The following is a 144,179-nucleotide window of genomic DNA, read 5'->3' as shown; positions in this document are numbered from 1 at the left end:
ATGATATTTGGACATGATATAGTTTCTTCTAAAACTTATGCTATTTTATGAACTATATTGTGTAAAACCATTTTTAGGACATCCGGTTTCAAGTTCCATGATACTTCAATCATGGGGGCGAGTAGCTTGCTAAGCGCCGACTGAGGCTTCGGTTTTCAGTTACCCTCAACCGGACTTTGAGGTTAAAACCGGAAAACTTGATTAGTGTAAAAACTAACATGAATAATTTTCAAAACATAAAAGGTTTTTAGCAAAGGTCCTAATTTCCCTAAGGATCCAAATTTTCAAGAAATGTGGACTTTAAAACCCACCTTTCGACTTTGGCGTGATTTCATTTCGCGTGTGTACTCCAAAGGTGTGTGTATATTCAAAACGCGTGAGTTTGATTCGTGTGTGAAATAAAAGTGTGAGTGTGTATATATTGTGACCCGAGTGTGATTTCCATATAGCGTGAGTTATTGTGTTACTAAATAACTTGTGTGTCTTGTGTATTATATCGAGTGAGTGTGAGTCCCATTTTTTGTGTTCTCACTTAAATAAGTGTGTTTACTGTAGTAAATTTTGATTTCTTGTAAGTCTTGCTTGAGGACAAGCAAGGTTTAAGTGTGGGGATTTTGATAACGCCAATATTATACATGTTTATTGTCGTTATTTCGATCCAATGTTGTTCCATTTGTATGTAATTGTTATACGTATGTATTGTAATTCATGTACATTTGTAAAAAGTCCATTGTGAATGAATAAATGAAGACCAACAGCGAAAACAGAGTTAAAACGAAGATCGAATGCGTAAAACAGCCCGAAACCACTGAAACAGGTCCAAATGCGGCGCATCTCTCTTAGATGCGGCGCATCTTTACACCAAATAACTCCCGACAGTTTCAGATGCGGATCATGAAGACTTCTGGGCCAAAATAGCAACAGATGCGGCGCATCTGAGATGGATGCGGCGCATCCAAGCCAGATGCGGCGCATCTGTCCCAGATGCGGTGCATCTGACCCCCTGCTGACAGTCCTGAGTGCAGAATCGAGCTGGAATCTACTAAACGTAAAGAGATGCGGCGCATCCCAAAGAGATGCGGCGCATCTGGTCACTTTCTGGCCAAAATACCTAACTTTTGAGGCTATTTAATGAAGCAAATGGTTACTTACTTGAGAGACCTTCACTACTACGTTCTCCCCCAGTTTTAAGACAATTTTCAAGGTCCAAGGAAGGCTGCAAGTTAATCTCCACTCTTTCAACATCAATATTAAGCTAGGATCGTTTATCGCAATTGGTACTATTGTTCTATATCTTTTTAACATGAATTCAACTTGTATTTACTGTTTCATTAGTTCTACTATGATTATGTTAGGCTAAAAGCCTTGTGTGTTTGCTTCAATGTAAGATTTATGGCTTGGGATTGTTCTATACTTTGATGTTATGCTAGTTATACATATGTTTGATTGATTTAATTATCTAGTTCAACCGTAAGAACCATTGTTATGCATGTTTAGATCATTACTTCAATTATATAGATTGCAACCTATTAATGTGAGTTAACTAGGAAAACAATCTATACTTCAATACATCTAGTAATCTAGACGATTAGATACATACACTTAAGTGATTTTGTTATGTGTTTAATTCGGTAATTGAATAAGTTCCAAAGCAACATAGTTATGAAATTACCTCAAGTGATTGTTGTAATTAAGGTTTCACGTGAGTTTAACCGGGTTGAATCTAGTGAGTTAATCAATCTAAATCACCATGTTCTTTTAAGAAATCCATTGTTGTAACTATCTTTATATTCTAGTTCAATTATACGAGTTATGACTTGATTTATGTGAATTTATCAAAGGCTATAATTTGTACTTCAACACCTAGTGATCTACACACCTATATGTGAATATAGGATGGTAATTGGATGATATTTAGGTTTTACAATCATGTAGTTTACTTAGAGTGATCTTAGTAAACTAGGTTTTATGTGAATTTAACCAAGAAAGAATCTTGTTGATTAAACATAGTTCTTAAGTTTATAGATATTGTGAAATTGATATAAACTACTCTATTGTAACTATCGCATAACGGTTTTAATTATAAAAGAACAATCCCTGTCATTTATCAAGCAAAGAAGTAAACACCGCATTCTCATTCTTGTTAATTATTATTTTTATTTACTGTTTCGTTAAACAAAAATACAACTTCAAATACAAACCCCCTTTTTAGAATAATTAATCGTAGTAAAATCATTTAAACAAACTTCTCCCTGTGGATCGAACTGGTCAATTTACTTGCTAGTTACTACATGATCGGGTTTTAGTTGCCTGTATTATGTGTTAATTATTAAGCATATTGTCTACATTTTAAAGGTTACGTCTTGACACATCAATTGTCAACGGATGTAGTATTGTAAATTATTATATACGGTAATTGTCTATACGTAGAAATCATCAGACGTCGAAAACCTTGGATTTATATATTCATTTATGGTGTGCCTTTTTAAAAGAATGCAATGTTTACAAAACGTATCATATAGAGGTCAAAACCTCACTATGAAATCAATGAATGATGTATTCGTACAAAGTGGATTTGGAGCGATCGTTACAGTAAGTATTTTGAACTTTTCTTCTTCTTCTCATTCTCATCACCACGAAATCATCATCATCATTTAAAGGTCTTGCTTTTTAGCTTTGATCTTGATTACATCTTGTAGATTCAAACTTGGATTTGAATCCTTCAAGAACATGGAAGATTCAAGCTTTCTAGCTTTGAATCTTCACCTACTTTGTAGATCTAAATCTTTTTACTTTAATCTTGTTATTTTGTTATAAAGATTCAAACTTGTGTTTGTAATCTTCATGTAACTTAAAGATCCAAGCTTTATGCTTCAGGATCTTCAAGAACAACCAAGATGCAAGCTTTCTAGCTTGGATCTTCATATCTTTTGTTGGATCTAAGTTTTCTAACTTATTATCTCATTATTTTGTTATAAAGATCAAAACTTGTATTTATGGTCTTCATATAACTTAAAGATATAAGCTTTATGCTTCAAGTTCTTCAAGAACACTAAAGGTTCAAGCTTTCTAGCTTTGTGACCTTATAACTTGTGTGAAAGGGATCCAAGCTCTCTAGCTTAGGGTTCCATAACTTCATTTGACTTAGATTATGTTCATACTTGCTTGATTGAGGTAAAGTTTATAGCTTTAGTTGTAAATGTAACTTGTAATTGTGTTAAGACTAAGGATATGATGTAACTTTGGTTCATCATCCATCTAAGACTCTTAAATGAGTTGTGTTCTTACTTGGTCTTAACTTATTGTGTGTTAATGGTGGAATCTTGGTCAAGATGATGCTAACCCATCAACGAGTTGTACACTTGAAGCTACAAGCATCAAGGATGAGAACCGTGATGAGCATCAAGCACCAAGAACCCCACCGGAGCACTTGTTTACTGTTTTTAGGATCTGATCAGTAACCTGGGCTGCTGTAAAGTTAATTTTCAGTTAGATCGGTTCGATTAGATGATTTTCCGTTTAGGCCTCGTCTTAATCCGAGCTAAGTTTTAGGATTTACGGCCCTCCGAAAGTCACTACGCCGTTGTAGCGTTGTGCTGAAATTTCTGACCTACTCGCACTTAAACCATCGCCACGGTCAAACGAAGATGAGTTAGGTTCTGAAAATTGGTCAGAGGTTAGGGGACTCATATACGGAGCCATATCCACTGACTACGCATCTTTTTGATTTACGTAGAGGTCGTAACAGCTGATCCAAGTCAGCCTATTGTTTTGACCTCTATACTTGATTAACTTACTTAGCTTTTATGATGATGAATGATGATGATGATGACACTTAAACTTATTTTATGCACTAATAGAACTTATAAAGACAACCTACTGACCTAGTAACCTTTGATTTAGGTTGACGACCTTTCGGACCGACTTACTACTTGCACACTTTCGTATCGACTTGTATTGCTTATTCACTGTGAGTTATAGCTTCCCTTTTTTTTTTTTTACTTATACTATTTTTGGGACTGAGAATACATGCGCTTTTTATGTTTTACTTACTTGACACGAGTACTTAAACTTTACATATGTGTGGGTTATATAACGGCATAAAGATTCCCCTTAGCACGGTAACGTTTAATCATTGGTTTTTGAACCGGTGAACGCAAATATTAGATATGGATCCATAGGGTTTGACATCCACACTCGGGCTAGTCGCACTAGCATTTAACGGATGTTTAATACTTCGAGGACATACGCACTCGCCAGGTGTACTTTTAGGGGGTGATATTTATATTTACGTTAAGTCTAGTTACCATGTGCCCACGGTTATACATATACTTTTCATATTGTTTTGAAACATTGAAATCCCGTGGCCTACATTACATTACTGTTACAGACAAACTATAGCTCACCAACATTCGTGTTGACTTTTTAAGCATGTATTTCTCAGGTGCTTAGACGTTGTTACTTCCACTGTTAGACTTGCTGTCTTGGTGTTAAACTTGCTGTTAAGGACCTGCTGTGCTAGAATTCTGCTGCATTACTTAGAGATGTCTCAATCATGGAACTTTTCTTTTGCATTCGTAGTTTATGTTATTTTCAAATAATGACTTTGTACCGACCTTTGTGTCACGTTATCTTTTGTAAACACTATCATCTATGAATGCAAAACTGGTTTTCAAACAACATATAGTATTTGACCGTGTAAAGATCCTGTTGTTGACGAATCGTACACGATGGTTTTGTACGGGGCGTCACACTTGCAACGTGTCTTTCTATCGTTCTTTCCATCTATTTAATTAATTTTCTCAAATAAAGAAAGTATTCATATTTTAAATAAAATACAATTACTTTAATTATCAAAGTAAATAAATAAAATTATATAAATATGAAAATGGAAGTAACAGGAGCAATAGAACTTCACATTTGACGTTAACAAAAATATAAAATTAAATAATAATCTAAATTAAATGGTAAATAATATAATATAAATATAGAAGTTAATATTGTTTAATCATCATATTCTTAATACAATACAATTACTTAAATATTAAATCACTATTATCATGTACACACATAAAAGTAGTAAACAAAATGTGCACCTAATATATAAGATTATATTTGAGCATAAATTATAATTCACAACACAAATGTGTGTGTGAAATGTAAGAAATAAATGAATAAACTTTAAATATATTAGGTATATAATTTAATTTAAATAAAAAATCAAATATCTATACTAAATTAAAAATATGATATTTAAATAAATTTAAAGTATATCAACTTTTTGACATTTGCGATACGTATTTTAACATACGGGCTCAATAACGTATCACTCTATGTTCAAGAAACTTTGCGACATTGAATGAGAACAACTGATTGTTGTATTGTAATTGTCTTCAATACTAACATTTACGACACTAATGTTTTTAATACCTCATACTCATGTTATCATACATTATATAAAGTGTGTGTCATACTAACGGTATCGTATACAATGCGTTTGATACTAATACTTCAGATACAAATGTTATCGGTGATAAATGTTTTTATTTATTATATTGTATTATGCATTTAGTGAGTATCAATACTAACGTAATCATATACTAATTTATACAAGTGACGTGCAATGCACGAGCTCATAAAACTTGTATATAATATTTAGTATTTTATGGTGGACAAAACTGTTGACGAATATGCCTAGAATATTTCAATATTAATATTTATAGAATTGGTCCATATATATATATATATATATATATATATATATATATATATATATATATATATATATAACGATTTAATTGGTTCACAAATATTACATTTACCTAGTCAATCTATAGCAAGGTATTTGCATCATATACATATCATCCACAAAAAGTGTCAAGTGCCCCAATACTCAAATCTCAAACCATAAAAGAAAATAATAACAATAATAAAATAAATAAATACTCCGTAAATAAAATATATTCAATAGAAAAAAAAATACTATAAACAAACGTGTGGTTGTAAGCATTTAATTTATAATATTTCACAAGTATCTTGCATTATTACCCCGTAATCCGAATAATCCGAAAACCCGATCCGAAAATACCCGAAAATTCGGATATCCGGATTTTCGAATATCCGAAAATCGGATATCCGGATTTTCGGATATCCGAAAATCGGATATCCGGATTTTCGAATTCGGATATCGGATCGATTTTTCAAAATTTTCGGATAATCGGATAATCCGATATCCGAAATTTAATGGACTGATAATTAATTTTTTAGTGGCCCATTGGGTTTCTATTAGTGGCCCATCAAAATATCCATCACTAGTTCACTACATCATCAGGTCATAACTCATCGGTCAGTAATATATCACGACTTAAAAACTCAAATAACCCTAGATCTAAAATTGCAACACCGTTTCACTCTCTCACGACTCAAATATCACGAACCCTAGATCTAATCTTCATTGTCTTTCATCTCATCTTCAATCTTCCTCCCTGCGTGAGTACGTGACTGCATCTATCCTCACTATTCAAGATTTCAAGGTAAGTTTCATCTCAGCAATTAGGGCTTTTAATAATCTGTAAATTCGTATTAATAGTTTCAGCAGTCGTCACTCATCCCTGCTGATCTAGGTCGATTAGGGCTTATAATTAATTATAAATTTGTTGATTGTTTAATAATTATACTTGTAATGAATTGTGTGTTTTTACTAGAAATCATTTATGCATAGTGTATTAATGTGTGTGTTTTTACTGTCGATTTAGGCTGCAACTTTTCATATTAGAAAGCATTTATGCATAATTTGTGTTTTTACTCTTTACCGTTTCTGATGAGTGATAACTGATGAAGCAAGAAGCTTACTTTGATATTGAATGAATGAATGATAGTGAATGTCAATATGTCATTGAAAGCTAAATATGCTGTTTTTTTGTGATGATTTATTAAGAAATTCTATATGCATTTTACTTTGACTTTGATATTGAATGATTAATTTTGTAACTCTCTCATATAGTCTGATATATGTTTCGGATGCAGATGGATAAAGCAGAGAACTATTTTGAGGAATATAATGGCGAAATTGATGTAGAATTCGTATCTGAAAATGTGGTGGCTGCTGCTAGTGAAGTTGTAAGTAAATCGAAAAAGACCAGAACTCGAAAACCACCGTGTGCACCTAAACAATCCAATGTAAGTGAAGTTATAATGTTTGGAAACAAGAAAAAGAGATCAAAAATGTGGATACATTTCGAAGAAAGCGATAAAATAGATTTTGCTAATTGTCGTTATTGTCAAAAAAGTATTGGTTGTGGAAGTGATAATGGGACTACTCCTTTAAGAAATCACATCAATAGTTGCAAAGAATATCCAGCTAACATTGATAAAAAGCAAAAAAAATTTGATTTAGAGTCTAAAACACGTGTTAGTGATGACGGTTCTCTTGAAACAATAACAGTCCCTGGGTTGTGGGAGTTCAATATTGATGCTATTAGGGAGGCCCTTGTTAGAATGTTACTGATTGATGAACTACCTTTTTCTTTTGTTGAGCGTGAAGGTTTTAGAGCATTTATCAAAGTGATTAATCCCCATTTTCCTGTTATTTCTCGTTCTACTATAACAAGAGATTGTTATGCTCTTTTTATTGCTCAACAGAAAAAGTTTCTTGATGTTTTTCAGAACCTGACTTCTAGAGTATGCCTCACAACGGATACATGGACATCACTTCAAAACATCAATTATATGTGCTTGACGGCTCACTTTATTGATGATAATTGGTGTATACACAAGAGAATCGTAAATTTTTGTCCAATAGTGGGTCATTCAGGGGTGCTGATTGGAAGAGCTGTTGAGAAATGTATGGTTGAATGGGGTTTGAAAAATATCTTGACTATTACGATTGATAATGCGAGTTCTAATGATGTAGCAATTCAGCACTTAAAGAAGATACTTAACCATTGGGATTGTGGTGTGTTGAACGGAGATTTTTTGCATATGAGATGTGCAGCACATGTTTTAACTTACTGTTGTGAATGTTAATGTTTTAACTTACAGAGATTTTTTGCATATGAGATGTGCATCACATGTTTTAACTTACTGTTGTGAATGTTAATGTGCAGCACATGCGGATAATGTGGTGAATGTTAATGACTAACCAGGTAATTATAACTTACTGTTGTGAATGATGTTGTTGCTACATTACAACTTACTGTGTTTTAAATATGAGTATTATGCAATTATCTTACTGCTGTGACTGTTTTAATGATAAAGTGCTGACTGTTTTAAATATAAGTTTTATTGTGGACTGTTTTAGATATAGTGACTGTTTTAGGTAATTATAACTTACAGTTGTGACTATTTTAATTTGTGCTATCTTACTGCTGATATGTTAATGATAAAGTGCTGACTGTTTAAATATGAGTTTTATTGTGGACTGTTTTTGATATGAGTATAAATATATAAAAGAGATAAAGTTGAAATTTTAACCAACTCAACTCTTATGCAATTATCTACTGACCAATTAGTTAGTCATAGCCAAAGCTCAACCTTTTGAGTAGTATATTAATATGTAGTGTGAATGGAAAAACTATTAAACTAATATGTAAAGTCAATATTATTCAAACTTTTATGCAATTACCTACTGACTAATTGAGTCACTTTTATTTCTATGTACAGGTAGTCGATTTGTTCGTTTGATGATTGGAAATTTGAAGAATTGAAGATCTATATTACCACTTTGTATTTTGTAATTTGGATGTTGAACTTTAGTAGTAGTAATTTGGATAATCTCTTTGTTATGTTTATGTAATGGGACTTATGTATTTTGTAATGGCACTTATGTATTATGTAATCCAGGTATGGGACTTATGTATTAGGTATGGGACTTATGTATTATGTAATCCAGCCATCCATGTGTTGTGTTTGTGTTGGGATAATTCATGCAATTTGTATTTTATCCAACTTTCAAACTTAATTTCGGATATTCGGATAATCCGATATCCGAATCCGAAATTTCGGATATCCGAAAATCGGATATCCGAAATTTCGGATTCGGATATCGGATGACCAAATCCACTATCAGAAATTTCGGATATCCGGTTTTGAACAGCCCTAAATATGAATGGAAGAAATTGTAGTTTCAATTTTATCCGAATGTCGTTTTGAGTTTGCGTTCACACTACACCCGGCCCCTCAAATTCGGGTTCATATACACAACAACCCCCAAACTTTCTACTTTTTCAGGGGTAAAAAATGTAAATATATAGTTTTAAAAAAAACAAAAGAAAATGATTCTACCCGTATTTTTAACGGGCCCTATCTTCTCGCTCGGTCTGAGTTAAATTTTTCCGAGACCACCGTTCAACTCGAAAAAATCAGACGAACACAACGGGACTAACTATGCGCGAAACGGACATCGTTAAAAAAACACTAAATAACAGGCCCTATATTCTCGCTCGGTGCGAGCTAAATTTTTCCGAGACCACCGTTCAACTCGATATTATTTTACGAACATCGTCAAAAAAACTCTAAATATTTCGAGCTATATTTCATACATATACGTACATGTCAACAAACAACCCAACCTACTAGATATATTAGGTACCAAACAACGTATATACAAATATGACCGCGCGTTGAATACAACCGCAGCAACGCGCGGTCGAATTTTTTCTAGTTAATTTTAATTTTAGTTATATATTAAGATTAAAAATTAAAATTTTCAAGATTTGTAAGGAAAAATTATGCAGAAGGTTTCTATGATATAGCATGTGTGTCACTAAACTTCTTTCTAACAAAATACTAATAGTCACCGTTGTTTTTAATAGTTATATGGTTGATCCCTTTCTCTAACGACCATTAAAAAGCTTTTGACACGTATGTGACATCTGAGAGCAAAATTTTATAATACACATTCCTTTTTAATCTCCCTAATTCACCCTTTTAAATTTACCTTCATAAAATGTAAATGAAAAAAGGTATATTTACTAATAATTTGTTTTTTGTTATAAAAGTAATAATTGGATGATAATTTTATTATTATTATAGAATTATAGATATTGCATAGTATATTTTTTTGAGTATAAATAGGTGTGTTGAGTTAGAGTTTATTGTATGTATTTTTTGGTTAACAAAAACACTCTCTCTCTCTAGATTCCAAATGCCACCAAACTCTCATTGTACATTTTTCTATAAATAAAAAACCAATTACTCATACCTTTTGTTCAACATTTGTTTTCTCCGTTTTACAGTATCTCTATCTCTATATACCTTCTACAGTCAAGAACCACTAAAGGTAGTTATAAGCCTACTGAATTATAACACGTTATCAGCACGATTATCTCAACATTTATACTAAATATGGTTGGCTCTGCCACCTAACTAATATATGGTCGGTTATACCACCTAAATGATATATGGTCGACACTGTCGCCTAATTTACATTTATGTTATCTAACATTTATTTATGTATACTAACATTTACATTTATGTTATCTAACATTTATTTATGTATACTAACATTTACAGTTATGTTCACTAACATTTATATTTATGTTATTTAAGTTATATATGGTCGGTTATACCACCTGAATTATATTTTCTGTAATCTAACCCTTATTAACTTCACTAACATTTATATTTATGTTATTTAAGTTATATATGGTCGGTTATACCACCTGAATTATATTTTCTGTAATCTAACTCTTATTAACTTCACTAACATTTATATTTATGTTAATAAGACCTCATGATTGTACGCAACACGTCATTTGACAACACGGTACTTTATGTACGCAACACGTCATTTGACAACACGGTACCATGGGTCGAGATTAATTCCGATCAATACGAATACGATGGGGTCTTTATATGTTATCTAACATTTATGATTACTTATGCAATTAATCATTATTTATTTCATGCATACTAATGTTTATTCTTAAATTTATAATTTTAAAAGTTAAAATAAAAAAAAGGTAGTTTGTATTTTTATTAAAAGTAAATCTTAAAAGTTAAAATAAGAAAAAGTAGTTTGTACTTTTATTAAAAGTAAATCTTAAAAGTTAAAATACAAAAAATAGTTTGTATTTTTATTAAAAGTAAATCTTAAAAGTTAAAATAAGAAAAAATAGTTTGTACTTTTATTAAAAGTAAATCTTAAAGGTTAAAATACAAAAAAATAGTTTGTATTTTTATTAAAAGTAAATCTTAAAAGTTAAAATAAAAAAGTAGTTTGCATTTTTATTAAAAGTAAATCTTAAAAGTTAAAAAAAAATACAAAACACACATACACAAAATGCTATTTTTCTTTCTCATTTTCAAGTAACCAAAATACTTGAAATCTATAATTGGGTTCGGTTTTGGTGGAAATAAGGAAGAAGAAAAGATCCGTTAAGTAGAAGGTATATAGATCGAAGCAAGGTTGGAACTTTGGGTGTCTACCGTTTAGAGGAACTCTTCTTTGAGTTTTCAAATTCGATTTTCAAAAGGCTACAAAGGTTGTATTCTAATCTTCTCTCGTTCGATTTCGTTAATTTGTTTTGTTTACTAAAGTTTTGTACAATGATCCGTGGAAGAGTATGATTTTATAAAGTTTTAAAAAAATGCTTCCGCTCGCTTTGAATTAGTATCATACTCCAATAGGTATTTGGTTCAATATCTAAACAAATTTGATTTACATAATCCATTTTCTTAAAAGAATTCACACTATTTATTTTATGATGAGAGATTATATGTGTTAATTAAGATGAAAGAGAAGTATAAAGAAAAGAAACACTGCATATATACTTATAAACAAACCAAATAAAAATGGTACACAAACAAAGCATAGTAATGTAAAACTATTTTCTAATGCCTAATTGTCTAATAATAAAAGGGACACTAACTTGTCTAATAAAAGGGACTCTGATTTGGCGGTACAGAGCCAAACCTTCTAACCTTGAAGATAATGTTCAAATCTTAGAAATGAGGCGAAGATTGTTTCAAAGAATGAGACAAAGATTGCTCGGTGTAATTGTCTTTCAAAAATAGAAAAAATAAGTAAGGAAATGAAAATGGACATAAATTATTTATGTGTATACAAAGAGCCATAAGCATTATATTAGACTGTTTCTAACCGTGACGATGACATCAAAGGCAAGTGATGTACTTTTTGGTGATGTGGCAAGGTCAAGAGACGAAGTTAAATAAATGGGGAGTTAAAAAAAATAGTCAAATTGTTTCAACGAACAAGGGTTCAATTGGATGTCTCTTAAAAAAAAATTCCAAATTTCCAGTTATTTGATTTAAAAAAAAAATCCACGGATACGGGTGATGGATCCAATGGATCCACATCCACGACCCGCGGGTGATATCCCTAATTGTGACAAGTACGAATCAACTAAAAGTCTAAAAGATAAATGCTCTTATAGGGACCAAATGTTCACAATAATTGCCTAAGCTAGATATGAAACAAATAGTTCATCAAGAAAAAAAAAATATGCATCTAAAGCTTCTACTGAAAATTAATGTGCAAGGTACAACATATAACTATATGGTCAAATTCATTTGAGCCTTCGGAGTCACAAGTATATGATGTATATATATTACTCAATTAACAAAATAGTAAATCGAAATTAATTCATATGAATAGTAAAACGAAATTAATTAATTTACTATTCACATAAAAAGCGCATATTATAAAAGCGCATATGATGAAAAGCGCATATGATTAAAAGCGCATATGGTGAAAAACACAGCGCATATGATTAAAAGCGCATATGGTGAAAAACACAGCGCATATGATTAAAAGCGTATATGGTGAAAAGGATATATGATGAAAAAACACATATGGTGATTTATAAAATAAAAAAAAAAACACATATGGTGATTAATGGAAAACACATATGGTGATTAATGAAAAGTATATTGTGAAAAAGAATCACAAATATTTCTTAAAAGAATTCAAGGTAAGATATATGAACCAATTCATCCATCATGTGAACCATTTTGATATTTCATGGTTCTAATAGACGCATCTAGCGGATGGTCTCATATTTGTATGTTATCAAGCCGTAATATGGCATTTGCAAAGTTTCTTGCACAAATTATTAAATTGAGAACACATTATTCTGATTACACCATTAAAAGGATGAGACTTGATAATGCTGGTGAGTTAACATCTCAAGCATTTAATGATCATTATATATCTACAGGGATTGTTGTTGAACATCCAGTTGCTCATGTGCATACACAAAATTGGTTTAGCTAAATCAATAGAAAAACGCTTGCAGCTAATAACTAGACAATTGATAATGAGTACAAAACTATCAATATTTATATGTGGACATGTAAATTTACATGCTGCGACATTAATTCGCATTATACCATGTGGAAGTCATAAATATTTTCACTTACTACTTGATTTTGGCCAAGAGCCAAATATTTTCCACCGTAGAACATTGGTTGTGCAGTGTATGTTCCAATTGTATCACCACAACACAATAAAATGTTTTTTCAAAGAAAGATGGTAATATATTTTGGATATAAAACATCTTCAATCATAAGATATACTGAACCTATGATGGGTGATGTTTTTACAGCACGTTTTGCTGATTGTCATTTTAATAAAATATTGTTCCCTAGATTAGGGGGGTGAAGTAAAAAAAATAAAAAATAAAATGATGCTTCATGATGTGAACATCAATTAAGGTATATTGAACTCGCACAAAAGAATGTGAAACGAAAGTTCAAAAAATAATGCATATGCAAGAACTTGCAAATTAATTACTTTATGCATTTACAGATATAAAAAAAAGGTGACTAAATCATATATACCAGCGATAAATGCTTCAGCTCGAACTGAAATTCCAAAAGCTGGCAATAATGTCACTGTTGAGTCTTTGCCACGCATCAAACGTGGAAGATCAATTGGTTCCGAAGATAAAAATCCTCGAAAAAGAAAATCAGCTGATAATGAGGTAAAAGAAAGTGTTCAAGAAGAACCACAAATCAATATTCCTTCTGCAGAGGATATTGATAAATGTAAATACTAAAATTGCGATAAATTATGCAATATTATGGAACCGAAATGAAATTAAAATCTCTATGAGATATTTTCATATAATGTTGCATATGACATCATGAATGATGATGATGATCCAGAACCAAAATCCGTCATGGAATGTCAAAATAGACATGATTGGGATCATTGGAAAGGAGCAATACGAGCTGAATTTGAATCACTCAATAAAAGAAAAGTTTTCGGATCTATCATTCTCACACCTAAAGATGTGAAACCTGTGGGATATAGATGGGTTTTTGTGCGAAAAAGAAATGAGAAAAATGAAGTTACAAGGTATAAAGCTAGACTTGTAGCTCAAGGTTTTTCTCAAAGACCGGGAATTGATTATGAGGAAACTTATTCTCCTGTTATGGATGCAATTACTTTTAGATACTTAATCAGCCTGGCAGTTTCTGAAAATTTAGAAATGCATCTCATGGATGTTGTGACTGCTTATCTTTATGGATCACTTGATAGTGATATATATATGAAGATACCTGAAGGATTTAAGGTATCAGAAGCAACCAATGCAAAACCCAAAGAAATGTACTCAATCAAGTTACAAAGGTCTTTATATGGGTTGAAACAATCGGGTCGCATGTGGTATAAACGATTAAGTGATTACTTGATAAGCAAAGGGTATACCAATAATCTTATTTGCCCATGTGTTTTCATTAAGAAAACAACATCCGGATATGTGATCATAGCTGTTTATGTTGATGATCTTAATATCATAGGTACAAATAAAGAGATCCATGAAGCCATTCAACTTCTAAAGAAAGAATTTGAAATGAAAGATTTCGGAAAAACCAAGTATTGCCTTGGTTTACAAATTGAACATATGCCTAATGGTTTACTTGTACATCAAACAACATATACTGAAAAGATTTTAAAACGTTTTAATATGGACAAGGCAAAACCATTAAGTACTCCTATGATTGTTAGATCACTTAATGTTGACACTGATCCATTTCGTCCCTGTGAAGATCATGAAGATATCCTGGGACCAGAAGTACCATATCTTAGTGCAATTGGAGCTCTTATGTATCTTACAAATTGTACAAGACCTGACATTTCTTTTGCAGTTAATTTGTTGGCAAGGTTCAGCTCAGCTCCTACCAAAAGACACTGGAATGGGATCAAACACATATTTCGATACCTTCGAGGAACTACTGATTTAGGATTATTTTATTCTAACGAATCAAAACAAGATTTGGTTGGTTATGCAGATGCAGGTTATTTATCTGATCCACATAAAGCTAAATCTCAAAATGGATATGTATTCCTAAATGGAGGTACCGCAATATCATGGCGTTCTCAAAAACAAACACTTGTTGCAACATCATCAAATCATGCCGAAGTAATTGCATTACATGAAGCCAGTCGGGAATGTTTTTGGTTGAGATCAATGACACAACTCATTACTGATTCTTGTGGACTAGAACGCAATAAAAGTTCAACAACTATCTATGAAGATAATGTAGCTTGCATAACACAGATGAAAGAAGGGTATATCAAAAGTGACCGAACAAAACACATACCCCCTAGATTCTTCTCATACACTCAAAATCTCATTAAGGACAACCAGATTGAAATGAGATATGTTCAGTCCAGCAAAAACTCTGCTGACCTTTTCACCAAAGCACTTCCAACTGCTATTTTCAAAACACACGTTCATAATATTGGCATGAGGCATGTTCAGAAGATGTAACAACTCAGGCGTTGCCTACTTGAGGGGGAGTCAACTCTATGCTGCACTCTTTTTTCCTTAGCTAAAGTTTTATCCCAAAGGGTTTTCTTTAGCAAGGTTTTTAACGAGGCAGTACTAGTTATTCACTAATAAAATTATCATCCAAGGGGGAGTGTTATAAAAGTAATAATTGGATGATAATTTTATTATTATTATAGATATTGCATAGTATATTTTTTTGAGTATAAATAGGTGTGTTGAGTTAGAGTTTATTGTATGTATTTTTTGGTTAACAAAAACACTCTCTCTCTCTAGATTCCAAATGCCACCAAACTCTCATTGTACATTTTTCTATAAATAAAAAACCAATTACTCATACCTTTTGTTAAACCTTTGTTTTCTCCGTTTTACAGTATCTCTATCTCTATATACCTTCTACAGTCAAGAACCACTAAAGGTAGTTATAAGCCTACTGAATTATAACATTTTTCTCTTTATTCTAAAAATATTTTACTTATTTTCAATTTTTAGGGTTTCACAAAGTAAAATTAAATGACATGATCTATTGATCTACAAATAATGTTTCTAATGTGTAAATCACCTTTTTTTTTTCAATTAACCACCACTCCACGAAAGAACAAAAATTATACTCTGTATTAAATTTAACAAATTTTTTTCAAACAATGTCAGTGAAAAAAGACCAACTATGCAGTTAGTGAAAACTAGTTGTGGAGCCCTCGCTTCGCGCCGGGGGTTCCGTTTTGAATGCGAGTTAAAAAAAGTCTTTCTTTTGTGGATTTATTTTGTAAAAAAGAATTTTTTTCGACATCTAACATTGAAGGGTTGTTCCTTTTGTGAAAGTTGTTTCTTTTAGCGTTAAAGTTAGTTGATCTATTTTGTAAAAAAAAATATTTTTCAACATCTTTTGGTAGCATTGAAGGGTTGTTCCTTTTAAGAAAGTTGCTTCTTCTATCGTTGGAGAAAAAAAATGTAGCACAGTAGTGGCCTATGTGGGTCCTACTGTTTGAGCGCAGTGTAGAAGCCGGTAAAGCGAGGTGGGTGTTTTTGGTGTTAGTGATGGGATAAATAATAACTTATAATATAAGTATAAAGTAGGGGGTTCGATTTGTATTTTAATGAAAGTTAAGGGGTTAGTTTGTAAAAAATAAAAAATTGAATAGAAATATTCCTAACAAATAAGACAAATTTTGTCTATTAGTTATATTGTTAATTACATCTACAATCATAGTAACGCCATACAATATAATGCATACAAGAGGGACGATTTGAGAATCTTTCAGTTAGCAACGCGTATCAATAAATCGACTCAAACTAAATTCAAAAAAAAAAAAAAAAAAAATGAAAATGCATTTTTTACTCAATTTTTTCTTCTTCTAATTCTCATCAAATACACACAAATAAATATACAAAAAGACAACGCTGAAAAAGAAGAATTTTAAAACCCAAAATAGAACACTTACCGATAAAAGTAGATCAACTTATTCACTTGTGATGAAATAGATGAATGATGAAATAGATGAAGTATATTAAATTATTGAATTTGATGTACAATGTTACTTTTTTGTATATAAAAAAGGACATTGCTAAACGTACACCTAATAGCTACATTTAAGCTTATCAAATTTAGGTTTAAAAACTAAAATTCTTTTTTTAACATCAACTTTCCTTATACTATTACTCTCTCTGTCTCATTCCAATAGTCCACTTTCGTTTTTCAAAGTCTTTTGTATTAAATTTTGACTCAAAATATTTTTGTTTGTGTTATATATTATTCATGAAATTTATATGAATGAATTAATGTTCAAATGTGTTTTTCATTTGTATAACTTTCATCAAATAATATATAAAATAGATAAAGTTATTTTAGGTCAAAGTTGAGCAAAAAAAACCTTAAAAGTCAAAATTGGACTATTGGAATGAGATGGGGGAGTATTTTTTTTTTTTTTTTTTTTTTTTTTTGAAAAGCCAGACGGGGGAGTATAATTTAGGGATTAATGTTATTCATGGTAGAATTGTGTTATATAAATGGAATAAAGTTAAATTTGGTTGGCTTAAACGTTTAGCATTTTCCTATAAAAAATTAACATGAAATACTCCGTATATATACTCGAGCATTTTGTATGAAATCCGGAAACGTTATTCGTTTCAAGTAGTACAAGTTCATTCTAACGGACAATGGGGGGTTATGCTCTGTATTTGGAGGGATGACTTTTTTATCCTTCTCAAAGTTTGGAATAACTAGCATTGGATATCTACTGCTAATCTGCTATGAGGAGGCATGTGCTTAGCATTTTCATTATCCTTGTTCATCCGATGAGCCTCAACTTGGAAGCTGGAATTGGATATCTAATGTTGCACTGAGTTCTAACAGTTGTAGGATTGTTATTGGATGGGATAGTAGTATTTTGAATGTGATGGCTATTCAAGTGGATAGACAGGTTATTCTTTGTCTTATAGAGACTACTGATAAAAGCATTAAATTCTATTGTAGTTTCATCTATGCTTGTAATAGTGGAAGAGAAAGACAAGTGTTGTGGAATGAGCTTCATATTCAGGCTAATATCACCAAACATTATCCTTGGATTTTAATGGGAGATTTTAATGTTACTAGAAAATCTAATGAACATAGTATAGGATGCTCTCATGCTAGTGAGGATATGCAAGCCTTCAATAAATGCATTGAGGAGATTGAGGTTGATGATATGGGATGTACAGGGTTTCATTTTACCTGGACAAAGTCTTTAAGAAATCCTTTATGCAGTGTATTGAGAAAATTGGATAGGATCATGTGTAATGAGATATTTTCATCTAATTTCTCTCATGCTTATGGTGTTTTCCTTCCATATGGTGTGTCTGACCATAGTCCTGCTGTATTGGGTATTCCAAATGGGGTCAAGAAGAAGAAGAGGGCATTTAGGTTCATGAATCATGTTGCTTACAAAGATGGTTTTTTGAATATTGTTGCTCAAAGGTGGGGTGAAGATGTTAGTGGGCATAAAATGTATCAAGTGGTGTCTAAATTGAAGCTGCTAAAGAAAGATCTTAAGAGGTTAAACTGGGAAAATGGTAATATTTTTACTAAAGTAAAAGATCTAAAGGCTAAGTTGAAAATGATTCAAGCTGATATTGATAAGATGCCCCATGATAATGATCTTAGAAACTTAGCCACTAAGACACTCATTGAATATGAAGAGGCAAAGAGAGATGAAATAATCCTGTTAAAACAAAAAGCCAAAATAAAATGGCTTGAAGAGGGGGATAGAAACACTAAGTTTTTTCATAGTGTTTTAAAAAGCAGGAAGCAAAAGTGCAGGGTTGATAATGTTTGTGATGAAAATGGTGTGAGTTATAGTGATGATCATGTGGGTGAGCAATTTGTTAAGCATTTTGAAAGGTTTTTGGGTACTAGTGTTAACTGTAACTCTTTTGCTGAGATGGGTGATATTTTCAAAATTAAACTTTCTATACATGAGGCCCAGAATATGGTTAGACCTATTAGTGATGATGAGATAAAGGCTGCAATGTTTGATATTGATGATGATAAGGCCCCTGGCCCTGATGGTTATTCTGCTCTTTTCTTTAAGAAGGCATGGAACATTGTAGGGCAGGATGTGTGTACTGCAGTTAAAGAGTTTTTTTCTAGTGGAAAATTATTGAAGGAACTGAATGCTACCCTCATTGCATTGATTCCTAAAATAGATACTCCACAAAAGGTCTCTGATTTCAGACCAATTGCATGCTGTAATGTACTTTACAAGTGCATTAGTAAAGTAATTACTAATAGGTTGAAAGAAGGGCTGGATACAATTGTAAGTTGCAACCAAAGTGCATTCATTCCTGGGAGGTCAATTCATGATAACATTTTGGTTGCCCAGGAGATATTAAAAGGGTACAACAGAAGTAGTGGTCCTAAGAGATGTGCAATGAAGATAGACATACAAAAGGCTTATGATACAGTCAATTGGTTGTTCCTTGAAAAAGTTTTGATTCACTTTGGGTTTCACCAACAAATGGTGAGATGGATCATGGCTTGTGTTACTAGTACTTCTTTCTCAATATGTATTAATGGTGGTATTGAAGGTTTTTTCAAAGGTGGGAGGGGGTTAAGGCAGGGTGATCCTATGTCACCATACCTTTTTACACTTGTCATGGAGGTGTTGTCACTTATGCTTACAGAGGGCACTAAAAAGGGGAGTGGGTTCAAATTTCACTATAAATGTAAGGCTATGAGGTTGACTCACATCTGTTTTGCAGATGATCTTTTAGTTTTTTGTCATGGTGATATGAGATCAGTACAGATTGTCAAAAAGGTTCTTAATAGTTTTGGTGAAGTTTCAGGCCTGATCCCTAATTTAAGTAAGAGCACAATATTTTTTGGCAGTGTTTCAAGGATTGTGCAAAACAGGATTGTTCAAATATTACCATTTGAAGTTGGTAAATTCTCTATGAAGTACTTGGGAGTTCCCCTCCTTGCAAAAAGATTAGGGTTAAAAGAGTGCAAAAGTTTAGTGGATATGGTACAAAACAAAGTTAATAATTGGAAAATGAAGAAGCTTTCTTATGCTGGCAGATTACAGATGGTAGCTTCAGTCCTTACTGCTATGCAAACATACTGGGCATCTGTGTACATATTACCAGATGGTATTGTAAAGGATATTGATAAATTGCTTAAAGGATTTTTGTGGGCCCAGGCTGAGTCATCAAAGGGGAAAGCTAAAGTAGCTTGGAAGGATGTTTGTGTGCCAAAGGATCAAGGGGGTCTTGGATTGAGGCCTCTGAAACCTTGGAATGAGGCTTTAATTGTGAAGCAGATATGGAGAATAATTAATAAAGAAGAATCTTTATGGAGCAAATGGGTGAATTTGATAAAATTAAAAGGTTTGAGTTTCTGGGATGTGTCAGCTGCAAGTAATGATAGTTGGGGGTGGAAGTATCTCTTAAATTTAAGAGATAAGGTGAAACATCACTTTGGTAGTACTTTGGTGAATGGCAGAGTTGTAAATGTGTGGATTTCTAATGAAGGAAAGTGTCTCTTTTTCTACTCAGCAGGTTTGGAGAGATCTTAGAGAGAATAGGGGATGGTTTCATGGTATAATGTGGTTTGGTTTAAAGGTTTTGAATCCAAACATGCTTTTATTGTATGGCTTGCAGTGCTTGACAGACTTAATACTCAAGATAGAATGGCTAAATGGAACCCTAATAATAGTTTCAGCTGTGCATTATGTGGGAAAGTTAAGGATTCTATTAGTCATTTATTCTTTAAGTGTGAATATAGTGTAAAAGTCTGGGGAGAATTGAGGAAGAAACTGATATTCAGAGGTCTTCCAGATGACTTTCATGGCATTTTATTGGGTTTGGAAAAATATCCGGGTTCAAAGAACATCTGGAATGTGGCAAATCGTGTGGTTTTTGCTGCTTGTGTATATGGTATATGGCAGGAGAGGAATAAAAGAATATTCAAGCTGGATAAGAGGAGTGTTGATGCTATTTGCAAAGATATTCAGGATTTTGTTAAATGTAAATGTTTGACCTTTAAAGTCAAGCATAGTAGAGCTGTATTTCGGTTTGCAGATATGTGGGGGTTATCTGTATCGGGTAATAAATTGTGTATGTAGGTTGGTTGGTTTGGGCTGTTTTTGTGATTGTTTTTGTATATTGGAATTTGTATTTGTTTGTTTTGCTGGGCCTGGGCAAATCCAGTCCAGGGGTGTGTATTTTTGAAATAATATATTTTATCTTTTGTCGGAAAAAAAAAAAAACAATAATGAGGAAAACAAATTCATTTGGTCTGTATTAGGTGATGGGTTGTTTATGTTGCAGAAGCAATTCGGATCATTAATCATTCATTAAAGTTTTCCTTTTGGCAACTTCATGTATGGGGGAGTATATCACAATTTTGTTATGTCATTCGGCTTAGTTAGTTTTTGTTGGTAGTGTATGTTGCCGATTGACTATGCTATTGTAAGATGTTTCTTTGTTTTTCACTCATTGTTTTGATGAAGACTTTCTAATAATATATTTAATTTTCTGCAAAAAAAAAAAAAAAAAAAAAAAAAAAAATATATATATATATATATATATATATATATATATATATATATATATATATATATATATATATATATATATATATATATATACACTCAAGCATTTAATTTAATTATTAATTAATTAGATTAATATAAATATAATTAAATACTACGGAATTTCATTTAGCGGAAGCGACGAAAAAGGTGTTGGTGTGTTCTTTTTCCCACCTTTGAATTTACGCGAGCAACAAGACTACATCAAATTCATTCAGCGCCACTCACACCCTTCAGCTTCGTCATCACCAAATCTCAGCCATAAATCAATACCATTCAAATCTGTATATATACACTCATTCATATCCTCAGTTCCTTCACAACCAACCCATTCAATTTTCATCAAATTCAGGCCAATTGTTTTGTTGTTGTTTATCGTGTGTAATTTGGGGTAAAACCCGGGATCATAAAGTTGTAGACATCACGGCTATTTACGGTTCACCGCGGTCACTTTTACATGCCCGATCGTACGGTCGATCTATTTCATCTGTAACTAGTATTGAAAGCAATCCTTCTACTCACGGTGGTCGTGGGGCTTTGCCTTCTGAAGGCGGTAGTCCTTCCGACCTTCTTTTCCTCGCCGGCGGTGGTTGTGGGCTCCAATTTCTTACCTTTATTATAGCCTAGTTGTTCTTAATTTAGGGTTTTACAGTTTTACGTACCATTTGTATTGAATTTGATTGATTGAGAAGATGTTGAGTGTTGGTGATTTTAGTGTTATCAACAATCATTTTAGTTAATTGAGATTTACTAGAAAGCAAAGGCTTATCGAATTAAGCTCAATGACGAGTTTGGAGAGTGCGGAGTGCACGCTCGTTCGAGTTAATTCAATAAGGTCTTGGAAATTACATCTTTTGATGAAAGGTAACCATGAATGGTTACATCATTTCATGAAGAGGGATGTTATTCTCTAAAAGGTTTAAACGAAAAGTTGCATCTTTTCGTTGAAAGGTTGCATATTTACATTGAAAGGTTACATCCTTTTGTCGCACCTTTTCACCTCTTATATATAGAGGACTTTGCTTTCATTCTAACTAACAGAAAACACACACATATTCTCTAACAATTTGATCAGTGATTTCATTGCCAAAAACACTGATTGCGTTCTTGTCTTATCCCTGTAAAGATTTCGTGCAACCGAGGCAATCGTAGGGTCGAAATACTTTATAGAGAAAGTGAACACACGATTCAAGAACGAATCCGGCAGTCAATTCATACCCTGATTTCTAACAAATCTATAAAGTATTTTCGTGATCATCATGGATGACGAATCTAAGAACGTGATATAACAACATTAAAGTATTTTGTTGTTGATGAACCTTTGATCGGTACAATGATAGAATTAATGATATCATTGTTAAAGTTAATTGTGGATGTCAGTGGTGATATGTTTTGTACATGGCTTTATGGAATTCATTTAATTGTTCCGTCGGTGGCCTCATGGCACAAACATCATATGGAATTCATAATATGGGATTATAATATGAATTAATGATATTATTTAATTATCAAATACCACAACGAAGTGGTTGAATAATAGAAGCCAGAAGGTTATATGCCATGAATACATGTTATTGGCTTCTTGATGATGTCATAATTAATTTTGAATGGAGAAAACAGTCTCCTGCATGGTTATATTACAATTTAACCGTGTTAATTGGCCTACCAAAATAGGATTGAGAGGGTCATTGGCCTATATGATTTTTCTCAGATATCAATGAGATTAACTTTGTGGAACTCCTATATTTCTCTGACGGATGAAGATCCAAATTGTGAGACAACTAACGCTGATTTGTATGAAGGAGATTTAGAACGATTAAGAGGAGTGGTCACATCCGATAAGGCGTTAACACTCAAATAATGGAAGTAAATACGGTACGCGTTTTCTGGTTTAACTTTAAACAATTATTTCAAGATGTTAGATCAACGCAAGGGATGAATTTATGTTCATAATTGCGTACATGGATTATGATCATAATATATAATATATGGTTTTGTTGAATCCCAATATTAATTTAATGGGATTTATGCCATGGGAATGTTATTAATTAGATCATGGACTATACATATCAGTCTGCATCCATATAGCGAATTGTATCATGGCAGTTGCGTAATATGTTCAGTTTCAAGTTTGATGATTTCATTACTCAACGTTATATGTTTTGGAATATAGATTGTTTCAGTACAATCTTAAACGTGAACCATTTCTACCTTTTGGAAAGAAATGAGACGATTTGGCACCTTTTTATCTTAACAAATATTGTATGGTCATATCATACTTTTGACAAAAAGGGTAAAAATTTGTTTTTTGTCGGTTACTCTGGTATTGATCTAAGCATGGGAGTGATATTGTATATACAAACGGGTATGGTTTGTGTTCGTTAACATGAGGTGCCTGGAGCCAGACAAATTATTTGAATATTTGATATATATTTCTCACAATTGTAATATGGAATTAGTTCCCATGTTGCTTGATAGTTGAACAAGTATAGTATTGATTTTAAAATTATGCTATCATGGAATATGGTATAAGATATGATACCTAATGACTAACATAACCACATAAGTTTTTATTCATTGGTTTTATGTGAGTTATGTACACAAACCGTTATATCAAGATGGTATAATTTAATGAAACAAATATGCTTTGATATTGAATGAGGATTGGATGTTGCTTAATTGTCTTCAAATTCTGGGGTAATTAATGCTTTGAAAATTGGTGGTATGATGTATGTGATTACATCAAGTGACCAATATAGCACGGTGTTCGAAAGATCAAGCAAGGTCTAGAATAATACATAGTGATGCGGCTTAAGTATTTTAATACTTGTAGAAGCCAACCATGGATTATGGTTTAATTCACAATGTGAATCCTTAAAGTTTATTAAAATGTATTCAGTTTACTATTGATCAAGGAATTATACATCTACAAGTTGTTGGATTTTACACTTGGTATAGATGATGTATCTTGGATCAAAGAATTGATGTTGTGATTATTGACATTATAAACATTTGTTGTCATGTCTGCTTGGTCTTAGAAGTGGATTGACTAAGGTATGTTTATAATAATAATCTCACTATATAATGTAATAAGAATAATTGTGTACATGATGATAATGGGGATACATTATCAAGGGTGTACAATTATAGGTTTACATTGGTGACTTGTGAAAAATGTACATGTAAATGACTGATCAATCAATTAACTTTGAGTACACGCGTGTTTCTTATGGTAAGTAAGAATTTGATAAATCCTTGGATAAAAGGATTGTAAAGGAAAATTGATTGAAGTCATAATGAATGAGATTAAAGTTCATGGTGATCCCTAGTGATGGGATGTCTTGTGACTAAGGCATGTATTTGAACGAGTGAAAGTCTAGACACTTATGCCTTAGACAAATTGTGTTTCGTGAGGTGATCACGAATGGAGTGATATATGTGGATTTTGTTGGGTCACAACAAACTTTGGCAAATCACTAGATAAAAACATTTGCCGGAAGCGCGCAATTTGGCTAATGTTATGGGATTGAAGTCCAACCAGATCTTCCAAAGTGAGACGCCCAATTCCCTTCTAGTACAACGCTAGGAGCTGAATTCAATGAGGTAAGCTTACTTTCTGAAGATTGAAACACATAAACATTCTGATCCCAAAGTATGTGTTTAGACCCGTAAGTGGAGTTAGGTTGAAGTTTAACTTCTTAATAGTTCTTTTGAAAAATTGCAAATGCGGGTGCAAGATGTAAAAGAACTACCTATGTGAACATGAAGTTTTGCCGCTTCAATGGAGCTTTGGACTTAGCTGCCAATATGTTCACTGAAGGATTGGGACACATGGCTTATAATAGTGTCAAGATTGTCTTAGGGATATGTAAGAAACTGATGTGTATAGTATTTTATAGTTTTCATATGAATTGAAGGGTTCAATTCTTCGTGAACACCCTGATTTTCGAATTCTCGTAAATATTATACTAAGTGGAAATTCAATTCTTCATGAACATTTCCATTTATGCATTAGTTTGTTCTGTTTGTTTAATTATTTAGTAAATCAAGGATTACACTAAAATGGGGGGGATTTGTTGGTGATTTTAGTGTTATCAACAATCATTTTAGTTAATTGAGATTTACTAGAAAGCAAAGGCTTATCGAATTAAGCTCAATGACGAGTTTGGAGAGTGCGGAGTGCACGCTCGTTCGAGTTAATTCAATAAGGTCTTGGAAATTACATCTTTTGATGAAAGGTAACCATGAATGGTTACATCATTTCATGAAGAGGGATGTTATTCTCTAAAAGGTTTAAACGAAAAGTTGCATCTTTTCGTTGAAAGGTTGCATATTTACATTGAAAGGTTACATCCTTTTGTCGCACCTTTTCACCTCTTATATATAGAGGACTTTGCTTTCATTCTAACTAACAGAAAACACACACATATTCTCTAACAATTTGATCAGTGATTTCATTGCCAAAAACACTGATTGCGTTCTTGTCTTATCCCTGTAAAGATTTCGTGCAACCGAGGCAATCGTAGGGTCGAAATACTTTATAGAGAAAGTGAACACACGATTCAAGAACGAATCCGGCAGTCAATTCATACCCTGATTTCTAACATTGAGGATTAAGAGGGTTCCTACTGTTGTTTCCAATTATCAAAAGGAAGATGTGGAAGAAGGTGGTGTGAATGGTGGTGGGTGTGGTCGTAATTGCATGAGAGATTGTTGCCTACCAGGTGTTTGTTATAATGCCTTCACCTTTTTTCTTTATTATATTCATGTTTTCTCTTAGTAGGGTGTATGGGTAAGCTTTTTATAATGAAATTCGAAAACTTTATAAACTTTTGGATGATTTAAATTTCATTAAGCTTTTAAGATACCTTTATATTGATGTGGGGTTTGATTTAATGTAGGTGCAAAGCTACCTTTGTATGCTTTTGGAAAATCAGATAAGGTTGAATCTAGTGATAAAAAGGAACCTCCTTTTGCTTTCTTGGATTCTCTACTCCTTGGAGAGGTAATATATTTGAATCTGAAAAGCTAATGCATTTAATCTTTAGGGTTTTTGATTATATTTTTAAGCTAATATGGTTTGTTTCTACAGTGGGAGGATCGTGTGGAGAGGGGGCTGTTTCGATATGATGTTACTGCCTGCGAAATGAAGGTAGAACCGTTGAGCGTAACTTCTTAGTGTTTTATGAATGGTTAGTGTGAGGAATGAACGATATATATATGTGATTTTACAGGTGATTCCGGGAGATTATGGGTTTGTTGCTCAGTTAAACGAGGGTCGTCACTTAAAGAAGCGTCCAACTGAGTTTCGAGTGGATAAAGTTCTTCAGCCTTTTGATGGGAGCAAGTTCAACTTCACTAAAGTTGGGCAGGAAGAAGTCCTCTTTCAGTTTGAATCAAGTGAAGATGGTGAAGTCAAGTTTTATCCAAATGCTCCAATTGATATTGAAAAGTCGCCTAGTGTTGTTGCCATTAATGTAAGCTACTTTGATTTCTATCTAGGCTATGAAATCCCACTGAATGATATCATATTATCATCTCTATTTCACTATGAGCCAACTGTATAATGTATTTAATATGCTGTTTTAAATCAATAGGTGAGCCCAATTGAATATGGACATGTGCTTTTGATACCTCGAATTTTGGAGTGTTTGCCCCAAATGATTGACCACAAAAGCTTGTTGCTTGCACTTTACATGGCATCCGAAGCTAAAAATCCTTACTTTCGTCTGGGTTACAATAGTCTTGGTGCATTTGCTACTATTAATCACCTACACTTTCAGGTTCATAATCTACCTTGATCTTTTTTTTTTGTATGCGTATTTCCAAACTAATAATTGCTACAGTGCTACTTCACAAATTATATGTTCAGTTGGTTAAACTTAGATACATATTATTGACCTGAAACACTGTAAACAATGCATGATAATCACTTTAAATACAAATAATCAGTTGTTTATATTATATACATTTCAGGCTTACTATTTGGCTGTACCGTTTCCAATTGAAAAAGCTCCAACTAGTAAGATTACCGACTTTAAAGGCGGAGTAATTATTTCCAAGATCCTTAAATACCCAGTTAGAGGTCTTGTCTTCGAGGGTGGATACTCACTCGAAGACTTGTCAAATGCCGTCTCCGACTCATGCATATGCCTTCAAGACAACAATATACCTTACAACGTCCTTATCTCGGATTCGGGTCGACGCATTTTCCTCCTACCTCAGGTACACAATAACTTACAATACACCTTACATACAATGTCCCTTACAATACCTTACCAAGGTTGCAAAATCGCTACTCGGATACTCGGTCGGTACTTTTTAGGGAGTACTCGGCAACTCGGGGAGTACTCGGATGTTGACTAAGTTTGACTTTGACCGATTTTGACCAATTTAGGGAGTACTCAACAACTCGGTGAGTACTCAGATGTTGACCAAGTTTGACTTTGACCGGTTTTTCGAGTAATCCCGAGTTTGACCAAGTTTGACCGACTTCTCGCCGTTTACTCTCCGAGTTGCAAAAACCAAGTACCGTATACCCGGCAAACGGGTCAGGTTGGGTCGGTTTGGCTAACAGGTCAAAACAGTTTTGGGTTGAAATGGGTCATGGGTCAAACAGGTCAGATTTTTGAATGGGTTCAAATGGGTCAGGTTGGTTTTTATTATTATGTAATCTAGTGTTTGACCAAGTTTGACCGATTAATGTTTTGGCTAATATATTTAATGGAAACACAGTGTTATGCTGAGAAACAAGCGTTAGGTGAAGTGAGTTGCGAGCTTTTAGACACACAAGTGAACCCAGCCGTATGGGAGATTAGCGGACACATGGTGTTGAAACGAAAAGAAGACTACTATGGTGCAACCGAGGATAACGCATGGAGGCTTCTTGCAGAGGTTTCGTTATCTGAGGAAAGGTTTCAAGAAGTGATAGCCACCATCTTTGAAGCTATTTCGTGTGCGGTTACTGAGAGTATGAGCTTGCCTGATGAGGAGGATGAGCAAGATCTTGAAGACGTTGATGGCCTTAGCAATGGGGCTCACCAGGCAGCTATTGTGGCTGGGAAGCATGAATGTCTGGTTCAGCACTAGGAGTAGTTTTGGCAAATCAGACTAGTACCTTGTTGAAAAGTTTATGTTTTTACTTAAATAACCCAATGAGGCTTGCTTTGCTGTTGTATATACAAGATTTGTATTTGGAGCCTGTTTTACTTTGTAATGCATGTTTATGTGTACATTGAATATTGGACATATGTGTTGGAAATTTTGGATAAAACAAATGGTTTTTACCAAACTTTGAACACATCACTATCACTATTCACTATATATACATTAAAAGAGAGTCTCGATTAGTTAATAATTGTTTTCAAAACCTCCTTAATCACCGTTAGATTAGAAAATTACAGCATAATATCTCTTAATCTAACGGTCCCTAATCATTCATTTAAATATTAGCTAATAAATCATTATTGATCAAAATTATACCCTTAAAAAAAAAAAAAAAAAAAAAACACGCGGAATTTAAGGACATCTATTCGGATTTCGGATCCTTACCCATCAAATTTTATAGACTAAATCCCTAAATCAATTCATCTTCTTCATCTCTTCCAGACCTATCTTCTTCATCTATCATTCTTCTTCCAGACCTTTGTGGTTTATCTAGCAGTTGTGGTAATTAGGGTTTGGTGTTTTGACTTTATATGATGTTTTGCTTGTTCAAAACTTGCTAGGGTTGCACGGTTTCAGAATTAGGATACTTATGGATAACGGGATTGGTAAGGGTGAGATTATGATGCAGTCAGTAATAGATATAGTCCATCTAACTTTAAGTTTGTGGTTTAAGTTGCTGCTTTCCTATTTTGTTGTATCGAATTTACCAGGTGGAAACCAAGCTAAAGATTAAGCCATCAAGATTTAGCTACTTATCTGTTAGTATTAAATAAATTTGATATTTGTAGGAAATTTGTTATGCATAACAGGACTGTTAAAAACATTGTTGCTTTTGATGTTGATTACATGGATTCACAGTTGTGTGCACTCAGGTGCATTTTCATCCTTTGGTTTTTAATTTGTTTTGTTATATAAAATTTAGATTTGTCTATAAAGCAATTGCTGGTCACGTATTCTAGGTTGAATTTTATGTTCTTGCAGCGTGGGTCAATGCATCTATTTCCTTGAATCTTATGTAACCTGACCTTTTTATTGATCGAGTTCACGAGTATCAGAAAGGAAGGGACGTAAGTGAACAGGTCATGACCTCTTATCTGACCATGACCTCTTATCTGACCAGGTATCTATCTATCTGGCATTTCTATTGCTCAATACCTGTTTTGGTGCAAGTTCGAAATACAAATGGGATAATGGGGTTGGTTAGAACTTGCGAATTGTACGAAAGGTCATGGTGTTTGGTCCAGTCATCTTTCTCGAGTATTTTTCACTACACATGTTATAAGTGCAAGTTACAGTTTTGTTTTCATCAACATTGTGGATCATGCTGAGCCTCTGTGGGTGTGCTTTTGGCAGATCGACTTTAATGGACTACTGAGTTATTATTGTAATCATCCTACTGCAGGTATTCACAAAGGTTATGTATAAAAATTTTAAAATTTGCTGGTCTAAATTTATTCTTGTATCTTTTTATACTACTTCTTAGGGCTGGTGTGCTTGCGATGAAGGCATGAAGCCCATAAGCACTTGATAGAGGTGGAAAAATGGGCGGGTTGGATAATGGGTTAAAACAAGGATAAATTAATGAAGATGAATAAGGATCAAGCAGTTCATCTACTTCTTATAACACCAAGTCTTCTCAGGCTTACAATGTTGCCATTACACTTGCCTCTTAAGAGGACCTAACTCCGAATTTATAACTTACCACCACCTCAACAATTTACTTGCGGTAAGTTACGTTTTTACTACTATAACTTACCACTACTGCTCAATTTATAACTTACCACTACTATTCAATTTATAACTTACCACTACTATTGGATTTAAATTGTGTGTGTATCATGGGTTGATAGTATGGGCCTTAACTTGATGCAATGGTGGTAGGGTAACAAAGTGAGAGTGGGTCCTTCAGCTGGGTTAACGGGTCAAAACAAGTATGACGACAACTTCAAAATTATTACATTAATATTTTGGTGTGTTTATGGATCAAGTGTTTTCTCGATTATGGTAGGTGCGTTATTAGGGACATACGAAGATAATCAGCGAGAAGGTAAAAATTATGTAGGCTATCAATTGTGAAGTTGTAATGGACTTATGGTTGAACTTGCAATCTGCGAGAAGATAAAAATTATTACTTTTTTGGTTACTATATGTGACTTATCTTTTATAAGTAATTGATTTTTTGTTATTGTTTATGAAAAATAATAAAAACATACAAATAAGATTTTTTGTTATTGTGCATGATCGACGGTCAGGTACTTTCACTCACTTGGGTTCTTGATGGTAATTGGTGGGTGACAATCCAACTCATGTAAAATATTAATGCTCCGTGTTTACATAGTGTCTAATGTACCCATTTGGCTTATATGCTCTTAATTAATATAGTCAAATATGTATTTTAGAGCAAAAATAGAATGGGTCAGATGAGGTGAAGGTGCAAATGATCTATAACTATTGATACATTCCTCTCATTCATGAATGTATCGATAGTAACGCCTCTTCTATGTTATCTTGCAGGTTATCCTATCTTCAATTGACTCTGGCAGATACATATAGTGCACTATTACATGAGGGAACACTCCCGGAGTTCCAGTGATTCCTCATGTTCAATGTTGAAGTTATATTAATCTATTGTGACTGCTATTGTTAAGTTTAAAGGTCGCAAACTTGGTGGGGCCGTAAATAATTAAATGAGCCATTTTTGATATGGCTGATCCGCACAACTCATAAGTATTATTGTGTCAAATAAGATATATTTGTGTATGCCTTTCTACCATCACAAAATCGAAAATCAAATCGAAAATCTGGGCTACGGTATGTTTAATCGCATTGTACAACTGTTTTTTAGTGTATTTTTGGTATTTTTAATTTAATGAAAGTTTGTTTATGGTTGTTTGTCTAATTCAAACCATAAATCTACGTATATGTATTTTTAAATTCATTCTCAAATATCAATTTCAATGGCGGTGATAATGTAGACAAATATAAACAATATAATAAAATTTGTTCATAAACATAAGAGTGAAAGGGAATAAATAAGTTATTCTTTCATTTAATAGCATCCATCGAGTAGCAACGCAACACCAGAGTAAATAAATGAAATAAGGTTGGAGCATCGAGGGGTTCGATATTTATAGAACATAAGGTATTAATTTGGTTTCAGAGATTTTACATGCATTCAAGGATTACATTAAAATTCTCATTATAGGTGTCAATATGTGCGGCTTTTATAATTAATCAAGTAATTTATTACAATATGTAGGGTTTTGAGTTTAGGTTTAGGGTTTAGGTTTAGGATTTAGGGTTTATATTTTAGGGCTTAGGGTTTAGGGTTAGGGTTTAGAGTTTTTAGGGTTTAGGTTAGGGTTCAGGGTTTAGGTTAAGGTTCAGGGTTTAGGCTTTAGAGTTTAGGTTTAGAGTTTAGATTTAGCGTTTAGATTAGAGTTTAGGTTTAAGGTTTAGGTTAGGGTTTAGGGTTTGGTTTAGATTTAGGGTTTAGGGTTTCGATTTTAGGTTTAGAGTTTAAGTTTAGGGGTTTGGGTTTATATTTAGGGTTTGAGGTTTAGGGTTTAGATTCTAGGGTTTTGGGTATAGATTTAGGGTTCAGGGTTTAGGTTTAGGGTTTAGAGTTTAAAGTTTAGGTTTATGATTTAGATTTAGGGTTTAGGTTAGAGTTTAGGTTTAGGGTTTATATTTAGCGTTTAGGGTTTATGGTTTAGATTTTAGGGTTTAGAGTTTATGGTTTTGGGTTTAGATTTAGGGTTTAGGGTTTAGGTTAGGGTTTAGATTTTAGGGTATATGGTTTTGGGTTTAGGTTTAGGGTTTATATTTTAGTGTTTAGGGTTAGGGTTAGGGTTTAGAGTATATAGGGATTAGGTTAGGGTTTTGGGTTTAGCGTTTAAATTTAAGGTGTAGGGTTTAAAGTTTAGGTTTAGGGTTTTGGGTTTAGATTTAGGGTTTAGGGTCTAAATCTTGGGTTTAGATTGTAATGCATATATTTACCATCCACAAGCAATTTTATAAAAGTATTGGCTGTGTTTACCCTTACTACAACTTTAATATCAAGTAATTTGTGTTGTTAACCTATTAGCAATTGTTAACAAAATACCGGTGCAATGCACGACCCATTAATATTATTGTGTAGATTTCGTAGTAGTACAATATGTTGATAAAAGTATTTGTGGTTTGTAAAAGTATTTGTTGCCACTTACTGTATGAAAGTACCTGGTAAAAGTATCTATTACATATCATATACTCCGAAATCAAAGAAAAGATACGAGTACATGAAACCTTATGCTTTACTTTATGACAACAATTTTTTTAACCAATCCCGCGAATTCGCGGGTCTTTTCTTGACGAAATGGATGTTAGCCTTTTTATAGTGTTGCACTTTCAATCTTATTTTATATGTATTGTTTTTAGGTTTAAAAAACCTACATTGATTATAAGGCAGGTAACACTATTATTGCAATTGAATCAATTTATTATAAACCTAACAAATACTATACAAGATATAGTGATTCATACAAGTCAATGGTGATTCATCCCTAAAAAAATCTCCGGCGAATTCGTGGGCCCATATAATGGGTCAATTCTTGTGACGCTCATGCTAATGAAATAGTTATATATGTATCTATTTAGTATTTCCAGCCATGATAAAAAAAATGGCTAAATTTCAGCTTCGTATGTACTTTTACTCATAAGCATTTCTTATTACAACCCTTTGATAGTTATATATGTGCAACATATTATGAGGTTTATTTATCATATTGAATATATCACAACTCTTTGTGGTTTATCTAATATTGTTTGCTTTCTAATCAACCTAACAAATACTTTATCAAATTCTGACATTTCATAAAACCCGCGAAATCGCGGGTCTTTAACTAGTTAATATATGATAACGTAATACATATTAGTAGCTATTTAGTGGATTTTGTAGTCCTTGATGAGGACTTTAAAACGAGCTAAAGTGTGTCCAAAAAGGATATAATGTGAATGAGATATCGAGTCTCAATGTTGTGTGTTTGATGCAAGAATATGAAAATCTAGTGGAATGCATCTTGTCCCACATAGGAGTGGAGATAGACTTATGAGAGGTATAAAAGTTCTCCAAACCTATGTCAAGACCTTATGCCATATTTTACTCTAGCACCTACTATCGCGCGGGGGGGTGCAAAAACTTGGGATTTCCTGTGATCCAATGGGCGTGCCCGCACGACCTGCGGACACGAATGCAGCTCCGAAAATTCCGGCCCGTGCGAGGCCTGTTTTTGCAATACGATTTATCCAACTTGGTGATGAGCTGTTAGAGCCAACAAGTGATTGATTAAGCTGCAACTTTTCTGTAAATAAATTGTAGTGACCCGAACTTTTCCATGTTTATATATATTAAATGAATTTGATATTTATATGATTAAGTGTTTCCAACATGTTAAGCAATTAAACTTGTTAAGACTTGATTAATTGAAATAGGTTTTATATAGACAATTGACCACCCAAGTTGACCGGTGATTCACGAACGTTAAAACTTGTAAAAACTATATGATGTCATATATATGGATATATATATATATATATATATATATATATATATATATATATATATATATATATATATATATATATATATAGTTAACATGGTATTATGATAAGTAAAGATATCATTAAGTATATTAACAATGAACTACATATGTAAAAACAAGACTACTAACTTAATGATTTCGAAACGAGACATATATGTAACGATTATCGTTGTAACGACATTTAATTGTATATATATCATATTAAGATATATTAGTATATCATAATATTATGATAATGTAATAATTTAACATCTCATTTGATATAATAAACAATGGGTTAACAACACTTAACAGGATCGTTAACCTAAAGGCTTCAAAACAACATTTACATGTAACGACAAACGATGACTTAACGACTCAGTTAAAATGTATATACATGTAGTGTTTTAATATGTATTTATACACTTTTGAAAGACTTCAAGACACTTATCAAAATACTTCTACTTAACAAAAATTCTTACAATTACATCCTCGTTCAGTTTCATCAACAATTCTACTCGTATGCACCCGTATTCGTACTCGTACAATACACAGCTTTTAGATGTATGTACTATTGATATATACACTCCAATGATCAGCTCTTAGCAGCACATGTGAGTCACCTAACACATGTGGGAACCATCATTTGACAACTAGCATGAAATATCTCATAAAATTACAAAAATATTAGTAATCATTCATGACTTATTTACAAGTAAACAAAATTACACATCCTTTATATCTAATCCATATATCAACGACCAAAAACACCTACAAACACTTTCATTCATCAATTTTCTTCATCAAATTGATCTCTCTCAAGTTCTATCTTCAAGTTCTAAGTGTTCTTCATAAATTCTATAAGTTCTAGTTTCATAAAATCAAGAATACTTCCAAGTTTGCTAGCTTACTTGCAATCTTGTAAAGTGATCATCCAACCTCAAGAAATCTTTCTTATTTACAGTAAGATATCTTTCTAATACAAGGTAATACTCATATTCAAACTTTGATTCAATTTTTATAACTCTAACAATCTTATTTCGAGTGAAAATCTTACTTGAACTTGTTTTCGTGTCATGATTCTGCTTCAAGAACTTTCAAGCCATCCAAGGATCCTTTGAAGCTAGATATATTTTTCTCATTTTCAGTGGGTTTATCCACAAAACCTGAGGTAGTAATGATGTTCATAACATCATTCGATTCATATATATAAAACTACCTTATTCGAAGGTTTAAACTTGTAATCACTAGAACATAGTTTAGTTAATTCTAAACTTGTTCGCAAACAAAAGTTAATCCTTCTAACTTGACTTTTAAAATCAACTAAACACATGTTCTATATCTATATGATATGCTAACTTAATGATTTAAAACCTAAAAACACGAAAAACACCGTAAAACTGGATATACGCCGTCGTAGTAACATCGCGGGCTGTTTTGGGTTAGTTAATTAAAAACTATGATAAACTTTGATTTAAAAGTTGTTCTTCTGGGAAAATGATTTTTCTTATGAACATGAAACTATATCCAAAAATCATGATTAAACTCAAAATGGAAGTATGTTTTTCCAAAATGGTCATCTAGACGTCGTTCTTTCGACTGAAATGACTACCTTTAAAAAAAAGACTTGTAACCTGTATTTCCGACTATAAACTTATACTTTTTCTGTATAGATTCATAAACTTAAGTTCAATATTAAATCATAGCAACTGGATTCACTCAAAACAGATTTAAAACGAAGAAGTTATGGGTAAAACAAGATTGAATATTTTTACTTGTTGTAGCTACATGAAAATTGGTAACAAATCTATACAAATCATATCCTCGCTAACTTATATTGTATTATACATGTATTCTAATATATTATGTAATCTTGGGATACCATAGACACGTATGAAAATATTTTGACATATCATATCGACCCATCTATATATATTATTTGGAACAACCATAGACACTCTATATGCAGTAATGTTGGAGTTAGCTATACAGGATTGAGGTTGATTCCAACAATATATATACTTTGAGTTGTGATCTAGCCTGAGACGTGTATACACTGGTTCGTGGATTGGGTCAAGATAATATATATCAATTTATTTCTGTACATCTAACTATGGACAACTAGTTGTAGGTTACTAACGAGGACAGCTGACTGAAAATATTTAAAACATTAAAACGTATTAAAAAATGTTGTAAATATATTTTGAACATACTTTGATATATATGTACATATTTGTTATAGGTTCGTGAATCGACCAGTGGCCAAGTCTTACTTCCCGACGAAGTAAAAATCTTTGAAAGTGAGTTATAGTCCCACTTTTAAAATCTAATATTTTGGGATGAGAATACATGCAGCTTTATAAATGTTTTACAAAATAGACACAAGTACGCAAAACTACATTCTATGGTTGGATTATTAAACCGAATATCGCCCTTCAAGTCTGGTAGCCTAAGAATTAGGGAAATGGTCCCTAATTGACGCGAATCCTAAAGATAGATCTATTGGGCTTAACAACCCCCATTCAGGTTATGGATGGTTTAGTACTTCGAGATTATTATACAGACGAGAGGTTCTGTTTTGGGGATATTCTATGCATTAAGTTAACGTCGGTTACCAGGTGTTCAACATGTGAATGATTTTTATCTCTATGCAGTTTGCGAAATGCCTGATAAGAGATGTGTTATAAAAATGAAATCTTGTGGTCTATTATTATGATTTAATTATATGTAGGTTAAACCTATAACTCACCAACAATTTTGTTGACGTTTTAAGCATGTTTATTCTCAGGTGATTATTAAGAGTTTCCGCTGTTGCATACTAAATTAAGGACAAGATTTGGAGTCCATGCTTGTATAATATTGTTTAAAAACTGCATTCGAAGACTTATGTTGATGTGTAATATTATTGTAAACCATTATGTAATGGTCGTGTGAAAAACGCTATATTTTAGATTATCATTATTTGATAATCGTCGTAATATTTTAAAGGTTATGGTTTGTTTTAAAATCGAATGCAGTCTTTGAAAAACGTCTCATATAGAGGTCAAAACCCCGCGACGAAATCAATTAATATGGAACGTTTATAATCAATATGAACGGGACATTTCATAAATAGTGCCTCAATCTGCAGAAACTAAACACACAACAAAAACATGCAGCTACACAGTACACGAATCTGTTTCACGCATCCGACTTTTTTTCCAGGTAAGTGTTATAAGTCCGACAGTACGTTGCTTCGAACCGGTGTACCCTGGGAACAGACAACGAATCTGTTTAAGGGAATTGTGTGAAACATAAGCCCGGTTCATCCCTTCAATTCGGTTTGATCGTTTTTACGTTTCAGCTTATTGTTATGTTTACAATTATATTGCAATGCTCAGTTTCGTATATACCTACTTTATAACAATCTTAAACAGATTCGGTTCATGAAAACTATTTAGTCCGTACGAAACTGAACCTGATTCGTGTATGTATATAAGTTTAATTCGATTAACATCTGGTCGTACTACTGTTTGATACAGCTAAAAACAGGTTCTGAATAAATTAGATTTCTTCATGCGGATCTAGATCACTTTATAATCTATATTTTGCCACATCGTATAATCTGTTGCTGCCAACTGTTGGGTTTTATATGCTGTTATCGTAAACTAGAATTATAAACTTGCAAATTATATATGCACATATTTTCTACTGTTTTCTAACCTTCATAAATTCGGTATGCAAAACACGTTTATAATCGGGTCATATGAAAGCGACAACATGATCTTTATTAAAGTATTGTTGTATGTTGTGACATGTATTGCATATGGCTCTAATTCCTAATGGTTAAGATTTTTTTTTTATGTTGAGGTTAAATGCACATAAACTTGTTCGTATATATGGTATATAGTGCTCTTGAATATATTAATATTTGCATGTGTAATGGCCTAAAATGTTGGAGTACTTTGTCAATATGAATGCAATTTTATATTTATATTAATTGTTGTTTTGTATCTTGGTTCATTTGCTTTTTAATTATTATTTAATTAACATGATGTTGCTATTTCTCATCATTTATGAGAGTTAAGTTTACGAACATAAAACACTATGATTTTCTAGTATATAATCTTTGTCTGTACAAAAGATTACTTACGAATTCAAATCACACTCATTTGTAACTTCGGCCTTGTTACTAATGTTTCTCCGACTCTTTTTCAGAATGAATACTCAGTTGAACCCGAATTCCATTACCGTTGCTGTTACAAATACTGGTGCGACAGTATCGATCCCGAGCTCCTCCACTGTTAACGCTACTGTTGCGACAGTTGCACCACTACCGAATGCGGTAGTTTCTCATGCTGAGAACCCTGAAAAGTTCACTAGTGTGGACTTTAAACGTTGGCAGCAAAAGATGCTCTTTTATCTGACAACGTTGAACCTTGCGAGGGTCTTAACTGAAACCGCTCCCCAACTTGTTGATGGGGATGTTCAAACTGTGAGCGCGGTTGAGGCATGGAAACATTTGGATTACCTGTGCCGGAACTGTAACACCCCGTCAAATCCCTTTAACGGAATGTTAACTCTGGGCCCAGTGCTTGGCTTGACTTCTACGTAACAGCAATATTCTACAGCGGAAGCAATTAATACATGAGAATAAAACACGCAAAACGGGTCAACAATAATGTTGAGTGAATCTACATGTTTAAGGTAAACAATACAGTATGTTTAAGAAATAACATTTCGAAAATGTTTACTAGTGAAAGACCACCAAAGTTTAATGTTAAAGTTTTTAGACAACACCGTTTCTCGTTTCAAAAGTTTGTTGACACTACCATGTCAAATTTCAATCATTTGTAGACAACACCCTGTCAAGTTTTATCTCATTTGCTCATAAACTATAGTTTAAATATCGTTGTATAGTATCTGAAAAACAGTTATCAGAAAAATAGTTAAATTTTCCTGCCCACGAGATTTTATCGCTGCATACACCGAGCACCTGAATACTAGCATTAACCCGAGTATAGATGGCACTATACCCGCCTTTACCTCCTAAAATGTCATACACCTGTACAAGTGTATCTAATGTTCAAAATAAATGCACCACTGCTTTTATAGTGGGTGAGGTTGTGAACCTAACGGATCCGTCCATCTAAATTGTGCTTACACCGATGGTATTAAAAGTATTCAAGTTAGAGGCTTTGTGTACAAACTCAGTATGCATATGTGTAGTACTCATGTCAATATAAAAGTAATTGAAAATGTAAATGTAACAGCGTGTATTCTCATCCCTGAAAACATGTAAAAAGCGGGACTGTAGACCCTTTGAATACGCTCGGAATGAAAAGTGAACAAATAACTTGCATGGTTTATAGCCGAGTAATGCAACCTAAGTATACGTATATAGGTTGGTCAATATATGTATCTTAAATAAGTGTGGTTTCATAGTGTACGTTATCTTATTGCTCGACTCGACGCGTTTCAAAGTAAAAGTCAACTATATCATGCAAGTCAAACAAAGTCAACCGAAGTCAAACCGAATGTCAAACTTGGTCAATGTGGTCAAATAAAGTCAACATTAGTAGGTTCATGTCAAATATTGGTCAACATGTCAAACCTAAGTCATACAATACATTTTAGGTCATGAATAATCATTTTCACAATTTCAGTTTATCGTTGTGCACCAAATCCATGAACACGTAGCATACCTAGCATATTATCTCATAGTACAAAATTCACATAAACATGGAAAACTCCAGATCATAAATAGACTTAAAATTGATTCCAAAAAGTCTGTCCAGGGTCTCATATGATAATTAAAAGTCAGGAATCAGAAAGGATCAAATTCAGGTTCGTTACAGAAATTTCTGCTCGCGCGTCAGTTTTTAAACATTTTTCATAAAATACAGAAAATAGATTTTGATGAACGGCCAATTGATGTCATCTCGAAACATCTGAATATTTTAGTGATAAAATAATAAGAAGCATTGCTTTAGCCAATTCGTACAGTTTTGCAAAACATTACAGACTCTCCAGTTTTTGAACATCAATCGAACACATCACAAAGATAAGCATATAACTCATGGCAAATCACGTTCTCGCAAGTTTTCATATAAATGAAACATGTCAAGGAACACTTAGAATAACATATTACAGAAGTTCAAAGTCTAAATCAATTCCTAATTCATTCTAGCAATTTTTATGTAAACTTAAAAACAGATTCAGCATACTTTACAAATCAAAACTCCGTTTTATCATATCGGGAGCATTGCATAACCTTTCGATGCAAATCTTTAGTCTAAATTGCATAACTTTTCACAAGGAATACAGTAGTATACTTTATATAAACTAAAACACAAAGCATGCAACTCCTAAAATTCGGATTACATGTGAAACCCTAACGAAACTTCGATTAATCATAACTTAAGCATCCGGTAACGAAATCATGCAAATCCAAAGTCGAAATTTATTAATTTTTTGAGATCTATCCATCTAAATACATTATATGATCAGTACATAAACTCATATAATCAGATTCATAACAATCAAATTCGGTTTTCATAACAAAGACAACAATCGAGCAAACTAAACAACTAACAACAACTTTAATCGCAATCAATTGAGCACTAGACTCTTGTACACTATGTAATTGATTAAAATCAGATCTAATAAGATTAGGGTTAGTGGTTTTATACCTTCAAATAACAAATTGCAAGTAGATACGTGTAGAGAAGAACGAGAGTATCACGAATACATAAACGATTAAGCAAACGAGCAAGCAATTGATGGGGATTGAACGAGATGAAGATGGCGACCTAGGTGATAAATATGGGGCTGCAAATCACGAATGGGACAGCTAAAAGTCATTCCCCTTCTTTTGTTATAATTATTTAGGGATTAAAAGGCTTAAAGGGCTTAACTAGTTGGGTTTTAACATTAACGGGCCACGAAAATAACATATGGACCATGGCGGGTGAAGAATTTTGGCCAAGAGAGTCCAAATAGAAGTTAATGGACTCTAAAATGATTCTATATGACTTTCTATGGGATCCGGTTAAGAGCCTTGAAGTGTCGTCAGCTGAAAACGTAAACCGGAACGTTAAACGTCAATTTCTCGCGTTTTAATCTATATAAATTCTAATAAATTGAAAGTATGTTTAAAACATAATAATTATATAGTATATTTATTAAAATTGATTTATATTATGTTTTGGCTTGCTTGATCATAAAGTGTGGTTCGTTTCAAGTGCCGTTTAAACGTACCGAAGGCCCGAAACGCTAAACTGATCGTTAAACGCAACCAAGCGTTAATTTATTAATAATCCAATAAATTAATTATTTTTAAAAAGTTAATAATTAATAAATTAATTATTAAAATAAATCCGAGCGTTTCATTGCTCAAAAAGCAGTTATCAAAATCGTATCGTTTTTATCGTATTTCATTATCCGAAATAATTATATGAATTAATATCAACCCATATTAATTATTGTAACCCTCCAAAGATCAAGTACGCATTTGTTGCACATAAACACATAATAGCTAAATAATCGCCGTTAAATAAACTAACAGAAGGTTAACGAAAGTAACGGAAAAATCAGGGTTGTTACATTACCCACCTGTTATTGAAAATTTCGTCCCGAAATTTTAGTGAACGTCCGCTGAAATAGTTTCCTCGGAAAACAGTTATGGATACTTCAGTCTCATCTGATCTTCACGCTCCCACGTGAACTCTGGTCCTCTTCTCGCGTTCTACCGAACTTTAACGATAGGAATTCTTCTTTGCTTCAACTGCTTGACCTCACGGCCCAAGATTTCAATAGGTTTTTGAATGATATAAAGTTTGTCGTCGATACGTAGTTCCTCTAAAGGAATAATCAAATTTGTAGTGACCCGAACTTTTCCATGTTTATATATATTAATTGAGATTGATATTTACATGATTAAATGTTTCCAACATGTTAAGCAATCAAACTTGTTAAGACTTGATTAATTGAAATATGTTTCATATAGACAATTGACCACCCAAGTTGACCGGTGATTCACGAACGTTAAAACTTGTAAAAACTATATGATGACATATATATGGATATATATATATATATATATATATATATATATATATATATATATATATATATATATATATATATATATATAGTTAACATGATACTATGATAAGTAAACATATCATTAAGTATATTAACAACGAACTACATATGTAAAAACAAGACTACTAACTTAATGATTTTTAAACGAGACATATATGTAACGATTATCGTTGTAAAGACATTTAATGTATATATATCATATTAAGAGATATTCATACATGATAATATCATGATAATATAATAATTTAAAATCTCATTTGATATTATAAACATTGGGTTAACAACATTTAACAAGATCGTTAACCTAAAGGTTTCAAAACAACACTTACATGTAATGACTAACGATGACTTAACGACTCAGTTAAAATGTATATACATGTAGTGTTTTAATATGTATTTATACACTTTTGAAAGACTTCAATACACTTATCAAAATACTTCTACTTAACAAAAATTCTTACAATTACATCCTCGTTCAGTTTCATCAACAATTCTACTCGTATGCACCCGTATTCGTACTCGTACAATACACAGCTTTTAGATGTATGTACTATTGGTATATACACTCCAATGATCAGCTCTTAGCAGCCCATGTGAGTCACCTAACACATGTGGGAACCATCATTTGGCAACTAGCATGAAATATCTCATAAAATTACAAAAATATGAGTAATCATTCATGACTTATTTACATGAAAACAAAATTACATATCCTTTATATCTAATCCATACACCAACGACCAAAAACACCTACAAACACTTTCATTCTTCAATTTTCTTCATCTAATTGATCTCTCTCAAGTTCTATCTTCAAGTTCTAAGTGTTCTTCATATATTCTACAAGTTCTAGTTACATAAAATCAAGAATACTTTCAAGTTTGCTAGCTCACTTCCAATCTTGTAAGGTGATCATCCAACCTCAAGAAATCTTTGTTTCTTACAGTAGGTTATCATTCTAATACAAGGTAATAATCATATTTAAACTTTGGTTCAATTTCTATAACTATAACAATTTTATTTCAAGTGATGATCTTACTTGAACTTATTTTCGTGTCATGATTCTGCTTCAAGAACTTCGAGCCATCCAAGGATCCGTTGAAGCTAGATCCATTTTTCTCTTTTCCAGTAGGTTTATCCAAGGAACTTAAGGTAGTAATGATGTTCATAACATCATTCGATTCATACATATAAAGCTATCTTATTCGAAGGTTTAAACTTGTAATCACTAGAACATAGTTTAGTTAATTCTAAACTTGTTCGCAAACAAAAGTTAATCCTTCTAACTTGGCTTTTAAAATCAACTAAACACATGTTCTAAATCTATATGATATGCTAACTTAATGATTTAAAACCTGGAAACACGAAAAACACCGTAAAACCGGATTTACGCCGTCGTAGTAACACCGCGGGCTGTTTTGGGTTAGTTAATTAAAAACTATGATAAACTTTGATTTAAAAGTTGTTATTCTGAAAAAATAATTTTTATTATGAACATGAAACTATATCCAAAAATTATGGTTAAACTCAAAGTGGAAGTATGTTTTCTAAAATGTCATCTAGACGTCGTTCTTTCGACTGAAATGACTACCTTTACAAAAATGACTTGTAACTTATTTTTCTGACTATAAACCTATACTTTTTCTGTTTAGATTCATAAAATAGAGTTCAATATGAAACCATAGCAATTTGATTCACTCAAAACGGATTTAAAATGAAGAAGTTATGGGTAAAACAAGATTGGATAATTTTTCTCATTTTAGCTACGTGAAAATTGGTAACAAATCTATTCCAACCATAACTTAATCAACTTGTATTGTATATTATGTAATCTTGAGATACCATAGACACGTATACAATGTTTCGACCTATCATGTCGACATATCTATATATATTTCGGAACAACCATAGACACTCTATATGTGAATGTTGGAGTTAGCTATACAGGGTTGAGGTTGATTCCAAATATATATATAGTTTGAGTTGTGATCAATACTGAGATACGTATACACTGGGTCGTGGATTGATTCAAGATAATATTTATCGATTTATTTCTGTACATCTAACTGTGGACAACTAGTTGTAGGTTACTAACGAGGACAGCTGACTTAATAAACTTAAAACATCAAAATATATTAAAAGTGTTGTAAATATATTTTGAACATACTTTGATATATATGTATATATTGTTATAGGTTCGTGAATCAACCAGTGGCCAAGTCTTACTTCCCGATGAAGTAAAAATCTGTGAAAGTGAGTTATAGTCCCACTTTTAAAATCTAATATTTTTGGGATGAGAATACATGCAGGTTTTATAAATGATTTACAAAATAGACACAAGTACGTGAAACTACATTCTATGGTTGAATTATCGAAATCGAATATGCCCCTTTTTATTAAGTCTGGTAATCTAAGAATTAGGGAACAGACACCCTAATTGACGCGAATCCTAAAGATAGATCTATTGGGCCTAACAAACCCCATCCAAAGTACCGGATGCTTTAGTACTTCGAAATTTATATCATATCCGAAGGGTGTCCCGAAATGATGGGGATATTCTTATATATGCATCTTGTTAATGTCGGTTACCAGGTGTTCACCATATGAATGATTTTTATCTCTATGTATGGGATGTGTATTAAAATATGAAATCTTGTGGTCTATTATTATGATTTGATATATATAGGTTAAACCTATAACTCACCAACATTTTTGTTGACGTTTTAAGCATGTTTATTCTCAGGTGATTATTAAGAGCTTCCGCTGTCGCATACTTAAATAAGGACGAGATTTGGAGTCCATGCTTGTATGATATTGTGTAAAAACTGCATTCAAGAAACTTATTTTGTTGTAACATATTTGTATTGTAAACCATTATTTAATGGTCGTGTGTAAACAGGATATTTTAGATTATCATTATTTGATAATCTACGTAAAGCTTTTTAAAACCTTTATCTATGAAATAAAGGTTATGGTTTGTTTTAAAAATGAATGCAGTCTTTGAAAAACGTCTCATATAGAGGTCAAAACCTCGCAACGAAATCAATTAATATGGAACGTTTTTAATCAATAAGAACGGGACATTTCAGAATTATCATCGGCTAGGCACTTCTTTAGATTGGATACATGGAAAACGTCATGAATACCGCTGAGTGGTTGTGGCAGTTCCAATCTGTAAGCTACTGGTTCAACTCTTTCAGTTATCTCAAACGGTCCAACATATCTAGGATTCAGTTTACCTTGTTTTCCAAATCGTACAACACCCTTCCAAGGTGATACCTTAGGCATAACCTTGTCACCAACTTGGAACTCTATGTCCTTCCGTCTAACATCGACGTAACTCTTTTGACGACTTCGAGCCGTTCTGAATCGTTTCTGAATCTGTAGAACCTTTTCAGTTGTCTCCTGAATAATCTCAGGACCTGTCAACTGACTATCTCCCAACTTGCTCCAACAAACGGGAGATCTACACTTCCTTCCATACAATGCCTCGAAAGGTGCAGCTTTAATACTCGCATGGTAGCTGTTATTGTATGAGAACTCAGCTAGTGGTAAATACTTATCCCATCCATTTCCAAAATCAATGACACACTCTCTCAACATTTCCTCAAAAGTCTGAATAGTTCGTTCGCTCTGGCCATCCGTCCAGGGGTGATATGCTGTACTCATATCTAGACGGGTCCCCATTGCTTTCTGTAATGATTGCCAAAACCTGGAAGTAAATCTGTTGTCGCAGTCGGATGTAATGGATATAGGCACTCCATGCCTAGAGACGACTTCCTTAATGTAGATCTGAGCCAACTTCTTCATTTTATCAGTTTCTCTTATCGGTAAGAAGTGTGCAGACTTAGTGAGACGATCCATGATAACCCAAATAGTATCGTGACCTCCTGCCATTCTCGGCAGTTTCGTAATGAAGTCCATGGAAATACCTTCCCACTTCCACTGGGGAATCTCTGGTTGAATCAGTAATCCTGATGGCTTCTGATGCTCAGCCTTGACTTTAGCGCAAGTCAAGCACTTTTCGACATAAGTAGCAATGTCAGCTTTCAAGTTTGGCCACCAATAAAATGCCTTCAAATCTTGGTACATCTTATCTGATCCCGGATGAATTGAGTATCTCGACTTGTGTGCTTCCTCCAACACTAGTTCTCTCAATCCACCAAACTTTGGTACCCAAATCCGGTTAGCAAAGTACCGAGTTCCGTCCTCCTTGATGTCAAACTTCTTATCCATCCCTATGAGTAATTCAACATCAACATTCTCTTGTTTCATGGCTTCTTGTTGTGCTTCGCGGATTTGTGATGTGAGATTCGTACGGACAACTATATTAAGAGCTTTAACCCTAAGAGGTTTCTCTCGCTCCTTTCTGCTTAAAGCATCTGCCACAACATTCGCCTTGCCCGTATGGTATTGAAGTTCTCAGTTATAATCGTTAAGTAGTTCCATCCAACGTCGCCGTCTCATGTTGAGCTGCTTCTGATTTAATATGTGCTGTAAACTCTTATGGTCAGTGAAGATAGTGAACATGGTTCCAAACAGGTAGTGTCTCCACATTTTAAGTGCAAAGACAACAGATCCTAACTCAAGGTCGTGCGTAGTGTAGTTCTGCTCATGAATCTTTAACTGACGCGATCCATAAGCAATAACCTTATTTCGTTGCATAAGCACGCAACCCATTCCTTGACATGAGGCATCACAATAAACAACAAAATCTTCACTTCCCTCGGGTAGAGACAATACTGGTGCAGTTGTTAACTTCTCTTTCAACAACTGAAATGCAGACTCTTGCTGTTCTGACCACTCATACTTCTTGCCCTTATGAGTCAACGTGGTCAATGGTAGGGCTATCTTAGAGAATCCTTCGATGAATCTCCGGTAGTAACCCGTTAGACCCAAAAATTGCCTAATCTGCATTGGCGTCTTTGGAGTTTCCCAATTCTTAACCGACTCGATCTTTGCTGAATTGACCTGTATTCCATTGGCCCTTACAACATGGCCAAGAAATTGTACCTCTGGTAATCAAAAGTCACACTTAGAGAATTTTGCATACAACTGCTCTTCTCTAAGCATAGTCAATATCGAACGTAGATGCTGCTCGTGCTCTTCTCTGTTCTTGGAGTACACCAATATATCATCAATGAACACAATGACGAATTTATCTAGGTATGGCTTACACACACAGTTCATGAGGTCCATGAACACTGCTGGTGCATCCGTCAAACCAAACGACATCACTGTAAACTCATAATGTCCATAACGTGTTCTAAACGCTGTCTTCAGGACATCAGTTTCTTTGACTCTCAATTGGTGATACCCGGATCTCAAATCAATCTTCGAATAACAACTGGATCCTTGTAGCTGATCAAATAAGTCATCAATCCTCGATAGTGGATACCGATTCTTGATTGTTAGCTTGTTCAATTCTCTGTAGTCGATACACAATCTCATCGACCCATCCTTCTTCTTAACAAACAGGACCGGAGCTCCAACTTGGGAATTCGTGGTTATGTGACCCACCTTCTGGTACCGGTCGCAAATTAGGGCATTACAACTCTGATGTTCTTCACCACGGGAAGCTCTTGTAGTTCTAAAGGTGCAAGTCCGTATATCGTACGCGTAACGGGTGCAGCTGTTGACACCAAATCAATTCGAAATTCGACTTTACGGTGGGGTGGACGTGTAACCTCAGGACAATCTCTAATAGTTAGGAAATATTCGGGCCTCTTAAATGTCGGCTCATCTTTACTCACATGTGCCAGAATTGCGAGACATTCTCATCTCCTGTACTTCTGGACCTTCGAGTAATTAGTGTAACATGATGGTGTACTGATCTCTTCTTCGTACACTATTATCGTCGGTGAAAGAAATTCGAATAGTCTTCTGGTCGTAGCTGCCTCGGTTGTATCGTCAGATAACCAGCTTGTTTCAACCACTAAGTTAAAACTTCCCAGTTTAATAGTTCTATAGAGTACACGTTGTCTAAGGAAGGTACAGGGTTATAAACGTTGCGACCAAACTTCTCTAGCGTAAGGCTTCTCTCAGCACCGGTGTTGACAGCATATATAAACATTATGGTTGATGAGTGAGGACGTGATGAATTTCATGGAAAACGAAAATGAACAAGGTGTAATGGCAACTCAAACAAAATTGATATTTAATCGAAAAGGGTTAGTACAATCTCCCAGGCATGTGTGTCTCGCGGGAAAACAGTTGATGTGTAGTTCGCGTCGATGTGTTCGAAGTTGGTTGGTAATGTTTGTGGGTAAAATGAAAATGATTGTCGCTTAAGAATAGTATGTTGAAACAAAATGATGAGGGATATGGTAACGGGTAGTATCACTAGTAGCAATGAGTGGTGGCGTTAGCGATAAGTAGCGATGGGTTGTGATAAGCAGTGATGATAGTAGTGATGTATAAGTTGTTAGATAGCATGCTCACATCATAAGTATATGCATATGTACTCTAATGCACCCAATAAGACATAATGGTCTTCAGTCGGTAGGCTCGTGTTGGAAAACAAAATCATGGACGGCGGATAGCTGAATGATAGGTAAGTTGGTAATTGAGTGGACAATATATACTACGTATTGTGTGGGCGGTTATCAGGAATTCCTCCTCTAAAGACGTATCAGAAATGAGTTGTGATGCACGTTAGCGAGTAGAAAAACGCGGAGGTGTTGGTAGTGTCGAGTATTACTTAGTAGTGGTAAGCAGTAATGAGTAGTATTGTGTAGTAGCAAGTAGCAAGGGGTAGTAGTAAGTAGTATTTAGTAATGACAAGCAGTGAGAAGTAGTGATCAGTCGTGACTAGCAGTAAGAGGCAGCGTTGAGTAGTAGTTATCAGTGATAAACAGTACTGAGTAGTGGTATGAGATGACGAGTGTGTTCAAGTAGTGTCTTAGTAGTGACAGGTAGTGATTTGTGGAGACAGACAGTGTCGAGCAGTGATGAGTTGGGTCAAGATCACAAGTCACTTACAAGCTATATTACAATTAATTTGCACATAATAAGTTTCTTCTCACATTCGGGTTATACGGTTTGGGTTCTGAACGTTGTCTATCCAGGTGACCTACTTGACTAGGCCCCAATTCCTTATTTCGCGATGTTGGAACTTCTATATGAGTCACCATAATGTAATCCCGGTCATTACATTACGCTATCTCACATATCCATTCGACATCACTCCATAAGTTCAAGATAGCGTAGTCAACTTAATTTAGTTAAATCTGGCTTCGCGTGTACGTATGTGTTTCGTGATATAGTATATTTAGTCCAAGTCCATGTCGCATGGTAGAAGGCGTATATGTATGTGGTGTAATGTGTAGCCCTACATGTAGCATTGTGAAGCAAATAGTGCAGGTATGGTGTATAAAAGTCATCCAAGACACACAGCTATAGACTAGACTTCACTAATGCGCCCTACGGTTAGACACACTAATGTATCCTAGTTCCCTATAGCTGATAATGCTAAAAACGAACATATATTTCATAGCATTATTCCTCAAGAAAGACAAGCTTTTAGTTGCAAACTGTTCTATTTACAAGTGATATTCGTTTAAATAATAAAAGGTGAAGACAAAAGACAGATTCGACGAATTGAAGACGCAAACGACCAAAAATCTCAAAAGTACAAAATACAATCAATGAGGTTCCAATTATTGATAAGAAACGTCTCAAAATTACAAGAGTACAAGATTCAAAACGCAAAGTACAAGATATTAAATTGTACGCAAGGACGTTCGAAAATTCGGAACCGGGACCAGAGTCAACTCTCAACGCTCGACGCAACGGACTAAAAATTACAAGTTAACTATGCACATAAATAAAATATAATATTTAAATAATTCTTATAATTATTTATATATTATATTATTATTTATAAACGTCGGCAAGAAAGAAAACAAAGATATGTGACTTCTCCTAGCTGGCCATGCGATCGCATGGCCTGGAGGCACAAAAGCCATGCGATCGCATTGCTCTGAAATCCAGCCCAGGTCCTATAAATTCAACGCGTTTTGGCCAAAATAAACACATCTTTTCTTCTCTTCATCATACGTAAAGTATATATATATATATATATATATTTTAATTTTAATTTCTAATAATAAGGGTGTGTTAGCGAATGTTGTAAGGGTGTAAGTCGAAATTCTGTCCGTGTAACGCTACGCTATTTTTAATCATTGTAAGTTATGTTCAACCTTTTTAATTTAATGTCTCGTAGCTAAGTTATTATTATGCTTATTTAATCCGAAGTAATCATGATGTTGGGCTAAAAATATTAAAATTGGGTAATTGGGCTTTGTACCATAATTGGGGTTTGGACAAAAGAACGACACTTGTGGAAATTAGACTATGGGCTATTAATGGGCTTTATATTTGTTTAACTAAATGATAGTTTGTTAATTTTAATATAAAGATTTACAATTGGACGTACCTATAAATAACCATATACATTCGATCGGACACGATGGGCTGGATATTTATATGTACGAATAATTGTTCATTTAACCGGACACGGGAATGGATTAATAGCCACTAGAATTATTAAAACAGGAGTGAAATTATGTACAAGGACACTTGGCATAATTGTTAACAAAGTATTAAAACCTTGGGTTACACTCAGTCGACATCCTGGTGTAATTATTAAATAAAGTATTAAAATCTTGTTACAGTTTAAGTCCCCAATTAGTTGAAATATTTAACTTCGGGTATAAGGATAATTTGACGAGGACACTCGCACTTTATATTTATGACTGATGGACTGTTATGGACAAAAACCAGACGGACATATTAAATAATCCAGGACAAAGGACAATTAACCCATGGGCATAAAACTAAAATCAACACGTCAAACATCATGATTACGGAAGTTTAAATAAGCATAATTCTTTTATTTCATATTTAATTTCCTTTATTTTATATTTAATTGCACTTCTAATTATCGCATTTTTATTGTTATTGTATTTAATTGCACTTTTAATTATCGTACTTTTTAATTATCGCAAGTTTATTTTATCGCACTTTTATTATTCGCAATTTCATTATCGTTATTTACTTTACGCTTTAAATTAAGTCTTGTATTTATTTATTATTTTACATTTGGTTTTAACTGCGACTAAAGTTTTAAAATCGACAAACCGGTCATTAAACGGTAAAAATCCCCCTTTATAATAATAATATTACTTATATATTTGTATTTTTATAAAAGTAAACTAATATAGCGTTAAGCTTTGTTTAAAGATTTTCCCTGTAGAACGAATCGGACTTACTAAAAACTACACTACTGTACGGTTAGGTACACTGCCTATAAGTGTTGTAGCAAGGTTTAAGTATATCCATTCTATAAATAAATAAATATCTTGTGTAAAATTGTATCGTATTTAATAGTATTTCCTTGTAAAATTTAATAGTATTTTATACCCCTTAGCTATAACATCAATAGCCGAAGCTCTGATACCAAATGTAACACCCCGTCAAATCCATTTAACGGAATGTTAACTCTGGTCCCAGTGCTTGGCTTGACTTCTACGTAACAGCAATATTCTACAGCGGAAGCAATTAATACCTGAGAATAAAATACGCAAAACGGGTCAACAATAATGTTGAGTGAATCTATATGTTTAAGGTAAACAATACAGTATATTTAAGAAATAACATTTAGAAAACGTTTACTAGTGAAAGACCACCAAAGTTTAATGTTAAAGTTTTTAGACAACACCGTTTCTCATTTCAAAAGTTTGTTGACACTACCATGTCAAATTTCAATCATTTGTAGACAACACCCTGTCAAGTTTTATCTCATTTGTTCATAAACTATAGTTTAAATATCGTTGTATAGTATCTGAAAAACAGTTATCAGAAAAATAGTTTAATTTCCCTGCCCACGAGATTCTATCGCTGCATACACCGAGCACCTGAATACTAGCATTAACCCGAGTATAGATGCCACTATACCTGCCTTTACCTCCTAAAATGTTATACACCTATACGAGTGTATCTAATGTTCAAAATAAATGTACCACTGCTTTTATAGTGGGTGAGGTTGTCAACCTAACGGATCCGTCCATCTAAATTGTGTTTACACCGATGGTATTAAAAGTATTCAAGCTAGAGGCTTTGTGTACAAACTCAGTATGCATATGTGTAGTACTCATGTCAATATAAAAGTAATTGAAAATGTAAATGTAATAGCGTGTATTCTCATCCCTGAAAACATGTAAAAAGCGGGACTGTAGACTCACCTTTGAATAAGCTCGGAATGAAAAGTGAACAAATAACTTGCATGGTTTATAGCCGAGTAATGCAACCTAAGTATACGTATGTAGGTTGGTCAATATATGTATCTTAAATAAGTGTGGTTTCATAGTGTACGTTATCTTATTTCTCGACTCGACGCGTTTCAAAGTAAAAGTCAACTATATCATGCAAGTCAAACAAAGTCAACCGAAGTCAAACCGAAAGTCAAACTTGGTCAATGTGGTCAAATAAAGTCAACATTAGTAGGTTCATGTCAAATATTTGTCAACATGTCAAACCTAAGTCATAGAATACGTTTTAGGTCATGAATAATCATTTTCACAATTTCAGTTTATCGTTGTGCACAAAATCCATGAACACGTAGCATACCTAACATATTATCTCATAGTAAAAAATTCACATAAACATGGAAAACTCCATATCATAAATAGACTTAAAATAGATTCCAAAAAGTCCGGCCAGGGTCTCATATGATAATTAAAAGTCAGGAATCAGAAAGGATCAAGTTCAGGTTCGTTACAAAAATTTCTTCTCGCGCGTCAGTTGTTAAACATTTTTCATAAAATATAGAAAATAGATTTAACGAACGGCCAATTGGTGTCATCTCGAAACATCTGAATATTTTAGTGATAAAATAATCAGAAGCATTGGTTTAGCCAATTTGTACAGTTTTGCAATACATTACAGACTCTCAAGTTTTTGAACATCAATCGAACACATCACAAAGATAAGCATATAACTCATGGCAAATCACGTTCTCGCAAGTTTGCATATAAATGAAACATGTCAAGGAACACTTAGAATAATATATTCCAGAAGTTCAAAGTCTAAATCAATTCCTAATTCTTTCTAGCAATTTTTATGTAAACTTAAAAACAGATTCAGCATACTTTACAAATCAAAACTTCGTTTTATCATATCCGGAGCATTACATAACCTTTCGATGCAAATATTTAGTCTAAATTGCATAAATTTTCACAAGGAATATAGTAGTACACTTTATATAAAGTAAAACACAAAGCATGCAACTCCTAAAATTCGGATTACATGTGAAACCCTAACTAAACTTCGATTAATCATAACTTAAGCATCCGGTAACGAAATCATGCAAATCCAAAGTCCAAATTTATTAATTTTTCGAGATCTATCCATCTAAATACATTATATGATCAGTACATAAACTCATATAATCAGATTCATAACAATCAAATTCGGTTTTCATAACAAAGACAACAATCGAGCAAACTAAACAACTAACAACAACTTTAATCGCAATCAATTGAGCACTAGACTCTTGTACACTATGTAATTGATTAAAATCAGATCTAATAAGATTAGGGTTAGTGGTTTTATACCTTCAAATAACAAATTGCAAGTAGATACGTGTAGAGAAGAACGAGAGTATCACGAATACATAAACGATTAAGCAAACGAGCAAGCAATTGATGGGGATTGAACGAGATGAAGATGGCGACCTAGGTGATAAATATGGGGCTGAAAATCACGAATGGGACAGCTAAAAGTCATTCCCCTTCTTTTGTTATAATTATTTAGGGATTAAAAGGCTTAAAGGGCTTAACTAGTTGGGTTTTAACATTAACGGGCCACGAAAATAACATATGGACCATGGCGGGTGAAGAATTTCGGTCAAGAGGGTCCAAATAGAAGTTAATGGACTCTAAAATGATTCTAGATGACTTTCTATGGGATCCGGTTAAGAGCCTTGAAGTGTCGTCAGCCGAAAACGTAAACCGGAACGTTAAACGTCAATTTCTCGCGTTTTAATCTATATAAATTCTAATAAATTGAAAGTATGTTTAAAACATAATAATTATATAGTATATTTATTAAAATTGATTTATATTATGTTTTGGCTTGCTTGATCATAAAGTGTGGTTCGTTTCAAGTGCCGTTTAAACGTACCGAAGGCCCGAAACGCTAAACCGATCGTTAAACGCAACCAAACGTTAATTTATTAATAACCCAATAAATTAATTATTTTTAAAAAGTTAATAATTAATAAATTAATTATTAAAATAAATCCGAGCGTTTCGTTGCTCAAAAAGCAGTTATCAAAATCGTATCGTTTTTATCGTATTTCATTATCCGAAATAATTATATGAATTAATATCAACCCATATTAATTATTGTAACCCTCCAAAGATCAAGTACGCTTTTGTTGCACATAAACACATAATAGCTAAATAATCGCCGTTAAATAAACTAACGGAAGATTAACAGAAGTAACGGAAAAATCAGGGTTGTTACAGGAACTATGTTTTGAATAGTTTGGAGAATTCTCTCTATAACGTGTACTGCACAATAGAGACTGCCAAAGAATTATGGGAGTCTTTAGAGCGAAAGTACAAGACTGAAGATGTTGGTACCAAGAAATGGGTAGTAGCTAAATTCTTGAACTTTAAGATGGTTGACTCTAAGACTGTTATGAGTCAAATCCAAGAATTACAAGTCATTATTCATGACATACATGCGGAAAAAATGGTAATCAGTCAGGGTTTCCAAGTTGCAGCTATGATTGAGAAACTGCCACCAAGCTGGGTTGATTTCAAAAATTATTTGAAACATAAGCTAAAGGAAATGACCGTTGAAGACCTTGTGGTCCATCTTCGTATTGAGGAAGACAAAAAAGTTGCTCTTAAAAGGAGCATTATTCCTATTTCAGCAAAGGTTAATATTGTTGAACACGGTCAATCCTCAAAAGGTAGCAAGAGCAAAGGGAAGACTGAGAAGAGTAAAAAGGGAAAAGGGTTCAATTTTGGACCTAAAGGGGGTGTTGCCAAGAAGAAAAAGTTCTCTGGCAAATGCTTTAATTGTGACCAGCCGGGTCATCGTGTTGATCAGTGCACTAAGTCAAAGAAATACACTTCTAAACAAGCTAACATGGTTGATGATGCTGACAACTTGGTTGCTATGGTTTCTGACCTCACTATTATGATTTCCGAGGTTAATCTGGTTGGTTCTAATACCAGAGAGTGGTGGGTTGATACTGGGGCTACCCGTCATGTGTGTGCTGATAAGAGCCTCTTTAACACTTTCAAAGAGGTTACTAGTGGAGATAAGATGTTTATGGGAAACTCTGCTACAGCTGATATCAAGGGTGAAGGAAATGTGATCCTGAAAATGACATCTGGAAAGGAACTTACTTTGATTAATGTGTTGTATGTTCCTGAGATTCGTAAGAATCTTGTGTCTGGGTGGTTATTGAATAAGTTTGGCTTTAGAATTGTGTTTGAGTCTGATAAGGTCGTGTTGACCAAAAGTGGTGTTTATGTTGGTAAGGGTTATGCCTTTAATGGCATGTTTAAGCTAAATGCAATGGTTATTAACACCGAAGCTAATAAAACAAGTACTACTTCTGTTTATTTGCTTGAGTCTTCTAATGTGTGGCATGGTAGACTAGGTCATGTTAATTTTAATTCCATTCGTCGCTTAATTAAATTGAATTGCATACCAATGTTACACATTGACTCAAACTATAAATGTAAAACATGTGTTGAAGCCAAATTAACAAGATCATCCTTCAAATCGGTTGAACGAATAACCAAACCCCTTGATATGATTCACACTGATGTGTGTGATTTGAAATCCATTCCAACAAGGAATGGTAACAAGTACTTCATTATGTTTATCGATGATAGCACAAAGTATTGTTATGTTTACTTATTGAAAAGTAAAGATGAAGCAATTGAGAAATTTATTGCTTATAAAAATGAAGTTGAGAATCAACTTGAACGGAAAATCAAGGTTGTCCGCAGTGATAGAGGTGGAGAATATGTTGCACCTTTTACTGAATTTTGTGCACAAAATGGCATTAGACATGAATTCACTGCACCTTACTCACCCCAATCAAATGGCACTGCTGAAAGAAAGAATAGAACCTTGAAAGAAATGGTGAATGCTGTAGTGACCCGAACTTTTCCATGTTTATATATATTAATTGAGATTGATATTTACATGAATAAATGTTTCCAATGTGTTAAGCAATCAAACTTGTTAAGACTTGATTAAATGAAATAAGTTTCATATAGACAATTGATCACCCAAATTGACCGACGATTCACGAACGTTACAAATTTGTAAAAACTATATGTTGTGGTATATATAGACATATATACATGGTTGACATGAGATTATGATGAGTAAGTATCTCATTAAGTATATTAACAATGTGTGATATACATAAGAAATGAGATTACTAAGTTAAGAAACTCGAAATGATGTATATAACGATTATCGTTATGATAACGTCTACTAAATACATATGTATCATATTAAGATATTGATACACTATATTTAACATGATAAAATGATATTTAAATATATCATTAAGTGTGTTAACAATGAACTACATATGTAAAAACAAGACTACTAACTCAAGAATTACGAAACGAGACTTATATGTAACGATTATCGTTGTAACGATATTTTAATGTATATATCATATTAAGAGATAATCATACATCATAATATCATGATAATATAATAATTTAACATCTCATTTGATATAATAAACATTGGGTTAACAACATTAATTGAGATCGTTAACTTAAAGGTTTCAAAACAACACTTACATGTAACGACTAACGAAGACTTAACGACTCCATTAGAATGTATATACATGTTGTGTTTTGATATGTATTCTTACACTTTTGAAAGACTTCAAGACACATATCAAAGTACTTCTACTTAACAAAAATGCTTACAATTACATCCTCGTTCAGTTTGGTCAACAATTCTACTCGTATGCACCCGTATTCGTACTCGTATAATACACAGCTTTTAGATGTATGTACTATTAGTATATACACTCCAATGATCAGCTCTTAGCAGCCCATGTGAGTCACCTAACACATGTGGGAACCATCATTTGGCAACTAGCATGAAATATCTCATAAAATTACAAAAATATTAGTAATCATTCATGACTTATTTACATGAAAACAAAATTACATATCCTTTATATCTAATCCATATACCAACGACTAAAAATACCTACAAACACTTTCATTCTTCAATTTTCTTCATCTAATTGATCTCTCTCAAGTTCCATCTTCAAGTTCTAAGTGTTCTTCATAAATTCCATAAGTATAGTTTCATAAAAATCAAGAATACTACCAAGTTTGCAAGTTTACTTCCAAGCTTTCTAATCCATTCCAAGTAATCATCTAAGATCAAGGAGCCTTTGTTATTTACAGTAGGTTATCATTCTAATTCAAGGTAATATTCATATTCAAACTTTGATTCAATTTCTACAACTATAACAATCTTATTTCGAGTGAAAATCTTACTTGAACTGTTTTCGTGTCATGATTCTGCTTCAAGAACTTTCAAGCCATCCAAGGATCCTTTGAAGCTAGATCCATTTTTCTCATTTCCAGTAGTTTTATCCAGAAAACTTAAGGTAGTAATGATGTTCATAACATCATTCGATTCATACATATAAAGCTATCTTATTCGAAGGTTTAAACTTGTAATCACTAGAACATAGTTTAGTTAATTCTAAACTTGTTCACAAACAAAAGTTAATCCTTCTAACTTGACTTTTAAAATCAACTAAACACATGTTTTATATCTATATGATATGCTAACTTAATGATTTAAAACCTGGAAACATGATGAACACCATAAAATCAGATATACGTCGTCGTAGTGAAACCGGGGGCTGTTTTGGTTTGGATAATTAAAAATTATGATAAACTTTGATTTAAAAGTTTTTCTTCTGGGAAAATGATTTTTCATATGAACATGAAACTATATCCAAAAATCTTGGTTAAACTCAAAATGAAAGTATGTTTTTCAAAATGGTCATCAAGATGTCGTTCTTTCGACGGAAATGACTACCTCTTTAGTAATTGACATGTAACTTAAATTTCCGACTATAAACCTATAATTTTAATGTTTGGATTCTTAAATTTGAGTTCAATATGAAACCATTGCAATTTGATTCACTCAAAACGGATTTAAAATGAAAAAGTTATGGGTAAAACAAGATTGGATATTTTTGATCTTTTTAGCTACGGGAAATGTTTAACAAATCTATGCAAATCATATCCTAGCTAACTTATATTGTATTATACATGTATTCTAATATATTATGTAATCTTGGGATACCATAGACACGTATGCAAATGTTTTGACATATCATATCGACCCATGTATATATATTATTTGGAACAACCATAGACACTCTATATGCAGTAATGTTGGAGTTAGCTATACATGGTTGAGGTTGATTCCAAAAATATATATACTTTGAGTTGTGATCTAGCCTGAGACGTGTATATACTGGGTCGTGGATTGATTCAAGATAATATATATATCGATTTATTTCTGTACATCTAACTGTGAACAACTAGTTGTAGGTTACTAACGAGGACAGCTGACTTAATACACTCAAATCTTTAAAACATAATAAAAATGGTTGTAATTATATTTTGATCATACTTTGATATATATGTACATAATTGTATAGGTTCGTGAATCGATCCGTGGCCAAGTCTTATTTCCGAGGAATTAAATATCTGTGAAAGTGAGTTATAGTCCCACTTTTAAAATCTAATATTTTTGGGATGAGAATACATGCAGGTTTTATAAATGATTTACAAAATAGACACAAGTACGTGAAACTACATTCTATGGTTGAATTATCGAAATTGAATATGCCCCTTTTTATTAAGTCTGGTAATCTAAGAATTAGGGAACAGACACCCTAATTGACGCGAATCCTAAAGATAGATCTATTGGGCCTAACAAACCCCATCCAAAGTACCGGATGCTTTAGTACTTCGAAATTTATATCATATTCGAAGGGTGTCCCGGAATGATGGGGATATTCTTATATATGCATCTTGTTAATGACGGTTACCAGGTGTTCACCATATGAATGATTCTTATCTCTATGTATGGGATGTGTATTGAAATATGAAATCTTGTGGTCTATTGTTACGATTTGATATATATATAGGTTAAACCTATAACTCACCAACATTTTTGTTGACGTTTAAAGCATGTTTATTCTCAGGTGAATACTAAGAGCTTTCGCTGTTGCATACTAAAATAAGGACAAGATTTGGAGTCCATGTTTGTATGATATTGTGTAAAAACTGCATTCAAGAAACATATGTCGATGTAATATATTTCTATTGTAAACCATTATGTAATGGTCGTGTGTAAACAGTATATTTTAGATTATCATTATTTGATAATCTACGTAATGTTTTTAAAACCTTTATTGATAAAATAAAGGTTATGGTTGTTTTAAAAATGAATGTAGTCTTTGAAAAACGTCTCATATAGAGGTCAAAACCTCGCAACGAAATCAATTAATATGGAACGTTTATAACCAATATGAACGAGACATTTCAAATGCCATGTTGGTGAGTTCGGGTATAAGCCAATCAATGTGGGGGGATGCCATCCTATCGGCAAACTATCTTTTAAATAAGATACTCCAAAAGAAAAGATATGAAACCCCATACGAGTTATGATGGAAAGGAAAACCATCATATGAGTACCTCAAAGTGTGGGGGTGCCTAGCAAAGGTAGCTGTTCCACTACCTAAGGCACAAAAGATAGGGTCAAAGACTGTTGACTGCATATTTATTGAATATGCTGAACACAATACGGCTTATCGGTTCCTTGTGCATGAATCCAAGATTTCGGATATACATAAAGGTTCGATCATGGAATCGAGAAATGCTTTGTTCTTTGAAAATGTATTTCCGTGCATTGCAAATGAACATGTTGAAGTTGAGACACCTCATGAACAAGTTCATGAGGAATTAGTAGAATCTGTGGAAGAAGAGCTTGAGCTGAGACGAAGCAAAAGAGCACGGATAGAAAAATTATTCCGTCCTGATTTTCACACTTACATGGTTGAAAATGAACCAACAACTTACCGTGAAGCGGTGTCTTCCTCTAAAGGACCTCAATGGAAGGAGGCCATTAAAAGTGAAATAGATTCTATTTTACAAAACCATACTTGGGAGTTAGTAGATCTTCCTCCGGGATGCAAGCCACTAGGTTATCGATGGATCTTCAAGAAGAAGTTAAATCCAGATGGTACCATTGATAAGTATAAGGCAAGGTTGGTGATCAAAGGTTATAGACAACGAGAAGGTCTAGATTACTTTGATACATATTCGCCGGTAACGCGAATAACCTCAATCAGGTTGGTACTTGCCATTGCCGCCATTAGAAACTTTGAAGTATATCAAATGGATGTGAAAACCGCTTTCCTAAATGGAAATCTCGAAGAAGAGATTTACATGGAAAAACCCGCGGGGTTTAAAGCGCCTGGACAAGAAAGGAAAGTTTGTAAACTTGTTAAGTCCTTGTATGGACTAAAACAAGCTCCCAAACAATGGCACCAGAAGTTTGATCATGTCATGCTTGATTTAGGATTTAAGATCAATGAATGTGACAAGTGTGTTTATGTGAAAGACACACCAGATGGATATGTTATCCTTTGTCTATATGTAGATGATATGCTCATTGCTGGTAGTAATGAGAAGATGATTAAATCTACAAAAGACATGTTAAAATCGAAGTTTGACATGAAAGATATGGGTTTGGCAGATGTGATATTGGGAATAAAAATCACACGAACCCAAAGTGGACTTGTTCTAAGTCAAACCCATTATGTGGATAAAATACTTGAGAAGTTCAATGCAAATGACTCTAATGTAGCTAGAACTCCCATTGACACGAGTCAACATCTAGCTAAGAACAGAGGAGAACCTGTTAACCAATTAGAGTACTCAAGAATTGTTAGCAGCTTAATGTATCTAATGAGTTGTACTAGACCCGACTTAGCATATGCTGTAAGCAAGCTAAGTAGATACACGAGTAATCCAAGTACGGCTCACTGGAGGTGTATGACCAGGTTACTCCGGTACTTAAGATACACTATGGATTACGGGCTGCATTATAACAGATATCCTGCAGTGATCGAAGGTCATTGTGATGCAAACTGGATATCTGATACAAATGATTCCAGAACGACAAGTGGATATGTATTCACACTTGAAGGTGCTGCTATATCGTGGAAATCGTCTAAACAAACGGTTATTGCTAGATCCACGATGGAATCAGAATTCATCGCTTTAGACAAAGCTGGTGAAGAGGCAGAATGACTACGTCAATTCGTTGAAGATATACCAAGATGGCCTAAGCCGGTGTCGGCCATAAGTATACATTGTGATAGCCAATCGGCGATTGATAGAGCTCATAGCACAATGTATAATGGTAAGAATAGACATATACGACGTAGACATAATACAGTACGACAACTAATCTCTACAGGAATTATCACTATTGACTATGTGAAGTCAAAGGATAATATTGCGGATCCGCTAACAAAAGGCTTAAGCAGAGAGTTAGTGTATAAGTCGTGCGTGGGAATGGGACTAATGAAATATCCCGTTCTTATTGATTAAAAACGTTCCATATTAATTGATTTCGTTGCGAGGTTTTGACCTCTATATGAGACGTTTTTCAAAGACTGCATTCATTTTAAAACAAACCATAACCTTTATTTCATCAATAAAGGTTTAAAAAGCTTTACGTAGATTATCATATAATGATAATCTAAAATATCCTGTTTACACACGACCATTACATAATGGTTTACAATACAAATATGTTACAACAAAATAAGTTTCTTGAATGCAGTTTTTACACAATATCATACAAGCATGGACTCCAAATCTCGTCCTTATTTAAGTATGAGACAGCGGAAGCTCTTAATAATCACCTGAGAATAAACATGCTTAAAACGTCAACAAAAATGTTGGTGAGTTATAGGTTTAACCTATATATATCAAATCATAATAATAGACCACAAGATTTCATATTTCAATACACATCCCATACATAGAGATAAAAATCATTCATATGGTGAACACCTGGTAACCGACATTAACAAGATGCATATATAAGAATATCCCCATCATTCCGGGACACCCTTCGGATATGATATAAATTTCGAAGTACTAAAGCATCCGGTACTTTGGATGGGGTTTGTTAGGCCCAATAGATCTATCTTTAGGATTCGCGTCAATTAGGGTGTCTGTTCCCTAATTCTTAGATTACCAGACTTAATAAAAAGGGGCATATTCGATTTCGATAATTCAACCATAGAATGTAGTTTCACGTACTTGTGTCTATTTTGTAAATCATTTATAAAACCTGCATGTATTCTCATCCTAAAATATTAGATTTTAAAAGTGGGACTATAACTCACTTTCACAGATTTTTACTTCATCGGGAAGTAAGACTTGGCCACTGGTTGATTCACGAACCTATAACAATATATACATATATATCAAAGTATGTTCAAAATATATTTACAACACTTTTAATATATTTTGATGTTTTAAGTTTATTAAGTCAGCTGTCCTCGTTAGTAACCTACAACTAGTTGTCCACAGTTAGATGTACAGAAATAAATCGATAAATATTATCTTGAATCAATCCACGACCCAGTGTATACGTATCTCAGTATTGATCACAACTCAAACTATATATATTTTGGAATCAACCTCAACCCTGTATAGCTAACTCCAACATTCACATATAGAGTGTCTATGGTTGTTCCGAAATATATATAGATGTGTCGACATGATAGGTCGAAACATTGTATACGTGTCTATGGTATCTCAAGATTACATAATATACAATACAAGTTGATTAAGTTATGGTTGGAATAGATTTGTTACCAATTTTCACGTAGCTAAAATGAGAAAAATTATCCAATCTTGTTTTACCCATAACTTCTTCATTTTAAATCCGTTTTGAGTGAATCAAATTGCTATGGTTTCATATTGAACTCTATTTTATGAATATAAACAGAAAAAGTATAGGTTTATAGTCAGAAAAATAAGTTACAAGTCGTTTTTGTAAAGGTAGTCATTTCAGTCGAAAGAACGACGTCTAGATGACCATTTTAGAAAACATACTTCCACTTTGAGTTTAACCATAATTTTTGGATATAGTTTCATGTTCATAATAAAAATCATTTTCTCAGAATAACAACTTTTAAATCAAAGTTTATCATAGTTTTTAATTAACTAACCCAAAACAGCCCGCGGTGTTACTACGACGGCGTAAATCCGGTTTTACGGTGTTTTTCGTGTTTTCAGGTTTTAAATCATTAAGTTAGCATATCATATAGATATAGAACATGTGTTTAGTTGATTTTAAAAGTCAAGTTAGAAGGATTAACTTTTGTTTGCGAACAAGTTTAGAATTAACTAAACTATGTTCTAGTGATTACAAGTTTAAACCTTCGAATAAGATAGCTTTATATGTATGAATCGAATGATGTTATGAACATCATTACTACCTTAAGTTCCTTGGATAAACATACTGGAAAAGAGAAAAATGGATCTAGCTTCAACGGATCCTTGGATGGCTCGAAGTTCTTGAAGCAGATTCATGACACGAAAACAAGTTCAAGTAAGATCATCACTTGAAATAAGATTGTTATAGTTATAGAAATTGAACCAAAGTTTGAATATGATTATTACCTTGTATTAGAATGATAACCTACTGTAAGAAATAAAGATTTCTTGAGGTTGGATGATCACCTTACAAGATTGGAAGTGAGCTAGCAAACTTGAAAGTATTCTTGATTTTATGTAACTAGAACTTGTAGAATTTATGAAGAACACTTAGAACTTGAAGATAGAACTTGAGAGAGATCAATTAGATGAAGAAAATTGAAGAATGAAAGTGTTTGTAGGTGTTTTTAGTCGTTGGTGTATGGATTAGATATAAAGGATATGTAATTTTGTTTTCATGTAAAGAAGTCATGAATGATTACTCATATTTTTGTAATTTTATGAGATATTTCATGCTAGTTGCCAAATGATGGTTCCCACATGTGTTAGGTGACTCACATGGGCTGCTAAGAGCTGATCATTGGAGTGTATATACCAATAGTACATACATCTAAAAGCTGTGTATTGTACGAGTACGAATACGGGTGCATACGAGTAGAATTGTTGATGAAACTGAACGAGGATGTAATTGTAAGCATTTTTGTTAAGTAGAAGTATTTTGATAAGTGTATTGAAGTCTTTCAAAAGTGTATAAATACATATTAAAACACTACATGTATATACATTTTAACTGAGTCGTTAAGTCATCGTTAGTCGTTACATGTAAGTGTTGTTTTGAAACCTTTAGGTTAACGATCTTGTTAAATGTTGTTAACCCAATGTTTATAATATCAAATGAGATTTTAAATTATTATATTATCATGATATTATCATGTATGAATATCTCTTAATATGATATATATACATTAAATGTCTTTACAACGATAATCGTTACATATATGTCTCGTTTAAAAATCATTAAGTTAGTAGTCTTGTTTTTACATATGTAGTTCATTGTTAATATACTTAATGATATGTTTACTTATCATAGTATCATGTTAACTATATATATATCCATATATATGTCATCATATAGTTTTTACAAGTTTTAACGTTCGTGAATCACCGGTCAACTTGGGTGGTCAATTGTCTATATGAAACATATTTCAATTAATCAAGTCTTAACAAGTTTGATTGCTTAACATGTTGGAAATATTTAATCATGTAAATATCAATCTCAATTAATATATATAAACATGGAAAAGTTCGGGCCACTACAGTACCTACCCGTTAAATAAATTTCGTCCCGAAATTTTAAGCTGTTGAAGGTGTTGACGAATCTTCTGGAAATAGATGCGGGTATTTCTTCTTCATCTGATCTTCACGCTCCCAGGTGAACTCAGGTCCTCTACGAGCATTCCATTGAACCTTAACAATTGGTATCTTGTTTTGCTTAAGTCTTTTAACCTCGCGATCCATTATTTCGACGGGTTCTTCGATGAATTGAAGTTTTTCGTTGATTTGGATTTCATCTAACGGAATAGTGAGATCTTCTTTAGCAAAATATTTCTTCAAATTCGAGACGTGGAAAGTGTTATGTACAGCCGCGTGTTGTTGAGGTAACTCAAGCCGGTAAGCTACTGGTCCGACACGATCAATAATCTTGAATGGTCCAATATACCTTGGATTTAATTTCCCTCGTTTACCAAATCGAACAACGCCTTTCCAAGGTGCAACTTTAAGCATGACCATCTCTCCAATTTCAAATTCTATATCTTTTCTTTTAATGTCAGCGTAGCTCTTTTGTCGACTTTGGGCGGTTTTCAACCGTTGTTGAATTTGGATGATCTTCTCGGTAGTTTCTTGTATAATCTCCGGACCCGTAATCTGTCTATCCCCCACTTCACTCCAACAAATCGGAGACCTGCACTTTCTACCATAAAGTGCTTCAAACGGCGCCATCTCAATGCTTGAATGGTAGCTGTTGTTGTAGGAAAATTCTGCTAATGGTAGATGTCGATCCCAACTGTTTCCGAAATCAATAACACATGCTCGTAGCATGTCTTCAAGCGTTTGTATTGTCCTTTCGCTCTGCCCATCAGTTTGTGGATGATAGGCAGTATTCATGTCTAGACGAGTTCCTAATGCTTGCTGTAATGTCTGCCAGAATCTTGAAATAAATCTGCCATCCCTATCAGAGATAATAGAGATTGGTATTCCATGTCTGGAGACGACTTCCTTCAAATACAGTCGTGCTAACTTCTCCATCTTGTCATCTTCTCTTATTGGCAGGAAGTGTGCTGATTTGGTGAGACGATCAACTATTACTCAAATAGTATCAAAACCACTTGCAGTCCTTGGCAATTTAGTGATGAAATCCATGGTAATGTTTTCCCATTTCCATTCCGGGATTTCGGGTTGTTGAAGTAGACCTGATGGTTTCTGATGCTCAGCTTTGACCTTAGAACACGTCAAACATTCTCCTACGTATTTAGCAACATCAGCTTTCATACCCGGCCACCAAAAATGTTTCTTGAGATCCTTGTACATCTTCCCCGTTCCAGGATGTATTGAGTATCTGGTTTTATGAGCTTCTCTAAGTACCATTTCTCTCATATCTCCAAATTTTGGTACCCAAATCCTTTCAGCCCTATACCGGGTTCCGTCTTCCCGAATATTAAGATGCTTCTCCGATCCTTTGGGTATTTCATCCTTTAAATTTCCCTTTTTTAAAACTCCTTGTTGCACCTCCTTTATTTGAGTAGTAAGGTTATTATGAATCATTATATTCATAGATTTTACTCGAATGGGTTCTCTGTCCTTCCTGCTCAAGGCATCGGCTACCACATTTGCCTTCCCCGGGTGGTAACGAATCTCAAAGTCGTAATCATTCAATAATTCAATCCACCTACGCTGCCTCATATTCAGTTGTTTCTGATTAAATATGTGTTGAAGACTTTTGTGGTCGGTATATATAATACTTTTGACCCCATATAAGTAGTGCCTCCAAGTCTTTAATGCAAAAACAACCGCGCCTAATTCCAAATCATGCGTCGTATAATTTTGTTCGTGAATCTTCAATTGTCTAGACGCATAAGCAATCACCTTCATTCGTTGCATTAATACACAACCGAGACCTTGCTTTGATGCGTCACAATAAATCACAAAATCATCATTCCCTTCAGGCAATGACAATATAGGTGCCGTAGTTAGCTTTTTCTTCAATAACTGAAACGCTTTCTCTTGTTCATCATTCCATTCAAATTTCTTCCCTTTATGCGTTAATGCAGTCAAGGGTTTTGCTATTCTGGAAAAGTCTTGGATGAACCTTCTGTAGTAACCAGCTAGTCCTAAAAACTAGCGTATGTGTTTCGGAGTTTTCGGGGTTTCCCACTTTTCAACAGTTTCTATCTTTGCCGGATCCACCTTAATACCTTCTTTGTTCACTATGTGACCGAGGAATTGAACTTCTTCCAACCAAAATGCACACTTTGAAAACTTAGCGTACAATTCTTCCTTCCTCAATACTTCTAACACCTTTCTCAAATGTTCACCGTGTTCTTGGTCATTCTTTGAGTAAATAAGTATGTCATCAATGAAAACAATGACAAACTTGTCATGGTATGGTCCACACACTCGGTTCATAAGGTCCATGAACACAGCTGGTGCATTAGTTAAACCAAACGGCATGACCATAAACTCGTAATGACCGTAACGTGTTCTGAAAGCAGTCTTTGGAATATCATCTTCTTTCACCCGCATTTGATGATACCCGGAACGTAAGTCAATCTTTGAATAAACAGACGAGCCTTGTAGTTGATCAAATAAGTCGTCGATTCTCGGTAGTGGGTAGCGGTTCTTGATGGTAAGTTTGTTCAACTCTCGGTAGTCGATACACAACCTGAATGTACCATCTTTCTTCTTGACAAACAAAACAGGAGCTCCCCACGGTGATGTGCTTGGTCGAATGAAACCACGCTCTAAAAGTTCTTGTAATTGGCTTTGCAGTTCTTTCATCTCGCTGGGTGCGAGTCTGTAAGGAGCACGAGCTATTGGTGCAGCTCCTGGTACAAGATCTATTTGAAATTCAACGGATCGATGTGGGGGTAATCCCGGTAATTCTTTCGGAAATACATCGGGAAATTCTTTTGCAATGGGAACATCATTGATGCTCTTTTCTTCAGTTTGTACTTTCTCGACGTGTGCTAGAACAGCATAGCAACCTTTTCTTATTAGTTTTTGTGCCTTCAAATTACTAATAAGATGTAGCTTCGTGTTGCCCTTTTCTCCGTACACCATTAAGGGTTTTCCTTTTTCTCGTATAATGCGAATTACATTTTTGTAACAAACGATCTCTGCTTTCACTTCTTTCAACCAGTCCATACCGATTATCACATCAAAACTCCCTAACTCTACTGGTATCAAATCAATCTTAAATGTTTCGCTAACCAGTTTAATTTCTCGATTCCGACATATATTATCTGCTGAAATTAATTTACCATTTGCTAATTCGAGTAAAAATTTACTATCCAAAGGCGTCAATGGACAACTTAATTTAGCACAAAAATCTCTACTCATATAGCTTCTATCCGCACCCGAATCAAATAAAACGTAAGCAGATTTATTGTCAATAAGAAACGTACCCGTAACAAGCTCCGGGTCTTCCTGTGCCTCTGCCGCATTAATATTGAAAACTCTTCCGCGGCCTTGTCCATTCGTGTTCTCCTGGTTCGGGCAATTTCTAATAATGTGGCCTGATTTTCCACATTTATAACAAACTACATTGGCATAACTTGCTCCGACACTACTTGCTCCGCCATTACTCGTTCCGACACCATTTGTTCCTTTCGTTCTATTAACCCCTGGTCCGTAGACCTCACACTTCACCGCGCTATGACCATTTCTTTTACACTTGTTGCAAAATTTGGTGCAGAACCCCGAGTGATACTTTTCACACCTTTGGCATAGCTGCTTCTGATTGTTGTTGTTGTTGCGGTTATTATTGTTGTTGGGATGATTGTTGTAGTTGCTGTTGTTGTTGTTGTTGTTGTTGGGCCGTTTGTTGTAGTTGCGATTGATGTTGCGATTGTTGGGATAATTGTTGCGATTATTGTTGTAATTGTTGTTGTTGTTGTATTGGTGATTCTTATCACCGTTTTCCTACCACTTTCTTTTGACTTGCTTCACATTGGCCTCTTCAGCAGTCTGTTCTTTAATTCTTTCTTCAATCAGGTTCACTAGTTTGTGAGCCATTCTACATGCCTGTTGTATGGAGGCGGGCTCGTGTGAACTTATATCTTCTTGGATTCTTTCCGGTAATCCTTTCACAAACGCGTCGATCTTCTCTTCCTCATCTTCGAATGCTCCCGGACACAATAGGCACAATTCTGTGAATCATCTTTCGTACGTGGTAATATCAAATCCTTGGGTTCGTAACCCTCTAAGTTCTGTCTTGAGCTTATTGACCTCGGTTCTGGGACGGTACTTCTCGTTCATCAAGTGCTTGAATGCTGACCACGGTAGTGCGTACGCATCGTCTTGTCCCACTTGCTCTAGATAGGTATTCCACCATGTTAACGCAGAACCTGTGAAGGTATGCGTAGCGTACTTCACTTTGTCCTCTTCAGTACACTTACTTATGGCAAACACCGATTCGACCTTCTCGGTCCATCGTTTCAATCCGATCGGTCCTTCGGTTCCATCAAATTCCAAAGGTTTACAGGCAGTGAATTCTTTGTAGGTGCATCCTACACGATTTCCTGTACTGCTAGATCCAAGGTTATTGTTGGTATGTAGCGCAGCCTGTACTGCGGCTATGTTTGAAGCTAGAAAAGTACGGAATTCCTCCTCATTCATATTCACGGTGTGTCGAGTAGTCGGTGCCATTTCCTTCAAAATAGTCAAATGGAACAAGTTAATCATACAGAATATTAAGAGTAGTTAATAGTATTTCGTAGCATAATATGAACTCATTTATAAAAGCTTTTTCTTCATATTAGCATTTTATAAGTTTAAATTCGGGTAGTACATACCCGTTAAGTTCATACTTAGTAGCTAATATACAATTCAACTACTACAATTCTATATGAAAAACTGATTATAATAATATTTCGCGTTCAAACTTTTACACAATATTTTACAAACTTACAATACTGCTTATTTTACATATAGCATGAAATATAGCACACAATAAATTTGATACAAGATGGTTGTGAAGATAATTCTAGCTAGTACACAAGTCGTTCAGCAAAGGCAATAAAGACACGTAATTCATACGTCCAGAAACAAGTCATGCATTCTGGTTTTACTAGGATTACTTCCCATCCTTGGTCTTGTGGAACATAACCGTTATGGCCGTTGATAAGACAGCGTGTTGTAACGTCGTCAAAGGGACGAGGGTTACGTAATGTCCAACAGTCCCGTAACAATCTAAAAACCTCATTTCTTACCCCAATTACCGACTCCGTCACTTGTGGAAACGTTTTGTTTAATAGTTGTAGCCCGATGTTCTTGTTCTCACTTTGGTGAGAAGCGAACATTACTAATCCGTAAGCATAACATGCTTCTTTATGTTGCATGTTAGCCGCTTTTTCTAAATCACGACATCCAATATTCGGATATATTGAGTCAAAATAATTTCTTAACCCATTGCGTAAAATAGCATTTGGGTTCCCCGCAATATATGCGTCAAAGTAAACACATCGTAACTTATGGATTTCCCAATGTGATATCCCCATCTTTCGAACGAAAGCCTTTTATAAACCAAGGCATTCTTGGAACGTTCTTCGAATGTCTTACAAACTGATCTCGCCTTAAATAGTTGTGCCGAAGAATTCTGACCGACTCTAGACAAGATTTCATCAATCATGTCTCCGGGTAAGTCTCTTAAAATATTGGGTTGTCTATCCATTTTGTGTTTTTATACTGTAAAATAGACAAGAGTTAGATTCATAAAAAAAATACTTATTAATACAAGCAATTTTTACATATATCATAAAGCATAAGCACATTATATTACATATATTACACTACACGAATACAACTATCTTATTCCGACTCGCTTGTTTCTTCTTCTTCGGTTTTAGTTCGTTTTGCCAAGTTTCTAGGGATATATGATGTTCTCCTAATACGAGCCGTCGTTTTCCACATTGGTTTAGAAAAACCCGGTGGTTTAGAGGTTCCCGGGTCATTGTTACAACTTAAGGACTTCGGGGGTTGACGATACATATAAAGTTCATCGGGGTTGGAATTAGATTTCTCTATTTTTATGCCCTTTCCCTTATTATTTTCTTTTGCCTTTTTAAATTCAGTTGGGATAATTTCTATAACATCATCGGAATTCTCGTCGGAATCCGATTCATCGGAGAATTGGTAATCCTCCCAATATTTTGCTTCCTTGGTGGAAACACCATTGACCATAATTAACCTTGGTCGTTTGGTTGAGGATTTTCTTTTACTTAACCGTTTTATTATTTCTCCCACCGGTTCTATTTCTTCATCCGGTTCCGATTCTTCTTCCGGTTCCGATTCTTCTTCCGGTTCCGACTCTTCTTCCGGTTCCTCTTCGGGAACTTGTGAATCAGTCCACGAATCATTCCAATTTACATTTGACTCTTCATTATTATTAGGTGAGTCAATGGGACTTGTTCTAGAGGTAGACATCTATCACATAATATCAAACGCGTTAAGAGATTAATAAATCACATAATATTCTCATGTTAAAAATATATAGTTTCCAACAAAATTTGTTAAGCAATCATTTTTCAAGTAAACACGGTCGAAGTCCAGACTCACTAATGCATCCTAACAAACTCGATAAGACACACTAATGAAAAATTCTGGTTCTCTAAGACCAACGCTCAGATACCAACTGAAATGTCCCGTTCTTATTGATTAAAAACGTTCCATATTAATTGATTTCGTTGCGAGGTTTTGACCTCTATATGAGACGTTTTTCAAAGACTGCATTCATTTTAAAACAAACCATAACCTTTATTTCATCAATAAAGGTTTAAAAAGCTTTACGTAGATTATCATATAATGATAATCTAAAATATCCTGTTTACACACGACCATTACATAATGGTTTACAATACAAATATGTTACAACAAAATAAGTTTCTTGAATGCAGTTTTTACACAATATCATACAAGCATGGACTCCAAATCTCGTCCTTATTTAAGTATGAGATAGCGGAAGCTCTTAATAATCACCTGAGAATAAACATGCTTAAAACGTCAACAAAAATGTTGGTGAGTTATAGGTTTAACCTATATATATCAAATCATAATAATAGACCACAAGATTTCATATTTTAATACACATCCCATACATAGAGATAAAAATCATTCATATGGTGAACACCTGGTAACCGACATTAACAAGATGCATATATAAGAATATCCCCATCATTCCGGGACACCCTTCGGATATGATATAAATTTCGAAGTACTAAAGCATCCGGTACTTTGGATGGGGTTTGTTAGGCCCAATAGATCTATCTTTAGGATTCGCGTCAATTAGGGTGTCTGTTCCCTAATTCTTAGATTACCAGACTTAATAAAAAGGGGCATATTCGATTTCGATAATTCAACCATAGAATGTAGTTTCACGTACTTGTGTCTATTTTGTAAATCATTTATAAAACCTGCATGTATTCTCATCCCAAAATATTAGATTTTAAAAGTGGGACTATAACTCACTTTCACAGATTTTTACTTCGTCGGGAAGTAAGACTTGGCCACTGGTTGATTCACGAACCTATAACAATATATACATATATATCAAAGTATGTTCAAAATATATTTACAACACTTTTAATATATTTTGATGTTTTAAGTTTATTAAGTCAGATGTCCTCGTTAGTAACCTACAACTAGTTGTCCACAGTTAGATGTACAGAAATAAATCGATAAATATTATCTTGAATCAATCCACGACCCAGTGTATACGTATCTCAGTATTGATCACAACTCAAACTATATATATTTTGGAATCAACCTCAACCCTGTATAGCTAACTCCAACATTCACATATAGAGTGTCTATGGTTGTTCCGAAATATATATAGATGTGTCGACATGATAGGTCGAAACATTGTATACGTGTCTATGGTATCTCAAGATTACATAATATACAATACAAGTTGATTAAGTTATGGTTGGAATAGATTTGTTACCAATTTTCACGTAGCTAAAATGAGAAAAATTATCCAATCTTGTTTTACCCATAACTTCTTCATTTTAAATCCGTTTTGAGTGAATAAAATTGCTATGGTTTCATATTGAACTCTATTTTATGAATCTAAACAGAAAAAGTATAGGTTTATAGTCAGAAAAATAAGTTACAAGTCGTTTTTGTAAAGGTAGTCATTTCAGTCGAAAGAACGACGTCTAGATGACCATTTTAGAAAACATACTTCCACTTTGAGTTTAACCATAATTTTTGGATATAGTTTCATGTTCATAATAAAAATCATTTTCTCAGAATAACAACTTTTAAATCAAAGTTTATCATAGTTTTTAATTAACTAACCCAAAACAGCCCGCGGTGTTACTACGACGGCGTAAATCCGGTTTTACGGTGTTTTTCGTGTTTCCAGGTTTTAAATCATTAAGTTAGCATATCATATAGATATATAACATGTGTTTAGTTGATTTTAAAAGTCAAGTTAGAAGGATTAACTTTTGTTTGCGAACAAGTTTAGAATTAACTAAACTATGTTCTAGTGATTACAAGTTTAAACCTTCGAATAAGATAGCTTTATATGTATGAATCGAATGATGTTATGAACATCATTACTACCTTAAGTTCCTTGGATAAACCTACTAGAAAAGAGAAAAATGGATCTAGCTTCAAAGGATCCTTGGATGGCTCGAAGTTCTTGAAGCAGAATCATGACACGAAAACAAGTTCAAGTAAGATCATCACTTGAAATAAGATTGTTATAGTTATAGAAATTGAACCAAAGTTTGAATATGATTATTACCTTGTATTAGAATGATAACCTACTGTAAGAAACAAAGATTTCTTGAGGTTGGATGATCACCTTACAAGATTGGAAGTGAGCTAGCAAACTTGAAAGTATTCTTGATTTTATGTAACTAGAACTTGTAGAATTTATGAAGAACACTTAGAACTTGAAGATAGAACTTGAGAGAGATCAATTAGATGAAGAAAATTGAAGAATGAAAGTGTTTGTAGGTGTTTTTGGTCGTTGGTGTATGGATTAGATATAAAGGATATGTAATTTTGTTTTCATGTAAATAAGTCATGAATGATTACTCATATTTTTGTAATTTTATGAGATATTTCATGCTAGTTGCCAAATGATGGTTCCCACATGTGTTAGGTGACTCACATGGGCTGCTAAGATCTGATCATTGGAGTGTATATACCAATAGTACATACATCTAAAAGCTGTGTATTGTACGAGTACGAATACGGGTGCATACGAGTAGAATTGTTGATGAAACTGAACGAGGATGTAATTGTAAGCATTTTTGTTAAGTAGAAGTATTTTGATAAGTGTATTGAAGTCTTTCAAAAGTGTATAAATACATATTAAAACACTACATGTATATACATTTTAACTGAGTCGTTAAGTCATCGTTAGTCGTTACATGTAAGTGTTGTTTTGAAACCTTTAGGTTAACGATCTTGTTAAATGTTGTTAACCCAATGTTTATAATATCAAATGAGATTTTAAATTATTATATTATCATGATATTATCATGTATGAATATCTCTTAATATGATATATATACATTAAATGTATTTACAACGATAATCGTTACATATATGTCTCGTTTAAAAATCATTAAGTTAGTAGTCTTGTTTTTACATATGTAGTTCATTGTTAATATACTTAATGATATGTTTACTTATCATAGTATCATGTTAACTATATATATATCCATATATATGTCATCATATAGTTTTTACAAGTTTTAACGTTCGTGAATCACCGGTCAACTTGGGTGGTCAATTGTCTATATGAAACATATTTCAATTAATCAAGTCTTAACAAGTTTGATTGCTTAACATGTTGGAAACATTTAATCATGTAAATATCAATCTCAATTAATATATATAAACATGGAAAAGTTCGGGTCACTACAACTAAAGCCCATGAAAGGCTAAGTTTATATGAAGGAAAACCTAACTCAGTTGACTGGAGATCCCAAGATCTGAGTTCAATAGGACAACCTACTTGTATGAACTGGCGAAGTCACTGTGGGGGAGTTAATTACTAAACTAGCAACCCCTACACTTTTTAAAGGGAGTTTACTAATTAAGAGTAGACTTCCTAGTCCATTCCTAAAAGTGACAAGTAAGAGGATAAGCCTATGGCTTTTAATGTTTCAACTGAAATAACCATGCGTGGTTAATCAGTAGCCACGATGTGGTGAATCACCTATGTGAGAGAGAAGTGGGGTCGCTTCGAAGGGTATTGTTGGGGCACAATATTTGATAAGCTCTCGCAGAACCAGGCGAATGTTCATGACCATAACGAACATAACTATGAGGACTTGACTTTGTCAGGGAGAGTCTTGTGTGAAGCGTATTGTCGCCTACACAAACGGCAGACGAGTTCAAAGACATCATCGTCTACTCAGAGCCAGTAGACTAAGTGCGTTTCATAAGCGAAGGTTCAAAGGGTAACACCTACCTATCGTATGCAAGATTCAACTGCTGAAATTTAATCGGAAGATTGTTGTTTCTGAGAGCGATCTCCATTCATGTGGGGGATTGTTGGAAATTTTGGATAAAACAAATGGTTTTTACCAAACTCTGGACACATATTAATATATGATAACGTAATACATATTAGTAGCTATTTAGTGGATTTTGTAGTCCTTGACGAGGACTTTAAAACGAGCTAAAGTGTGTCAAAAACGGATATAATGTGAATGAGATATCGAGTCTCAATGTTGTGTGTTTGATGCAAGAATATGGAAATCTAGTGGAATGCATCTTGTCCCACATAGGAGTGGAGATAGACTTATGAGAGGTATATAAGTTCTTATCTCCAAACCTATGTCAATACCTTATGCCATATTTTACTCTAGCACCTACTCTCGCGCAGGGGGGGGGGGGTGCAAAAACTTGGGATTTCCTGTGATCTAATGGGCGTGCCCGCACGACCTGCGGACACAAATGCAGCTCCGAAAATTCCGGCCCGTGCGAGACCTGTTATATATCATTAAGCTGGAATGATTACCCACTCACTTGTTGGAATGATTAAGCTGCAACTTTTCTGTAAATAAAAGTGCCTCAATCTGCAGAAACTAAACACACAACAAAAACCTGCAGCTACACAGTACACGAATATGTTTCATCTCAGTTTCACGCATCCGACTTTTTTTCCAGGCAAGTGTTATATGTCTGGCAGTACGCTGCTTCGAACCGGTGTACCCTGGGAACAGACAACAAATCTGTTTAAGGGAATTGTGTGAAACACAAGCCCGGTTCATCCCTTCAATTCGGTTTGATCGTTTTTACGTTTCAGCTTATTGTTATGTTTACAATTATATTGCAATGCTCAGTTTCGTATATACGTACTTTATAACAATATGTTATATATTATACAACTAATACAAGATTTTTCGTTTTGATGAGCATTTCTGGCCGGAGGTCCTTTGAGAAGCAATCTCTTGGCTCTCGAGTAGAGGGAGAGACGATCTTATCTAGTCGCGGGTTCTATACCTGCGGGTGGAGTAGTGACTTCCTTCTAATCTAGGGTACAAGGAATGATTGTTTACACTCCACCTCCCACATACCCTACATTCGTGGAATTGTGTATTGTTGTTGTTGTTGTTGTAACTAATACAAGATTTGAATTGTGTATTACACTCTTATGTTTGATTGTTTATGGAGGGGAAATATCTTACATACACAATTTTGAAGCCGCTAACGCTTTTTACGAGGAGTCAAATTCAACGAAAAATGGTCGCGGTTTTGTTTCATGACGGGAAGAGGACACTCGATGAGATTTTGACACATCATATTTTCACACTTAAATTTTTATTTTATTTTTTACTTATTATTTATTTTATTTCCTTTTTTTACCCAACTCCTTCATTATATATTTAGCACATCACGTGTTAAAAGTCAAAAAATCCTCAGAACCTCATAAAAACCTTAAATGTCCTTCCACATCACACTTGCAATAACGGGTGGTCTAAAGTGAACAATAACAGGTGGTCTAAAGTGAAAGAGTTGTAGTGTTTAAAACTTTTTCAAGATTATTGTTCAAATGTCAACATCTAATGTTAATCTGTTGAACAACGTACCTCCTTTACTTGACCCAAATAAGGTTGTTACATACTCAACCTTGCTGCAAATGAATGACAGTTTTTTCATAGCACCGAGATGTTAACCTCCACAATTACCACCACATGGATTTAAGCCATTGTCCCTCAAATAGTGAATAACAGTAGAGTAATTATGAACAAGGCCGAAAAGTATTTTCCAGTTATGCAGAGGCAAAGAACTGAGAAAATGTAGCCAAGGCGAAATGTGGGTTTGTGTTTTTTGTAAATCACAAGCATTAACATAAAGCCAAAGAAAATGCATAAAACCCCTCAATATAAATATGTTTCGATATGTAAGTATTGATTTCATGTATATGTTGTTGATAACACATGTATATTGTATTCAACAAAGCTTATTGTAAACTTATTTATTGTTTAGACTTTTCAATATGTGTACAAATCAAATTTTTTTTTTTTTTTTGTGTTTTGTCACTTCAAAAGTTATTTCATTCTACAATATGCATTTCGTTTAACAACACGAACCATTTTACCTTCCAATAAATGTACATTTAGTTTACTTGTTAAGTTTATACGAGCAACTTCAAATGATTCTTTTATCTAAGGGACTATAAGTGTCATTTTAATATAGTTGTGGGGCATAAAGTACTCCGTATGCAACTCAAGATCATAAAGGATCAAAGCAGAGGCTGGCGGCGAGTTCTTGAAACTGAGCCGGTGAATAACGTAATTTCATCGTTCTAGCAGGTATATTTCTTATTGTATCATTGGTATACCGAATATTGGGTTTATCAGTTTATGTATACAAACTCCATACGTATGTGATAAAGCCCTAGTTGTTTCCGCTAGGTTTTTGAATCAAAGTAGATGCCCATTTCTCTTATATAAATCCAGTTTATTCTTTCATTAACTTCCCAAAAATTTGGATATAATCTTGAATTCTTGATGCTGTTGTTATGCTTGCAACAATCTTATATATTCAATGATCTTGTATTCTTTCAACTGAAAGACCGTTTCCCTGTCAACGAGCCCCAACTGTTCGATCTAATGCCTCAATGACGATGGTGCATTGCATAAAGGGTTTGTAATGAATTTAAAACATGCATAAAGATAGGACTCTGCTGTCCACAATGACCGTCCGATAGTATTGCTCTATTTGGATTTGTGGTATATTATAGTTATGTTTACTTTGCTTAGTGAGCTACTGGATACTATTTTTCCAATGTTTGCTTTAATTTTCAGGAAGAAATGAAGAAAGGGATTCATCCTCAGATGCAATGGATCTCATATGTGACTCAAAGTGGTCGACTGATGCATGTTATGATGGCCAAAATACACGAGACTGGAAAAGTTTATCACTTCAGAGCAAGACGACAAATGGCCGAGAGTGTTGGTCAGGTTGCTAAGTTCAAGCGTAAATATGGACAAGTGGAAGAGGAGAAGAAAGAAGATGAGTCTAAAAAGTGAACCAGTAGGTCCCTATATGTTCGTATTTTATAATTTCGTCATAAAAATTTATTTCAATTGTGTTCGTCCCAACACAAATTTTTGCCCTTTTGATACATTTGCTTGTTTCTTGGTTCGCTGATTTAAGGTACTGTTTACTAATTGGTCATATTCTTTACTGCATTTTATAGCAATATGTGGTCTACTAGTTTGAGCGTTTTATAGCAATGTTTAGTCTACCTAAGTAACACCTGTTTTAAACCTGGTAAGGTGGTTATTACATCATATGCATATAAATTGGGTGTGCCTCTAGATTCATCTTTTTATCTCTTTTAACGGTCCTAAGATTAAGATTTGGGTTGGTTACATACTTACATGTTAGTAGTTTAGTAAATATGTTGACTTCTATGATCCAGGTCTACAGGCTAGTTGGGCTTACATTTTTTAGGCCCATTATTAAGGTTCATAATCAAAAATTACTTCAGTTTACTATCAATGTGAATTTAGTGTTATAAAGGGGAGAGGGGAGGCTGTTAATCTTGCTTTACTCACATGGAATGTGAAAAGTCCTTGTTAACACAGCTATCTTGCTTTACACACAAGCATAATGCTATGGAAAACGTTATCTCTCGCACGTTAATTATAACTAGTCACATACAAAGCCACAGGCCTAAAGCCAGAAAAAAACACTCACTTTTAAGAAAAACATGAACAAGGTTACCTTATAAATCTCTTCACGAAGTTAACACATTTGTCCAACTAATGCATCCTTCAAATGTTTGGGTTAGCACATTCTCAGATTAACATGTTGGTTCTTGTTCTTCTGCTTTTGTGCATTGCACATGCAGAAGGTAACAAGAGCAATCGAACATGGCTCATTGGGTTGGATCAAAATGCAGTAAATGGGTCAGGAACCATTGTGCCATGGGTTAGGCGAGTTAGGAAACAAGCCCTTGTTGGGTGCGAGGATAGGCCTTGGATTTGTAACGAAGGTGAAGAACCAGCTAGAGTTAGAAGGCGATGTTGTAATAATCGTTGTGTTGAAGTAACCTCAGATGTGAATAATTGTGGTGTATGCGGGATTCGATGCCCGTTTACATGGAAATGTTGCCGAGGTGTATGCACCGATACATCCATAAATCCGTTCAATTGTGGCCAGTGTTTCAATCGATGCCCGTTTTTTACATTTTGTACTTACGGGATGTGTGGATACGCGGGACCCACACCGTTCCCTCCCCGACCCCCATTCCCGCCTATTCCGTTCCCTCCTAGACCCCCGAAACCGCCGTTTCCTCCCAGACCATCGAAGCCTCCATTTCCTCCTAGACCCCCGAAACCGTTTCCTCCCAAACCACCAAAGCCTCCTCGAAGAGAGCCAGAACCTGAACCGCCAGAACAACCTGAACCGCCAATAGTTGAACCTTTTCCAGGAGTGGGTCAAGTACCCATAGGTGATGGGTCAGAAGCTCCTGGGTTCGGTGAACCACCTCTATTCGATGGTCTGATGCCACCAGAATCTGGAGAACAGCCACCGCCACAAACATGATAAAACATGTTTGATCTTTGCCTGCAGTCAGTGTGTTGTGTTTCTTCTGCATAGATGATTTTGTTACCTTGCACCTGATGTGGTTAGTGGGGTATTGTTCTTGTGTGGTGTATCATTCATGCCATTATATAAATATAAAAATATCTAAATAAAGTGAACATTTGTATTAAATATATAGTTGATTCTTCTGCTATTGGGACATCAATTTGTTTAGCACCTATTACTGAATAAATAAAATTGTTTATTTTTTTATTTATTAATTCTATCTGTTCTACATATAAATTCATGTCTTCTTCTTACTAATGTCATCGTGTTCTCGCAATCGACCTGTTGAATCATTTTCTCAGTCCACTAGCAATCTCTTGAAGCACTGCATAGTATTAAGCTTATGAATTACTAATACTTAGCATTTTCAGGATATTAATTTAAGTAACTTGGCTGATGTTGTAAACGTACATTCAAATAATGTTAATATGATACTACGTATTTAAGTAACTTGGCTGATGTTTTCTTATCATTTCGTAAATTATCCTGCGGAAAGTTCATTAATGTTCGTTAGTTGATTTACAGAACATGAACAAGGATTTTTTTGTTTGTCTTTTTTTTTTTTTTTTTTTTTACCAGCAAAGAATATATGTATAAAAACGCCTCACTAGCAAGGTGCTAGATGAGGAAAAAGAAACAATTACAATGGATTACACATTGAAAAATTTCAACTAATCGATCTTCTACCTCTATAATTTAGCCAAAAGAAGAAAGTAAAAGAGCGAATAGAATCAAAAATAGCATCCTTCTTCAAAGGAATTGACTCAAAGACACAGCTGTTCCGTACTCTTCAAATGCACCACATAGCCGCAACATAAATAATATATAACGAATCTTTAACCTGGTTATATTGACCGCAATGAACTTTCTTTGTTAAACAAATATGTACTTCACAGGTTATCATAATATGAGTGAATTTAACAAATATGTAAGTGGAAATATCAATCACTTCAGAAAATTAATTCGCAGATTTGGAAATATTTTGAAACACGCATATAAACCATCATCAAAAAGCTTATTATTTAGGTACGATATAAAACACTTTGAAAACGTTTTATTCATGAATTTGATCACTATTAATCAATGTGACAAACTGTAAAGTTCAGCATTCTACTTTCACTTCATAATTTTCTTAATAAACATAAAGCATGTGAATGCTTCTGCTCATAACATTTAAATCGAAAATAATTTAACAGTTTTAGCATTTGTCTTTAGCCAATACTTTCTCACGAGTGTCGTTGCAAGAGAAAATTATTTCAAATATACTGATGGGGATGGTGCCGTTGATCATACCGCCTAGTCGCCTACCTAGATCATCATCAAACTTCAAATTCCAGAAATTAACACTAAATAAGTTAATTGCCATGTAATTCAAACAAAATTCATGTTCACCCGTGCTATTACATGGTAATGGCATAACTGAATCTGAATCAAACTCGAACAATAAAAACAATCAACACATCACAAGCAGATCTCATATCCTAACATTGTTTTCTCATCATATCACCTATAAGAACTAAATTCATCGTGATTGTTCAAAACACAATAATATTTCATATATGGTCCTGGTACCAAGTTAAACATACTAATAAGTTGGAAATTTCTGATCCACATCATGCGCCCATGACTCCAATCCACCAACAATATCCTTTGCAGATGTAAAACCCGACTTATGAAGCAACTGAACGGCCCTCTGGGAATCATTACCTCGTCTGCATACTACATAAATACCAGCATCTGAACTACTGTGAATTCCATTACTTTCTTGTACTGATTTTAATGCAGATGATATCTCGGGCAACCTTCCTTCAAAACTTGCAAGAGGTACATTCATGGAGTTTGGAAGAGATACAATCTTATAATGGTGTGACGGTCGTACATCGATTAAAACATGTGGCTTGCCCTTCTTAACCACCTCATCGTATTCCTTACTGCTTATTCTAGAATCCTCTGTTAGCAGCTTCAGCTTCAAAGGAGCCTGCAAACAATTTAAATGATCTAAAAACTCTCTTTTCAAAGTAATCACATACTTAATGTTGGTATGAATATTGACAACATGGTGATGATTAAACGAACCGCGGATAAAGGTGACTGCGTGAACTTTTCATAGTCAAAAGTTTGAAATTCTTGTTTGGTTAATGCTTCATTTTCTCCACAAGCTTTGCATTGTGATGACCTTCCTCTAATCTTCACCTGAAGTAGTAGCAAATTACCAATCACATGTGTAATATGTTTAGGTATATAAGACAAATGGAAGTATAACATATCTCACTTAATCATTACCTGATCAACTTAACCAAATATGATCTACAAAAATCAATCTTTATTAATGACAAAGAAAATATTTTGTTGAAAGCATCTAACTTCCATATAAAAACGTTCTAGGAGGCGTACAATATAGATAAAACTCACAATGCGAATGCGGGCTGACAATGCATCAAAAAGAAGCATCCTTTCCGAAAGTGGGTCCCCAACCAAGCTTGCCACTTTGATAGCCTCTAGGGCTTGAAGACAACCAATAACACCAGGTACTGTAAACATGTAACCAGATGATATAATTAAATGTCAATTAAGTAATACAGTACTATAACAAAAAATGTTATAGTATAAGCAAAGTAATATGTTATCATTGGTTGAACATATGAGACAAGGACTAAAACGTGACAAAAATATAGCTTACCTACACCAAGAACTCCACTATCAGAGCATCTCTGGCATGCTGATGTGGGTGGTGGGGTTGGAAAAAGGCAACGATAACATGGGCCTCCGTTGTAATTGTAAACCGCAAGCTGTAATGCAAATGAAGAATAAACATGGCTTATATACAAAATCTGGCAACAAGATGTAAACATTCCAAAGAAATTTCTTATAAAGCATGTTTATCATATAATGTAAAAGGTACCTGCCCTTCCAAACCTATTGCGGCACCCGATACAAGAGGCTGCATGTAAAATCATCACAAGTCAAATTACATTTTTAATACATGTCAGTAAAATGTAATGTAACCCTATTATGATCATCATTTTTGCCAAACACAAAGATGCAAAATAAAAAAAAAAACACCTTTCCGAGTAAAACACAGCAATCACTGATCATATAACGACTGGGAGCGTTATCTGTTGCATCTATTACAATGTCATATCTAGGAAGTTAACAGTCATGGAATACAAAAGCAGTAATAATTAAATAATTCTTTTTTAAAGCGTTACATCATATACAATATATTTACAAGGTTAGATTTTAACTATCAAGGATACTTGCTCACAATCTCCAAAGCATTGGTCGTGCGTAAAGCTTCTTTGTGTTCCACTATTTCGATACTAGAATTTATCCTGAGGTACAATAAAAACAGCAAATATTAGTCTAGCACAAACTTCAAATAACTATAAATGGGAACATGCTCTAGCTATATCAAACATAAAATGAAAATAGAGCAAGGGTTACATACGAGCGACAAGCTGCAGCTGCAGACTCTACTTTGGACCGGCCTATGTAAGCTTCACTATGGATGATCTGAGATATTTCATACAAGTAAAAAATCAGTATCATGTTTGCTAACATAAATCAGAAAACACATACCTGATAAATGTTGTATCACTGAAAGAAAACAACTGTTTAAAATTGCCTAACAATGGCAAATGACTCACTATAACTATTTTAGCAATGACAATTAACGACTACTATAGGGATATCATCAAACATATACCTGTCTGTGTAGGTTGTTTAGCTCTACAACATCATGATCCACCATGCCTAGCCGACCTATTAAGATTAAATTAAAATTATTAGGAAAACAGATCAACAGGTTCAACAAATTAAAGGTTGCCTTTCTGTAAATGGAGACTAGTTTCAATTGCCACTCAAATGTCCACCATCATCGATATCACAAAGCTAGATATTGATAAATATGTGCAACAAATTATCATGAATAATTTGTGAAAAGATGAACAAGTAACAATGAACTTTGTAAATACAAAGAAGACTATTACGAATTCACAATAAAATATCAGGTATCTCACCTACGCCACATGCAGCTAGATATAGCAGAGCAGGTGATCCCAAACCCCCAGCTCCAATCACTAAAATGGAAGACTTTAGAAGATTTGACTGTGCTGCAACCAAACAAAAAGTAAATTACATCAAACTATTGAAATTGACACCATCCTTAAAGTAGATAAATCATAATCTTAGAAAGAGTATAAGAGATTATGGTGCTGGTCTCATTTTTTTCTGAGAATGCAAAAAGCTTTATTGCTGCATTAAAGTGATAATTGTTAAAATTGGTATAAGTGCCAGCACCAGAACCATATATCTAGATAAAGAGCCATAACTTATTAGTACCATGTTATTAGTACGATACTCATATATAAAAGCGTATACTATTATAACGTTTTCTGTATGTATAATCATATCAAGTCTATATTCAAATTCAATCCAATAAACAAGAGTAGGAGTAAACCTTGAACTCCGAATGAAGGGAGCAACAGTTGACGGCTGTATCTATATATCGAATCCGGAGTTAAATCGTGACCATAATCGGAACCTCCGTTTGAATAATCGGTTGATGTTTTTTGATTTGATTGAAGTTTTTGAAGCTGAGCTTCGATTACAGATATACGAGATTCGATATCTCGTTTAGAATCCTTCAAGGATTGAAGTTCAAGGAGCAATCGGGATGATTCATCAGCTCCGCCATTGGATTCCATTGATTGAGTGAGCGGAGTTCAACGTTTGTGTGGGATGTGTTAGAGAATTTAGAGGCACAGGCCAAATGATAAACCCTAATTACAAAATTGTCACTATTTTCTATTTCGTTTTTATTTTATTTTTTATTCAGTCAATTCGCGCCACGTTCGAATCAAACTTAGGAAATTTGTAAAGAAAAGTGTAGAATAAAAAATATAAAAAAAAATAAAAAAAAAATTTTGGTTGATTTCCATATGTAACCTCCTACTCCGAAATATACAAAGGTTGCAAAAAGATGTGAGACGAGTTGACAGTCGATTCTAAAAAGATCGAGACATTCGAGACGTGGTCGAGACGGACTTTAATCAAAGTTGACTTTTAAACATGTAAGTATATAAATGTATATATGCTTACATATTTAAAGCCAAAAACTTTAATTGACTAATATGTACCCATAATCGCTATCAACGTTAATACAAAAAGTTTAAACTAAAATACGACAAATTTGATCGATTTTGCAGACCTTTCGGCTTTTTCAAATTTTAGCAGACTTTGACCTGATCTTTTTCAAATTTGACCCGAATTTATGACCGTTTACTATCATATTATCATATTAGACGATTTTTTTCTAAATAAGACGGGTAGTCACCAAACCAAGCAACGAATATCACAACGACTTAAGACGGAGTCTTTTTGCAACACTAATATTATCAATATCATCAACCTTTTCTTATCTATATGACTTCAAATCATCATCAAATAAAATAAATCTCCATCAGTCCATCACATCTAGTCTAGTTCTAGCATGTATATGATGTAGTACTACGTGTAACCAAAGGTGTGTGTACACGTGGAAATAAGAGATTACGTGTCAAATTGTGAAGTAACCAGCCACTCGTCTTTCTCCGATACCTGACATCCTATGCAACTAGCTAGCTGTTTTACTACTTTTTTCAGATGATAATAAAATAAATCGTCATCTCAAACCAACCTTTTCGTCCGCCGTTAAGTAACGTTGTTGTTTATTACTACCTCCGTCTCATTCCAATAGGGCAGTATTCTATTTTGGGCTGTCCCATTCTGATAGTCCACTTCCATAAATAAAAAGGAAAGAAGATATTTCATTGGTGAATCTGGAGAGAGAAGATATTTCATTGATGGAGAAATGAAGTTAGTGGGATTTTCTAAAACTGCGTGTAAATAAAATAAATCTCCATCAGTCCATCACATCTAGTCTAGTTCTAGCATGTATATGATGTAGTACTACGTGTAACCAAAGGTGTGTGTACACGTGGAAATAAGAGATTACGTGTCAAATTGTGAAGTAACCAGCCACTCGTCTTTCTCCGATACCTGACATCCTATGCAACTAGCTAGCTGTTTTACTACTTTTTTCAGATGATAATAAAATAAATCGTCATCTCAAACCAACCTTTTCGTCCGCCGTTAAGTAACGTTGTTGTTTATTACTACCTCCGTCTCATTCCAATAGGGCAGTATTCTATTTTAGGCTGTCCCATTCTGATAGTCAACTTCCATAAATAAAAAGGAAAGAAGATATTTCATTGGTGAATCTGGAGAGAGAAGATATTTCATTGGTGGAGAAATGAAGTTAGTGGGATTTTCTAAAACTGCGTGTTTTTTGTCTCTGAACTATTGGAATGAGGCGGAAGGAGTACTATTAACTCGTAAAATAAAGAAGTTGTTTAATTGGATCTGATCGGGTCGGATCGGATAGAATGGGACGTCGCCATCTTCTGTACCTTCTCTACACTTCTTCCGTACGCCCGCCCTCTTCCACCGCTTACTTCACCTCCCTCCCGCCACCTCCGCCCTTTATTATTCATAAGGTAATTGATCTATTCATTTCATCGATATAATACTATTGTAATTACTCCCAAGTTAACTACGATTACTTAATTCCTTGCAATTTGCAACTAATTTATCAACTACAGTTGTGTTTGATTCCAGTGTTGTGTTTGACTATAGCTGAATGCGATTATTCTTCACCGAATGCAAATATGTAATATATTGTCTTGGTTAATTTCCCGAGCAACAAATTGATATTTCCGTTGTGTACAACTCCCTGCTGTTTTTATCATTGATCATTTGGAATTTTTTCATTTGTTTTTTCGAGGTTTAGATCCGTTGGATTAGATCGGACTTGAATATTTAACTGGTTACTTTTGAACTTATTGTTCTCATTAATCCATTTGATTGGATCTAGAATACTGAGTACGAGTTCATGTTGGACAATTCATATATGTTTCATCTATCAACAGTAGCTCAGATCCATCAGTAAAAAACTAAAAAATTTGATTATGTTGTACAGAACTCTAGATCAAATTTATGTTTGTCATTCATATCGTGTATGTAGTGAGAGGGATGGCATCGGGATGGGTTTGGGCCGTGTTCAGGTCCAGACCCGAACCCGAATCAGAAAACCCGGACTCGGATCGGCCGGACCCCATTTAGTTACTAACTAGTAGGTAATTGGGTTACCCACGGGTATCCGGGTTTCCATTTACCTACGAAGTATCGGGTAAACAGGTTTTCCCCAGGTATTCGAGTTTGTTTTGGGTATACGGGCTGGGTAATCGTGTATACGGGCCGAGTAATTAGGTTTACGGGCCGAGTTATCGGTTTTACGGGGTCGGGTATATAGACTTGGGTCTTTTTTAGGGTATACGTGCCGGGTAATTGGGTTTGAGCTTAAAACCTTCCCCGGACCCGCGAAAAAATTAAAACCATCCGTTACCCTCCCTAGACTCATTTACCGGCCCGGCCCAAAAATATTGGGTTTCCCGTTTCCCATTGAGTACGGGTTTTTTTGCCATCCCTAAGTGACTGTCTTGAACTAACGAATTATTAACGGACACCAATTTCTAGCTAATAAGCTTTTTATTTATTTTTTTGGTTGAAGGGATACAGTCATGAAAGTAGCAATGCAAGCCACACTGACGAAACAATCATTCATGAGAGAGCACCTTCTACCTTAGAGGAGTTTAAACGTATCGAGGAAGAAAAAGAGGAATTTAAACGGCCCGTGGAAGAAAAAGCACGTCAAGGAGTTACAAGTCAGACCTCCGAGAAGGCGAGAGATGGTTTCGTCGAAGAAGTTGTTGGCGACGACCACATTGAATCCGTCAAAGAAAGTTTCAAAGAGCCTGTTGGTGTCGGTAATAAGACCGGACACAAATAATTGTCTATGAGCAGAAGATGTTGTGCTTAAATCATGAAATGAACACTTTCTGTTCTTGTGTATAAAGTTTGATGCTTCTACCCCTTGGTTATGAGCATTGTAAATAGTTGTATCTTGGTTTGCTTGGATTATGTTTGTGGTTAATTATGTATTTTAACTTCTTTTACACAACCTTTGCTTTTTTCATACTTGAAAAACCTACTAGCTTTTCTTTAGTAATCGGATAATGTTTTGTTGCTTATACTAGACTAATATGGAGTATCAAAGTGTCAATGAAGTGGGTATTAAACACGTACCAACAACCTAATACGGAGTACAAATGAAAATTGAGAACCATAAAAAAGTATTACTCTGTAATTGTGAAAATTGACTAATTGTTGAGAACCATAAAAAAGTACTCCGTATTAATTGAGCTAATGGAAATGAAATGGAATGAGGGTTTAAGTTTGTCCCACATCGCTTGCTTAGTTGGAGGAGGAATTGAGGATGGCTGTATATAATGAACCCAGCTGCTAACTTCAAAAATCACGCAGCCATGCAATGAGCACAAAGCGAACTATTCTTTCGCCTTTTACTAAAGAATACCGTGTGTTCGTTGTATAAAAATGGCATACGCCAATTTTTGGAGAGCTCTCTCAATGAGAGCTCAACTAATTCAGTTATAAAATTTATGGCATTTTTTTCGTTACAAGATTTCAGTAAGTACAAACAAATCAAAATAGCAGCTGATGTCGGTAGACTTTAAATTAAAATGTTTTATGGCATTTTTTTCGTTACAAGATTTCAGTAAGTACAAACAAATCAAAATAGCAGCTGATGTCGGTAGACTTTAAATTAAAATGTTTTATTATAATAATAACCATCCCAAGGTAGCCCATGGTTGGGGCCTTGCAGATCTCAGGTTCAATTCTTGGGGTGACCAGGGAAGGGTTGGAAACAGCCAGGGAGTATTCCTGATGGGCTGTGTACAGGGGGTCGGATTACTCGCCCTTCCCGGTAATCCGAACAGGGAAAATCTTACAACTTTATAATAAAATCACAATATGGAATAAACTTGCCAACTAAAATCCAACACTGGTAGAATTAAGCAAAAACTCTTGTGATTTTTGCTCATAATAAAACTTGCTAGTTGAATTGGTAGTAGCAGATGCATCTGCTGAAAAGATCATAATACCATTAATATCAACTCCATCTTCTTCCAAATTTCGTAACGCATCGAAAAATAGATCACCTTGAATCCCTCTTCCATCAATCTCGTAGCTCGGTAGCAACTTCGATTTATCAAACTCAGTCGCTCGTTGCTTGAAATCTTCGACGTAGGCTTCCACAGTCTTCACTTTATCGGTATAAAACTGATGATTAACGTAGTCTATAACGTCACCATACGTATCGAATAGTTGTATGTATGGTAATGTGGTTAATCTATAAGGTGCTATTGTTGCAACAGTGATCACACTTTGATTCTTTAAATACGTTATAAGTTCGCCAATACAATAGCTAAAACTTTCATTATGTTTTGGAAAAATTTCATAATCGATGTCTATTCCGTCTAGGTGATAGGTTTCGATTATGGATTTGAGTGAAGTGAACGCGTTTGTGACCCAAACATCGTTGCTTTCTGGTTTGTACCAACGAAGTGGTGTTGAACCGATGCTCCAACCCGAGAGGCTTGCTAGGGCTTTTACGTTAGGGTGTTTGGATTTTATGGCGGATACTGAATTTGCAGTTAATTGTGATGACCAATATGGTGTGAAATTTCCATTTTGAGGTGTTCCAGAGGTGTCAGCATCTATCGCGAAACTTAGAATGAAGTGGAAGTCGATCCCATCAAGGATTGGAACTTCATCGAATGTTACTGGTTTTCCGGTTGCTCCGATGTATTCCATCATCACTTTTCCATCTATAAACAAAAAACGTAAGCAGTTGAAGTGTTTTTTGTTCATACTACTCGATGAAAGGATGTATACACAAGTGCGATCTTATATAGGGCAGAAATGGGCCATCACCACCTGCCCCTCCGCACAACAATTTGACTAAGTACTGATTTGTTAACCATTGAGTTACGAATGTTTGAGCTTTTGATTATTGAATCAACTACATCAGGGTAGGCGGCATAAAGAGGTATGACCATAACGACGAAGGCGCGCACAATTAATATTTATTAACAGTATACTTATCTTTTCCGCATCTCTCAATCATTTGTAACATATTTCAATTTTAAACTAAATTAGTACCGTAAGTTTAATATAGTAAGCTAGATGATGTAAGATAAGGATCGATATTGTCACTGAAAAATTGTTTAAACTATGATGCAATATCGGTGTAACTTTTTGCCCCCCAAAACTTTTTCCCTAAAAACAAGTATTTGGAATCACTAACGACATTTAGTATATTCATATATGACTAGTGCGTTAGAGTAAAATCTTGTATACTTTGTTAGAACATTCAAGATCATATGAGTTTATATCCGTAACTTACCAGAAGGATGTAACGAAATGGCGATCATGATGATCAAGAAGCAAAACCGGTTAACAACGTTAGCCATTTTAAGATCTTGTTGTGAGTCAGGACTAATGAAAATGGGAATTGTTCACATAGTGCTTATTTACTTATAGGCGAAAATAGAAAATAGAATGTATAATCTTCGTTTGACAAGTGATATTTTGCAAATTTGTGAAGATCACAAAGAACAAAAGTTGTATTATTCGTACAAGTTAAAAGCCTAGTTGTGACAAAACTATAGAATATATAGACTTGGGATCCATCACTTTTAAGAGGTAATGATATTCAGTTGTTCACTTTGTTGGAAAGATATGTTTGTTTTTTGGTAGATGCTGTTTTGATTTGGAGAACAAAACAGACCACCCTAGGGATGTAAAAATTTACTAAGCAATCCCAATACTTGCAGATTATTTGTTATCATAAGTTTTCATAATCCCAACTACTAAGTTATGATGAATAATATCAAATTATTGGATGTTTGAGAACATTGGGGTTGATGCACTATTACGGGAGTTCGTAATATGGCCGGTCAATTTTGGTTTTAACTAACTTTTCTACTAACTATATTTACGATGGATTGAGATTTGAGATTGCCAAATAGAACACACTGGGTTATCTAGTGAACCGACTTCCAAATCTTAAATGTGAAATGTAAAAAACATAATCATTCAAAGGGACAAAAAGCAGGGACTGATCAAAATTAAACTTGGCAGTGAAACGTATATCCAGATAAAACTGGTAATAGGCATGTACATTTGAGCTATGAAATCTTTAAAAATATCCTCCACAAGCTCCAAATCCCACAACAAATTTTATTGATTGAAACTGGAAACTTGTTTTGAAACTCTTGGGTATTAGTAAAAGCATCTCAAGTTTAGGACTCGTTGTTTGCATCTTTGTCATCCGCAGCTATCGTCACACCAACTTCAGCGGGCCTCAGAACTCGATCATGCAGCATGTATCCAGCCTACAAAAATAAGTGAAAGGAACTTTTAATTACCAGATTTTAACAATTATCTGTAACAAACAAATTTCTCACAATAAAGAACAGCAGACCACATAAGAAAACCACTGTTCGCAACACACACAATGCTATAATGTCCTGTCTACACCCCATGCGATTGAATATATTTTGAATACCAATTAGAGAGCAGTTTCAACCATATATATGAATAGGGTCATGCTTTATTTTAATGGTCAGCATGTCCATTGTCAAGTTAAAAAGACACGTGTAACAGGAATGAACTGATGTCACTCAAACTGTTATTTTTAATGCACAAAGCTTCCTAAGCTAGGTATAACTTTATATTCTTATTAAGATGATAGAATCATTTGTTGATATTGACAAGCTGATTATTGATATGAACTGTATCTCTGGTATACATCAGTACTAAAAGTTTCATAAGTATCAAACACAGTCAAGGTGGTTAAGCAACTAGATAACCAGGGTGGAAGGACGTCTATGAGATATTGAGATCATAAGAAAGTAAAGACCAGACTGACTTAAAGAAGTTTTATAACGTGCCAGTCAGATTAACATACCTTTAGTACAACCGCAACATTATCAGGAGGCTTGGTTGAATCGGGTACTTGAAAGACCGCATTGTGCCTGTTGGGATCAAACTGTTCATCCGTGGGATCATACTTTTCCACCCCAAATTTCTTGAAAACCTGAAAGTAGCAAATTCATCAGCCTAGGTTGAAAACTGCAGGTGAACCTAGAGTCCTTCACTTACTCTAACTACAGATAGCCACAAGCAAGGTTGCAAAATTCGCTATTCGGGGATTAATCGGTCGGGACTTTTGAAGGAGTAATTGGCGATTCGAAGATTAATCGGGGATTAATCGGATTGTATTTTGTACATTAAATATTAAATTTAGAATTTATTTTATATGTGTAAATATAAAAAGAAAACCATAAACATAAATATAAACACTTTATCATAATTGTCTAAAATTATTTATTTTGTTCAAAAACTCTAAAGTTCTAGTTTAAATTCATGTCAAAATGTTCACCAATTTTGACTTTGACCGACTTTGATTACCAAATTCAATTTTGACCCATCAATCGACGTTAACCGATTAATTAAAAGGATTTTACCTTTTACCATAAAATAATTAAATTAGTTACCTCTGATAGTTGTTTTTCCGTCATCTCAACACCTTCCAGTAGGGTTTTTAGAAGTGGAACAGCTCCAGCACCGTCTTGAGACGCATCGATCTTGGCGTAGCTCTCTTTTACAACTGACGACGCTCTACCCAGATTATCTGCAACGTCCAGTAAGCTCTTTGCAAAATTCTGCAGTTTTTAACACATTAGATAGCAACATGAGGATATTAATAATTCATATCACTTTTAATTATAGCGACTAGCTAAAACACAACCTGTATTGCAAACTTCTTTGAGTTCTCAGCCTCTCTTTTGGTCCTCTCCATCACATTCTCTGTTTCAGCATACGTTCGAAGAACTTTATCTTTTAATATTTCAATCTGTTCCTGCTTTGTCTTCAGTAGCTCCTCTTTCTCAGACACCAGTTTGACCAAATCCTCCATTGACATCTCTTCATCATCCGAACCTGAATATGAAAAAACAAAATTCAATTAATAACCCTCGTACAAAACAGATAGAACACTTTAGCCCTAATTCCCCCAAAACAAACCTTCTTTTTGATCAGACGTGTCCGTTTTCACCGTGTTATCTGTATCTTCACTTTCTTTTGTATCATTAGGAATATCTGTAGTATCTTTTGCATTTTGAGTAGTTTCATTTTCATTCGACTCAGGAGATGCAGATGATGATATTCCAAATCCTTGAAGGGTGTATGGTTTAAGAACAGAATTATGTAATCCTATTGGACCTGCAATCCACTGCACAACAAAAAAGTATCACAAAAGAGACCCACATAATGAAACGAAAGATGTGGTGACTCTAATCTGCGTTATGATCATGATACGGCCACACAGAAAACAGCACCATTAAAACACAGCATCATAGATACATTACAAACATACATAGTCAAATATACAATTTATTAATTAAGTAAGAACCTAATTAAACGTTAACAGTGAAACGGATAGCAATAAATAATGTAAATCGGCATACCAAATAAACTACTAATTGAAACTCAAGTTAAACCCTAGGCGATTTAAAACTTATACATAAACCAAAAAATAAATATATTGTAAACTAAAATCAACTGGTTAGTAATTATACCTTATATCGATCACCGTGAAGTGAGTGAAAACAATTCCGTAAGGATGGAATGAAGTAATGATTATGAGGATCACGGAATATTAACGAACGACGACACTGAGTTATAACGGTCCTCGAAATCCGGGAGATGATACCGCCGGCAATCATTTTTTCAGGCACCAAATTTATCGGAAACGGTTCTGTATGACGAATTATGAGATCACAAAAGAAAGGTGTTGGTTGGGGTTTAGGGTTTTAAAAGGAAAAAAGTGGGGAAAACTCAAGTAAGTTCGAGAACAATGATTTCTATAAAATGACGAAATTGGCCCTTTAAAAATCCGATAGCTTCTACTCCAAACAATTCTTTATTTTTATTTTAAAATTAAGGGATTCAATTTTTCAAAAAAATAATGAGAACTACATAAGTCATATTCATCAAAAGATGAAAAAGACAACAAAAGATACAACCAAAACAAGACATGAATGACTCGAAACTAGAAAAGCAGACCTACAAGAACACAAACTATCTAATGCTACGTACAATCGAGCCGAACCGAACCGAGCAAGAAAGGTCTAAAAATCCGACCAAATGCGGCGCAAAAAACTAATTCTAAGAAATGGCAACTAAAACCAAACAAATCGGCTAAACAGTCGAAAGACCTAGCCAAACACGAAAAAATAAAACGCAAATACAATAAGAACTAAATTGAAGCGAGAACAAATCTATCGCCCTTTAGGCCTCGGCCTTAACACTTTACCATTTATTTTAACACGAACGTCATTTCTGACCTATTTTCAAACTTGTACGATAAAAATTGAAGAATCATTCCCGATCAAAGATGCCGACAACGGAGGCAATAAATGTAGTGACCCGAACTTTTCCATGTTTATATATATTAAATGAAATTGTTATTTACATGATTAAGTGTTTTCAACATGTTAAGCAATCAAACTTGTTAAGACTTGATTAATTGAAATAGGTTTCATATAGACAATTGACCACCCAAGTTGACCGGTGATTCACGAACGTTAAAACTTGTAAAAACTATATGATGACATATATATGATTATATATACAGTTAACATGATATTATGATAAGTAAGTATCTCATTAGGTATTTTAACAATGAGTTATATACATAAAATTGAGTTTATTGAATTAAGAAACTCGAAACGATATATATAACGATTATCGTTATAACAACGTCTTACTAAATACATATGAATCATATTAAGATATTGATACACTATGTTTAATCATGATAAATGATAATTAAACATGTCATTAAGTGTATTAACAATGAACTACATATGTAAAAACAAGACTACTAACTTAATGATTTCGAAACGAGACATATATGTAATGATTATCGTTGTAACAACATTTAACTGTATATATATCATACTAAGATATATTAATATATCATGATATCATGATAATGTAATAATTTAACATCTCTTTAGATATAATAAACAATGGGTTAACAACATTTAACAAGATCGTTAACCTAAAGGTTTCAAAACAACAATTAAATGTAACGACTAACGATGACTTAACGACTCAGTTAAAATGTATATACATGTAGTGTTTTAATATGTATTCATACACTTTTGAAAGACTTCAAGACACTTATCAAAATACTTCTACTTAACAAAAATGCTTACAATTACATCCTCGTTCAGTTTCATCAACAATTCTACTCGTATGCACCCGTATTCGTACTCGTACAATACACAGCTTTTAGATGTATGTACTATTGGTATATACACTCCAATGATCAGTTCTTAGCAGCCCATGTGAGTCACCTAACACATGTGGGAACCATCATTTGGCAACTAGCATGAAATATCTCATAAAATTACAAAAATATTAGTAATCATTCATGACTTATTTACATGTAAACAAAATTACACATCCTTTATATCTAATCCATATACCAACGACCAAAAACACCTACAAATACTTTCATTCTTCAATTTTCTTCATCTAATTGATCTCTCTCAAGTTCTATCTTCAAGTTCTAAGTGTTCTTCATAAATTCTATAAGTTCTAGTTTCATAAAATCAAGAATACTTCCAAATTTGCTAGCTTACTTCCAATCTTGTAAAGTGATCATTCAACCTCAAGAAATCTTTCTTATTTACAGTAAGATATCTTTCTAATACAAGGTAATACTCATATTCAAATTTTGATTCAATTTCTATAACTATAACAATCTTATTTCGAGTGAAAATCTTACTTGAACTTGTTTTCGTGTCATGATTCTGCTTCAAGAACTTTCAAGCCATCCAAGGATCCTTTGAAGCTATATCTATTTTTCTCATTTCCAGTAGGTTTATCCACAAAACCTGAGGTAGTAATGATGTTCATAACATCATTCGATTCATATATATAATACTACCTTATTCGAAGGTTTAAACTTGAAATCACTAGAACATAGTTTAGTTAATTCTAAACTTGTTCGCAAACAAAGTTAATCCTTCTAAATTGACTTTTAAAATCAAATAAACACATGTTCTATATCTATATGATATGCTAACTTAATGATTTAAAACCTGGACACACGAAAAACACCGTAAAACCGGATATACGCCGTCGTAGTAACACCGCGGGCTGTTTTGGGTTAGTTAATTAAAAACTATGATAAACTTTGATTTAAAAGTTGTTTATCCGGGAAAATGATTTTTCTTATGAACATGAAACTATATCCAAAAATCATGGTTAAACTCAAAGTGGAAGTATGTTTTCCAAAATGGTCATCTAGACGTCGTTTTTTCGACTGAAATGACTACCTTTACAAAAACGACTTGTAACCTGTATTTCTGACTATAAACTTATATTTTTTCTGTATAGATTCATAAACTTAAGTTCAATATGAAACCATAGCAACATGAACCACTCAAAACGGATTTAAAACGAAGAAGTTATGGGTAAAACAAGATTGGATATTTTTGCTTGTTGTAGCTACGTGAAAATTGGTAACAAATTTATATTAATCATATCCTAGCTAACTCATATTGTATTATACATGTATTCTAATATATTATGTAATCTTGGGATACCATAGACACGTATGCAAATGTTTTGACATATCATATCGACCCATGTATATATATTATTTGGAACAACCATAGACACTCTATATGAAGTAATGTTGGAGTTAGATATACAGGGTTGAGGTTGATTCCAAAAATATATATACTTTGAGTTGTGATCTAGCCTGAGACGTGTATACATTGGGTCGCGGATTGATTCAAGATAATATATATCAATTTATTTCTGTACATCTAACTGTGGACAACTAGTTGTAGGTTACTAACGAGGACATCTGACTTAATAAACTTAAAACAGTAAAACGTATTAAAAATGTTGTAAATATATTTTGAACATACTTTGATATATATGTACATATTTGTTATAGGTTCGTGAATCGACCAGTGGCTAAGTCTTACTTCCCGACGAAGTAAAAATCTGTGAAAGTGAGTTATAATCCCACTTTTAAAATCTAATATTTTGGGATGAGAATACATGCAACTTTATAAATGTTTTAAAAAATAGACACAAGTACGCAAAACTACATTCTGTGGTTGGATTATTAAACCGAATATCGCCCTTCAAGTCTGGTAGCCTAAAAATTAGGGAAATAGCCCCTAATTGACGCGAATCCTAAAGATAGATCTATTGGGCTTAACAACCCCCATTCAGGTTATGGATAGTTTAGTACTTCGAGATTATTATACAGACGAGAGGTTCTGTTTTGGGGATATTCTATGCATTAAGTTAACGTCGGTTACCAGGTGTTCAACATATGAATTATTTTTATCTCTATGCAGTTTGCGAAATGCCTGATATGAGATGTATATTTATGAAAAAATGAAATCTTGTGGTCTATTATTATGATTTGATAATATATAGGTTAAACCTATAACTCACCAACATTTTTGTTGACGTATTAAGCATGTTTATTCTCAGATGATTATTAAGAGCTTCCGCTGTTGCATACTAAAATAAGGACAAGATTTGGAGTCCATGCTTGTATGATATTGTGTAAAAACTGCATTCAAGAAACTTATTTTGATGTAATATATTTTTATTGTAAACCATTATGTAATGGTCGTGTGTAAACGGTATATTTTAGATTATCATTATTTGATAATCTACGTAATGCTTTTTAAACCTTTATCGATAAAATAAAGGTTATGGTTGTTTAAAAAATGAATGCAGTCTTTAAAAAACGTCTCATATAGAGGTCAAAACTTCGCGACGAAATCAATTAATATGGAACATTTATAATCAATATGAACGGGACATTTCAGTTGGTATCCGAGCGTTGGTCTTAAAGAACCAGAAATTTGCATTAGTGTGTCTTATCGAGTTTGTTAGGATACATTAGTGAGTCTGGACTTCGACCGTGTTTTCTTTAAAAAACGATTGCTTAACACTTTTGTTGGAAACTATATATTATTAACATGTAAACATTATGTGATATATTAACCTTTTAATGTGTTTGATATTGTGTGATAGATGTCTATCACTAGTACAAATCTCATCGATTCACCTAATAATAATGAAGATTCAAATATATTTTGGGAATATTCACAAATTCCCGAAGAGGAACCGGAAGAGGAGGAACCGGAAGAAGAGGAGGAACCGGAGGAAGAAATATTGATACCTATAGTAAATCTATTAAATAAAAGAAAATCCTCAATCAACGGACCAAAGTTAATAATGGTCGATGGTGTTTCCGCCGAGGAAGCAAAATATTGGGAAGATTACCAATTTTCTGATGAATCGGATCCCGATGAGGATTCTGATGATGTTATAGAATTACCTCGACCCAATTTAATAAAGCGAAAGAAAATAATAAGGGAAAAGGTATAAAAATAGAGAAACCCGATTCCAACCCCGATGAACTTTATATGTATCGGCAACATCCGTATTTCCTAAAATGTAACAATGACCCGGGAACCTCTAAACCACCATGTTTTTCTAAACCATTGTGGAAAACGACGGCTCGTATTAGAGGAACACCATATATTCCTAGAAAATTAGGAAAACTAACCAAGTCCGAAGAAGAAGAAACCAGTGATTCAGATTAGAGGGTTGTAATCATGTTGTGTATTATATGTATTGTAGTGTGCTTATACTTTTATATTATATGTAAAAATTGCTTGTGTTGTTTGTTAATTATCTTTTACGAATCTAATCCTTGTCTATTTTACAGTATAAAAACAAAATGGACGTTAAGGGTAGACAACCGAATATTTTAGAAGACCTACCAGAGGATATGATTGATGAAATCTTGTCTAGAGTCGGTCAGAATTCATCAGCACAATTATTTATGGCGAAATTAACTTGTCAAACATTTGAAAGACTTTTCAGAAATGCCTTAGTTTATAAAAAGCTTTCCATTGATAGGTGGGGTATATCACATTGGGGAGACCGTAAGTTACACCGTGTTTTCTTTAAAGCGTTAAATGCGGGGAACCCAAATGCAATTTTACGCTACGGTTTAAGAACCTATTTTGACGCAACATATCCCAACATAGGATTTCGTGAGTTAGAAAGAGCTTATAACATGCAACATAAATAAGCAAGTTATGTTTACGGGTTAGTGATGTTCGCTTTTTACCAAAGTGAGAAAAAGAACATCGGATTGCAACTTTTAAATAAAACCTTCCCACAAGTGACGGATTCAGTAGTTGGGGTGAGAAACAAGGTTTTTAGATTATTGCAGGGCTGTTGGACATTACGAAACCCTCGTCCCTTTGACGATGTTACAACATGCTGTCTTGTCAACGGCCACAACGGTTATGTTCCACAAGACCAAGGATGGGAAGTAGTCTTAGTAAAATCAGAATGCATGACTTGTTTCTGAACTTATGAATTACGTGTTTTTATTGCCTTTGCTGAACGACTTACGTATTAACTAGGATTGTTGTCACAACTGTTTTGTATCAAAGATATTGTGTGCTATATTTCATGCTATATGTATTATAGCGGTATTGTAAGTTTGTAAAATATTGTATAAAAGTTTGAACGCAAAATATTATTATAATCAGTTTTTCATATAGAATTGTAGTAGTTGAATGGTATATTAGCTACTAAGTATGAACTTAACGGGTAGGTACTACCCGAATTAAAACTATAAAATGCTAATATAAAGAAAAAGCTTTTATAAATGAGTTCATATTATGCTACGAAATACTATTGACTACTCTTAATATTCTATATGATTAACTTAATTCTTTTGGGCTATTTTTGAAGGAAATGGCACCGACGACTCGTCAGAATTTGAACATGAGCGAGGAAGACTTCCGTGCTTTCCTTGCAGCAAACATAGCCGCAGTACAGGTTGCGATGCAAAATAACAATAACTCTGAATCCAGCAATGGAACTAACGCCACGAGAACTCGTGTAGGATGCTCCTACAAAGAATTCACTGCCTGCAAACCTTTGGAATTTGATGGAACCGAAGGACCAATTGGATTGAAACGGTGGACCGAGAAAGTCGAATCGGTGTTTGCCATAAGTAAGTGTACTGAAGAGGACAAAGTTAAGTACGCTACGCATACCTTCACGGGTACTGCGTTAACATGGTGGAACACTTATCTAGAACAGGTGGGACAAGATGCTGCTTACGTACTACCGTGGTCAGCATTCAAACACTTAATGAACGAGCAGTACCGTCCCAGAAACGAGGTCAATAAGCTCAAGGTAGAGCTTAGAGGGTTACGAACACAAGGGTTTGATATTACCACGTATGAACGACGATTCACAGAGTTGTGCCTATTGTGTCCGGGAGCGTTCGAAGATGAAGAAGAGAAAATCGACGCATTTGTAAAAGGGTTACCGGAAAGGATCCAAGAGGATATAAGTTCACACGAGCCCACCTCCATACAAAAGGCAAGTCGAATGGCTCATAAACTTATAAATCAAATTGAGGAAAGGATTAAAGAACAAGTGGCCGAAGAAGCCAATACGAAACAAGTCAAGAGGAAATGGGAAGAAATCAGTGACAAGGGTCACAATTTCAATAATCAACCCAACAATCACAACTACAATCGCACCAATTTTCGCAACAATAAACGCAACAACAACAACCACCCCATCAACAACTACAACAACCGTTTCAACAACAATAACAACCGCAACAACAACAATCCCAACAATAACAACAAGAGGCAGAAATTCTGCCAGAGATGTGAAGGATACCATCCAACTGGGCTCTGTACAGTAGTGTGTACTAAGTGTAATAGAAAGGGCCATGGTGCGACAAAGTACGAAATCTACGGATCAATGGCTAAGGGAACAAATAATGTCGGAACAAGTTATACCGACATTACCTGTTTCGGATGCGGGAAGAAGGGCCATTACAAAAATATGTGTCCAAATCAGGGGGATAATAATGGGAAAGGCCGAGGAAGAGTCTTCAACATTAATGCGGTTGAAGCGCAGAAAGACCCGGAGCTTGTTACGGGTACATTTCTTATTGACAATACATCTGCTTATGTTTTATTTGATTCGGGTGCGGATAGAAGCTATATGAGTAAGGATTTCTATGGTAAATTAAGTTGTCCATTGACGCCTTTGGATAACAAGTTTATACTAGAATTAGCAAACGGTAAATTAATTGCAGCAGATAATATATGTCGAAATCGAGAAATTAAACTGGGTAGCGAAACGTTTAAGATTGATTTGATACCAGTAGAGTTAGGGAGTTTTGATGTGATAATCGGCATGGACTGGTTGAAATAGGTGAAAACAGAGATCGTATGTTACAAAAATGCAATTCGCATTGTACGAGAAGAAGGAAAACCCTTAATGGTGTACGGAGAAAAGAGCAACGCGAAGTTAAATCTTATTAGTAATTTGAAGGCGCAAAAGCTAATGAGAAAGGGTTGCTATATTGTTCTAGCACACGTCGAGAAAGTACAAACTGAAGAAAAGAGCATCAATGATGTTCCCATTTCAAAAGAATTTCCAGATGTATTTCCGAAAGAATTACCGGGATTACCTCCACACCGAGATGTTGAATTTCAAATAGATCTTGTACTGGGAGCTGCACCAATAGCTCGTGCTCCATACAGACTCGCACCCAGCGAAATGAAGGAACTTCAAAGCCAATTACAAGAACTTCTAGAGCGTGGTTTCATACGACCAATTACATCACCATGGGGAGCTCCTGTTTTGTTTGTCAAAAAGAAGGATTGTACATTCAGGTTGTGTATCGACTACCGAGAGTTGAAAAAACTTACCATCAAGAACCGTTACCCACTACCGAGAATCGATGACTTATTTGATCAATTACAAGGCTCGTCAGTTTATTCGAAGATTGATTTACGTTCCGGGTATCATCAAATGCGGGTGAAGGAGGACGATATTCCGAAGACTGCTTTCAGAACGCGTTACGGTCATTACGAGTTTATGGTTATGCCGTTTGGATTGACTAACGCACCAGCTATGTTCATGGACCTCATGAACCGTGTGTGTGAGCCATATCTCGACAAGTTTGTCATTGTTTTCATTAATGACATACTTATATACTCAAAGAATGATCAAGAGCACGAAGAACATTTGAGAAAAGTGCTAGAGTTGTTGAGGAAAGAAAAACTGTACGCTAAGTTTTCAAAGTGTGCATTTTGGTTGGAAGAAGTTCAATTCCTCAGTCACATAGTGAACAAAGAAGGTATTCAGGTGGATACGGCAAAGATTGAGACCGTTGAAAAGTGGGAAACCCCTAAAACTCCGAAGCACATACGCCAATTTTTAGGGCTAGCTGGTTATTACAGGAGATTCATCCAAGATTTTACCAAAATAGCAAAACCCTTGACTGCATTAACGCATAAAGGGAGGAAATTTGAATGGAAGGATGAACAAGAAAAAGCGTTTCAATTGTTGAAGAAAAAGTTAACTACGACACCTATATTGTCATTACCTGAAGGGAATAATGATTTTGTGATATATTGTGACGCCTCAAAGCAAGGTCTCGGTTGTGTATTAATGCAACGAACAAAAGTAATTGCTTATGCGTCTAGACAATTGAAGATTCACGAGCAGAATTATACGACGCATGATTTGGAATTAGGCGCGGTTGTTTTTGCATTAAAGACTTGGAGGCACTACTTATATGGGGTCAAAAGTATTATATATACCGACCACAAAAGTCTTCAACACATATTTAATCAGAAACAACTGAACATGAGGCAGCGCAGATGGATTGAATTGTTGAATGATTACGACTTTGAGATTCGTTACCACCCGGTGAGCAGAAAGGACAGAGAACCCATTCGAGTAAAAGCTATGAATATAATGATTCACAATAACCTTACTACTCAAATAAAGGAGGCGCAACAAGAAGTTTTAAAAGAAGGAAATTTAAAGGATGAAATACCCAAAGGATCGGAGAAGCATCTTAATATTCGGGAAGACGGAACCCGGTATAGGGCTGAAAGAATTTGGGTACCAAAATTTGGGGACATGAGAGAAATGGTACTTAGAAAAGCTCATAAAACCAGATACTCAATACATCCTGGAACGGGGAAGATGTACAAGGATCTCAAGAAACATTTTTGGTGGCCGGGTATGAAAGCCGATATTGCTAAATACGTAGGAGAATGTTTGACGTGTTCTAAGGTCAAAGCTGAGCATCAGAAACCATCATGTCTACTTCAACAACCCGAAATCCCGGAATGGAAATGGGAAAATATTACCATGAATTTCATTACTAAATTGCCAAGGACTGCAAGTGGTTATGATACTATTTGGGTAATAGTCGATCGTCTCACCAAGTCAGCACACTTTCTGCCAATGAGAGAAGATGATAAAATGGAGAAGTTGGCACGACTATACTTGAAAGAAGTGGTCTCCAGACATGGAATACCAGTCTCTATTATCTCTGATAGGGATGGCAGATTTGTTTCAAGGTTCTGGCAGACGTTGCAACAAGCATTAGGGACTCGTCTAGACATAAGTACTGCCTATCATTCACAAACTGATGGGCAGAGCGAAAGGACGATACAAACGCTTGAAGACATACTACGAGCATGTGTTATTGATTTTGGAAACAGTTGGGATCGACACCTACCGTTAGCAGAGTTTTCCTACAATAACAGTTACCACTCGAGTATTGAGATGGCACCATTTGAGACACTTTATGGTAGAAAGTGCAGGTCTCCGATTTGTTGGAGTGAAGTTGAGGATAGACAGATTACGAGTCCGGAGATAATACAAGAAACTACCGAGAAGATCATCCAAATTCAACAACGGTTGAAAATCGCCCAAAGTCGACAAAAGAGCTACGCCGACATTAAAAGAAAAGATATAGAATTTGAAATTGGAGAGATGGTCATGCTTAAGGTTGCACCTTGGAAAGGCGTAGTTCGATTTGGTAAACGAGGGAAATTAAATCCAAGGTATATAGGACCATTCAAGATTATTGATCGTGTCGGACCAGTAGCTTACCGACTTGAACTACCACAACAACTCGCGGCTGTACATAACACTTTACACGTCTCAAATTTGAAGAAATGTTTTGCTAAATAAGACCTCACTATTCCGTTAGACGAAATCCAAATCAACGAAAAACTTCAATTCGTCGAAGAACCCGTCGAAATAATGGATCGTGAGGTTAAAAGACTTAAGCAAAACAAGATACCAATTGTTAAAGTTCGATGGAATGCTCGTAGAGGACCCAAGTTCACCTGGGAATGAGAAGATCAAATGAAGAAGAAATACCTGCACTTATTTCCAGAAGATACGTCAACACCTCCAACTGCTTAAAATTTCGGGACGAAATTTATTTAACGGGTAGGTACTGTAGTGACCCGAACTTTTCCATGTTTATATATATTAAATGAAATTGTTATTTACATGATTAAGTGTTTCCAACATGTTAAGTAATCAAACTTGTTAAGACTTGATTAATTGAAATAGGTTTCATATAGACAATTGACCACCCAAGTTGACCGGTGATTCACGAACGTTAAAACTTGTAAAAACTATATGATGACATATATATGATTATATATACAGTTAACATGATATTATGATAAGTAAGTATCTCATTAGGTATTTTAACAATGAGTTATATACATAAAATTGAGTTTATTGAATTAAGAACTCGAAACGATATATATAACGATTATCGTTATAACAACGTCTTACTAAATACATATGAATCATATTAAGATATTGATACACTATGTTTAATCATGATAAATGATAAGTAAACATGTCATTAAGTGTATTAACAATGAACTACATATGTAAAAACAAGACTACTAACTTAATGATTTCTAAACGAGACATATATGTAATGATTATCGTTGTAACAACATTTAACTGTATATATATCATACTAAGATATATTAATATATCATAATATCATGATAATGTAATAATTTAACATCTCTTTAGATATAATAAACAATGGGTTAACAACATTTAACAAGATCGTTAACCTAAAGGTTTCAAAACAACAATGAAATGTAACGACTAACGATGACTTAACGACTCAGTTAAAATGTATATACATGTAGTGTTTTAATATGTATTCATACACTTTTGAAAGACTTCAAGACACTTATCAAAATACTTCTACTTAACAAAAATGCTTACAATTACATCCTCGTTCAGTTTCATCAACATTTCTACTCGTATGCACCCGTATTCGTACTCGTACAATACACAGCTTTTAGATGTATGTACTATTGGTATATACACTCCAATGATCAGCTCTTAGCAGCCCATGTGAGTCACCTAACACATGTGAGAACCATCATTTGGCAACTAGCATGAAATATCTCATAAAATTACAAAAATATTAGTAATCATTCATGACTTATTTACATGTAAACAAAATTACACATCCTTTATATCTAATTCATATACCAACGACCAAAAACACCTAAAAACACTTTCATTCTTCAATTTTCTTCATCTAATTGATCTCTCTCAAGTTCTATCTTCAAGTTCTAAGTGTTCTTCATAAATTCTATAAGTTCTAGTTTCATAAAATCAAGAATACTTCCAAGTTTGCTAGCTTACTTCCAATCTTGTAAAGTAATCATTCAACCTCAAGAAATCTTTCTTATTTACAGTAAGATATCTTTCTAATACAAGGTAATACTCATATTCAAACTTTGATTCAATTTCTATAACTATAACAATCTTATTTCGAGTGGAAATCTTACTTGAACTTGTTTTCGTGTCATGATTCTGCTTCAAGAACTTTCAAGCCATCCAAGGATCTTTTTGTAACACCCTAGGCAAATCCCACATCGTCCACGAACATGAGTGATCATGGGATTATAAGGTAATACTCACGCTTAAATGACACAACGCGTTTTGGGATCACATGCTGAGTAGAAGTGCGAGTACGTTGTGGTTAAGCGTGCTCGGGCGAGAGCACTACCAGGATGGGTGACCTCCTGGGAAAGTGCTTCTCGTGTGTGGTCGCCAAGAAAAAGCCGTGCGCCTGCGAGCAAAGCGGACAATATTGTGGTCATGTTAAGCTGGGGTGTTACAGAATGGTATCAGAGCCACTCATGTGCCGTTGGGGGTGGTGGGGCAAACCTCATCGAGGACGATGAGTCCCTAAGGGGGGGTGAATGTAACACCCTAGGCAAATCCCACATCGCTCACGAACATGAGTGATCATGGGATTATAAGGTAATACTCACGCTTAAATGACACAACGCGTTTTGGGATCACAGGCTGAGTAGAAGTGCGAGTACGTTGTGGTTAAGCGTGCTCAGGCGAGAGCACTACCAGGATGGGTGACCTTCTGGGAAAGTGCTTCTCGTGTGTGGTCGCCAAGAAAAAGCCGTGCGCCTGCGGGCAAAGCGGACAATATTGTGGTCATGTTAAGCTGGGGTGTTACACCTTTGAAGCTATATCTATTTTTCTCATTTCCAGTAGGTTTATCCACAAAACCTGAGGTAGTAATGATGTTCATAACATCATTCGATTCATATATATAAAACTACCTTATTCGAAGGTTTAAACTTGAAATCACTAGAACATAGTTTAGTTAATTCTAAACTTGTTCGCAAACAAAGTTAATCCTTCTAACTTGACTTTTAAAATCAACTAAACACATGTTCTATATCTATATGATATGCTAACTTAATGATTTAAAACCTGGAAACACGAAAAACACCGTAAAACTGGATATACGCCGTCGTAGTAACACCGCGGGCTGTTTTGGGTTAGTTAATTAAAAACTATGATAAACTTGGATTTAAAATTTGTTTATCTGGGAAAATGAATTTTCTTATGAACATGAAACTATATCCAAAAATCATGGTTAAACTCAAAGTGGAAGTATGTTTTCCAAAATGGTCATCTAGACGTCGTTCTTTCGACTGAAATGACTACCTTTACAAAAATGACTTGTAACCTGTATTTCTGACTATAAACTTATACTTTTTCTGTATAGATTCGTAAACTTAAGTTCAATATGAAACCATAGCAACATGAACCACTCAAAACGGATTTAAAACGAAGAAGTTATGGGTAAAACAAGATTGGATATTTTTGCTTGTTGTAGCTACGTGTAAATTGGTAACAAATCTATATTAATCATATCCTAGCTAACTCATATTGTATTATACATGTATTCTAATATATTATGTAATCTTGGGATACCATGGACATGTATGCAAATGTTTTGACATATCATATCGACCCATGTATATATATTATTTGGAACAACCATAGACACTCTATATGCAGTAATGTTGGAGTTAGCTATACAGGGTTGAGGTTGATCCCAAAAATATATATACTTTGAGTTGTGATCTAGCCTAAGACGTGTATACACTGGATCGTGGATTGATTCAAGATAATATATATCAATTTATTTCTGTACATCTAACTGTGGACAACTAGTTGTAGGTTAGTAACGAGGACAGCTGACTTAATAAACTTAAAACAGTAAAACGTATTAAAAATGTTGTAAATATATTTTGAACATACTTTGATATATATGTACATATTTGTTATAGGTTCGTGAATCGACCAGTGGTCAAGTCTTACTTCCCGACGAAGTAAAAATCTGTGAAAGTGAGTTATAGTCCCACTTTTAAAATCTAATATTTTGGGATGAGAATACATGCAGCTTTATAAATGTTTTACAAAATAGACACAAACACGCAAAACTACATTCTATGGTTGGATTATTAAACCGAATATCGCCCTTCAAGTCTGGTAGCCTAAGAATTAGGGAAATGACCCCTAATTGACGCAAATCCTAAAGATAGATCTATTGGGCTTAACAACCCCCATTCAGGTTATGGATGGTTTAGTACTTCGAGATTATTATACAGACGAGAGGTTCTGTTTTGAGGATATTCTATGCATTAAGTTAACGTCGGTTACCAGGTGTTCAACATATGAATGATTTTTTATCTCTATGCAGTTTGCGAAATGCCTGATATGAGATGTATATTTATGAAAAAATGAAATCTTGTGGTCTATTATTATGATTTGATAATATATAGGTTAAACCTATAACTCACCAACATTTTTGTTGACGTTTTAAGCATGTTTATTCTCAGGTGATTATTAAGAGCTTCCGCTGTTGCATACTAAAATAAGGACAAGATTTGGAGTCCATGCTTGTATGATATTGTGTAAAAACTGCATTCAAGAAACTTATTTTGATGTAATATATTTTTATTGTAAACCATTATGTAATGGTCGTGTGTAAACGGTATATTTTAGATTATCATTATTTGATAATCTACGTAATGCTTTTTAAACCTTTATCGATAAAATAAAGGTTATGGTTGTTTTAAAAATGAATGCAGTCTTTAAAAAACGTCTCATATAGAGGTCAAAACCTCGCGACGAAATCAATTAATATGGAACGTTTATAATCAATATGAACGGGACATTTCAATAAACCTCGTCTTACTAACCCCTAGAAAAAACCGGCCTCATTGTTGTCTGTATCGAGATTGTTGTCTTCAACCCGAGTCAATGAATCATTAACCACCTCCTTCATCTTTTGCTTGTTCGTCTTTTTGTCCAATGACCTACTTCTCGGCTCCCCGTGATCAACCGATCAAGAATATGTTAAAAATGGTTTATATTTTGTAATTAGGAGATCTACCATTTTGTTTTTTTTCCTAAAGATTTAAGTAGTTGTATCGAAATCAAAATCAAAATCAAATTATGTTTCATTTGAAGCGACAACGCAACTACTTATTTACGTAATCATCTTGAATCCTCTAACTCACACACCCTATACGAAATTATTCACGAATATTTACAAATGTACAACCCTGAAATTGAATCTCGGCATTCAACAACAACAACAACAATAACAACAAGCCCAATCTCACATGTGTGAGGTATGGGGGAGATGAGACGTAGACAATCCTTCCTCTATCCTAGAATAAAGAGAAATCATTTCTACACCCCGAGTGAAACACTCACAAGAGTAGAGAAAGTCCTCCCTCTCTTTGCTCGACAGATAAAGAGATTGCTTCCAAGAGGACCTCCGGCCCAAAAAGTAGGGTAGAATAAATCAAAAATAAAAATAGATAAAGTAAATAATTTACATACATATAGATACTTTAATAGAATAAAATAGATACGATATATAATAAAAGTAACAAAATCGAGACGCCATAGAATTTCCTTGGGTTTTAGATTATGCTTTGTCTTACAGTTTTGCGAATGCAAGAAACACTACATAATCTTAATAGTAGTAAGTGCAATAGTCAAGGGATTGGTTCAAGTAAAAAGATTCTTATTCTAAAAAGAGTAAAAAGTCTACTTATATCACTTATTTTTTGTTAATTGTATAAAAGCGTATAAACTTTTATTGATACTATGTTGGTTGAAAAGATGTATCGAGTTTTTTAAGAACTCAAACGTGAAAAATGTATCAACAAGTTTCATATAAAGGTGAAAAGTGTATCAACCTTTTTACTAGTAAATATGATAATTGTACCATTTTTTATCTTAATATGTATCAATTTATCATTATTGATTTATTTTGTGGGTAATAGTGTGTGTCGATTTTAGCTCCTTTTTACCCATTGTACAATAAGATTCTTTTTACGATAACCTTACCCGTATAGTCAATAGCTAAACATAAGCGATTAATGTTGAAATCTATTAACAGTTACAGATGTTTTCATCCTCGTTTTAGACATAATACAAGAGGTACATAGTAAACAAAGTAAGCAATCTCATATGAAAAGACTAAACATATCATACCAAAGAATGAAATGAATACTAATTACTAACAACTATGGATGTATAGTTGAACCAATATGACTTAATGCATTAGTGCTTCTCTTCATATTAAAGAAGAAGAATCAATGCTGGAGTTGTCTCCCATCTATTACCTCCTTCAGCTTCGCAAGTAGTAACTCTTGCTCCTCGAATGTAAGGCTACCTAATATCTATTTCAGACAAAATTGATTATATTAATACATATAAAATCTGCATTAACAATGTAGCTTGTCTGTATGTGCTAGAAGTGACAATTTCAACGAGGTACTTAAACCACTTGTAACACGCGTGTTCATCAGCAAATTTGGGCCAACACGCCACCCAACACGCCATAATGTGGCGTGTAGGTGGATCAAATGTGGAGTGCTTGGTGGTGGCACATGGATCAAATGTGACGTGTTTATTTATTTATAATTTTTTAATACTTTTATCCACATTCCAATTATATTTTGACACATCACTCAAACACGCCACCCACTACACCACCCAATTTTTCATCACATTTGCAATGTCAGCGCCAACTACCCCCCACCTCACAAAATACCTCCACCGCTACAAGTGGTCTTATCAATGAGTCAATCCGGGTTGTGTTTTTCTCTCAATGGGAACAGATTGAAAGTCATCCAAAGTCTAGTTTCTAAAATATACAACCTGCTAAGTTGTTATTGTTCAAATATTTATACACCTTTCTTACTATGTCACATTATATATATGCAACGCACAAATGAAATACTGATGAAATAAAACAAGTAGGAGAACTTGTGGCTGTGGTGTAGTGGATTGACGCATTCTTCCCACAGGAGAGATGTGGATTCACATCTTTGCACACACAATTAATTCTCAAGTTCATCCCCCACATTACGTGGGATGCATGAGTTGAGGTCACCAATTTAAATCTCTTCGTGAGAGAAGGTGTCTCATTAAAATAAGCCTGGCTGGGAGGTTTTACCTCATCCGTTCACGGACCTCTGCCCGGACACTGCCCATATGGATGTGTTCCCGGGTACCGTACCGTAGATCGCGTTCGGGTTTCCGCCCGAATGTGTGTGTTACGTGCAAATGATGAGGGTTGTTGAAATAAATGATTCGTTGTTGCAAAAAATCGCCATTAAAAAAAAAGTAAAACAAGTAGGATGTAGACTAGAAACTAGCATACCTGTTCCAAAAGGACCTCAACCGGATAATATTGTGGAATAACAAAGGACTGATGATAGATGTACGCGAAAACAGCCATTACCATCTGCAACCACATTGAATAACAGAGAAAGGTTAGCGCGCAGGAACGTTTTAACCCTTAATCAATAAACGATAATGTGGAATTAAATCATCCCTCAAGTACAGTACCTGACAATCCATTCTATCAGTAAAACCACCATGTCCTGGAATACTGCCACCGAAGTCCTGGAACGTTGAAAATGTGTTAATAACTTTTCATAAGTTAAATCATGGACAATTTTACTTACAGAAGGGTTGATATGGGCTGTGTATTATCTCAAATGGATCAAATTGGTGGGTCACGGGGGGTTGAAAGTTGTCCAAATGGGTCTAAATGGGTCAAACAGCTAGAATATGTATAGTAAGATTATAATTGCTGTCATAATGATGATCCAATCATAGCCAATGCAGTAGCTATTCATTATAAAATAACGCGGAAAAAAATAGATGTGGTTGAGTGGTTCAACCCGGCCTGTTTTGACATGCTACCTAACCCACTGACCCGGAATCCAAATGCAAGTTTTGTTTTTAAGCAAAGTAACCAACATAAACCTTGATCTTAAATGCTCTCTTGAACCCACTTGCAAAAAAGCCTCCAAAGGGTGCTATAACTGATGCAAACAAACCAAGGCATAAAGCATGCCATTGCACTGGTAAAATAGCTACCTCTTTCCATGGCAACTGCGTGTAACGTTTTACCAAACAAGTTAGCCTATTACTTTCGTCTGCTTTGAAAATTCATAATGTCTGATCTTAATACCTACCCATTTAGTCATCTTTGTGGGTAACTCAAATATTTCTGGCATAAAAATTGGACCAGGATCACATTCTAGCCAACTCGTAGATAAATCCTGTAAAGCATCCTCAACATAAGATTAGTTTGTAGTAACCAGTACTATAAGGGTGCGTTTGATTGCTTCTTAATCGAATGGTTCTAAATAGTCAACATTAACATTCAATGCGTTTGTTTATGACATGAATGACAAATGATGTTGAATCGTTCACGTTTAATATACTCCTGGAATTATATCCAAAACACTTACCATACAATTCTAATTCTTTTATTTATACAAGTACAAGATTAATAAATTGATTTTACATTGTTCATATAGTTCATTCAGAATGATTATCAAAAAGCTTATTGTTGTCCAAAATCAAGTTCAATCAGAACCTTTGAATCATTCAGATTGAACCATTTAGTAATCATTTTGTTTTATCAAACGCACCCTAAATGTAGCGTTCAAGTTTGGATGACGGGCATTTTAAACTTACTCTTCTGGGGCATGTCAACCACTGGTAACGACCCAAAACGTTTGCAAGCTACATAAAAAAAATTAATACAAAATTTCATATCACGAAAGTAGAAAAATGTAAATTTGTAGCATAAGATTAAGTTTAAACTTTGCAATTAATCTAACCAAGAATGCTGAAATAACAGTTGTGACTGATGCGCCTATAAACCCCTCCCATGTCTTCTTTGGAGAAAGCTTGATAAGAGGCGTCTTCCCAAAGAAAAACCCAAAGAAATAAGCCGCCACGTCATTAATCGCAATAAGTGATGCAGGGAGTAGAAACCTGCATGAACAACATTAAACAGCTTCAGCACGATTATTAACTTAACGGGACGAGAACAGATTCGATGTATCTGGACTACCAGAAAATCCCTTCAAAGATAATGGCAGCAGTAAAAGACGATTGCGTGAATACACTTATCAAGATCATGTGTGTCCATGCATACTGACTAAATTGATACTTGTACATCCTCTTCTTTAGTGTAAGAATGAACCACACAAACCCTGTTACCAAATAACAAACATCGCGTTATTTGTGACATCAGCATTACTAGAAAAATACTTTCTTAATTAAAAGAAAAACTTAAAAATCACCTGTGATGTATAAGAAATAGCAGATAACCATCTGATACTTCATAAAACTTGTGGCAAGCTTATAAAAGATTTTTTCAGGTGTTACAGCATGCATTATCTGTTGACCTAGAATTCGACCGTACACAAACAGCATTGCAGTGAAGAAAAAGTGCCTATAAAACAGCATTACTTTTTATATATAAAAGATTTTATAGAAAAAAAAAATAGTTGTGATAAACATAGTTTGTAGTGCTACCAATTAAGAAGTCTGAATCCAGGAAGACGTTTATCTTCGTGAGCTCGTCTAAGCAAATTGAACAGCTCACTCGTCATTAAAATCTGGATAACGACGATCATAGCCCAAAGGTAAAGATGACCCAAATAGACAACTAATATGAATACCAAAAGCATCCATACAGAAGAATACGTTCGTATCCACATTGATCTGTATTTGTTTTGGTCGTTAACGAGCAGATCATTTTCACTTATTTTCGTTACATCTGGAAAAGCCTGTATAGTAAAAAGTAAAAAATGCAGAGTTTATGCTTAACATAAAACATTACAACAAATGTTAATTAGGTACTAAATTATGAAATTAACTATTAAATCAACCTCAGTTGACTTTTTTCTATGTCGAGCTCGTGCAGTTGAAGGCGATCTAGGGCTTTGAACGTCTTTTTCCATATATCTAACACTCATTTTTACCTAAAAACATATGAAAAATGGTTGAAAAAATTATAATTATAAATACTATAAATAAATACATTTAAATTTTAAGATACAATCTCCCAATTGAAAACAATCGATCTACATATTGTGATTCCAATCCAAGTTAGTTATAGAATACCTCATGAACCCCCAATTTGAAAATTATTTGTTGATATAACGTGTTTATATATAATATATATTATCTGCACAATAACAAGTATCCTGTTTAATGTATACAAATCTAGATGAATGATTTATCAGTTGTACGAACGCAATATATAATTATAACATAATTAATGAGAGATCTTACACTTAATTTATATTTTTATGATTCTGGAAATAATCGATATGATGATGAATATGATGATGAATATATGTAAGGATTTATCGTGGTTAATGGATATCGAAAGATCACAGAGAAAACATATGTAAATTCTCCATGAATCATCATTTGAGGAAGATGGAGGAAGGTGATGATGAGCATGCAAATGAACCATTAACGTACGTATATCTGTTTTAAAAATGTGTGTGTGTTGCTTATTGAATTTTGAATTATCATGTCATAAAACGAGAATTAATAGAAAAAGTATAGAGTAAATGATAGTCCCTGATTCTTACACGAAATTACATAAATCGTTTTTATCTCTTGCAAATTATACCGATAGTCCCTAATTGATTTAGTAGTGTTCAACGGTCGTCCATGTGCTTTTATTGAAATTACACCAATCGTCCTTATTTTTTAAAAATTGCACGGACAAGCTCTGACTTACATAAAAGTGTACGTTGATGGTTCATGGCTTACTTAAAAAGCGTGATAATATGAGAGACGATAAACACACATTTTGAAACAAATCGGAAGTTTATGGAAGGATCCCTAATGCCGGAAGGGAAGTTTCATTTTGAAGAGAGGGCATCACCTACTTAACACTAACTCAATAAAACCAGGAAAGCACGTCTAAACATAAAGTAGGTGCTTTCACGACTCACTAAACGGGGGATCAAAATTTTTGCGCAACAGAGGAGTCAAAAGCGGAGGACGAAGCGAATGTAGAGTAACAACGAAAGAGAAAAAGTTTTCTAACCAACCTACTGCTTAAAGGGAAATAGTGCGTTACGTTAAAATAGATAATGAAGCATGTGCAATTGTGCATTTATATTAGATCATAGATTAGAATAATAGTAGTAGGTGTTATAATAATAATAATAATATAGATATGGATAGTCAATTTTGGTGTATACATATAGTCAATTTTGGTACACAAAGTATGTATTTTTATATTGAGATTTTAGGCTATAAATACTCATGAATGCAAGCATTAAACTTGCACCATTTCTCACACTTACAAAGTGTTTCTTTCTTTCTCTCCATTATCATCTTTGTTCTTACACTTCATTATTAGTATTCTAAATCAAGAATCAAACCACTAAAGGTAGTTATAAGCCTACTGAATTATAACACGTTATCAGCACGATAATCTTAATACTAAATATGGTTGGCTCTGCCACCAAAATGATATATGGTCGGTTATACCACCAAAATGATATATGGTCGGTTATACCACCAAAATGATATATGGTCGGTTATACCACCAAAATGATATATGGTCGGTTATACCACCAGAATGATATAGGTCGGTTATACCACCTGAAAAAATATATGGTCGACACTGTCGCCAAATTTTCATTTATGTTTACTAATATTTATATTTTTGTTATATAACATTTATTTATGATTGCTTACACATGGTCGACACTGTCACCTACTTATCATTTATGTTATATTAAATTTATGTTTAATGTTTATATACTTATGAATATAAATTGACTCTAATTTATCATGATGTTTGTTTTAATTTTTGATAATAGAAAATGTCGAATCTGGAAAAGCTTAAATTTACTCCTTTAGAATCAACTGGAAACAACTACATGCCATGGGTTATAAAAGTAAAAATGCATCTTAAATCAATGGGCATTCTTGAAACCATAAATGAAAACAACACTTGTTCTGAAAAAGAACAAGCTACGGCATGTTGCTTTATTCATCAACATATTGATGAATGCTTACAAAATAATTATGTGACTGTAGAAGATCCCCAAGTTTTATGGGAAGGTCTCAAAAGCAGATTCAATAATCAAAGAGAAATTTTACTTCCAGCTGCAATGGAACAATGGAGAACATTAAGGTTCCAAGACTTTAAGAAAGTAAATGAATACAGCTCAGCTCTGTATAATACATGTTCACAACTTAAATTCTGTGGACATGAAATTAGTGATGCAGACATGATGGAGAAAACTTTCTCCACAATGAATGCTGCAAACATCACAGTGCAAAGAAATTTGAGAATGCTAAAGTTCAAAACATATCCTGAACTTAATTCATATCTCTTAGTTGCAGAACAAAATGATGAGCTATTAATGAAAAATCAGCAATCCCGTCCTACTGGTACACTTGCAATCCCTGAAGCAAATACTGCAAATAATTATAAACAGGGACAAGGACGCGGGCAAGGTCGTGGTTATAATAACCATCACCATCATCATGCCAAAAGCCATAACTATGGTAGAAACCATCCTTATGGTAATGGTAATGGGCGTGGACGTGGTCGTGGTCGTGGCCGTGGTGGTCAAAGAAATAGTAATCCACGAAAATATAAATATCAACCACAAAACAAGCCCATTAAACAAAATGTTGAAGAAAATTCTTCTAAAAATTCTGAAGAATCTTGCTACAGATGTGGTAGAATGGGCCACTGGGCTAATACTTGCCGAACATCTAAACATCTTGTTAAGATGTATCAGGATTCGCTGAAAGGTAAAGAAAAGGAAGTAAATTTTGTGGATAATATTGATCCAACAGTCACTGAGAAACCATCTGATTTATATGAAGATTTCTTGAATGTTTAAGTTGTGTGTCTTTTGAAAAATAAACGATTTAATATCGTCTGTCTTTGTCATTATGTTTGCTAAATGTTTCAGTACTATCTATTTGCGTTTAAAATATTGTGTAATATTAATGTACTCACTATTTATTTCTTATATATGAAGTTCAATATGAATTTTGATGGAATACAACATCAATCAAGTGGTGGAGATCTCTGTATAGCAGACAGTGGAACTACACACACTATACTTAAATCCGAGAAATATTTTATTGATCTAAAACCAACGGAAGGAACTATACATACAATATCAGGACCTGCTAACTTGATAAAAGGGATAGGAAAGGCAAATTTCATACTACCAAATGGTACAAAATTTTTAATAAATGATGCCTTATTTTCTCCCAAGTCAAGCAGAAATTTATTGAGTTTCTCCGACATATACCTTAACGGGTATGATTATCAGTCAGTGACAACAGAAAATGAGAAATATTTAAGTATCACTGACAAGAGTCATGTGGTTGAAAAACTGCCAAGACTTAGTTCTGGATTACATTATACACATATAAATGTACCAGAAATACATATGGTAGTTAACGAAAAATATATTGATCCTGGTGTATTCAGTTTATGGCATAACAGATTAGGCCATCCAGGATCAACAATGATGAAAAGGATTATTGAATGTACTCATGGACATCCACTAAAGGATAGAAAAATCCATCATGATACAATGGTTCCATGTACATCTTGCTCTCTTGGAAAATTGATAACTAGACCCTCACCACTTAAGGTTGAGAAAGAATCACCAATGTTTCTTGAAAGAATTCAAGGTGATATATGTGGACCAATTCATCCACCATGTGGACCATTTAGATATTTCATGGTTCTAATAGACGCATCTAGCAGATGGTCTCATGTTTGTCTGTTATCAAGCCGTAATGTGGCATTTGCAAAATTTCTTGCCCAAATTATTAAATTGAGAGCTCATTTTCCTGATTACACCATTAAAAGGGTGAGACTTGATAATACTGGTGAATTTACATCTCAAGCATTTAATGACTATTGCATGTCTATAGGAATTGTTGTTGAACATTCTGTTGCTCATGTGCATACACAAAATGGTTTAGCCGAGTCATTGATTAAACGTTTACAGTTAATCGCTAGACCATTGATAATGAGAACAAAACTCCCTGTATCTATATGGGGTCATGCAATTTTACATGCTGCTGCATTGATTCGCATCAGACCAAGTGCAAGTCATAAATATTCCCCCCTACAACTTGCTTTTGGTCAAGAGCCAAATATTTCCCATCTTAGAACATTTGGTTGTGCAGTGTATGTTCCAATTGCGACACCACAACGTACAAAAATGGGTCCTCAAAGGAGGTTGGGAATATATGTTGGATATGAAACATCTTCAATATTAAGGTATATTGAACCTATGACAGGTGACGTTTTTACAGCACGTTTTGCTGATTGTCATTTTAATGAAACATTGTTCCCTAGATTAGGGGGAGAAATGAAAAATAAAGAAAATGATGTTTCATGGTGTGAACCTCAATTAAAGTATCTTGATCCTCGCACAAAAGAATGCGAGACAGAAGTTCAAAAGATAATGCATATACAAGAACTTGCAAATCAATTGCCTGATGCATTTACAGATACAAAAACGGTGACAAAATCATATATACCAGCAGTAAATACTCCAGCTCGAATTGAAATTCCAAAAGCTGGCAATAACGTCACTCATGAATCTTTGCCACGTCAGAAACGTGGAAGACCAATCGGTTCAAAGGATAAAAATCCTCGAAAAAGAAAATCAGCTGATAATGAAGTAAAAGAAAGTGTTCAAGAAGAACCACAAATCAGTACTCCTACTGCAGAGGAGATTGATGATGTCAATACAGAAATTGCAATCAATTATGCATATTCAAAAATATTATGGAACCGAAATGAAATGAAAAATCTTGATGAGAAATTTTCATTTAATGTTGCATATGACATCATGAATAATGATGATGATCCAGAACCAACATCTATGGTTGAATGTCAAAATAGACATGATTGGGCTCAATGGAAAGAAGCAATACGAGCTGAATTAGAATCACTCAATAAAAGAAAAGTTTTCGGATCCATCATTCTCACTCCTAAAGATGTGAAACCTGTAGGATACAGATGGATTTTTGTCCGAAAAAGAAATGAGAAAAATGAAGTTACAAGGTATAAAGCTAGACTTGTAGCTCAAGGTTTTTCTCAAAGACCGGGAATTGATTATGAAGAAACTTATTCTCCTGTTATGGATGCAATTACTTTTAGGTACTTAATCAGTCTGGCAGTTTCTAAAAATTTAGAAATGCATCTCATGGATGTTGTGACTGCTTATCTATATGGATCACTTGATAGTGATATATATATGAAGATACCTGAAGGATTTAAGGTACCAGAAGCATCAAATGCAAAACCCAAAGAAATGTATTCGATTAAATTACAAAGATCTTTATATGGGTTAAAACAATCGGGACGTATGTGGTATAACCGATTAAGTGATTACTTGATAAGCAAAGGGTATACAAATAATCTTACTTGCCCTTGTGTTTTCATTAAGAAAACAACATCCGGATATGTGATCATAGCTGTTTATGTTGATGATCTTAACATCATAGGTACAAATAAAGAGATCCATGAAGCCATTCAACTTCTAAAGAAAGAATTTGAAATGAAAGATCTCGGAAAAACCAAGTATTGCCTTGGTTTACAAATTGAGCATATGCCTAATGGTTTACTTGTACATCAAACAACATATACTGAAAAGATTTTGAAACGTTTCAATATGGACAAGGCAAAACCATTAAGTACTCCTATGGTTGTTAGATCACTCAATGTTGAAGCTGATCCATTTCGTCCATGTGAAGATCAAGAAGACATTCTTGGACCAGAAGTACCATATCTTAGTGCAATTGGAGCTCTTATGTATCTTACAAATTGTACAAGACCTGACATTTCTTTTGCAGTTAATTTATTGGCAAGGTTCAGCTCTGCTCCTACCAAAAGACACTGGAATGGGATCAAACACATATTTCGATACCTTCGAGGAACTACTGATTTAGGATTATTTTATTCTAACGAATCAAAACAAGATTTGGTTGGTTATGCAGATGCAGGTTATTTATCTGATCCACATAAAGCTAAATCTCAAACTGGATATGTATTCCTAAATGGAGGTACTGCAATATCATGGCGTTCTCAAAAACAAACACTTGTTGCTACATCGTCAAATCATGCCGAAGTGATTGCATTACATGAAGCTACTCGAGAATGTTTTTGGTTGAGATCAATGACACAACTCATTACTGATTCTTGTGGACTAGAACGCGATAAAAATCCAACAACTATCTATGAAGATAATGCAGCTTGCATAGCACAGATGAAAGAAGGGTATATCAAAAGTGACCGAACAAAACACATACCACCTAGATTCTTCTCATACACTCAAAATCTCATTAAGGACAACCAGATTGAAATGAGATATGTGCAATCTAGCAAAAACTCTGCTGATCTTTTCACGAAAGCACTTCCAACTGCTATTTTCAGAACACACGTTCATAACATTGGCATGAGACATGTTCAAAAGATGTAACAGCTGAAGCGATGTCTACTTGAGGGGGAGTCAACTCCATGCTGCACTCTTTTTCCCTTAGCTAAAGTTTTTTCCCACTGGGTTTTCTTTAGCAAGGTTTTTAACGAGGCAGTAATTTATAGTTGATCTTCAACAAAATAAAATTGCTATCCAAAGGGGAGTGTTATAATAATAATAATAATATAGATATGGATAGTCAATTTTGGTGTATACATATAGTCAATTTTGGTACACAAAGTATGTATTTTTATATTGAGATTTTAGGCTATAAATACTCATGAATGCAAGCATTAAACTTGCACCATTTCTCACACTTACAAAGTGTTTCTTTCTTTCTCTCCATTATCATCTTTGTTCTTACACTTCATTATTAGTATTCTAAATCAAGAATCAAACCACTAAAGGTAGTTATAAGCCTACTGAATTATAACAGTAGGATGTCAACAATAATATTTGTCCACATTTTGGATATTACGGAGAGTATAACATAAGCCCGTCCCTCTTCAAATAAAACAAATACATATTTCGATAAATTATTAGTGTTTAATATTTGACTTTGGGTTTAAATATCTAAGTTGGTCTTTTGTATATATTGTAAGCTCGTAATATAACACAAACGACACTTTCGCTTGTTGTTTTGATTTTTTTTTTTTTTTTTTTTTTTTAAAACCATATATATTTGGTCCAATCGGTGATTTCGAGCCACACAAAAAAACTAAATATTCTCCTCAAAGTTTCTTCTTTTCTATTAAAAACTTTTGGGTCAATTAGAAGGTTAAAACAGTAATAATACCAATATAGTGGTGTTTTTAACATTTTGTATAGTCAAATAACGTTCAAAGAAGTTTTGCTCAACTGTTGCTTGAAAGAAAACATGGCAAGGCTTAACCTTAATTTGTTAATTTGTAGGCTTTTTGGTTATTTGGTTCCGTAACATATAAACGGATGAGATTTTCTTGGTTCAATTACCTAAAAAAGGAACGATGAATATTTTTTTACGCGACCTACTCATATGTATACTGACCTGAAACTTATTGTGAGGATATCAGACGTTTGGTTTAGTTAGGATTGAAAATTCCAAAGAAAAAACACAAAGGTTTTTCCTATAAGCTTTGACTTTCATGTTTTTCTAACTGCTGTTAATTGCACTAGAAGAGTTCATTCACAAAGTTAGAACTGAAGAAATTGTGTCGTTATCCAAACTAGAATGTTCGTTAAGTGTCCGTTAAGATGCTTGTGATCATACATACATCTCTACAGTTCTTGCTCTTTGACTTCAAATCTTAGAAGAATCTTACCCTTGTTTATGTACAAACCCTTGTGACCGATTAGGAAACCGGTACAAACAAGTACAGATAAGATCAACATTATCTTAAGTGTAATAACTAGGCTTAAATCCTGTCTTATTACATTGGTTGTACATTGACATTAAACCTTAGTTTTCTCCAATTGGTCTAAGTCCATATAATACCAATCTCGTTACCTTTTTTCATAGGAATCTCCTCTACAGAAAAACAATGCAAAAGCCAACAGGTTGACGACAAAATCCAAGATTCTATGTGTCCATTATATTTATATATACTGAATTCAAACTAGCTTTGTGTATATATCACTTTGAGATGAAAAAATTAATGGGGTCTTTAATGGAGTGTATGAAACCTAGATGTTTGTTCAGTAACAATAAGAAAAAGAAAGAACAGAAGAGAAGGCAGCAGCAATGGCCGTTGCATAGAGACGAGAGAAAAGAACTACTTTCAAAGATCGACCAATTGACTTTACGGGACTGTATTTTAAGCTCGCCAAGATCATCACCGTTGCCAGCTACTTCTAACAAAAGGGTTTATCCTAATCCGGTAACTGTCGATGAAGAAATCTCCATGGAAAGACTTCTATTAGAGGTTCAACCGGATACAAAACAAACTGATGGTGATGATATGGAGAGAATAATGGAGGACGATTTGTCAAAAGGAGATAGGTTGAAGAAGAGAGTGAGCTTTAGAGAGCCTGAAGTTGCTGATGTTTTCATATTGGCTGATTCGCCTGAAACTGCTCACGAGTCTCCGGTCCTTGTACAAGTCTATGAACATCATATCTTACATGAATTTGAAGTTGAATAAAAGAACTATATCCTCTGTTGAATTGAAAAGAGAGAGAGAGAGAGAAAAAGCATGGCTTATTTATTTTTTCATGTTCCCAAGTGAAAAACAAAAGAAAAGGGAAATAAAGTTTACATTTTACAATGGTACGGTGGTACCTTATCATAGTAGTAAGCATATTTGTTTGTGTATTGAGTGCATAAACATACTACAAGATTTTTAGTTTTTAGTACTATTTAGAATAGCATTAGTTAGTATATAGTATTATTATTATCATCGAAATAATAACAATGTTGGAGAAAGGCTGTTTAAGGTCAACCAATTTCAATCCACTTTCAGCCATACAAAACTCAAAAGATCACCTATCTTGACCGAATTTGACATTTGACCGAAACCGGCCGACCCACCCATTGTGCATATTGATGATAATAATAAAAAACCTTGCAAGTCAAAAAGTACTTTACCTATTTCATCAATCTTAAGAGTACTACAATCACTAAACACAATACAATGAAGGCAAACATGAAAAATAAGGTGAGTGAGTTTCCAGATCATTAGACATTTCAGCAAGATACATATCTAGGCATCTAGCTATGTACGTGGATCCATAACACTATAGAAAGAATCATCGATAACAGCAAACTAAAATACAAACAGTGCAACTCTTACTATCAACTGGAGACCTTTTGAGTCTCCCCAATAAACCTATGAATTAAAATTAAACTAGCAGGTAACATCTCGAAATAGACGTTTTGTTTCATCGTAGAACCATCTGCAGAAAACAAGTGTGTTAATGAAAGATTTCAAAACTAACAAGCATTTACACCCCAAATTTTAATTGATTTATGGTCCAATTTGGAACTAAACTTGTACTAGATCAGAATTAAAGTAAATTAACATGACTTAGATTTGGTTGGTACTGAATTTCAAACCATATATTTCAATATTTTAGTTTAACAGATGAACCTAAACGAAAGAACACATAAAAAAAAGAATGAAAACAAACGTACTTGCAAAGAAATAGTTGTTTTGGTCTAGTACTGCCACGTGCCCTCAAACGAGTCTGCACGGCACTTTCTTCAGAGAATTTGCTTGGAGGAAGAACTTCACAAGGGCCATGAACCAAGCCAGCTTCTAATATGCTTTCATGATTTGATTCATAAACCTGGACCAAATGCTAAATTATGTCATTCAGGCTTTTAAAATATTTAAGCAATGACAATTTGGTTCAGCAGTCCTAAAAATAATGCAAAAGCAGACATAATAATGGAGCAGAAACAGGATACTAAGTTAAACGTCCATACTCCAATATCATGTGAATGAAACATTGAGATATGTTACCAAAACTTGCTTTAATAATTTACCTCATTGTTTTCTGGGGCACATGGGCGACCAACACCATCAGGCAAATCATCAGGAAAGTAGCAACGAGTGACACTGACCCACTTCTTTTTTGTCTTTCCATCTTCCCACATGGCCTGCAGCAAAATTTCTTTACATAAATACCACTAAAATCAAATATTCAAAAATAAAAAAAAAAAATAAAAAAAAAAATTACTCATTTTGGCCCATTACACACTGACTGTAACATTTGCCCATTTTGTAACTTGTATACAGCAATCATGACAGTATAGTAAAGAGTGGATGCTTACCTGTAACTTATTAGGCAAATGTTTGTTTCCAGGAAAGGTGAAAAGAGCATAATCCTCCAGTTTATATACAGTTCCATTAATACAGCAAGATTGATAGTACGTTTTGCCTTCAATTTCTTTTAAAACACCCCCGACCCATTCAACTTCATGCATGCTACTTGATGAAGGAGTCTCATGCTCGCTAGCCACACTACATAGTTCACTTGCTTTAACAGTATCATCACCATTAGCACCAAATTCTAAACTTTTCCCACTATGAGAAACTTCTGCAACATTAGATGAAAGGCTATTGTTTGAATTTACTTTTTCACCATTATCACTATTATTATTTCCAGGCTGCGTTTCTGACAAAGATGCAAACTTCTCTTCATTTGATTTGTTAATGATGCTACTTACACAAGCTTCTCGATTCTCATTAGCTTGAACTTCTGTCTTTTTACTGTCATTTTGTGAAACAGAGTTTTCACTTTTTGACACTATTTGTGGATTAACATTCACATCTGATGATTGTTGTTTCTTGTCTAAGGAAGGTTGAACAGTAACAGAATTGGAAGATAACTTTTGTGTACTTATGTTTCTCATAACACGTCCATACTTAGGGGGTAAAGGTTTCCCATTGCTAATAGCCAAACATTTTGCACAATGCCATTCTTGCCACTCGCCTCTAGGGATAGATTTTGGATTACATTGTAGACATCTCAAGTGATACCCTCTTTCACAAGCATCACATACAAGTACATTATCTACCTCAGTTATAGTAGCCCTGCACATTTGACAAGTCAATGCCTTGTTCATGTAGTCTCTTGAAGGGGGACTCCATGTTGGATGATCTACCACATGCGGGTGAAGTAAATTTTGAACAATTTTACTAACTTCACTGTGAGTATCAGAAGTAGACGGAGCTTGAACGGTGTTCATTCGGTGTTGATTAGCGTTCATAATGCCAGGTGTCGCTTGGGTGGTAATAGAACTATGTGCAGGAACCTTATCTGATCCAGCTTTGTTAAAGAAAGCAGACTGAGGCTGCCTTGACCATGTTGGAGTTTTCCCAGTCATGTGGGCCCCAGCCGAAGTTGCTGCATTTAGTAAATATATTATATGTTTCTTATTAATTAATGAAAGCCATAATGAAATTGCCATTGTAGTCAATGAAAAACATTATAGAATTTTTCATTTTAGAATACTACTGTAACACATAGTTTATCCTAAAATTGCTACTCGGGAGTACTCGGTGGGGACTTTGGAGAGATAATCAGCAATTCGGGGATGACTTTTTATACATGTAGATAATAAATTTCAACGTATATGTGTAAATATAGAAAAAAAACCATAACCATAAACATAAACGTAAACTTTAACATAATTGTCTAAAAACATAAAACTAATTGTTCATTTGTTCAAGAACTCTAAAATTCTAGTTTAACTTAATGTTAAAATGTTGACCAATTTTGACTTTGATAGAATTTGACCATTAAATCCGATTTTGACCCATCAACCGACGTTAACCGATTAATTAAACGGATTTTGGAAAATTGGATCGGTCTGTTCTTAAAAAGGGAGTAATTGAGAATTAATCGGGGTTTTTTACAACAGTGGTTTATCACATCCTTTACTAAATAAAGATGCAAGCCTCATTACATAATACAGAAAATAAACCCTTCATTCTGACCAGAAAACACATATCCATATAAATTGAAAGTACTAAAAAGTGTACCATTTGCTCCTCCATAAGAACCATTTGCTCCTCCGTCAACTTTGACATGTGGTCTTTCAGCCCGAGGAACTGATGATGAAGAATCCCTTCCATGTACCCCTGGCCTTATTTCACTAGTGGGCAACTGATAAGGTAAAGTTCGTGAATTGGCTTGATTTGAAGAAACAGGGGCATGATTTGTTTTATCTGATGGAAATATCCTAACAGTCCCACGGCTTTCAGTGGGCCCACTTACACTTGATTGTAGCCGAGGAGGCGTATAAACATTCGAATGCAATGGAAATACCTCTGACTTTTCCATCTGATCAGAAACGCAAAACACATACATACATCAACTAAAAATACACTTGATATATCGAAGTATTCATTCGGACAATCCACTGATAAAAATAAACTACTAAAAATCCTATAGAAAGGGAACAACATAACTGCAGAAAGGAAAATAGAAAGTAAAACATGCTGATCGTTAAGTGTCATTTAAGATAGCTCTCATATAAGAGAAAACCTAAGGATTCTATAATCCTCAATCACAAATTACTAATTCATGTAAGCTTTGAAACAATCATAAACATGTAAGTGTGTCACACAGGATCAAACATCTACGCACGAAAACTCCGTAGCTTTTAGCAGATGCATCTTACAAATGTATATAACAAAGGAATAATGCATTAAATGACATGGTTCTACAAAAAGTGAGTCTCTTTTGAATTATAGTTCGGTTCTCCTCCTTTACCGAACCTCAAACCTACTAATAAGCAGAAGAAAACAAACACATGAAACAAGGATAATTATACGCTATGCTCCAAACTAGTTTGTGTAAGACAGATACAGTAATACAAAAACTGAGCAATAACCAAGACTAAGCACAACTAAAACTAATAAGTAATCTATCAGCTAAACTTGCATCATAACCACTTGAAACGAATAGTTACACTAGAACTCGGCAACATCCTGCAAAGGCCTGATTTTCTAACACATGTAGAGGACAGAGTGGCCATTATTTTCACAATTAGATCAACCATGTACCATGTAGGATCTAATTCAGTCAAACTAGTAACATTAAACTAATTAAACATTAAGCACAACATATATATGGCATTAATAATGGTGGATAATAGCATAGGGTTCACATTGTTTTTCCAAGTTACCTATAACATATACATATATACCAAATGCCAATTATGTATTTGCAACCTGTAACAAACTCTCACCTTGTGTTTTGTAAGCTGCAATTTCTCAGAAATTGACAGTTTCGGAGTCTGAATCCCCAACTTCTGTTCCCTTAATCTATTCAACCCAAGATCTTCAATAACGCTCCCAAAAACCTCCCTAGGAAATATATCTTTAGGAGCAAATTCTTTACAAACATCAACCAATTTTGCCCTAGCTTCACACATCATCTCCACCTCAACTGCACTAGGTTTCCTACCACCTCTCATCTTCCCCATAGTAGCTAGCACCAACACAATCTCAGCCACTTTCTTCACATCAGTCACTAATTTCACATCCGTTCTAGCCTTCTTATGACCTAATTCGTTATCAAATCCATTCTCCAACGGTCTCTTCTCGCTCAAATTATCAGATCGCACCTCCGATCGATCAACCGGTTCAATTGAAACCGTATCGTCCATCGATCACGGGTCCAATTGCGTGAAACCGGTGGAATTTGCGTGGAAAACCTGCAAGAATGATGAAGATTAGACGCCATGAGATGAGATAACGAGCGAATGAAACCCTAACCCTAGGGGATAGGGGGAACGAGAGAGGGTTTATCATCCTGAAAATAAAAATAAAAATAAATTAAAGAAAAATAAAGGATTAAATGATACGAAAATACCTATTCGGGTTTGTAATCGGGTATAATTTGGGGGTTCTTTTTTTGGTCTATTGGGGCTTTTTTTTTTAAAAAAACTTCGAGCAGGAGAGAGTGAAACGAAGTTGAAAACGGAAGAGAGGTGTATAGAGACGAAAATAAAAGGGCTCTGGGGATTAAAATAAAAATAAAAATATTTATATTTATTATGTGTGAAAAATGGTTGTTTAAGTTAAATAAAATAAAATCATTGTGACTAAAAATTAGTACTCCGTAGTTCTTAAATAAATTAACAAAAAAAAAAAACTCTTTATAAAGTCAATATAAATTAGAAATTTTTTACAACCTTTCTTTATTTTTTCATATCTTTTTATTGTATTGTTATAATTATAATCGTACTTATAAATTACATAATATTTAATATTCATATTAATATTATATATAAATAAATAATCAAAATCAAATTGGAGTATTAGTTAGAGGGTTTAAAAGTATCATTTTAAATTAATGAGAACTAGATCCGGATCTGCCTGCGCGATGCAGCGGGGCCTTTCGGGTTGCATATTCATATTTAATGTAATGTTACGTCTTTACAGAGTTAAAAACGTGTTTCTACGTCTGTGTTTGGATACATGTAGGTAGTACATAGTATATCTAATTACCTGCGCGTTTTTAACGCCAAGAAAATAGTGTAAAAAGGGAGACGGAACTATCGATATAATGTAGTTAGTTTGGATTGTTTATTACCGAAATATTTAGCCTTTTTCAAAAAAAACGTCCGTTTCGCGTATAGTTAGTTGCGTTGTGTTCGTAAAATTATTTCGATTTGAACGGTGACGTCGGAAAATTTTAACTCGCGGTGGATGGGAATATACGGTCCGTTAAAAATTTGGGTGAAGTTTATTTAAGTTTTTTAATAAAATAATAATTTTACGTTTTTTACCATTGAAAAGTTGACATATTTAACATTGTTTAGGGGAGTGTTTTGTAACTTTGATGGCCATTGTTGTATGGGAAACTTGAGGAGTCAAACACGACAGAATTTTCCACCTATATATAGCGTTAATTGTGAGTTGTGACTAATAAATTTAGAATTAAATATTAAAATTTACTAGTTAAAGACCCGCGAATTCGCGGGGTTTTTGAAAGGTGAAATCATTTAGTAACTCCATATTATATTGTATTTGTTATTTTAGTTTGAAGTTATTTATCGAAACAACCTAACAATACTCTAACTTTTTCTCCCAAATCATCTATGCTTAACAAAATAATCATCTAAAAACAACCGTTTTTTTAAGTTGTTTGTTATTGTTGGTCTGAATCAATATAACAATGGTTAACAGTTGAAACCAGTTTTGAAGTTAAACGATTTCGTTACAGCTATGCTTAATTGATTTCCTTAGAAGTTATGGTTTTCCATTTGTATAAAGTTGATCTTTCCATAACAATACTATTTGTAATATATTTATATTGGGATTTATTTTTAAAATACAAAACAATATGTTTATACAAACATAAGATCATACATTTTAATTGTTTAGTTGATACTCGTTTATAATGATAAGATCTATAACATATCAAAATTACCATCATTCATCGATTGACATATCATAAAATTCAATTACATGCCAAAGTATTCAGTGGTTACAAGCTACTATAAATTATATCTTAAAGTGTCTAATAATTACATGACTAAGCATCAAAAGAAGAAGAAACTAAATATTCATTAACACTTATGCACAAACTAATGGACAACCTGCAGAATCAAAAGACTTTGATACCGAAACAAACTTTTACACCGGGTGAGTTCCATCTAGGATCATGATGAATCTACGTTCGTCCCGCAGGAACGCAATCAAACACTTGTCGTCCGGAACATAACCATTTACAGTTAAGAACTTTAACCACCCTTTAGAAACATACTTTTTCTTTGATCTTTTGTCTTACCTCACACCCCATATATGAGTTTTGTTGTTCAGATCCAGACACTCATAGTCAAAATTAATTTGTAGTTCAGGTAGTTTTTGAAGCTCTTCCGGCAGGCGCTAAATCACATACATATTTTAATCAGTAAACAGTCCATAAATATTTGTCAATAACATGTAAAAAAAATATATTGTCAAATGTACTTATGAATGTGACCTTTCACTGGATATATCATATTTGGTAAAGTATATTTTGTATGAAAATAACATTAACTCGCCCAAAGATTTGTTTTTCGGATCCTGAAGCAAACGTACATAGTATGACCGCTGGTCTAGGATTGGAGTCTTTCAGCTTCGGCCAGTTGTTCTTTAATATCCAGACTTGTATGATCGGATGCATCGGGATTTGTGCTGGCATTGAGAAATTATGTCTTACTAATTTATACAACATCCGAACTATCATCAGATAGTTCATTGTCTTCAAAAAGTCTTTTGTGTGAAACCAATTACCCAGGTATGTCCGCCTGGTATAGGGAAGACAACTTGTCGGTCATCGAGATCATTGTTGGATTGTGCAGGTTGGTTTTCTTCATTCATTTACTCTTTATCATATTCAGGAGCCAATTTTTCATCACTTTGATGTCTCAAGTAAATTAAACCTGAGCTGTTGTCATTTTCATTATTTTCATCAATAGCGATAGGATTATTTTGATACTAGTAATGGACATCAATGTTGGTTTGGCTAGTGTGATCACCCGGACTTCCCAAGTTTCTAAAACTGAAATAAAAACAGGTATAGTAATATTAACATTAACATAATATTGAACGAAAGATTGTAATTAGATATTATGTGTGTATACAAAGGAAAATACCAGTTGATGCATATCAGTATTCGTAACGTGTTTGATGCAAGATGGAAAACACATGTGTGGTCCCATTGTAAGTCGTTTAAGGTGGGTTGATGTATTATTTGTATGTGTTACTTCATCTTCAAACTTGGTCAAGCACATTTCTACATTATAAATCGTAAAATACCAATAAGCTTGTTGTATTACAGTGAAGCAAATGAAAACAATGTTTTAAATTTAATTGCTACATTATTGAAGGTCAGTCACTGCTTATGAATCATATCTCACCTTTTTAGGTAATTTTAACTTTTTATTCAACACCGTTACAGTTGATACATGCATTCCTCTTTTCACTGTTTTCTTAAACTGTTCACGGACAAAATGTTTGAGAAGTTGCTGTAGATTAATCATTCAACAAAATAACGTTGATCAAAATGTAAACTTTGAAGTTGAAGTACTATAAACAAATGTATTAAGTGATAATTGTATTAAGTTTAAAGAAATACCAATTGTTTTTGTTTTTTTTTTTTTTTGAACGATATGAACAATTAAACATGATAGAGGGGTTACAGTTTAGACCATATTGTCAAATTAATTGGGATGGGGTCAATTGGGTTATGTTTTCATATAATATGGGTTGATTGGAGAAGTTATATTAAATTAGTTTAATGAGTCAATTGGAACATACAGATAAAAAAAGGAAACAAATGGGTCAAAAGATAACCCAAATTGTATTTTAACTTTAAGCTTCAACAACATATCTCGCTCCCCAAACCTAAACCCTAAATCTAAACCTTAAACATACTAACCCTAAACTCTAAACCCTAAAAGCTAATCAATAACCCTAAAATCTAAACCCTAATTCATAATATAAACCCTAAACCCTAACCTGTAAACAATTAACCCTAAACACTAAATCATAAACTCTATACACAAAACGCTAAACCCTAAACCCTATATCTAAACCCTAAACTCTAAAACTTAAACCAACCCTAAACCCTGAACCACCTACGCTATTGATATGCTACTAACGGACGGTTCTATTTTGTGCGGTGTCGTTAGGTCGCACGATTTCCGATTCGGTAGCACACAACGTCTTCGTTTATTTATATTATGCGGGGCCTAAATTTACTTTTACTTTCTAAGGTGTAGAAGGTGTAAGTTAACCTAGTGTTGAATTTTATGCTGATTAATTAATAGAAGATCAAGTGGATAATTGTCTTTTAGTTAAATTACCTGGATAAAAGATAGTAGTTGATTTTAGCTAAAGGTCCTAAATGCAGAAAAGTAAATAAAGTGGGAGGATATCCGGAGTATGCAGATCAGGGAAATGTTGACCAAGATATCAGTATTGGGTTAGGGAAAGGTAATTATGCTTATGTTAAGACTGTGCTTGGAATGATGTAGATCTGGTTGGATGAGCCAATTACACAGACCTACTTATCGCTGAACTCTCGGAGTTCTCTTTAAGCAGTGAGAAGTATGTCACTTGGTCGTATAACTGAAGTGTAACAATACCTCGGAGGTTATCCTCAGTAGACTGTGCTTGGAATGATGTAGATCTGGTTGGATGAGCCAATTACACAGACCTACTTATCGCTGAACTCTCGGAGTTCTCTTTAAGCAGTGAGAAGTATGTCACTTGGTCGTATAACTGAAGTGTAACAATACCTCGGAGGTTATCCTCAGTAGAGTACTAGGTTTATTAGTGAGTTAAGCTCTAATCCTAACCCTCGTTATCAGTTTAGGTAACTGAATAACAACGTGCCGTGTTGATTGAACACTGATCATAAACGGAAGGAGTCCGTCGGTTTAAGTTGGCAAAACCTTAGGTGAAAACTAATGTAACAGACTGAAACCCGGGCTAGTTGTAAGTTGTCTATTTTGCCCTTAGGGTTTGTGCTTAGTCTTAAGTGCTTTTATTTTAATTATTTTATTAGTGTTTTATTATAATTGTGTTGCGACCAGTTTGTGACAAGGGTCCCAGAACAGGTTTGTTTATTTTATTTGGACCTCGTTTGGGCTACCTAATCTTGTGCGAAAGATTTTAAATAACTGGTAAATACCCGTGTGTGATGGGGTATGAGATTTTAACCCCAAATAAGTGTCTAAGAGCTGCTCATTTATCTCATTTCCACCTTCTCTCTAAAAACACCCCGTACCTAACTTTCACCTCCTTGAAAACCCTAATTTGATTTTGTGAGCGTTTGGATTAATTGAAGTTAGCAATCGATTCCTTGTGTTCTTGTGATCATCTTAAGGTAAGTATTACAAAGATTTATGTATTAATCTTGTTGGAATTTGGGTGTAAATGGGTTTTTGATGAATTTTGAGCTTGAATCTTCATATTATGTGTTTGTATGTGTTAATTGATGTTAGAAATAGGTTGTATATATGTTTAGTAGCTTCCATGTGCTTAAAATTTGATCAAAATCGCTCAAAAATTGAGTTTTTGGGGAAAAATGTTCGAAATCAGCGTTTTTTGTTCGAAACCCAGTTGCTACAGTATTTTGCTACAGTACCCGAATTGCTACAGTGCTCGAGTTGCTACAGTGCCTGAATTGCTACAGTGTCACTATTTGCTACAGTACCGAGTTGCTACAGAGTCACTATTTGCTACAGTGTTCGGTATTTGCTACAGCGTCACTATTTGCTACAGTGCCGAGTTGCTACAGTGCCCGAGTTGCTACAGTATCACTATTGCTACAGTACCGAGTTGCTACAGTGTCGCTATTTGCTACAGTACCTTTTATGAAATTGAAACGGGCGTAACTTTCAAAACGTAACTCCGTTTTTGATGAATAAACTATCGTTAGAATCGTAATAAAGAATTCTTTTCAATGGTGAACTTTTAAGAAACTAGATCAAACTATTTTTGGGCCGAAAAAGGAGTTTTAGTGTGTATGTCGTGTTTTGCACGCACCTGTATGCCATTATTGAGTGGAGTCATGATGTAGACTCATAAAATTATGAATATATGGTGTTATGACCTAGTTAATCGTATGAAATAATTATATTATTTATTGGATATGTATATTAACTTTGTTTGTGTTGTTCTCAGGTTATAAGGACAAGGAGGAAGCTCAGAAATAATAACTGAGCAGTTGGTGGTAATTGGTGAGTGGGTCTATCTCCGAATAGAGTTTAAGTAGCATATCATGCTACTGTGGTTGACTCTTTTACCATGCATAGTGTAGAAATTGCCATGTTATAATAATATAGTATGCATGATGTTGTATGTGATTTATGTGTACACTGTGTGAATGACACCAGTCGGGCTTAGGGAGACTGGAGACTCGAGACCGTGCCTAGGAGAGGTTAGAGTCCGTATGAGGTCAACCGTGCCTAGGGGAGGTTGGGTCCATAGGCTACTGATTGTGGAGTATAGTGTGAATGATGCATCCCCTGCATCTGGATAACTATACTGTGAATTGAGTAGCAGGGACTATCGGTAGACTCAAGTCCGATCAGCTAGGAGTCGTGTGCTCGTACAAGCTGCCGATCCTTGTATTGTCTTATTGTATGCTAGTTGGTAGTAGCATGTGTTGTTGTTAGTATATAGCTTGTGTGTGACTTAAGCTATATCTGTTAGATAGATTCCATTCACTTAGCGGTGCGCTAATCCCCCACATATTCTTCCCTTGCAGGTTTAGGTACTGCTAGTCGGGATGGGTGCTGTTGCAGAAGACATGTTTGACAATCCAACTCTGATGTGGACTTTTGTATAAATAATGTTTTGTGATAACGTAACACTGTGGTGTAAACTTAAACTTAATTACTCAGATTAATGTAATGACACGACTAATAGTGTGTTTGTTAATAAAGTCTTCCGCTGTGTATTTAAAAAAAAATGGTCGGTGTTACAAGTTGGTATCAGAGCATGGTTTGGCAGCAAATATGTGCGCGTATTTTGTTCCCAAACCCTGAGGCAAGTCAAACATGTCTGTGGGAGTGGGGGCTAAGTGAAAATAGGATATACGTGTGTTAGTTGTGATTGAACTAACTGTTATCCACTAAGCTTTTGTGTGAGCTGTTTTGTAGCACATGTATGGCTGATAGAAACGCAATTAGCCCATCCAACCCCGGAACATTTAGAGCACCAGAAGAGGGTGTTGAGTCGGATGATGATCAGAGTAGTTACATCCTTCAGTTAGAAAGCAAGCTAAAAGAGGCTGAGGACAAAATTAATGAGCTTGAATTGGCGAGGCATTCTGGAAATGATGATACACCACCTGGATTCCCAACCGCGCAATCCCAAACGATACCTAATGTGCACCAGAACCAGTTTCAGAATCAAATACCTAATCAATATTATATGCCACACAAAACACCTTTACTTACCAAAATCCCATGATGATGAATCCATACCAAATGCAAATGTTCCATCAATCTTACATGCAACCATCCAAAAGGTGTACTTATAAAAATTTTCGTGATTGCAAACCCTCCGAGTTCCTTGGAAGTACTGATCCGACTGTAACTCTCAATTGGTTGCGAGAAGTTGAAAAGGTATTTGAAGCGTGCCAGTGTGAACCCGAGCTGAAAGTAACATATGCTAGTCGAATGTTGAAAGGTAGGGCTATGATTTGGTGGGATTCTTTGATTTCCAGTATACTTAAAGAGCAAGTGAGTATGATCACGTGGGAATAGTTTCATGGTAAGGTGTGTGAACAGTATTGTAATCCATTTGATATGAACCGAATCAAGACCGAGTTTCTTGAAATGAAGATGACACCTCAAATGACGATTGATGAAGTAGTAGAGAAGTATATGGATAAACTGAGATTTGTACAACAGTGGGTGCCAGACGAAGCTTCTCGTATCCAGCATTTTGTTAATATCATTCTGCCAGAGTACCGAACTTTTGTTAGAACAGCTACATCCTTGTCTCAAGCTGTTGTGATGGCTAAGATGGTAGAAAGTGATGTTCAGGCTGCCAGAAACAGAATGTTTGGTAATGTGCTACAACAAGGTGGGCAAGTATCTGGTCAATCAGGATCTAAATCCAAGAAGTCTAGTGGGTTTAAATCAAAGGGTAAAAGTGGTCAGAGTAGTACTGGATCTGGATCAGGTAAAGGGAATTGGTGTCACACGTGTCGATCTTCTCACAGTGGTCAGTGTTCTGAGGCTACAAGAAGATGCTTAAAGTGTGTTGTTGTTGGGCATGAGACTTCAGCATGCCCGTATCCGAATAGTGTGTGTTGGAGTTGTCATAAACCAGGGCATCGTGCAATTAGTTGTCCGTCGAAGAGTGGTAGTTCCGGGGCAGGGTCAGGAGCGCGTTCAGCATCAGCCGTAGGGTCAACTGCCTCGAGTGGGCAGAAGAGGAAGAACCCTTCAACAGCAGAGGCTAGAGCTTTTCAGATGTCGGTGGAAAATGCTGTGGCAATCGACGAAGTAATCATCGGTATGTTTCTAATCAACTCAATACCTGCTCACGTATTTTTTGATTGCGGTGCCAATAGGTGTTTTATGTCCCTAGATTTCTGTGCTAAGTTGAATTTACCAGCTACTGTGTTACCCAAGCCGGTTAGTGTAGAAGTAGCTGATGGTAAGACCACACCCGTCACAACCTATGTGACTGGGGTTTGTATAGAGATCGAAGGGAAGTCTTTCCCGGTGACTTGTTTAGTGTTACCTATTCCTAGCTTTGATGTAGTACTAGGAATGGATTGGTTGAGCTCGCTTAGGGCTAATATTAAGTGTGATAGGAAAATGATTACCTTTCGTTCGACCGATGGAACCCGTGTTGTGGCCCGAGGGGAGCGGGGAGGGTATAATTTTCTGTTGATAACCATGATGAAAGCGAAAAAGTCGATGGCAAAGGGTTGTGAATCATTTCTTGCATATGTGATTGATGCGAAGAAAGAAAAGAAAACAGTGGCCGATATTCCGATAGTATCAGAATTTCCCGAAGTGTTCCCAGATGAGTTACCAGGTCTGCCGCCGGTAAGGGAAGTTGAATATAAGATTGAATTGGTTCCTGGAACAACTCCAGTTACAAAAGCTCCATACCGATTAGCGCCGTCTGAAATCCGTGAAATGATGTCACAGATTCAAGAACTATTAGATCGTGGGTTTATCCGACCGAGTTCTTCACCCTGGGGTGCTCCGGTATTGTTTGTTAAAAAGAAAGATGGGTCAATGCATATGTGTATTGATTATCGTGAATTGAACAAAAGAACAGTGAAGAATGAGTATCCGTTACCTCGAATAGACGATTTGTTCGATCAGTTACAGGGTGCTTCATTCTTTTCTAAGATAGACTTACGATCCGGATATCATCAGGTTCGTGTTGCTGAATCAGATATTCCGAAAACAGCGTTCAGAACAAGGTATGGTTATTATGAATTTCTTGTCATGCCATTTGGGATGACGAATGCGCCAGCAATCTTCATGGATCTAATGAATAGAGTGTGTCGCCCGTTCTTAGATAAGTTTGTGATTGTGTTTATAGATGATATACTAGTGTATTCAAAGACCGAAAGTGAACATGCTGAACATCTGAGACAGGTTTTGAACATGTTGAAACGTGAACAACTATTTGCAAAATTTTCAAAGTGTGAATTTTGGTTACGTGAAGTGCAGTTTTTGGGTCATGTGATTTGTGCCGAGGGTATAAAAGTTGATCCGACAAAGATAGAAGCGGTAATGAATTGGAATTCTCCGAAGACTTCGACTGAGATTAAGAGTTTTCTGGGATTAGCCGGTTATTATCGCAGATTTATCAAGGATTTCTCAAAAATAGCGGGTCCATTGACTAAGTTGACTCGTAAAGATGTAGCCTTTCGATGGACTGATGAACAGGAAAAGGCTTTTCAGATTTTGAAACAGCTACTGTGTCAGGCACCAGTATTAGCTTTACCAGAAGGTTCAGACGACTTCGTGGTATACTGTGATGCGTCATTTGCTAGGTAGGGTTGTGTATTAATGCAAAGAGATAAAGTAATCACCTACGCCTCACGACAGTTGAAAGTTCATGAGAAGAATTATCCAGTGCATGATCTTGAAATGGCTGCAGTAGTGTTTGCTTTGAAACTGTGGAGACACTATTTGTATGGAACCCATTGTGTTATATGTACAGATCACAAGAGTTTGCAGTATATCTTCTCACAGAAAGAATTGAATATGCGTCAGAGACGATGGCAAGAAATGATCAAAGATTACGATTGTGAAATTAAATACCATCCGGGTAAGGCAAATGTGGTCGCAGATGCGCTAAGTCGTAAAAAGTCAAGTGAAAATGTGAAATTTCTTCGTTTGAATATAACTTCAGATTTGATTAACAGTTTAAGAACCATTCAGGCCTGTGCTTTAGAGGACGAACATATTAAATCTGAACAAATGACCAAACGAAAAGTGGACTTAATTGATGACTCACGTGGACTAAAGACCTTAAACAATCGTGTTTGGGTGCCTAAGCTTGGAGATTTGAGGGATTTAATCATGACAGAAGCTCACAAATCCAGATTGACAGTACATTCGGGTAGTAATAAGATGTATCATGATTTGAAAACAGTGTATTGGTGGTCAACAATGAAATCAGATATCGCCCGTTATGTCGAAAAGTGTCATATATGTGCTCAAGTGAAGGCAGAACATCAGAAACCTTATGGTTCGTTACGTCAGTTACAGATTCCAAAGTGGAAATGGGAACATATAACGATGGATTTTGTGACCAAATTACCTCGAACTCAGAAAAGACATGATATGATTTGGGTAATAGTGGATCGTCTAACTAAAAGTGCCCATTTTCTTGCTACTCGTGAGACAGCTTCGTTAAGTGAGTTAGCCGAATTGTATGTGAAAGAAATAGTTAGTCGTCATGGTGTGCCGTTATCGATCGTTTCAGACAGAGATTCCAGATTTGTGTCAAATTTTTGGAATAGTCTTCAACAGAATCTGGGTACACGTGTGAATTTAAGTACAGCTTATCATCCTCAGACAGACGGACAGAGTGAAAGAACAATATAGAATTTGGAGGATATGTTAAGGGCTTGTGTGTTAGAATACGGTGGTTCATGGGATACACATTTGCGGTTAGTCGAATTCGCGTATAATAATTCATATCATTCGAGTATAGGGATGCCGCCCTATGAAATGTTATACGGTCGTCGTTGCAGAACTCCGACTTATTGGTTAGAAGCCGGGGAGAAACAGTTTGCAGGTCCCGAAATTGTTCAAATGACAGCCGAAAAAGTTGCAATTGCGAGAGAAAAGTTGAAAGCCGCTAGAGATAGGCAGAAAATGTATGCTGATCCGCGTAGACGTCCGGTAACCTTTAATGTGGGTGAACGAGTGTATCTGAAAGTTTCGCCGTGGAAAGGGGTTATCAGATTCGGTAAACGTGGTAAGTTAGCACCGAGATTTATTGGTCCGTTTCTGATCAGTGAAGTGTTGAATGATCAGACTGTGGTGTTAGATCTTCCGCCAGAGTTAGCTGGTATTCATAATACATTCAATGTGTGTTATCTTCGTAAGTGTAAAGTCGACGATGAAACACAACTTCTTCCTTTAGAAGATTTAAAGGTCGATTTGAATAAGAAATTGGTGGAAGAGCCGGTCCGTGTGGTTGACCAAAAGGTGACTAAGCTGAGAAAGAAAGAGATTCCGATGGTGTTGATTGAGTGGAAACACAGTTTGGGTTCTAATCTTACGTGGGAAACGGAAGAGTTGATGAGAAAACGCTACCCTCATTTGTTTGACCAAGACCAGATTACGAGGACGGAATCTTCTTAAGGGGGTGGATTTGTAACAGACTAAAACCCGGGCTAGTTGTAAGTTGTCTATTTTGCCCTTAGGGTTTGTGCTTAGTCTTAAGTGCTTTTATTTTAATTATTTTATTAGTGTTTTATTATAATTGTGTTGTGACCAGTTTGTGACAAGGGTCCCAGAACAGGTTTGTTTATTTTATTTGGACCTCGTTTGGGCTACCTAATCTTGTGCGAAAGATTTTAAATAACTGGTAAATACCCGTGTGTGATGGGGTATGGGATTTTAACTCCAAATAAGTGTCTAAGAGCTGCTCATTTATCTCATTTCCACCTTCTCTCTAAAAACACCCCGTACCTAACTTTCACCTCCTTGAAAACCCTAATTTGATTTTGTGAGCGTTTGGATTAATTGAAGTTAGCAATCGATTCCTTGTGTTCTTGTGATCATCTTAAGGTAAGTATTACAAAGATTTATGTATTAATCTTGTTGGAAATTGGGTTTTGGGTGTAAATGGGGTTTTGATGAATTTTGAGCTTGAATCTTCATATTATGCGTTTGTATGTGTTAATTGATGCTAGAAATAGGTTGTATATATGTTTAGTAGCTTCCATGTGCTTAAAATTTGATCAAAATCGCTCAAAAATTGAGTTTTTGGGGAAAAATGTTCGAAATCAGCGTTTTTTGTTCGAAACCCAGTTGCTACAGTATTTTGCTACAGTACCCGAATTTCTACAGTGCCCGAGTTGCTACAGTGCCTGAATTGCTACAGTGTCACTATTCGCTATAGTACCGAGTTGCTACAGTGTCACTATTTGCTACAGTGTTCGGTATTTGCTACAGTGTCCCTATTTGCTACAGTACCGAGTTGCTACAGTGCCCGAGTTGCTACAGTGTCACTATTTGGTACAGTACCGAGTTGCTACAGTGTCGCTATTGCTACAGTACCGAGTTGCTACAGTGCCGCTGTTTTGCTACAGTACCTTTTATGAAATTGAAACGGGCGTAACTTTCAAAACGTAACTCCGTTTTTGATGAATAAACTATCGTTATTATCGTAATAAAGAATACTTTTCAATGGTGAACTTTTAAGAAACTAGATCAAACTATTTTTGGCCCAAAAAAGGAGTTTTAGTGTGTATGTCGTGTTTTGCACGCACCTGTATGCCATTATTGAGTGGAGTCATGATGTAGACTCATAAAATTATGAATATATGGTGTTATGACCTAGTTAATCGTATGAAATGATTATATTATTTATTGGATATGTATATTAACTTTGTTTGTGTTGTTCTCAGGTTATAAGGACAAGGAGGAAGCTCAGAAATAATAACTGAGCAGTTGGTGGTAATTGGTGAGTGGGTCTATCTCCGGATAGAGTTTAAGTAGCATATCATGCTACTGTGGTTGACTCTTTTACCATGCATAGTGTAGAAATTGCCATATTAGAATAATATAGTATGCCTGATGTTGTATGTGATTTATGTGTACACTGTGTGAATGGCACCAGTTGGGCTTAGGGAGACTGGGGACTCGAGACCGTGCTTAGGAGAGGTTAGAGTCCGTATGAGGTCAACCGTGCCTTGGGGAGGTTGGGTCCATAGGCTACTGATTGTGGAGTATAGTGTGAATGATGTATCCCCTGCATCTGGATAACTATACTGTGAATTGAGTAGCAGGGACTATCGGTACACTCAAGTCCGATCAGCTAGGAGTCGCGTGCTCGTACAAGCCGCCGATCCTCGTATTGTCTTATTGTATGCTAGTTGGTAGTAGCATGTGTTGTTGTTAGTATATAGCTTGTGTGTGACTTAAGCTATATCTGTTAGATAGATTCCATTCACTTAGCGGTGCGCTAATCCCCCACATATTCTTCCCTTGCAGGTTTAGGTACTGCTAGTCGGGATGGGTGCTGTTGCAGAAGACATGTTTGACAACCCAACTCTGATGTGGACTTTTGTATAAATAATGTTTTGTGATAACGTAACACTGTGGTGTAAACTTAAACTTAATTACTCAGATTAATGTAATGACACGACTAATAGTGTGTTTGTTAATAAAGTCTTCCGCTGTGTATTTAAAAAAAAAAATGGTCGGTGTTACAACTAACAACCATTTCATCATATTAATGAGATCACAACAAATCAAACATTATACAACATTACAGTCAATATACTGATAGTAAAGCAGATAGAAACCTAATGAATACCTAAACAGATGATATGACTAAGACCTAGGGCAACAATCAGACAAGAACATGCAATAGGCTTGGGTCATACAGTAAAGGCACTAACTAGATCTTAACAGCTCCTAAGAGGTCTTTTCGTAACAGTCAATAGGCATACTAGGTCATTCATGTCTCAATTCCTAGGTTTCGTGTCCTAAAAGTGCATTAGATGCCTCTCGGGAACTCCGGCCATACCGAGTTCATAGAATCTTCAGATACAGTATAACCAGGGGTCTTAATCCTATGAAGTAGCTAATTTTATATAGGTGGACAAGTCCTGATCACAAACTGTGATGACCCGAAAATTTTTGACTTATTTAAACCAATTCTCTATACGATTTATTATTTTAACACGCTAAACAAAGTCTGTTAGATTGAGTCTCAAAATTTTAGAACTGTTTCATATATACAATTACCTTTGATTACTCTCGACGATTCATGAACAATTATATGTATGTATATATATATGTACAAGTAAAAACGACTTTCCTATAGTAAAACCCTATTTGCTACAGTAAAAATTACTTTGCTACAGTAAAACACAATTTGCTACAGTAAAACACTATTTGCTACAGTGAAACCGTATTTTGCTACAGTAAAACACTATTTGCTACAGTAACACTATTTGCTACAGTACCACTATTTGCTACAGTAAACACTATTTGATGTCGACGAACTAGCAAACAAAAACAGAAAAGGCGGCCATGCGATCGCATGGCAAAAACACTGAAAACTCATGCGATCGCATGAGCTACAGTAAATCGAAAAGTACTATAAAAGGTCAGTTTTGCTCGACGATCTTTTTTCATTCTTATTCTGTACTTAAAATTTATATTTATAATTTTAATTATAATTTTAATTTTAAGTTTAATAATAATAAAGTATATTCGAGGGTATTTTTAATTCGGGTTTCAAACCGTTTTAAAATAAGGAAATATTGGGTATTGTTCGGGGGATTGTTCTTGAATCCAAGGCCAACCATACATTCGTCTACCATCATTACGTCTACGCAACTTGCCAACAATATTGAGTCTCAATATTGAACTGTGAGTTATAGATCCCTTTTTAAATACTTTAAATATTTTTGGGCTGAGAATACATGCAATTTATTTTAAACGCGATAAGACACAAGTACATACTAAATTCTACACTGAGTTAAACCAGAAATCCCTTAGCTTTGGTAACTAGTAGCTGCCAGTACATAGGATATGGACTGGTGGGCGCGAAATATTTGTATATGGATCCATAGGGCTTGACATCCCCGTCCGAGCTAGAGCGCTAGCCTTTTAACGGACGTATGTTATTTGAGTTTAAGACACGTTGGTTTGCGTGTGTTAAAACGAATGGGGTAATTATCACTATAGCGTTAAGTTTAGTTACCATGGTGCTCTGTTACGTAGAATCTATTGATAAACTTTTTGATGAAATCTTGTGGTCTATCTTTATACATGTTTATGACTCGAGCAATTAAACCTATAACTCACCAACATTCGTGTTGACTTTTTAGCATGTTTTATTCTCAGGTCCTTAGAATGCTTCCGCTGTGATGTGCTTGTTGCCTGCATGGAGTCTCTCATGCTTTGTACAAAGTTTATTGCATTCAAAATAAAACTGCGTTGTGTAATAAATAATTGGACTGTGATGTCAACCTGTAAATTAAAGACTTATGTATTTCGGGGTTTTGCTTATACCTAAGCACTCGCCCACATGTTTATAACTTTCTATGTTTAGAAAGTCACTTATTTTAATGAATGCAATATTTTATCAAAACGTATCATATAGAGGTCAAAACCTCACTGTGGAATCAATGATTAACGTGCCGCGTCAATAGCGATTTTGACGGGTCGTTACAGTTGGTATCCGAGCTTGAGGTCATAGGGAACCAGAAATTACATTAGTGTGTTTAACTGGTAATTGTTAGGATGCATTAGTGAGTCTGGACTATGACCATATCTGTTTTTACTGATTTTTGCTTATTATTTGGTCAAAAACATTATATGTGATATATTTATATGCTAACGTAATTGTTGTTTCAATTATGTGATAGATGACTTACTCTAATCCTATCATTTTGTACGATTCGGAATCGGACACTGAATCTATTCTATCCACAACTGAAAAGGGCGTTCCAATACCTATTAAAGAAGAAATTGTGTTAGCCGGGGAATCTCAACTCCCGGTAAACCCAGAGGAGGTTCCAGCTCCACCCAGCTTTAGTTTTCCGGAGCCACAGTATCGTTGGCATGGACCCATGATCCCTGGAGTAAACGAGGATCGTCCATTTCTAAACAAATATGGACATTGGTCCAGATATACCGCCGACGGGCGGGTTGTGCCGATTACGCCTGGAAGATTTCGGTTCATGACCACCGGTACATTTTCTTGCAGTTCGTCATCATATTCTCCTACACATGACTTAGACAGTTCGTCATCAGACGAGATCAGTA

The 144,179-nt window shown here is 34.5% G+C and overlaps 7 protein-coding genes and 1 non-coding gene across 9 annotated transcripts; 3 read left to right on the top strand and 5 right to left on the bottom strand.

Moving 5' to 3' along the window:
* Window positions 1-22,466: 22,466 nt before the first annotated feature.
* Window positions 22,467-28,987, top strand: LOC139846782 (GDP-L-galactose phosphorylase 1-like). The gene is made up of 8 exons (XM_071836313.1): window positions 22,467-22,520; window positions 26,432-26,544; window positions 26,722-26,825; window positions 26,913-26,972; window positions 27,055-27,297; window positions 27,418-27,603; window positions 27,797-28,045; window positions 28,556-28,987. Exons 1-8 carry the CDS (start codon window positions 22,513-22,515, stop codon window positions 28,907-28,909), a joined length of 1,317 nt encoding a protein of 438 aa, XP_071692414.1. The 5' UTR covers window positions 22,467-22,512; the 3' UTR covers window positions 28,910-28,987.
* Window positions 28,988-81,954: 52,967 nt separating this feature from the next.
* LOC139847287 (adenylyltransferase and sulfurtransferase MOCS3) lies at window positions 81,955-85,383 on the bottom strand. Its single transcript, XM_071836965.1, has 11 exons — window positions 85,063-85,383; window positions 84,623-84,715; window positions 84,310-84,365; window positions 84,052-84,116; window positions 83,861-83,935; window positions 83,667-83,745; window positions 83,506-83,544; window positions 83,284-83,392; window positions 83,016-83,134; window positions 82,680-82,796; window positions 81,955-82,581 (listed from the first exon to the last, which is right to left on the bottom strand). The coding sequence occupies exons 1-11, from the start codon at window positions 85,307-85,309 to the stop codon at window positions 82,189-82,191; spliced, it is 1,392 nt and encodes a 463-aa protein (XP_071693066.1). The 5' UTR covers window positions 85,310-85,383; the 3' UTR covers window positions 81,955-82,188.
* Window positions 85,384-87,014: 1,631 nt separating this feature from the next.
* On the top strand, window positions 87,015-88,575 carry LOC139850589 (uncharacterized). Its single transcript, XM_071840149.1, has 2 exons — window positions 87,015-87,139; window positions 88,213-88,575. The coding sequence occupies exons 1-2, from the start codon at window positions 87,029-87,031 to the stop codon at window positions 88,489-88,491; spliced, it is 390 nt and encodes a 129-aa protein (XP_071696250.1). The 5' UTR covers window positions 87,015-87,028; the 3' UTR covers window positions 88,492-88,575.
* Window positions 88,576-89,022: 447 nt separating this feature from the next.
* Window positions 89,023-89,139, top strand: LOC139850974 (U5 spliceosomal RNA). The gene has a single exon (XR_011760343.1). It is a non-coding gene; the product is annotated as a U5 spliceosomal RNA (small nuclear RNA).
* A 413-nt stretch (window positions 89,140-89,552) lies between these two features.
* LOC139848499 (chitinase 1-like) lies at window positions 89,553-92,071 on the bottom strand. Its single transcript, XM_071838228.1, has 2 exons — window positions 92,050-92,071; window positions 89,553-90,391 (listed from the first exon to the last, which is right to left on the bottom strand). The coding sequence occupies exon 2, from the start codon at window positions 90,378-90,380 to the stop codon at window positions 89,553-89,555; it is 828 nt and encodes a 275-aa protein (XP_071694329.1). The 5' UTR covers window positions 90,381-90,391; window positions 92,050-92,071.
* LOC139848071 (grpE protein homolog 2, mitochondrial-like) lies at window positions 91,673-94,420 on the bottom strand. Its single transcript, XM_071837798.1, has 6 exons — window positions 94,208-94,420; window positions 93,654-93,861; window positions 93,379-93,569; window positions 93,125-93,292; window positions 92,536-92,664; window positions 91,673-91,960 (listed from the first exon to the last, which is right to left on the bottom strand). The coding sequence occupies exons 1-6, from the start codon at window positions 94,352-94,354 to the stop codon at window positions 91,868-91,870; spliced, it is 936 nt and encodes a 311-aa protein (XP_071693899.1). The 5' UTR covers window positions 94,355-94,420; the 3' UTR covers window positions 91,673-91,867.
* A 15,869-nt stretch (window positions 94,421-110,289) lies between these two features.
* Window positions 110,290-114,589, bottom strand: LOC139847001 (phosphatidate cytidylyltransferase 2-like). 2 transcript variants are annotated; one of them, XM_071836598.1, is made up of 13 exons: window positions 114,537-114,588; window positions 114,366-114,429; window positions 114,131-114,223; window positions 113,775-114,028; window positions 113,540-113,691; window positions 113,308-113,449; window positions 113,072-113,228; window positions 112,926-112,973; window positions 112,418-112,504; window positions 112,206-112,334; window positions 111,783-111,839; window positions 111,595-111,678; window positions 110,290-110,608 (listed from the first exon to the last, which is right to left on the bottom strand). In XM_071836598.1, the coding sequence occupies exons 3-13, from the start codon at window positions 114,215-114,217 to the stop codon at window positions 110,522-110,524; spliced, it is 1,284 nt and encodes a 427-aa protein (XP_071692699.1). In that variant the 5' UTR covers window positions 114,218-114,223; window positions 114,366-114,429; window positions 114,537-114,588; the 3' UTR covers window positions 110,290-110,521. The 2 variants fall into 2 exon arrangements, with proteins under 2 accessions (XP_071692699.1, XP_071692698.1); XM_071836597.1 differs by lacking the exon at window positions 114,366-114,429 and having other exon boundaries at window positions 114,537-114,589.
* Window positions 114,590-123,272: 8,683 nt separating this feature from the next.
* Window positions 123,273-128,179, bottom strand: LOC139847478 (uncharacterized). The gene is made up of 7 exons (XM_071837156.1): window positions 128,045-128,179; window positions 127,419-127,886; window positions 126,208-126,508; window positions 124,494-125,569; window positions 124,206-124,319; window positions 123,852-124,006; window positions 123,273-123,613 (listed from the first exon to the last, which is right to left on the bottom strand). The coding sequence occupies exons 2-7, from the start codon at window positions 127,836-127,838 to the stop codon at window positions 123,565-123,567; spliced, it is 2,115 nt and encodes a 704-aa protein (XP_071693257.1). The 5' UTR covers window positions 127,839-127,886; window positions 128,045-128,179; the 3' UTR covers window positions 123,273-123,564.
* Between the last annotated feature and the right edge of the window lie 16,000 nt (window positions 128,180-144,179).

The sequence above is a fragment of the Rutidosis leptorrhynchoides genome, chromosome 5, assembly GCF_046630445.1.
Source record: "Rutidosis leptorrhynchoides isolate AG116_Rl617_1_P2 chromosome 5, CSIRO_AGI_Rlap_v1, whole genome shotgun sequence".
Taxonomy (NCBI): domain Eukaryota; kingdom Viridiplantae; phylum Streptophyta; class Magnoliopsida; order Asterales; family Asteraceae; genus Rutidosis; species Rutidosis leptorrhynchoides.
This window is presented reverse-complemented; position numbering and strand designations above follow the sequence as displayed.

Coding starts and splice junctions, on each gene's coding strand:
- LOC139850589 (XM_071840149.1), top strand. CDS start 87,029: ATGGGACGTCGCCATCTTCTGTACCTTCTCTACACTTCTTCCGTACGC. Junction 87,140..88,212: donor CGCCCTTTATTATTCATAAG/GTAATTGATCTA, acceptor TTTTGGTTGAAG/GGATACAGTCATGAAAGTAG.
- LOC139848499 (XM_071838228.1), bottom strand. CDS start 90,380: ATGATGGAATACATCGGAGCAACCGGAAAACCAGTAACATTCGATGAA.
- LOC139846782 (XM_071836313.1), top strand. Junction 27,298..27,417: donor CTAGTGTTGTTGCCATTAAT/GTAAGCTACTTT, acceptor TTAAATCAATAG/GTGAGCCCAATTGAATATGG. Junction 27,604..27,796: donor TTAATCACCTACACTTTCAG/GTTCATAATCTA, acceptor TATACATTTCAG/GCTTACTATTTGGCTGTACC.
- LOC139847287 (XM_071836965.1), bottom strand. CDS start 85,309: ATGGAATCCAATGGCGGAGCTGATGAATCATCCCGATTGCTCCTTGAA. Junction 84,716..85,062: donor CCCTTCATTCGGAGTTCAAG/GTTTACTCCTAC, acceptor GTTTGGTTGCAG/CACAGTCAAATCTTCTAAAG. Junction 83,135..83,283: donor TAGTGGAGTTCTTGGTGTAG/GTAAGCTATATT, acceptor ACATGTTTACAG/TACCTGGTGTTATTGGTTGT.
- LOC139847001 (XM_071836597.1), bottom strand. CDS start 114,217: ATGAGTGTTAGATATATGGAAAAAGACGTTCAAAGCCCTAGATCGCCT. Junction 113,692..113,774: donor GGATTCAGACTTCTTAATTG/GTAGCACTACAA, acceptor GCTGTTTTATAG/GCACTTTTTCTTCACTGCAA. Junction 112,974..113,071: donor CTGTTATTTCAGCATTCTTG/GTTAGATTAATT, acceptor TTTTTTATGTAG/CTTGCAAACGTTTTGGGTCG.
- LOC139847478 (XM_071837156.1), bottom strand. CDS start 127,838: ATGGACGATACGGTTTCAATTGAACCGGTTGATCGATCGGAGGTGCGA. Junction 126,509..127,418: donor TGCAGCTTACAAAACACAAG/GTGAGAGTTTGT, acceptor GTTTCTGATCAG/ATGGAAAAGTCAGAGGTATT. Junction 123,614..123,851: donor AAACAACTATTTCTTTGCAA/GTACGTTTGTTT, acceptor TGTTTTCTGCAG/ATGGTTCTACGATGAAACAA.
- LOC139848071 (XM_071837798.1), bottom strand. CDS start 94,354: ATGATTGCCGGCGGTATCATCTCCCGGATTTCGAGGACCGTTATAACT. Junction 93,293..93,378: donor CAAAGAAGTTTGCAATACAG/GTTGTGTTTTAG, acceptor TAAAAACTGCAG/AATTTTGCAAAGAGCTTACT. Junction 92,665..93,124: donor CGGAAAAACAACTATCAGAG/GTAACTAATTTA, acceptor TGCTACTTTCAG/GTTTTCAAGAAATTTGGGGT.